The 144,179-nt window shown below is 33.1% G+C and overlaps 11 protein-coding genes across 22 annotated transcripts in view; 4 read left to right on the forward strand and 7 right to left on the reverse strand.

Moving 5' to 3' along the window:
• The window catches only part of LOC102608362 (crossover junction endonuclease EME1B-like), a 7,016-nt gene extending 6,666 nt beyond the window's left edge, over window positions 1–350 (forward strand). The window contains exon 12 of the mRNA XM_006464466.4: window positions 1–350. This exon is cut by the window's left edge and continues 148 nt beyond it. Within this exon, the coding sequence (XP_006464529.1) occupies window positions 1–32 (32 nt within the window). The 3' untranslated portion in view covers window positions 33–350.
• A 3,740-nt stretch (window positions 351–4,090) lies between these two features.
• LOC102610199 (uncharacterized) lies at window positions 4,091–15,364 on the forward strand. Of its 3 annotated transcripts, none has more exons than XM_052444787.1 (16): window positions 4,091–4,311; window positions 4,410–4,556; window positions 5,229–5,571; window positions 5,673–5,765; window positions 5,871–5,961; window positions 6,221–6,287; window positions 7,346–7,388; window positions 7,634–7,805; window positions 7,902–8,000; window positions 8,718–8,789; window positions 10,090–10,228; window positions 11,793–11,994; window positions 13,227–13,363; window positions 13,519–13,558; window positions 14,137–14,327; window positions 14,830–15,364. In XM_052444787.1, the coding sequence occupies exons 2-15, from the start codon at window positions 4,422–4,424 to the stop codon at window positions 14,298–14,300; spliced, it is 1,797 nt and encodes a 598-aa protein (XP_052300747.1). In that variant the 5' UTR covers window positions 4,091–4,311; window positions 4,410–4,421; the 3' UTR covers window positions 14,301–14,327; window positions 14,830–15,364. The 3 variants fall into 3 exon arrangements, with proteins under 3 accessions (XP_052300747.1, XP_052300745.1, XP_052300746.1); XM_052444785.1 differs by having other exon boundaries at window positions 4,095–4,311; window positions 14,131–14,327; XM_052444786.1 differs by having other exon boundaries at window positions 4,096–4,311; window positions 8,721–8,789; window positions 14,131–14,327.
• Window positions 15,365–16,197: 833 nt separating this feature from the next.
• LOC102608067 (probable serine/threonine-protein kinase At1g54610) lies at window positions 16,198–20,603 on the reverse strand. Its single transcript, XM_006464465.4, has 7 exons — window positions 19,890–20,603; window positions 19,084–19,368; window positions 18,207–18,524; window positions 17,737–17,955; window positions 17,481–17,575; window positions 16,984–17,101; window positions 16,198–16,761 (listed from the first exon to the last, which is right to left on the reverse strand). Exons 1-7 carry the CDS (start codon window positions 20,238–20,240, stop codon window positions 16,384–16,386), a joined length of 1,764 nt encoding a protein of 587 aa, XP_006464528.1. The 5' UTR covers window positions 20,241–20,603; the 3' UTR covers window positions 16,198–16,383.
• Window positions 20,604–21,595: 992 nt separating this feature from the next.
• LOC102606976 (TSL-kinase interacting protein 1) lies at window positions 21,596–26,915 on the reverse strand. 5 transcript variants are annotated; one of them, XM_006464464.4, is made up of 8 exons: window positions 26,787–26,915; window positions 25,145–25,384; window positions 24,251–24,330; window positions 23,923–24,158; window positions 23,599–23,842; window positions 22,840–23,223; window positions 22,002–22,121; window positions 21,596–21,906 (listed from the first exon to the last, which is right to left on the reverse strand). In XM_006464464.4, exons 2-8 carry the CDS (start codon window positions 25,269–25,271, stop codon window positions 21,844–21,846), a joined length of 1,254 nt encoding a protein of 417 aa, XP_006464527.1. In that variant the 5' UTR covers window positions 25,272–25,384; window positions 26,787–26,915; the 3' UTR covers window positions 21,596–21,843. The 5 variants fall into 5 exon arrangements, with proteins under 5 accessions (XP_006464527.1, XP_006464523.1, XP_006464524.1 ...); XM_006464460.4 differs by having other exon boundaries at window positions 24,251–24,465; XM_006464461.4 differs by having other exon boundaries at window positions 24,251–24,465; window positions 25,145–25,310; window positions 26,787–26,899.
• Window positions 26,916–27,835: 920 nt separating this feature from the next.
• On the reverse strand, window positions 27,836–31,603 carry LOC102606673 (uncharacterized). Its single transcript, XM_006464459.3, has 3 exons — window positions 31,163–31,603; window positions 30,522–30,602; window positions 27,836–28,366 (listed from the first exon to the last, which is right to left on the reverse strand). Exons 1-3 carry the CDS (start codon window positions 31,319–31,321, stop codon window positions 27,977–27,979), a joined length of 630 nt encoding a protein of 209 aa, XP_006464522.1. The 5' UTR covers window positions 31,322–31,603; the 3' UTR covers window positions 27,836–27,976.
• Window positions 31,604–42,890: 11,287 nt separating this feature from the next.
• Window positions 42,891–50,486, forward strand: LOC102630270 (UDP-rhamnose/UDP-galactose transporter 4). Of its 6 annotated transcripts, none has more exons than XM_015528416.3 (7): window positions 42,891–43,100; window positions 43,351–43,429; window positions 43,931–44,173; window positions 45,013–45,197; window positions 45,310–45,510; window positions 45,882–46,043; window positions 49,886–50,486. In XM_015528416.3, the coding sequence occupies exons 3-7, from the start codon at window positions 44,041–44,043 to the stop codon at window positions 50,207–50,209; spliced, it is 1,005 nt and encodes a 334-aa protein (XP_015383902.1). In that variant the 5' UTR covers window positions 42,891–43,100; window positions 43,351–43,429; window positions 43,931–44,040; the 3' UTR covers window positions 50,210–50,486. The 6 variants fall into 6 exon arrangements, with proteins under 6 accessions (XP_015383902.1, XP_015383904.1, XP_015383908.1 ...); XM_015528418.3 differs by having other exon boundaries at window positions 43,968–44,173; XM_015528422.3 differs by having other exon boundaries at window positions 43,993–44,173.
• Window positions 50,487–60,616: 10,130 nt separating this feature from the next.
• LOC102629976 (protein BRASSINOSTEROID INSENSITIVE 1) lies at window positions 60,617–64,673 on the forward strand. Its single transcript, XM_006464452.4, has one exon. It carries the CDS (start codon window positions 60,884–60,886, stop codon window positions 64,448–64,450), a length of 3,567 nt encoding a protein of 1,188 aa, XP_006464515.1. The 5' UTR covers window positions 60,617–60,883; the 3' UTR covers window positions 64,451–64,673.
• Window positions 64,674–83,610: 18,937 nt separating this feature from the next.
• Window positions 83,611–84,132, reverse strand: LOC107175501 (uncharacterized). Its single transcript, XM_015526929.1, has one exon. It carries the CDS (start codon window positions 84,130–84,132, stop codon window positions 83,611–83,613), a length of 522 nt encoding a protein of 173 aa, XP_015382415.1.
• A 1,388-nt stretch (window positions 84,133–85,520) lies between these two features.
• Window positions 85,521–86,279, reverse strand: LOC107175497 (uncharacterized). The gene has a single exon (XM_015526924.2). The coding sequence runs from the start codon at window positions 86,277–86,279 to the stop codon at window positions 85,521–85,523; it is 759 nt and encodes a 252-aa protein (XP_015382410.2).
• Window positions 86,280–93,958: 7,679 nt separating this feature from the next.
• On the reverse strand, window positions 93,959–95,436 carry LOC107175493 (stemmadenine O-acetyltransferase-like). The gene has a single exon (XM_052431392.1). It carries the CDS (start codon window positions 95,396–95,398, stop codon window positions 93,959–93,961), a length of 1,440 nt encoding a protein of 479 aa, XP_052287352.1. The 5' UTR covers window positions 95,399–95,436.
• Window positions 95,437–107,127: 11,691 nt separating this feature from the next.
• LOC127903676 (stemmadenine O-acetyltransferase-like) lies at window positions 107,128–139,738 on the reverse strand. The gene is made up of 2 exons (XM_052444058.1): window positions 138,592–139,738; window positions 107,128–107,592 (listed from the first exon to the last, which is right to left on the reverse strand). The coding sequence occupies exons 1-2, from the start codon at window positions 139,717–139,719 to the stop codon at window positions 107,281–107,283; spliced, it is 1,440 nt and encodes a 479-aa protein (XP_052300018.1). The 5' UTR covers window positions 139,720–139,738; the 3' UTR covers window positions 107,128–107,280.
• Between the last annotated feature and the right edge of the window lie 4,441 nt (window positions 139,739–144,179).

Here is a 144,179-nt window from a genome sequence, read left to right on the forward strand (position 1 = left end):
GTGCTGATTTCTTCAGATGTCAGTCAAATTAAAGTAACTTCCGATGGTAATTCTTGGTTTTTGCTTTAGTTTAATCAACAACGTTACAGGTGTGTATATTTGTTTTCAAGTTCATCTGTAGTTTTATCACATGCTTCATCTCTACAGCAGTTTATATATTTTCCTATTTCCTACATTTTCCAAGTATGCATGATTTTATTGTCCAACTTAGAGCACTCCTATTAAATGGCGTCTGAAAATTCATTGTGTCCTTGTAATATCTCAAGATCGGTTGGCCTGATGAGATACTGATGTGAGCTGAAGCGACGGCCAATTAATGGATTTGAGATATGTGGTCTTAGATTGTTGTATTTGTTTATCCTAGCAAGCATTTGATGATTGCTTAGGTGGTGGCCATTGGATATCCATTATTATACTGCCGTCTAGCTCGGATTGTTGTTGTTTTCTGAATTCCAAACAAATCTTGTTGCCTTCATCTGGTTGTTTTCACGATTAGCTTTTTAAGATTCGAGCCAATCTAAGTGAAGTCATTATTATTTTGATCCTAGAGATTTTATTGAGAATTATATTGATTTATGTATGATGAGTTGAAGATTGGCTTCCCTCCACCACGATTACTTAAATTGTGATGTTGGTTTAAGTTATATTTGATAATCCTGGTGGTCACATATACAATTTGATCCTGCTATCTCTCTTTGGAAGAAACTTCTAGTGGTGATTGATTTTTTATACTATCATTAATATGATAGATAGCAGCGATTGACACCTTAATGTGGTGTCTCATCTATCACATTAATAATGGTATAAAAAATAAGTAATAACTTAATATGTGACAATCATTGATGAGTGCCACATGAGTTGAAATTTTGAATCCTCTTTGGAAGACACTTTTTATAGTCATTGATTTTTTATACGATTATTAATGTGATGACACTTTTAGCAATTGACATGTTAACATAATGTTTCATCTATCACATTGATAAAGGTATAAAAAATCAACAGCAGCTTAATACGTAACATTCATTGGTTAGTGCCACATGAGTTGGGTTTTTTTTTTTTTTTTTTGGAGAGGAAATATTAGTACTATTATTTTTTTGAGTTGGAAAATGAATCCTCTCAATGTGACGAGTGAAATGCTTGAAATTGAGGCACAGAGGCTTGCCTTGAGGGCCCAGCAACAAGTAAAGCAATAACATTATTAAAGTAATCTGCAAGGCCGTATTATACAGAACTTGTGGGCATCACCATTAATGGACCTAATTTTGAATGGGGCCTCCACCTCACCTCGATATCAATGGTGGCCTTTTCATTTCATACCTTAAACGTGCTCTGCCCACCATCTCCACCAACTATTTCTACCAACATTCCATCATCATTAGTGTCATTAAAAGCTCCACTCCAAGTCCCAATAAACATTCGGTGATAATTTGCTCTCGCAGCAATGAAAGAAATTCTAATAAAAAAAATGTTAAACATTTTAAATTTTTAATTTCAAGAAATTATCTTAAATTATAAAATTTAAGTAAACTAATTATATTTTATAAGTTTTTAGTATAAAAAATTTAAGATGTGCAGCACTATTTTATTTTTTCATAAAAATTGTTATTCTCACTCTTGTAGAAAGTGGAATCCTATAATGATAAATTTATAAATTATTATCTTAGTGTCATTTCTAACCTATTTTAAATTCAAAAAACGACAAAAAAAATAAATTTTAAATCATGTAACAAACCATGCATTATTGTTATTATTTTTAAAGTTCTTAAGCCTCGTAGTCGTTGAATTCAAGCTATATTAAATTAGTTTACATCAATATCATATCTAAAACTTCGATATTTATTCATATGTTAACGCTCTTAAGAAGAGTTGCTGGGGAAGGCACTAGTCAAAGTCAATAAAAATTGTCATAAGCTTTTCATGAAATATTATTTTTGAGTTAATTATTTTGGAATTATGAGCCATTTCTATCCTTTTTATTTGCAAGGCAAATTATTTTGTCTAATAGAAATCCATTTGATACTATGTAAAAAATCTTGATTCTTGATGATTCAACTTCATAGAATGGTGATATGATCTAAGATCTTAAACTCTTATTAAAATATAAGACGAATTGACAACAATGTAAATATAATTTTACATCGTTATAAATTATTTGACAATTTCATAAATTGTCAAAACTCATCCGAATTTTAATTCCAGATTGAAAATTTTTCCTTATACTCCGTAATAATCAAATCTTTAGTCCACGTCATAGCCCATGCACACCGCACTAATTGACATGCACCAATAAATTTTTTGCATGCAATTTTATATATCAAAAAGTAGCTTCGCATTATTATGCCTGTGCTCTATAAAGTAGAAGTAAATAGACCTCACCTTGTCTTCTTAGGGAGCTCTCGGGTCATGGAGAAAAGCAAATCATTTTCAGGGAATCCAAGCTCCTGCTTCGACGCCCAGTTCGGGTTCGAGGATCGGTCGAAATCTTATAGCTTCAACGGTCCGACCGGGAAGGCGGATGTGTTAGCCTCTTCAGGCAACCCAGAGAGCAAGAGGAGGAAAAGGGTGGCTGCTTATAATATGTACACTATGGAAGGTAAGCTCAAGTCATCGCTTCGCAACAGTTTCAAGTGGATCAAGAACAAGTTCAGTGATGATTAATGCGATGTTTGAAGTAAGCAAGCTGTTCTTTGGCAACAGAAATTAGGGTTCTTCTTCTTCTTTTTTTTTTTTTTTAATCCCATAATTGAATTGTGATTATGTTTTGAAGTTTGTGTATAAGGAGCTTGTAATATAAATCGATGATCGTCATGTGTTTGTTGTTTGTTCGTGTTTCTTTCTTATTGCCTCCGAGCACTGCATGTTAACTACAGATTGATGATTGACGAGCCTGTTTAATTAACAAACTATTGAGCTTTACTATTTCAATGGGCTTGCAATCTGTAGGGGTGCATTTAGACGCATTAAATTAAATTGGGCAGAAACACTTTAAAGACCCATCACTTGTGAGTCCATTTTAATGGGGCTTCTTAAGTACAGATGAATTTATTGATACAAGTTTGAAGTTTACATTCTTCCCACGAAGCGATGCCAATAATTCACTTTCGATCATTCTTTACCTCTCCTTCGGCTCTTGTTACATCTATGAGCTATTATATTAATTACGAACTCTAAAATACATCTAATGGCCTCTTCAACTTAGGGAAGTAAAGATAAATAAAGCAGCAATGTAGAATTTTAGAGAGGAATTCATGCAATAATATTTGCGTGTGTTTCCTAGATTTCAAAAAACAATACAATAGTCGAGTGGTCAGGGCTGCTGTCCTCCAACTTGGAGGGCAGCAGTTCGAACCCCCATAAATACATTGTGGGGATATTTTCTTTTTTAATTAAAAATTGAGTGAAGGTAGTTTATTTTTTTTATCTAAGAGTGAGCAGTAGACATCTCTCGAATATTTGTGAGGGTTAAAATCTGGGCAGAACTCCATTAGCATTAATGTAAGTTGGTCCCAGTAATAGTCTGATTTGTAAATATCGGTTATAGTCTCATATAATATAAGTTGTAGTTTGAGCATTAATCTCATGTAATAAAAAAAACAATACAATAATCATAACTACATATACAAGAAGAAATGAGAAAGCCTTTAAATTGAACCTTTCTTTGGACCACAAAGAAATAAAGGGAGAAAAGATAACATTTATAGTAGAAATCTTTTTTTTTTGTGGGGATAAATTTTATAATAGAAAATAGAAAGAGCATAAAGCAATAACATTCTCGAGAAAGCCTCCACTTACAAAAACAAAATATAAACATAAAAAATAAATAATAAAAAGAGTAAAAATAATTCATAAAAGATAACATTAATCAACATTCATTCATAGTTGGATCGTGTAAATATAATTGTAATTTGAAAGGCTACATGGTATAAACTTATTAAATCTTTGGCGATAAACAGGATTAAAAAAAAAAAAAACTAGACCAAATTTTCCAAAACTGCCCTTTTCTTTTCTCATACTCATCCCTTCAACGTGCGCGACCGACAATAATTTTCTTTCCAACATATTAAGGGTGTTTCTATAATTTCAATAATTTTGGGTATACTTCTTCAAGAATCTGTCAAGAAAGCGTACTTTTCACAAAGAATGAGTTTTGCAGCATATGCGGAACAAAAACTCCCAATAACTTGTAAAAGCTCCGGCCAGAAGAAAGGCCGCCGCCGGCCAGAGTTAATGAGTTGAGTTAACCCTATATCTTTGCAACACCACCGGAAATCAGAAGAACCCACTGCCGGCGACCCCGAAACCCTTAAAAAGGTAATTTTGAGTAATATTAGCCTTCAATTCAGTAACTTTTTCTTCCCAAAAAAATTAATTTTTTTTCTCAATTTTCAAAAACTTTGGTGAATTTGTAGGTGCAAGAATAAATGGGAGTTATTAAAGACGGTAAAGTCTCTGGAAATTTACCGAGCAATGAGGTTTTTGCGGTTCACTATCCAGGTTATTCTTCATCAACATCTCGTGCAATTCAGACTCTTGGCGGAAGTGAAGCAATTCTCAAGGTCCAAACAAACTACACTTATGAAATTTTCCCAATATTTGTTGTAATTAATGTAGTACAAGCTTATTTTATGTGTCAGTATTGCTCTTGCTCTTGTAATGATATGGGGTCCGTAGATGTTGAGTAAAGTGATAATTGTTTCTTTTCTTATTAGCTGTTGGGTTTTAAGTTGCATAAATAGCTGTCATCTGCTGCAGAAGAAATAATTTTGTTTGTAAATGTTATTTATTCCATGGTTAGTATTTGCGCATGTTTATGTGTGTATAATGGATGGGATCCCAAGGATTAGGGCATAACAGGGCATGTGAGGATATATGTGCTCATCGAAATGTGCTTTTAGGAGTCAAGGATGTGTAAAGAATCACTGGAACATAAATTCTTGAATATATGGTAAGATAGATAAAGTCGCTTGTATGGCTGGCGATTTATATATGTTTGTTTTACTATATGTATGAAAATTAGTTTGTGTTCGTTTAGATTGAAATTTTCAATGTATGAATATAAGCCTGTGCCGTTTTTTTTTTTTTCCTCCTATAATTTAACATCTATTTTTGCCATCTCAATTCTTTCCGAGATATGATTTTGGGGCTGTAATTCTGTGCTTCCGAGTAAATTCTTATTTCATTCTCATGTCAAACTGCTGCTAATTTATGATTAATCGTGTCCTGTTTAGGCTCGTAGTTCAAAGTCTAACAAGTTGGAGCTTCGTTTCCGACCTGAAGACCCATACTCACACCCTGCATTTGGAGAAGTTCGTCCCTGTAACAACTTGCTATTAAAAATGTCTAAAAAGAAGACGTCACAGCCTTGTGATGGCCAAAGCCCTAAACTTTCCAACCAGACATTCAAGCATCCATTGCATGATGCAGCTGATGTTGGAAATGTTCCAGAGATACATCAGCTTGAAAGTGACTCAGTTGTCTCTAGAAAAGAAGCTGAAAAGCAGAAATCAGAAGACCAAGTAAATCTTTTTGCTGATATTGTTGCTCGGGTCTCTGAGGCTTATCACTTTGATGGTCAGAATTCAATAGTTTGCTATTGTTATATGCTCATTGACATTTTCATTTATCTTCATTACTAATAAGTTGATCTTTCCTTGTTTCTAAAATTTGTCAAGGAATGGCTGACTACCAACATGTTGTCGCTGTTCATGCTGATGTTGCTCGGAGGAAAAAGAGAAACTGGACAGAAGTAGAGGAGCCACAGTTTGGTGAAGCCTTTATATTTTTATTTTCTCTACTCCTTGAGAAGTGACATGTAAAATATCATGTTTGGTTCGTTTTCCCTATCAAAATGATTTATTCTCAACTTTCAGAGAAGGGTGGTCTCATAGATCTAGATGAGGACGATGTAATGATGATATTGCCCCCACTTTTTGCACCTAAAGATGTTCCAGAAAATTTAGTGTAAGGCACACTTTTCTCTTATTTGGATATACTTGAACCTTGTTTAATTGATTCCTAATAAGATTTTTCCGTGGAGAGTTTATATTACATATCTCATTGAATTAAATGCACTACATTGACCAATTTCATAATTTTTATGTAACAAAATCCACTTCCTTTATCTTGATATATATATAATCTACAGCTATCTGTTGCTAGATTATTGAAGAACTTTTAGTCGCGCGTTATTTTTCCTGACTGACTATTTAATCTTTTTCAGGTTAAGACCATCAGTCATTCCAAGCTCATTGAAGAAAGAAGCAAGAGTTGAGCAAAACATTTCAGAGGTATTGATGAAAAAGTTAATACTTCTGTTCTCCTTTTATTCTATTTTGTTTACTTTTTAGACTGTTAAGTTGCCGCCAAAACGTTTTTACTTTTATTTTATTGATTTTTTATTGCCTAATGTTTATATGTGTATGTATATGGGATAATACATTTCCATATTTAGTCATATTTGATAGCCTAATAAGTTCCACCAAGTCTTTGCTATGGTAGATGTTTATCTTCCGCAACTTGCTCCACACATTTCTTCTTATGGGTTTGATTTCTTATATTTAATCTGGACGCAGTAGTTTTAGCAGTGCTTTAGATTTGATACCCAATATTATACAATTAATATACTTCTTTTTGTTTCTGAGAAAATAGTATTAATAATAATAAATACAATTAATATTGTTCTTTTATATTAGCTTAAAGCTGTAGGAGTCATAAAGTTGGAATTGGTTGATATTGAGCAATAGAATGGTTAAGTCATGATAGGGCCCTCTTACCTGTTCACCGTTTTGCTTGTGAAGCCCATATCTAAAATATGAAATGCTAATGCATTTATAAACAATACTTCTTAATAAACATTCTTGTGTTAATCTTTTGTTAGTTTTAATAAGTGAACTTTATGGATAAAAAATTGGAGTCAAACTTATTTCGTGATTAAAAATGTAGCTTAACAGTTAATTAAATGAAATCAATTTCTACTGATTAACCCCTTAAAAATTTGATGGAGCTTCAAAGTGAATTTCTTATTTTGGAGTTTGACACATGAAAAATTTGAAACTGATTATACACTTTGGAGGAGGCTGAATCTATCTTTATCTCCTTAATTGTACATACAATAGGAAAGAAACAGAATTCCATGCATCATCATTTTCTGGGAAGTTTTTCGGCTGCAATTTATTGTGCTTCCAAAGAGAATGATCTGACTTAGTAATCTTTACATGTCTCATTTCAGATGTCAACTATATTATTTAAAGCAATGTTCTGTCCGCTATCAAGCACATAATCTCATATCATATGGCGATGGTTAGTAATGCTTTAATTGACAAGACTTTTGTTGTTTTCTATGCAGAAGGATATAGAGTCGGGTCTTGCAATTGACTTTAACATCAAAGATATCCTTTTGTTTTATTTGTGTTCTTCAGCGCCTCCCCAAAAGGGGGGGGGGGGGGCATCTCCTTTAATCTATTCTTGCTTCATTTATGTGATTTCTTGTTTTCATCATCTTTCATGGCATATACTTAGAATAATTCATCATAATTCTGCACCTTCCGCCACTCTCCCCAAGCACACAACACCCCCCCCCCCCCCCCCAAAAAAAAAAAAAAAAAAACTTTTTGGTTATACTTAGCAGTCTTACAGATACCTGAAAAGGTACAGTGGGAGGAATTCATATCCAGGGATTCAGAGCAGTGGAAGTGGCAGATGGCTGTATCTAAACTCTTTGATGAGCAGCCTATATGGCCTAAAAGTTCTATCAATGATCGCATGCTTGATGAAGGTCTAAAATTTAACAGTATAATGCTCAAAAGGTTTTCTACCTGGAACCTCAACCTCATAGTAAATTATTTTAGCATTACTATGGCTCTTTGTTAAATTTAGTATTCTACATTTGTCTGCTTTTACAGGCTTCTGCTTGGAATTGCATACTACTTCTCAAGTGGACCATTTCTCAGGTTCTGGATCAGAAAAGGCTATGACCCTCGCAAAGATCCAGAATCCCGCATGTAAGATTCCCACTTAAACATTCTCTTAGATTTCTTTTCCTGTTTAGTTCATTAATCTGCTTGCCTATTGCAATGAAATTGGGTGTCCCAGCCAAAGAAATGAGTAAAAATTAGCTGAGAATAATTGAATGGAGGATGCCCTTTTGTTTCCATGTTGAGCTTGAAGCAATAGGGTAGTGCTGTTAGATCTGAATTAGAGTATCCTCGCTACATGGTTTTAACGTGTTTTAGAAGCATATGAGGGATTAGTTCATGATGATATTGAATTTTGGAGATTTTCGTTATTGCTTTTCGCTTGAAATGTTTTGGACCTTCACAAAATCCAGGCTGAAAATCCCGATTGCTGATGTAAACAGTCCTTCCCCTTCTTCCCTTTGTCCGTTCAAAGTTCTGATTACATGTACACTATTTTGCATTTCTTCTAGTGTTTTAACGATGATATCACTGAAATTTGATTGCACACCAAGGTTTGATCCATTCTAGGGAAAAGTCTCGGGTGGGACAGTCCTTGTAGACCTTGCTCTCTCCTTTTATCTGTAAACTGTTTTTCCTATTGTCATAATAAAAGTTGACATATGGGTGCTATGGTAAGAAAGAAAATTGCAGAGATGAATTCCTCTTATGAAGTTTAGTATTTCTGTTTAGCTGACGTATTTTCTTTTTCCCCAGTTCATTTTTTACCTCTCTGTTGACTATCTAAAATGTACTTTGCTTTAGCAGATATCAGAGAACTGATTTTCGAGTAAAGCCACCACTACGAAGTTATTGTGATTCTAACGCAGATACTGAGTAAGTTCTGTCTGAAGTTTTTCCTTTTTCTCCTTTCTCTTTAAAAAACTTAAAACTTGGTAGTTGTTTGATGTAGTACAATCAGAGTACTAGCAATGAACAGTTAAGTTTTTCACTTAACGTTGTGCATTAAGATGTAAAGCTATTTGTTCTTGTCCTTTGAAGGTGATACCGAGCTACATGACAGGAATTAGCTCAAACCTTATCTTTTTTCCTATAGAACCAATTGAAAGTTAACCAACAGGCTAGCCGGTGCTTGGGAAAGCACATTCCTGCTAGTAGCATGTTCACTGGATGGGTTTATTATAATTTAAAATATTAAATTTCCATGGATCTTCTTGTACTTTCTGATAAAAAAGTTTAAGTTTCATACGTTGATTAGCCAAAGGAAGGTCAAGGGACTTTTGGGTATGAGTAAAAACATAAAGGAATGATGGCTGTAAAATTCATGATGTTTGTTTGGATTTAATTGATGAGAGTAAGCTAGCTGCTTACTGCATTGTTGATCAGGACACCACAAAGCCAATTAAGGGTTCTGTTGCCTGATCAGTGGAGTAATTTAGTCTACGGTTAGAAGTTGATTGTTTTGTTTCTAATTTGACCTAGAGAAAACTAAAGTCAAGCCTGTAAAGCTGCATATATACTCTAGATTAGTGTAATTATTTCAAGTTACCTCAGTCTTCTATTTCTTCTGACCCCTTATTCAAAACATTACGCCTTGCATATTCAGACATTTGAGCATTATCGTAGACCTTAGAAATTTGGACTCTTGAGAAATATCTCTTTTTATACAATCTATATCAGGTATTCCTCATTAATATCATGCCTATTTTGTATGCATGTGAACATTGGTCAAACTTTTGCAGCAGATTGTGATTGGATTTGGGAGTTAAACACTCCAAAATATGAGTTGAAACATGAGTGACTTAAAGGTGCGCTCGTTTTATTTTAACATTAAGGACCATTCTATGTGTTGGAGTGGATGATTTTCTTGATTGAAGGATCTAGAAGCAACTGGGACCAGAAAATTTCAGGTGGCTAACACTGAGGAATAATTTTAGATTGCTGTTTCAGTTGGAAGGCTTTAACAAGCTCGGGTTCTGCTTTCTATTTCCTAAAATTCATCCTTTAGAGAGAGAGAGTGTGTGATCTAAGTTATTTTATTATTTTGTTGTGTCGAGGAGTAATGAATACAGTGCTCAATTGCGTGGTTTCAAATGAGGTTGTTGGGTTTTGAATGATACTAGTATTACTTGTGTCACGTTCCAGATTTTATTTTATTTATTTTTATCCCATGCAGATTGAAGTATAGATGGAAAGATTTATGTGCATTCCAAGTGTTTCCTACCAAATGCAGTACATCACTGCAGCTATTTGAACTTGTTGATGACTATATTCAGCAAGAGATAAGAAAGCCTGTAAAGCGAACAACTTGCTCTGTAAGTTTTTATTATTGCTCCACTTTGCATATATGCATTTGTGTTTTCTGTCATTACTTATTTTCCATCATTCTTCTGTGATTCCTTTTTCCTTCCAAAAACATTTTACTTTTTAGTTGCTTCTTTGCTCTCTGGATGCTGTCTATTGTTCGTAGTTAGCTATGTATTTCTTGTTATCCACTTTCTTCTCTGATTTAGATGTTGAAGACTGGATTTGTCATTTAGCTGTTCATTATTACTTTTTGTTCCTCAGCTGTTAGTGAACTGACCATTGACTATTTTTATCCTCTGTTATTAGTTTATTCTCTCTTTCTCTCTCTCTCTCTATACACACACGCACATACACATATATTGTATAAAGAAAAGAAAAAAAAAAGGTGTCAAAACCTGGATTTGTAAAACCAGATTTTTTTGAAAAAAAAGAACCACTAGAAGTTTCATCTTATTTTTTGTTGGAGGCAACATGTCAGTACCAGAGTTTGAGATAAGATAGGAGAGGCAACATTGTAATTGGTGCAACATAAGTGCATCCTTTACACATATATTGTATTGCTACCATTCATACATTTCATTTATTATAACCACCACCTTGATTTGTAAATTGAAAACAACTGTGCATTTGCATACTTTATAAGATTTCATTGGATTGTTATGTGGACAACTGTGGAACAATGGGTATATCCTAGTATTATTAGCTGCCCTCGCCCTCTCTTACACTGTGGAAAATGGCGCCTCAGCTCAAATTGCATCTCTTTTAACAATGATGAAGATGCTGTAGAGAAAATATTGATTTTCCTTCCACTCCCTTACCCCAAAAAGCTGACAATATGTTTCTGAGAGAGAAAACAATCATTCTTTTTATATCAAGACTTTCAGTTTGTCAGGTTGCAATATCCAGACCTAAGTATCCTTCATGATTGTATGGAGTGTTGATTTTATAGTTTCAAGCAACTTCTGCTGTCTGGTATCTAGAATTTGGTAATTTAAAGGTGTAGGAAAATAAAATCCATGTGTTTCTTTCTTCACCATCCCTCTCTGTGTGTAACTTTGTTGGAGACAAGTGATTGGTAAAATGATTCAGAAGACTTGATCTGGGCCAAAAGATTATGGAATATGGACATTTTCCTGGGCAAACAAAATGTTAGGGCCTTTTATCTCAGATGAAAAACAAAGTATAAGCTTGATTGAGGTGAACTGTGTAGTGTGGACATTAAAAAAAAAAAATATTATGATTACTAGATTTAGAGTAGCTGGTCATTAGGACAGAAGAAAGGGCAGTAGTTTCTTTCGTATCCACCTAAAAGTGCTGCCTGAATTGTTAATATAAACATCCAATAGCCTGTAATTAGCAATGATGCTTCTGATCAAATGGTTATGAACATTTTTGGCTTTATTTCCAATTAAGAACAATTTGAAGATAACAAAATGTTTGAAATTTATTTGGTGCCTTGTAGTAATTTTGTAGAACAGAATGGTTTGCAGCTAATTCTGTGTAAAATGAGTATTTTGAATCTGAATATTATCATGGTTAAAGATCCTTTTTAAAATGGTATTAATTTTGCAGCTGCAAACTGGATGGTTCTCAAGTCACGTGCTTGCTGCAATAAGAAGACGAGTGGAGGTGAGGTTTCTGTCGGTGTTCCCTGGAACTGGTGCTCAGAAGTTACTAAAAAATGCTAGTGAAAGCTTTGAAAAGTTAAAGAGGATCTGCATTTATAAAGATACCTTAAAACCTGATCAAGAGGAAAACCTACAAATCAATAAAGGTTTGAATTTTCTATTACTTTCAATTATTTTCACATTTCCAGAAGTACATTTATTTGCTGTGCTACTGTACTCTTCATATTATTGTCAAATGGTTACAAGTATTGTGAAAGTTTTCTGATCCTTGTTATTCAAATTATCCTAAAAATATCTTTCAAAAACTAAACAAATTAATAAATAAAATATAGGTTACTTACAGATTGTTTAAATTTTTTTGCGCAGAAAATATTTGATTATGCATGCATAAGCTTCTTCCTTGCCTTTATTAAATTAGCAATTTTTCATTTGGCTTGATTATATGTCTCTCCGTATCTATGTTGTACTGAATTCTGTGTGGGGGTGTTTGTCTTTATAGCTGTTTCTTTTTCTTAGACAGTTTTAAAGATTTCAAAAATTCACTAAAAGGTAAACAAGCCATTTACAGGCAGTATAAATGCTTCCATAATGAAAGCCTTAGAATTATTAACCAAATCAGGACATTCTAAAGGATGCCCAAGATCCGTAAAGCAACATAAAAGATCCCCAAAAGGTGCTTCCCCAATTTTCAGCGCTTACAAATAACCAAAAATTCAAAACATAATCTAACTTATTCCCCTTTTTTAAGGATGGAAAGGAGTTCAGAAGCTACCAAATCCCAAAAAGATTCCAAAATTAAACTTTTTCCTACAGAAAAGCATCATCTTCAATCTTATTATCAATGATTTTCCTATTCCTTGTCTAATCAAACTACCCAAAAGATTGTTGTCCTCTCTCCCTTCCCCAAGCAGATGCTTCTCAAGCTAGACAACATCTTGGTACTGCTCAGCTCAACGAATATGGAAAAGGAGAGATCCTTATGTGTAAATCAGTAAGAGAAAAGAGAAAGGGTCATTATTGGTTTCATCCTCTTTCTATCATCTGATGCATTGTTAGGAAAACAAGTGCCCACTGGTCTTCCTTCGCTAAGGAATAGTCTATGCTTGAATTGTTCCTGGAAGACTTCCAAATCTTCAACGTGGTCTAGGAATCAAACTTTGTTGTAGTTCCATTTAAGTTGTTTTTCTGATCTGTTTCACTGTCTTTGTTAATTGGTTCCAATTGTCTGTGATACTTCTTACATCTGTGAAATGTGTCTGGAGTAGTTAGTATGGAATTATCTAGTACTCTTCCAATTGATGTTTCTCTGTAAGTGCCCCATTGTACTCTTAGTTAAATGTCAAATTAACTAATCAACTTCACCATGTGGAGCTTACAGGTGATGGTGATAATAGAGAAAAACCTGAAGCTGTTGATGATGAAGAAGACAGAATAGAGGTTGATGACGAAGAGGAAGATAGAATAGAAGTTGATGCCGGTGAAGAGGAATCAGATGCCGATGAAACACTGGATATGGTAATCAAATGTAACTTTTCACTCAAATTTGGCATTAGTTTCCCTCACAATCTAGTATCAATTATTTAACACTTTGTCTTATATTTTATACCTTTTTGTTATGTTGCTTTTGTTTGTCTTGTATTTTATATCTTTTTGTTATGTTGCTTTTGTAGGTTGGCGAGGATGATGAAATCTCTTTGCAATCTCATTCATGTATCCTTAAAGTGTATTATGCCAGTGCATTTCTTGCAAAGCATGTATCTTTGGAGTAATCAAAGATGATTAAACCCTTAGGCAAATCCTACAAACTTACATTGAAAAAGGATTAATCAATAACATTCCATCTGAAAGAGTCATTAGTTATCAGTTTCTCTGGGTGTAAGTCCTAGGAATGTGTATCTTCTTATTATTGAAGTATTTGAAACTCTAGTTCTTCATTGTTAGCTCAACAATATTTCTAGGTTCTGCTTGAAGTCATGAGAGTCCTGCAAGAAATTAAACTTTTTTGCCTTTTCCCCAGATTACTGTTTCCTTCTGGTATTATCCCATATTTTTTAATGTCAGAGCTTCCAATAAATTGGATAAGATGTCAAGCCTTGCTCTCTCCTTAGGAAGTATACTTTGTTTATGCTACTAAAACCATATTTGAATTCCCTACCCTATTGTAAGCCTAAAAATTTTAGTTTAAGTACGTTGGACCTTGTTGATGTTTTCATCATATGTTACTTTTAAGTTTGCATCTGCATGCATTCCCGGTTGCATCAGATTTCCCATACATTTTTCAGATCTAGGTCTGGAAAGCAACTCAAGAATATATTTGCAAGAGCTTTTTGGTAGTTTTTCATCGACCGATGTTGATGTTGATAAGATACAAGATAATGGCATCAGTGATGGAGAATATCAGATATACGAGCAGGATAGTGATGACAGCTATTCTGGGGATGATGACAACTAAATTTAAATTCTAGCAGATGATATGGAGGTACTTTTTCTTTTTCACTTTTGTTCATTCCCTTTTACCATCAAGACTGCGGAATTGTATGATTCCAAATTATGTAATTCTTCTATTAGTTAAGAATAAGTAATCTAGCTGACCCTGTATGTCCATCTCTCAAGTGTATTAGTATGTAAACTTCTGATCCAGGCTATTAGAGGATTTGAAAGTCAGGGAATTCTGTATTATGGTGGAAACTTGACCTAGATATTACTCGTAACATCAAGTGCTCATGGATTTTTCTTTTTTTGCATTTGTTGTTTCTTTTGGTTGAAATTTATTTATTTTCTATTCTTTAAGTTTTTCTTCAATTTTTAGAAGTATTATCTGTTGCATTATGTCTTGGGTCAGCTTGTGCTTCTATCAAAGTTATAGCAGGTTTTGGTTTAAATTTATGTTATGTAAAATAAAATTAAAATTAAAATTGTTGTACAAATTGCATTGTATTGGCTCGAGCCTTTTGTGCAACTGAAAATTCCAAAAATTGCAGGTGGAATGGAACCTAAAATCATCTTGAAGCACTCAAATCAACGTTGAATTGAAGGCTAGCCTTGATTGACTATCAGATGCTATTTAGGTCCATCAAAGACTGCATCTGCTTTGTTGACTATTTACATGCAGATACTGGAGCTGAGTTTAAAAGTAACATTGAAGAATTGTGGATAGAGTCTGTATTCTAGCTTCGCTGTGGGCTTCAATTTTTAAGGAGTTCCAAGATTCATCCTTTTTCTTCAGTCATGTAAGTTGGGAAAGTGTTTTGAGATAGGTGGCTAGGATGATCTAGTATTGTAGAGGGCGATTGGTATGTTTTGAGATAGGTGGTCTAGGCTGATCTAGTATTGTAGAGGGCGATTGGTATGTTTTGAGATAGGTGGTCTAGGCTGGTCTATTATTGTAGATGGGTGATTGGTATTATTTTTATACAGCACAGAAAAGTTTTCATTATTTGGCTTTCTTAGTGGACACTCGGTCCACTCCTTGTAACAATTCTTTGTCTTTAATACAATTTACAGTTTCTTATTTTTTTTTTTTTTTTAAAAAAAAGAAGAAGAAGAAGGAACAGCTGCACCATCTTGTCGAGCAGTGACTTCAATTCTTAAATTGTAAGATGATATGTACATTTGAATACTAATATTATGTTTAGCAAGAAGCCTTGGAGATAGATATAACTAGAGATTCATTGGATGGATCTTTGAGGAAACAATTTTGCAGCTGTAAATGAATGAATTGGACAAACAGATTAGCAGAACATATTGTCATATTTATAAGTTTTGTCAATACTAAATAATTTTGTTTATACACCTGCAATTGACTACTTGTACATTTGAGTTGATACACATATTACACACACAGCCTGCAATTCGCCATTGATCAAGAGACTGGAAGGAGATAGTTTGATTTTTTTTTAATTATAAGAAAAAGAAACAAAGTCATACTCAGTACGATTGCTGAGTAAGGCTCCGTTTAATACATGTTTTCAAGTAGAGATTATTTAAGTAGAGCTTTTATTAGTAGAATTTTTATAAATAGAGTTTTAACTACAAAATTTTCAATTGTTTGGTTGTCCATAAAAAATTTTATAAAAAATTTATGAAATTATTTTAATAAGTAAGTTTTTTAAAGTTATGTTATAAAAATAATAAAATAAGATTGTCAAATAAATAAAAGATATTTTAACATTTAAAAAATATTTTTTAACCTCTACTTGCAAAAGTCCAAAAGTCCAAAATTTAAACTTTTGCTAGTAGAGGCAAAATAACTTATCTAATCTTTAAAAACTCTATTAGAAAAATAACCAAACAAAAAAAAAATTATAATAAGAGTTTATAGATTTAAGTAAACACTTATAACTATTAAATAAGTCATACCAAACAGACACTAAGTTAAGTAGAATATGTTCTCAAACAGCAAAAGGCATTTTAGTTGATTACAAAAGCAAACGTGTGGATCTCTAGTGGATGTCATGCAGCACTAATATGTTAAAGGATACATTCATACATAACAGAGCTCAAAAAAGGGACATCCCATAACTTGCAGCTTTTAGCTAATTGGGATCATTTTCATTGGACTTATCCTTATCTAATCCAAAGAGTTTTGTTATCTTTTCGGGATCGAGTGTTCGGAAATCCAATGTAGAGAGGGACCTGCTGAAAGGAGCAAATGCATTGCCTTCTCTGTGATTGATGATATCTGTTATTGAAGCCTGTAAAAGAGTGAAGTTCTGAATGTTCATAAGAGCATTAGGATGACCCTCAGTTAGATTGAAGTTCTGGATGTTTTTGTTGTGATGAGCCTCCATTGTAGATCGATTTCGAAGAGTTGGACGAATTGGGGAAAGAGAAATATGCAATCCTGCTTCGTGTATGATTGATTTTAGACTGTGAGAGCTGCTTCTTGCACTTGGGTCTGCATTCTTCTCCAGCTGCAAGAACACATAACACCAGAAGCTTGAATATTTGATGCGTGAATGACTTTAGGGAAATTTTTTTAAAATTTTCTCTGCCATCATAGAAAAAAATTTTCATGCAAAAATCTTATTAGCCGGTGCTAACGCTCAAAATCAACCATTAAACAAAAGTTTATATGTATTCAATTTTAACTGAAATGCAACTTTTATGGGGCATTATATATGTACTCCATTCACCTCTTTAGAAGATTCGGTCTCTCCTTTGGTTTCATCTGCAGATGAAACAGATGAAACCCTTTTATGATGACCTTCATGTATCGATTGAGTAGATTTCCTTCCTTTTGAACTCCGGCGCCTGTAAAATGGAAATGCGTGGTGTTTAAATGATCTAATTTAATTTCTTTAACACTTACTGTAAGGTAGTATGGTCAAATAACCTTCCGTCTCATCATTTAGACTAGTGATCCTAGTGAGTACTTTATTTCATGTGAAAAAATAAGTTTTATCTTCGTACGCAAGCACGCTTGGAGGTATATGAATTTTATTGCTTGTGTTACTGCTACAAACATTTGAGTAAAATTCTAAATCATGCTGAAATTTCTGATTCTTATTGTTGCTTTGTTTATGTGCATGAAGAAGCTCCTTATTTAAGCATGATAACTTTTAGAAACTAATTCTTACAGCATGAAAATGAAAACAAGAAATAGAAATTCACAGCCAAATTAGTCACATACTTCTTTCTTCTGCGGGTTCGAGCTGGCTCATCCTCCTCTCTGCAGATTACCGGTAGACTCGAGAGGTCACAGGCCAATGGACTTGCATTGAAGAACTGAAAGTGAACGAAGTTTTAAAGATACAGAGTATTATAAGCTTATTGTATCACACAATCAGGAGAGGAACAAGAAAGGTATCGCTATATATACATTACATATAATTTCGGTGTAATTGCTCATTTAAGATTATGTAGAATGGACTAATGTTTGAACTCACCTCATTTTGGAGAGCAGAGGCAGCAGTACCACGATAAGCTGGATCCAGAGCTAGAAGTGTGGTTAAGATACCATAGGAAGAAGGAGGAAACTCTCCAAAGACTTCGCGAAAACTGGGCTTATAATGTTGTGGTCGAAAAGTTGTAGTTAGCTTCATTTTCTTCCAGTAATCCTCTGAAGGTGTGCCACAGAGCTTAAAAATCCTGTGAAGCTGCTCAACCTGAATGCACAAGAAGCTTAATTCACTGAATCACCTGCCAGAAGTAACATTTACACATTCATATCCTATATTTTAAAAAAAAAAAAAAGTGCACTTAGTGAACCTTTGAGATTTCGTAAAAATTGAATCATTGCTTTATCTCATTGTCATATGAGCAATATTTCTTCGTCAATTCACTTTTGTGAATGCTTGAACAACATGAAACACAAATTATTCTTCTATGATTTTTGAGCTAATTGCAAGAGTTTTACCTCTGTCCTTCCAGGCATAAGTGGTCGTCCAATAAACATTTCAGCTAAAAGGCATCCAGCACTCCAAAGATCGATACCAACTCCATAATCAGTAGAGCCTAATAGTAGCTCAGGAGCTCGGTACCAGAGTGTTACCACGCGGCTTGTAAGGGGGCCTTTTTGTTTAGGAATGAAGAAATTTGAAAGGCCAAAATCTGCAATCTTTAGCATCCCACTTTTGTCTATTAACAAGTTTGAAGCTTTAATGTCTCTGTGTAAAATTCCCCTTTCATGGCAATGCTGCAGACCCGAAAGTAGCTGCTGCATATAGCACTTCACCTACATAATACAAATATAAAATCCCAAATCAGGATGACAATATCCTTTGAGCTTTTGCCCCCCACCACCACCACCCAAAAAAAAAAAAAGGCTATACATAATCACTTGACTGATAACTAATTTGCTTTTTACCCAGAATAGAATTCATGATTTTGCTTGAATTTCAAAACACAGTAGCTAAAGTTTTTGGTACATGTTTTACTTTTCACCAACTATCCACTCATTTATACTTGACAACCATGAGAAAGTCGGATTTGGAAGTCTCATGTCATCCATACAAAAATTCCATAAAGTCGTGCCATGTAGACAATTATTTTTGAAACCACCAGAAAAGTTGATTGTTAGGTTAAATGAACATACATGTCATATTATCCGCAGTTATCGTAGCTCCAATGTATTCTAGACTTTTACTTAAAAGACCAATAATTCCTATTTCACATCACCTCAATACCAGGCATTCCCTTAATGCTATTTTCACTAGTACATGGTTACCAATTCAGTTTTTCAATTTATCCCAATTTATTTACATTTTTCAGACGAATTCAAAAAAAATTCCAACCTGTGGTTCGGTGAGCTTCTGGGCTGGGCGGCAGATGATTTTGGTCAAGTCTGATTGCATGAAATCGAAAACCAGATAGAGACTGTATTGCATCCTTGATGTAGCTAGTCCTTCAAGCTTGATGACATTGGGATGATCTAGCTTCTGCAGTATCCTTATCTCTCTTGCCATAAACTTGACACTCTCTGGCTCTGATGTGTCAAACCGGACCTTCTTCAAAGCAACAATCTTTCCTGTGTCTCTATCTCGAGCTTTGTATACATTGCTGTACGTTCCTTGCCCTACCTACAAAGTGAGTGCAAGATATTAATGATACAAAGGTATTAAGGATAAAAATTTGAACACTAACTATGCCGTCTTCAAACAATTCTTTTGTTTCCAATTTATACTTTTCAAGATCCAAACTGGGCCTCAAACTGAAACTCCTTAAGATTCGATTGGAATATGTTGAAATTGTTGATTCTACTATCTACAACACACGCCAACTTAGAAAATAACCAATTCTAGCCTCATGAAATTATTCTAATCAGGAACAAATTCAAGAAAACAAAGAGTTATTGAAAATCAAACCATGTTGGTGAGAAATCACAATACAAGAATGACGTGTGAACAACTGAAGCCACAAGCATGCACATGCTTCTATATCTACACTTGAGAAAATCATTCACCATGGTCTATTCAATTCGCTTAATACCTTTGAGAGAAAAATTCATCCAAATAAAGATAAAGAATCATTTTGCAAAGTGGTATCATCAAAATAAATCATTCCATGATCATAACAACTAAATAATAGCAACAATACCAACCTTGGCTAGTTTATCATAAGAATCAGCACTCTTAGGCACCAAACCAGCCAAAACCTCTTTAGGAATATTATCAACAAGCCATTTAGGCCAGCCATCAACCAGCTCGTCTTCACTAATCTTCTTCTTCACCGACTTCCGCGACCGGCTTCCGCCATCACCACCACCATTCCTCACCCTCTCTCCCACTCCATTACCATCACCCCCATGCCTAGACACCTTCCCATTCTCCTTCCCCACCGCCTTCTGCACCACAACTCTACCTGCACTCACTCCCTTCACATACCCACCTTCCATTTTCAATCTCTCAACCACATTTTGAGGCGGCGACAACTTGGCCTGAATACACCCCATGAATGATCAGACACCAAACCAAACCAGAACCTCTCAAAAACTTCACCACACAGTCAACACTAATGGTGATAATTGATATGTGACATTGAAACTTAGAGTTCTTTTGTGGGTGTGTGAAATGGGGAACATTAAAGAAAAAAAATTTCCCTTTTTTGTTGTCTCTTTTTGTGATCATCAACAAGGATGAATATGAAAAGCAAAGATGGCAATGTACATACAAGCCGTCCATTAGCCGGCAAATTTTTGGAATTATGCAAAAGGGAGAAGAGTGAGGGGTTTGAATTTGGCTGAAAAATTTGAGGAACCTTTTAATTATTATTATTATTATTATTATTATTATTAACGATTTTCTCCATTATCAAAGCTCAGGGGGGCTAAGTTATCAAGGGAATGTTGTTACAGTGTTTATGTTTTAGTTTTTTTATATTTACAGAAAAATAAGTTTAATTGGCAATTAAAAATTTTTGGCGGGTAGGAATTAGTAACTGTCGTATATATACAAATAAGTTTAGAATTTTGCCAAAAATCAACAATAATTTACTAATCAATTAGTCAGATATTGAATATTAAACTGGGTTAAATTGGATTATTTATTTTATTATTTATTTAAAAAAAGAAAAGAAAAATAACCAATCTATCAATGGAACAGCCATATGAAACAAACCAAATCAGTTTTTAAATGCATTTTTGAACTGGAGATTGGGTTGATTTTTTTTCCCCTTTTTTTAAGTAGTAAAAGTGTAAAACCAAAATTTAATACCTATGTTCACGAGTTCTGTTTATGGAATATAGTCTTTTTTTGTTACAAATTAAAATAAAATCAGATACATAAAGGGCATGTTTGGTATGTTGGAGTAGATTAGATTTGATAGTATACCAGAAGATTAAGTTGGATTATATTTAATATTACCGTATATTTTGTCTAGAATTCGATTGAACTCAACTAATTTAATTAAGTTAAAAGAAAATTAAATATATTAATATTAAATTAATAATTATGGGATATTTTTAAATTATTTATTCATTAAAGTAAATTAATTTAAATTTTTTAATTAATATTTATGTAGACAATAGACATGTTGTTTATAATTCTATTTTATAGATGCTGTGTCGTAAAACTTTATGGAATAAGTATGATATGCCGTTTATTAATCAGACAGAAATTTAATGACATGTTCGTAATCTCAACCAAACACACCCAGCTTCTTTTCTAAGCACGCGTTTCAAAAATAAGAACTCATAAGAAAAGTAAAAAGCTTTTTCTCCCATAATTTTTAGCCTAAATAAATCACACATAATTTGGAACATGATGCTGCTATCCGTTAATGAACAAATAGGTGATGATAGAATCAGAGTACCAAAATATAGACTAATTATAGTTTATTCCTATGAGCTTTGTAGGGAATATCCAACTTCGATGCTACAATCATTTACAGAAGAATTTGAACAAAATCATGGAGTTCGAACCTTGACATGCAAGAAATACTTTAACCAATCATCAAGATTCAGTTTATTCGTTATCATTTTTCCCCGTCTCCATTATGTTTGTATCTTCAAGAGGAATCTTTTAGTCTGCAACAAGTTGTTTCGAATTAACAGACTGCTAATTAACAAATCCACTTCGAGAGGATGATAAGCCGAGATCAAATGTTCCCATAGAGTCGGTCTGCATCAAATGAGAAAAGAGCAGAGAAAAAAGAAAGTTTAAACACATGGTAAAGTAAAATGATCAACACAATTTCCAGAAGAAATGTAATGTACCCATTTGATGTCTGACAGCCCAAGGCTGCTTTCATCGTTAAGCAGACGTGAAAAAAGCAGCAGGTCTGTCTCGGATTTTTTACTAGTATTGCTCTGTTGAAGCCCTGATTGGATGTTCTCCTGCACAAGATAGAATGAAAACTTAAAGAAGAATATATTGAGGCACATCTTGGGCAAGGAAAATGAATAACAGTACACGAACTATATCATGACTAAAATCAACGTGTTCTTTTTTTTTTTTGTCAACTAGCCTTTACAGAGATATGAATGCTCAGAGAACCAAAACCGAACTCTTTTAGAATAACAAGACTTTGAAGTAAGAAAGATGGGTACATACGAAAAACGCACAAGGAGCCAGAGAAAGCAGGACGATCTGAGAACATGACAGTACAGTCTGAACAAAAACTTACACCATTTAAAGAAACTTTAAAAATTTTAGCATATCAAAATGCCTTACAAGGAAGATCCTTTTGGGCCAAATAAATTTCTAATTTCAAGGGAATCTCCTAATAGAATACCAGTAAAGCTGAATCCAAAGAACGCGGCGTAAGAAGAAATTTTTGCCAAAGCTCTCATCTTCCTAAAATGTTAAAAATCCCAAATCAAGCATTCAAATCTATATAGATGACCAACATATATTTTCTCACAAATTCGATCCAACCATCATTATCAAGGGCAAACTATGCTAATAACTGTCTACTTATGCCTCTAAGTAGTTATGTGGGAGAAAAATACAAAAACAAAACCAACAAAAGCTTTCTGTGGGGGAAAAAACAAACTATTCCATTGTTGCAACAATAAGATAAATTTTTTAGCAAAACTCAGTCCCAGTAGGAACCTTGAATTTCTCAGCTTCAGCCCCCTGACTGCAGGAAATATTTCCACCCAAACCTAGAGTATCTTTCCCTGAGGAAGAGAATTTTTGGAATGCAAATGCATGGCATGTGTCTTCAGCATCCAAAATAGATGAGCGTGGCTGTTGAGGGGCTGGTTGTGGACCTTGAGGATGATTCATTTGGGCAGCAAGAAAAGCATCAAATGAATCAGAAATTAACTGAGATGGCTGCGAGTCTGCATTGCTCCCATTTGATTTCATCTCACTATTAAACTTTCCCTGCAAAGATGCTTCGGACAGCAAGCCTCCAATGCTTATGTTTGTTAGCATATCATCCCAGAGTAGTGATGGTTGGCCAATACTACCATCTGTCCTCACGTCATTATCCTAGATTGATCACAATGATTATTTTAGAAACAGCAAAACTTAAGAAAATATCTATACCAACTAAAAGTCTTGACTTAAGGATAGAAAATTTAGAAGCATATATAAGCAAGTGCTAGTTAATCAATTAAATCTGCAAAGCTGATTTTGACCATTTTACTTTCTTCCAAATAAGTATCAACCAATTCTTCAGAAAATATTACTATCTGATAGAAAAGATGATAAATGCTGAATCCAGATCTGCTCACTAGCCATGTGCACCAGAGACAAATTCTTAAAGAGGTTCTCATGCTAACTTATGAAGCATTCTCACAATATGCTTATACAGGAAATAACAATAATAATAATGATAATAACAACTGGTAAATGACATCATACCCTGGGACCAACAGGTCTATCAAAAGACATCTTCTCAGCTAAACCTGTATTTGTTGATCCACTTTCAATAAAAGGTTTGAGCTCTCCTCTTGTTGCATCTATTTGCTTTACTATGCCATTTGTATTCTCCACGTTGGTACTGCAACTTCTCTGTAAACCTTGAGCTTTTAAACAACCCTCTAGGGAAGTCGTTGTAGAGGGTACTCCACCGGTTTCCGTTTTGAGATTGGACGACCAGCCATACCTTATAAAAAGGAAATGAGTCAGAATCTGGAACTAAATTACTGCGAGCAAACAATAAAAGAAAGTGAGCAGTCCTCCAACCTCAAACGGAAAACAGTAGGGTTTCCTATAGCTGCATAGACATCTCCTGCACTGATGTCATTGTCATTCATAGTCCATCTGTAACTAGCCAAATTCTCCAAAGTATTATAGGGGAAGAACATGGGTTCCCCAAGAGCAATGCTTGAACTACCCCACTTGCTCTTAAGGTGCTTAAGCACAGAAGATATCTTCTTTCGAGTGCTTAGAGTGAGTTCCAAGTATGGATGAAATCCATCCTACAAGAAGAAAAACAATAATAACAGTGCATAGTGATTTATCTTGTGAAGAGTTTCTAATTAATTCAAAGCTTTTTTTTTCACAAATTTACCTTTTCTAATCCCATACGAGTCTTTTCATCTATGGGAAAGAGCTGTAACTTGATTTTTGCCAAGGGGTGAAGTATTTTTCCTGGATAAAGTTCAAATACTGGTGATTTAGTAGCTGATTTCATAAGGCATGTACCTTTGACTGGATATTTTACTACAACTGAGCTAGAAGGTAAACAATTTTCATCATTTTCAACTGAAAAATCATCAATTTTCCCTGAAAAGAGAAGATTCAATCCAATTGTAAGTTTATTGAAAATAAATGAAAGCAACTATGGTATAACTAACAGGTGGCATGATCAAAATTCTTAAAAAGAAATCTAGATGCAAAAGCAAGAAGGAATATGAAGACAACCTTGAGCCGTTAATTTGTTTCTTAGGAATAGAGTTAAGGTTTTTAATTAAGACAGGAAATTGGCAAGTTCACTGGTTTTCGTTCAATGGAGGGCCAAATTTGTTAATGCTTGCTTTATGGTTCCAAAAAAACCCGGCTTCAATAAATTTTGGCGTGAGCTTATAGTATATACAAACACTATGCCGGAAATTACTACAGGTTTTATACAAACCAATACTCATAGGCTTAGCTCCATCTTGTCCTATTTTAATGTAGCATATCAGTTTTACACCGTAGGCCTAAAAGCTTGTGGATATCAAATTCATTCATAGCTGAAATCATAGTTACTCCAATCCCAGCCTTGAAGGTTATCATATTCAAATCTGATTTAAGAAGTACTCCTCATTTTCACCCTAGGTTGAACCAAAAGGCCACATAGGCCCTGAAGTTAAATCTGAAAAACTTTGCATTGACACTTTACAAGTAGCAGTGGCAACATGAGCATTTGTACAAGAATTGATTGCTAGACAAATGCAGCAAGCATAAAAACGAGGTGCCTTACCTGTTGCTTTGTGGCACCTCCCCAAAGTTCTCTTAGTAGATCTCATAACTCCGTCACTACTTATACCCACATTGTGTTCTGTTTGAGCCACAATTACTTTTCCCCTTCGCTTTCTAGCAGATGTCATGGCAATTCAGCTCTTTTGCAAGTTAAACCAATTGTCAAACTGCATCAGTATTCTCTACGAGTCAAAAGTATTTCAAACCATAAATAGCCAACAGATTCAGTCAGCTAATATCGCTGCACAAGCATAATGCAGCAGAAGGTAAGTTGATGCAAGGTCAGGGATTAACAATATTCTGCTCACTAAGAATGCCAAAAATATTGAAATATAAACTAAACTCATCTTAAGCTTGAGGATGTCTCCGAATCTGGATAGCTAGATCTCATTCATTCCATGGAATAACAAGAAATAACACAAATTCATTCAGAGTCTAAATACTGAAGACTTCATATACTCAAGTCTAATGTGCATCAAAGGGCTACGAAAGACCCATATTTATAGCAACAGATAACCTATTGTAGCTAAACTAGAAATATGACCTAAACAAGAATTAAACTATAAGAAGGAATAAAAATTAATACAAGAGACTGGATTTTTTAATTTGTTTGAAACAATTGATCTATAGTCAATATGACCGTTACACTAAAGAAACAATCTAAATGCCATAAGTTCTGAAATCAATAATTTTTATTCATAATTAAAGACACTAAAAGAGGCGGCTGCAACTAATTTAACTGGTAGATTAATTTTTTCCCTTTCTACAAAGTGGCCTAAGATTGAATCTTGTTCACTCCAAAAGGAAAGTTTGCTAAATGCAAGAGAGTTAACTCCTGTTTGCAACCTATATTCCTGAAATACAATTTAGATATCGAAAGAAAATGAAAGGAATAATAATAAAAAAAAATGGAGAACTAGCAAACTTAAACCAAAGCTAACTAAAACCAAATACAAGCACAGTATTGTGTCTCGAAATGGTTTCAGCACAGTTAGAGAATTTCCAAAGAGTCAGAAGTGATTCTATATCAACTTTTCAAGATCAAAAAAGCACTTGGATTTCTACCTAGCAAAAATAAATGGTAGTGGCTTCCCTAAAAAGCCTATTTAAAAAAAAAATTACAAAGTTTATTCCAAAAAAATTCTTTTAATTATTTCTATAGAAAGTGGTTTCATCCCTTGTTTTTCAACAAAATCACTCTGCAGTCATATAATTCCAACAAACAGAAAATTAAAAGTTCTCCCAATTTGATCTCCATAAAAAAAAAAATAACAATCTCCCAAAATTGATTTCTCCTATTTTTAACTTCAGAAGAAGCAAAATTTCTTACATTAATTTAACTCAAAAAAGGAAAAAAAAAAGTCAAAGTTCAGTAAAAAATCTAACTCTTTCATTTTTTTTATTGTTATTAAGATTTTAACTTCGGCACGAGATGCATTAAATCAAAGAAACCCTAATATCACCAATCGACTCTAATTTACGCCTCGATGCTAATAATCAAAGATGCGACTTGATATTAAAATATTAATGAAAGTGTTCAAAACGAAATTAAATTACATAACAACGTACATAAATCATTAATAAAATCAGATTAATTTTATTAAAACTTAAAAGAAGTAAAAATTATTAGAAAATTGACGTACCTAAATCAGAGCGCAGAAGGGGAGAGAGAGTGGGGTTTGGATTTGATTGAAATTGGACAAACACGTTGGCGGGAACGAAATTTTACGAAACGGATAAGGGCGCGTTTGCGTGCGCCATTTTATAACTGAGTGGAGAATCATGGGCCGGACAATATAATCGGGCTTTGTGAGTGTTGTTTTGGGCCTTTGTGGGTAAATTTTCATTTAGCTACTTAACGTTTAGTTAAATTACATACATCCACATTTAGTTTGGAAAAAGTGGACCTTTTTGAAATATATCTTCATAAACATAAAGTCCTTCCGTGTGTAAAATTGGAACCTCACACATACAATTTTGGGTCTAGCTACGTTAGTTATGCTCTAAATTAAAGCATCTATTAGAATCATTAGATCTAAAGTTGAAAGAACCAATAATCATTTCAACTTTAAATCTAATAATTATGAAAAACGCTCTGACTTAGAACATCTCTAACATAGTAATTTTTTAATAATTTTTTATCAACAACAAATTTTCCTAAAAGCCCGACCAAATAATTATCTAATAACTTTATTTAGCTAACTACTCAAATTCGAATACGAATTTTCATATACTCTACTCCATATAAGATTATGTATTGTAGAAGATTTTTGTTCAACATAGATCAACGATGATTACATTTGTTGCCATCCTTGCAACAAAGTAAATTCCAATAAATATGACTCCCATTTAGTGAATATAATATTGGTTTCGTTTTCCATTTTTCTTCCTCTTTTGGACGTGCAATTCAAGCAGAACCGTCTAATGTGTGATTTGCAAATTGCCTTGTCCTTTTCAAGGCCCTTTACGATGGCTCGAATAAACTAACAAACAAGTACCAATAATATTTTACAAATAACTTACTAATAGATAGCGTACATGACAAACATTTGATGCGAATGTTAAAAGGTGATTAAAGTACCCTTTAAAGAAGATCCTAGCGATAATCCACTTCCATCTCCCCAATCCCCACAGACCCCACTCATGCAACCTCTCATTGTTTCCAAGCACTTGATTGTGAGAACTCTAAAACTAGAAGAAATTAAACCATTAACAGATATATGTAGTTAAAATGACCTTGCACTACATTTCAGCTAATTGTAAGCATTCTAACCACAGAAATTTTAGACAGAAAAACATTAAAAACTATGTAAGAAAAAACACACAAGAAATTTCAGTAAGTAAATTCATGGCCTGGACTATCGGCATGCATATCCATAGAATCGGAACTGGGGGAATTGGCATCCCTGTTTTGCTGGTGATGAGCATTGTTGGTGTCACCATTCCGAGGTCCGTTTCCAGGCGGCATTTGGTAACCACCTTGTGTCAAGTCATAGTGTTGGAGGCTCCGGCGAACTGGGCTGGAGAGAGCGTTTGAAAAGACTGAGTTCTTAGCTTGATGATCAGGCTGCCCAGATCGAACTCCAGGTCCGACTGTTGATGGTGCATATGGAATAGAAGAAAATGGAAGTCCTGAGTTGTTTAATACGGCTTGGGAATGCTGGTGCTGAACTGCCAGCCTGGGGGACATTGGCGGCTCCTCTGCTCCATATTCAAGCTCATTCTACAAAACATCATAATAAAAAATTAAAATAATTTCGCAGAAATAATTAAATTCTTCTATGCGTCTTCCACTGCATTTGGATGCTCCAATAAGAAAGCAGCCATCCATTTGATACAAACATATCCACTCATATTAGAAAATGTGAGATGCCAGTCACCAAAGCACTAAAAAAGAATATTCCATACCTGATATGCCATACCCTCATTTGGGATGCTGCGAAAAACATGCACTCGTGTTCAAAAGCAATCACTTAAGCAAATGGTCATAACTCCGTTTAAGTGGGCCAACATATTACTTAAATTTCATTTCCTAATACCTCATGAATCCACAAAAAAGCTTTTAATTATCATTATCAGTTTCAGGTAATAAAAATACACTACAAGGGAAAGACAAATGGGTACGTGCAACAATTGTCAATCGCACTCATCAGGTGCAATCAAAACAAGCTGAAAAGGCAACAAGCTAATGAAAGTCCCCAAGGCAAGCATGACATATATCCTAAACTAAAAAGATATGCTATAACTTCATGTCATTCACACCATGCAAAGCTAAGAGTCACAAATCAGATCAAAATGATCTTTAGTGAAGACCAAATGAACAAATGCCTGAACCAAAATACATTCACATTCCACCTATCAGCTTACCTTTTTTTTCTTTTTTCTTTTCTCTTTTTTGCCCTCTGTACGATGAATGATAGAAAATAGTCGATCCTTAGTGATCTTGGGAATGAAGACCCATACTGAAGTGAAATATTATTAGAACTACACGAAGACGGGTAGCATCCTTTAATTTTGATGGTTCAAGACCATCTGGCCTTTCATTACTAGCAAGGTTTGGTTCTAATTTAAAGTAAACTCAAATACCCATTTGTATTTCGGTGTTAGATGCATCACCGTTCACGAATTGGGCACACAGCTACTCAGCATGAGGGCATGGATGTTTCACTTATTTTGATATACTTTAGAAACACATAAAAGCAGGGACAATAGTATTGCATGTTTATGTAATTCCTGTAAAATAATTTCCAGTTTCCTGTTAGGCCACTATAAATGTCACCCATAATATGAATCATTGATCAACTTATCTCAAGATAAACAGATGTAGTACTTGATCAAACTTGCAGCAAATATCCTACTAAGTGCATAGCATTCGAGAAATTGACTAAGAGCCAGAAAATGAAAAGGATTATAGCCCTTAAATTGACCTATGCAACTAGCAAATAAAGTGGGAATTAACAGAAAAGCAGGGGAAGGGAACCTCAACCTCGAATAATTCCTTCCCAAATTTTGAAATAAACTAGATGACTCTTGTCAACATGGCTGCGCCGAATTATGCATCAGACTAATGTCAGGATCTGCTCAATTAAAAAACAATTATCATTCCCCTCTTTCATATTGAAATGCTCTATAACTGATCCCATCACAGAATCAAATGCCTTATCCCCAATAACGTCTTTCGCCACCCTTTACCAAAGTCAGTGTTAACACTCATGTAAAGCTTAGACACTCAATAGCTCACTATCTCTAAAAAGAGTAAAACTTTTCATCATCAAGACTGCGATTAACAAATAACACTCTTTCTCCAATCTTTCTCAAGTTCAGAATGTACTTAACTAATTAAGTATATTCAACCCTTCAAAATTCAGCATACAGATGAGGAAGTAAACATTGCTATACCACTTATTGAAATTCAGGGACTAAATGGCCTAGAATAGCAATCTTGTGCACTTATAGTGTCGGTAAGAACATAAAATTTCACAAAAGCATTATAAATACCCACACTCTGGTAAAATCAAAAGGTCAAGCCATCTTGAGAGCCATTTGTTTTCTTCCAGGGTAAGAGACAATACTTATACGGTGACCATAATACAACTAATCCAAATGTTAATACACCGTGTGATAACATCAACAATCAAAAAAATGTCGAAGAGACTTGATACTAAGTTCTCAATTGTCATAGCAGATCCATCTAACTCAACATCTGGATGCAAAAAACAACCAGAAGCACAAGTTTGACACAATGGATAACATATAAGTAATTCAGAACAGAAACATTCAAGAGTTCAAATAGCCATGAAATAACATCGAAGACATCCCAAAACAACAAGAGAAAGAAATCGCATTAAAACAAATGGGTGTTAAAAAAAAAAAAAAACCTGCAAATAAGAAACTATATCAACTGTTGTCACTCTCGATCCTTCTTCTTGCTGCCTCAAAATCCATTGATAAAGTTTCTCCTGCAAGAAAACAAAGCGCCAACAGTTAAATGCTGACACACAAATCAGCAAGCCAGAGTAACAAAGTAGTCAAATGCAACATTTCAAATGAGACAGCCACAGTTCAAATCATTGTGCATCCCATTGCCTGCAAATTGCAGGAAATAAAAGTCACCTTGATTACAAAACAAGATCTTTTCCAAAAATATCCATTTAATTAATATACAATTACGTGATTATCTTATAAAAGGCTTTACTAAAATCAAGGATACGGCAACTCCAAATCCGAGCTCACTAAAAATCTGAACTTTCCTCGAAGTAATATTTTTTTTTCTCATTCTCTCTGCAACCAAGCAGCTACAAGTTCGTCGAATTTAAAAATAATAATAACAATGAAGTTACCGACCTTCGTTTTTCTCATAATTTAAAAAAAAATTAAAATGAAAATGAAAAAATAAACACACACTGACAAGCACCCCAAATAAAACAGATATCAGAGAGAAAGCTCAAAAGATCAAAACTGAAAACAAATAAATAAATATTTTCTAAAAAATATACATATATTGAAAGGGGAAAGGTACCAGCGCGTGGCGTTCACCGGCTTGAAAGCAGAGGCGCTGGTGGTTCATAGCCTGCGTGTAGAGCTGTGAAAGCGAGTTGGCGGCGCTGCAGAAGGTGGTGTACATCGTACGATCAACCTCGTCGAGGCGCGTGGCATCCGATTTCCTCTTCTTCGCCATTGAAACGAATAAAAAATTAAAAAAAGTAAAAAAAATCCTCAGACAAATACAGAGAAGGAGAGAGTGTTTTGTATATGTTTTTTATTATATATTTGTAATAATTTTTTGTAAATATTATTAACTTTATTTATTCGATTTTTTTTTTGACGGGTGAATGAAGAAAAAAAAAATGTGTTTGGTGTTTTGTGTTTATTATTAAAACGAAAGAAAAGAGAAACCGATGAGCGTGAGATTGAGAACGAAAGGCTTTTGCTTTTGGTTTTTGTTTTTGTTGGGTGGAAAAAGAAAAGTTAAAAGGCAAGTTGGTAGAGAAAGGAAGCGACATTGAGAGACGAACGGCGCAGTTTTGGATATTCTGCCACGTAGACTTACACGTGGAGCAATCATTTTATTGTAGGTCCCGCAGAGTGGCTCATCAGCCAGCTCGTGTGTATCATTGTAAAATTTAGTGACAACGAGAAGAGGGACTCAACTATCTTGCAACAGTTGTACGCTACCATTAATTTTTGTCTTTTTTTGAGTTCAGTCTTTTATCATTCGATTTAGTAGAAAGGTAGTTTCAATGGTAGAGATTTGTTTATTTGAATATTAACATTACACTTCCTGATATTTCTTAAAAACATAAATAAGTTAAATAGTTAAAATTTTTAGCACATATGTCCAGATTGTCTCCAATTTATATTGTTTAATTAGTAGTGAATATTAAAAAATAAATTTTATTTTTAATATTATATATTTTATTTAAAAGAATAAATTTTTAATATTATTTATTTTATTAAAATAAATATTATTTAATATTATTGATTCCATTTTATTTAATATTATTTAGTCATATGCTTATTATTTTATTTATTCTTTCAAAAAACTAAATAACATAAAATAAAATAAAATAATCAGTAGGGCGCCTTAAAAATAAATATTATTTTCAACATTTTTTTATCTTTTTATTTAATATTATTTAATCATAGGTTTATTATTATATTTATTCTTTTAAAAATAAATAATATTTAAATAAAATAAAATAATATGTAGTGAGCCTTAAAAATAGATATCATTTTTAATATTATTCATTTTTTTTTATTTAATATTATTTAGTCATAGGCTTATTATTATATTTATTCTTTCATAAAACTAAATAATGTTAAATAAAATAAAATAATCAGTCATGAGTGTTAAAAAATTAATATTATTTTTATTTAGTCATAGGCTTATAATTATATTTATTCTTTAAAAACTAAATAATATTAAAAAATAATAGCATCTTAAAAATAATATCATTTTTAATATTATTTATTTTATTTAAAATAAATTTTAATATTATTTATTTTATTTAAAATAAATTTTAATATTATTTATTTTATTTAAAATAAATTTTTAATATTATTTACTTTATTTTATTAAATAGTATTTAGTTATAGGCTTATTATTATATTTATTCTTTTCAAAAAGATAAATAATGTTAAATAAAATAAAATAAAATTTTAAAAAGTCACCGGCTAAAATACATAAACTTATAAATAAATGTAAAAAACGATATTAAATAAAATAAAATTACATTTTAAAAGGTTACTAGATAGAGCACATAAACTTATAAATAAAATATAAATAACAAAGAAAATAAGGGGTTAAATGAAATTTAACGTCACATAAGACAAAAATTAGTGGCACCTTGCAACTGTTGCAAGGTAGCTAGACCCAAGAGGAGTAAATGTGCGTTTAGTATTATTTTTTATATAGTATTTTTTATTTTATTTTATAAAAAAAGAATGATTAGTTTTTGATAAAAATAAAGACTCGCCTATCTTGCAACAATTGCAACGTATCACGCTTTTGCCCACATCCGTAATGCCCGTAGGATTTAGAGTGCTTCCATCCAACGATTCAGATGAGTCCCCCATATAAGTAAAGTAGTCGATTGGAAACAGAGACTGTGGGTAAATTTAATAAAAAATTAAATAACCCAAAACTGTTAAAAAATAGGGGATTGAATCAATGTGGAGAGAAGATAGTCAAATTCGTACCCAAAAACCAAAAATTCCTGAAATCATTTCCAAACATAGTAAAATCAGATCATGAAATTAATTTCCAATTGAAGTGCGGTCGAATGAGGCTGAAGTAAATTTGAAATCGCTGAGAGAAATTGAAGACGATTATATCAGTGTGGCAGTCAACTATGGCCAACACATCAACGAGAATGCTTTCCAGGGAACATTGTCTAATTTCTTTGTAACAAGTGCAGGACAGAAAAAGCAAGATGATATTTGGCAATTGGAGAAGAAATTGAAGAACTAGCATGTGTTTAGTTTTTAGTAAACTTGTACATTTCCTCCTCCAAGAAATTTATCGCCTTTTCCTCTTTCAATCCACTGTTGCTTGCAATATTATTAAACATTGACAATTTGTTGCCTATATCACCTCATCGCACTCTTATCAATAAGCATAATCGTCTTTAGTTTCATCAAATTACGAATAGCAACTCTTTTAACCACAAGTAACCATTTTTTTCCACAAATTACCTTCTTCATTCGGTTCGTATTGGACATAGGATGTATTCGGGAGTGATGTGCTGTAGCTTTTAAGCTGCAGTTGCTGTGGAACAAAAGTTACAGCTATGGAATAGAAGTTAGGAAAAAAAATTTACTAAACTATCAAAACTCAACTACAAGTATTACCAAATACCTTAGTAGCTGAGTTTTGACGCCCCAACTACCTCACCACACTCCCAAACGGGCTAATAGTAAATCAAACAGACGCGCTATTACCTCTACTTTTGGCTATGGGGAATTCGTGTACTTTCATCACCGCATAGTGGGTTGCAGTTTGCTGCTACATTTACACAAGTGTCATCCGATTCGTTCCCACGACAACACGTGTTCTTAAACAAATCATCGGAATCAACTGTTCCAACGAATTTGCAACCGTCTTCTCCTCTCTTCGGTGTATCCTAATTATTTGTCTAATTAAATCACCTACACCCTCTACTTTCTTTGCCTCTCGCCACCCAAATTGTTCTGCTGACAACCCAGGTACCATCTTTGGTTAGTTAATCCTTCAAATATTTTCCCCCAAGAATGTGTGATCCTCTTGTTTAGGTGACAACCCTTTATTTATCTTTTGTCGTGAGTAAATCGTTCCTCTTCTTCTTTTGGGTTGCAACTATTTCAAACCAAGGCTCCCTCAACAGCCATTACTTAAGTAAATAACCAGCTTCCACGGTTGCCAGTACACTCATTTTTTTACAAGTGACTAAACTGAACTGTTGGATAGAAGCGCTCCAGATCCTACGGCCATTGCGCATGTGGACAAAAAATCATGGTACATTGGAACTGTTGCAATGTAGGAGGACCCTAAAAATAAAAACATGTTTGGTAGCTTATTTTAAAACTAATGTCTGAAAATGAAAACTGTAAAGATGCGTTTGATAGTTTATCTGGAAAAATAAAAATAATGAAGACTTATTTGGTATATATATATTTTAAAAAAAATTATATTTCAATAGTTACATTATAATAATATATGTATCTAATTTTAATATGTTATCAAAATAAAAATTTAGTCTAAATTTAAGAAAAATATCATCGTTGATTTTGTAAATTTCCTAAGTTTTGAAAGAAATTAATTTTGTATTTAAATGATTTATGAGAATTTTAAAACTTATTTATTGATTGTTACATTTATTAATTTTAATTATGCTAAATTTATTTTTTTATTAATAATATAGTTTTTTATTAATGTATGCATAACCGTCTTTTCATTATAGATTTATTACATTAAAATAAACTATTTATCTAACAAACATGTGGGACCTACCAGATTTTAGTGGTAATTATTACATTGAAAGTGTGAGACTCATGATGACAAAAAACAAAAAGGTAAAGAACCCCAATTTAGTGTTTTCCACATTTATTAAGAAAAAGTGATTCTTTGTTTACGGTTCAAAAACGCATCCACCAAACAAGTTCTACACTTTTATTTTTTCATAAAACAAAAAACAACTAGTCAAAAATAATATCAAACATGCCCTAAATTTCAATTCATTTTGGAGATGAAATGAAAATATCGAATTTACTCCCAATTTGTCTCATTTTCATTTTCATTCAAAAGATAATCACAAATATGGGTAGAGATAACAAGTCGGTATAAGGCCAAACTGAGAATTTTGATTTGGTTCAATACTAAATTTTAAAAATCAAATAAAAACCGAACCAAGATTAAAACCACACTGATACTGGGATTTTATGTTTAGATTGGTTTTTTAAATAATAATAATTTTTTTTCTTAAAATTTTAATTTTTAATTTTTATTTTTTACATACACTTAAATCACTCCACATGGCACCGTTTTAATATAAAAATAGTATCGAAGTAAACGAACATTTTCAATTGAGTAATGATATAGCCACAAATTTTTTTACAAATTTATTTTGTACAAACTGACGTGGTATGATAAGATTGGTTGACTTAAATATCACTTAATCCACATGATTTATTTTTATTATTTTATATTTTCATTCAACCAATGAATTAATGCCACATCAATTTGTGCAAAATAAATTTATAAAAGAATTTGTGGCTGTATCATTACTCTTTTCAATTCAATTCTAATTTTGAGAATTTGAACCGAGAACTGAACCAAGAGTTTCTGTTCAGTTTGAGTTTTTATATTTGACTCTTTTAAATACTGAAACATAACAAATAAACAAACCGAATCGTTTTTTTTAACCGGTTTAGTTCTGCCCACCCCTAATGGAAAATGGGAGGTGTTTTGATAATTTCCTCTTTTTTTTTAATCCTCTAAAAAGTAAATGGAAGTACATGATATTTTCACACTTTTAATATAAATGAAAGATTATCATTCTAAATAGTTGGTAAATTAATATACATATACATACATATTAAGGGCACACAATTTTTCAATCATTAGATTAAATTAAAATGATGGATCAAATTAGACGACACGGGCTATTAATTTCATTAATTTTTTTCTCTTTCCTCTCTTTAATGTTTAATTTATTTTCTTCCTTTATTTAAGATTTTCTCTTTTCTTTCTCCTGTAAATTTGTAAATGGAATAATTAAAATCATCAAAATTATAAAACTGGCACCCTTGAGAAAGTGAACATGAACAGCTTGGCTGGGAGGACGAAGGTATTAGGCACACGGTTGTTAATTTGATTGGTGGAGCTGTGTTGTTAACCCTTTTAAAGAGGAAAGCTAATATCCCACCCACATGTTCAAGCCACAAATTACAATGTAACAAGAATGACGATTTCGTGTAAGAAGACAAGAGAGGTGGACCATTGGTTCAATATTTTTTTATCGTAAGCTGCATTACATAGTCAATATCCAAGCACTGCTATCATATCATTCTTCGGTGCCACTCTATCAGACATTTTGAGTTTGATGGTTGAGGGGAACCTTCCTGGGTGGGTTTTGAAAGGTAAATTGGAGATATAAATGTCAATATTATGTAACAGTATAACTATTCTCTCATGATTCATAATATCGCAAATTTAGAGGTTATGTAAGTAAATTAATTTTGGTAGTTTTAATTATTCTATTTACAATTTCATAGGAGAAAGAAATGAGAAAATTTTAAATAAAAGAAAAAAGATAATTAAAAATTAACAAGATAAACATATTAATGAAATTAATAACTCATGTCGTTTATTCTTGACCCTTTTTTTTTCAATCTAATATAATGGTTAAACATTATATATATATAGTGCGAGCACCTCAGTTTTTTAATGCGCGCATGTTGTAAACCGTACATTTTAATAAAGTAGGTGTAGGCATATTATTGAATCACACAGTTTTATAACGCATTGAAAAATATTTGTTAATATATTGAAATATATATTTTTTAATCTATTGGTGACATTCTCACTTCATCAAAATAAGAATATTCTCACTAGAGAATTATTATGTGTGTGTTTGTGTTTGTGTATGTATGTATATATATACACAATCTCAGACTGAGCCTTAGTAACTCATACCTTCAACTTGTGTGAGAATGGGCACAAATCTCATGCCATTTATTAATGGACAATGATTTCTTTTGAATACATACATACATGACACGACTTAAAAGTATTATTACTCTCAAGTATAAGAGTATCTGATTATAATATAACCCGATGAGTTTGGAATTGAATCACAGAGAATTTAAAATCTAGTAGTCAATTTGTTAAACAAAGAAAATTAAATGCGAGAAAAGAAATTAATAGGAATCAATATAAAAATATGCTAAGACTACAGGATCCACTCTCAATATTCAAACTATGGTTTTAATGCTCTCACATTTTTGTATTTTACCTCACTTTTACTAATTACTTATTATGTCATTTAATTCTTAACTAACTATATATGTGGATAAATATGCAATCAAGTACCTAATGTGCCCACAACCATATTAATGTGTTGACAATATGTCAAAATACCATATAGATCCAAGGAGATTTACAAATTAACATGACATAAAAATAACTAGAAAAGAATAAAATAAGCTTAAAACTTACTTGAGAAGGTAATTAATTTAATAATTTGAAATCTTGAGTTTCACATTTCACCTCATCTTTGTAAAATTAGTCACTCATATTCTAAGAAAACAAAACGCTCTTTTTTATTTGACAAACTTCTAGAATATATTATAAGAAAATTGATATAAAAGAAAGCAAGAAAAGAAAGAAAGAAATCTCTTAACTTCACTCTCTCGTACTCTCCCAGCTCGGCTCTCCTCATGTCTGCATCTCCTTGCCTTTTAAAGGCAAGGAATGCATCCTCCTTTATTTATTTTTTTTTATAATGTATATGTACGTTGAGAAGTGTGATGGTCAGTATTACGGGCATTTTTCACCTTTTCTCTTTTTTTTAAGTATATTTTTTTATTAATTACATCTCATCAATAATACATTCTAAATAGCTTCAGTAATTTTTTTTTGTTCTCACTTCTAGTTTCAACTCCTCTTTACTCTTGAAATATATTTACAATAAAAAATTAAAATAAAATTGGCATATTACAAATTAATTTAACATAAAAAATATATTTGGAGAGTGTTAAAATAATTTAAGAATAATGAGCACATTAAACAACACAATAATTGAAAAACTGATAATTTTATCGTTATTAAATATACACTTTTTAGTGTCAATCCATACATACATACATACATACATACATATGAGCGGATCAAGAGCTCTCTAAAATTACACTTAATTTTACACTAATTTTAAGCCTTTAGATTTAAAACATATTGACAGGGAGGATTTAATAGTTTAAATGACATTAATCTTTTTACTTTTTATCATTAATTCATGCTTTCTCTCTCCTCTCATCCATCTTCTTCCCCAGCGCTTTCTCCTCTCTAATCCATCTCAATAAAAATTTGGAAGGAGTTTATAAAGTAAATTAATGATAAAAAGTAAAAAGATTAATGTCATTTAATTTATTAAATTCTCACCGTTGATATGTTTAAATCCAAAGATTTAAAATTGATGTAAAATTAAGTGTAATTTTAGAGGGCTCTTGATCTGCCCCCATATGTGTGTGTGTGTGTGTGTGTATACACTTGTTGGGTGGTATCTCGTAGCGGACCTGAAACTTAAACTAGAAGGAGCTTGTTACATATAATAATGCAATGCAAAAATTTTCAATAAAAATAATATGTGCTAAAATATGATAGGTAAGACGTTACGTCAATAATTAAATTAATATTCAAGACCATCTCTCTTATTCCTATTATTAATTAAATTTTGAGGGAGTTTATATTGATACTAATTGATCAAGGTCTAGGAATGATGAACTGCGACTTTGATTTGTTGATAAAAAAGAAGCTAACGAGGCAGAAGTGCAGTTACGGGCCTTTGGCAACCGCAAATTTGAAAATATTTAATGAGTAGAACTTCTAATTTTAAAACTCTTATGAAATCCCATTTTTTTATATTTATAATTTTTTTTAAATGAAAATTATAAAAAAGACAAAAAATCACAATAGAATTTGAATTAAATTTTAAATAAATTAATTAAATTGTAAACATACCATTTCAATTGTAAAATGCAATTCCAATTGTAATTTATTTATTCATTGATTCAGTATTATTATAATTTTATTAAAAAAAGAAAAAGAAAAAACGTTGTTGTATTGGGAAATAATAAATTACATTCATTATATGTCCTTTAATATAATTTCCTCAAATAATAAATTATTATTATAAAAATGGAGGTTTATGAGAATATTAAAGGAGTGTGGAAAGCATTACTCATATTGAATTGCAACATGGACAAATGCACATTAATTGGGCTTAAATTTCGATGGCCGTTTTCAATTTGAATTTAGAGTGAAGCTCCTAATACCCCTTTAAAACTCACCCTCACTTATTATATACATAACTCTTTTATCATTATATAATTTATTACTTAATTGTCTCAAAATTGTTTAAAGAAGAGCCCATGATTTGTAAGTGTAAAAACATTTTAATTTAGTTTTTTTTAACTAACATTTTAATTTAGTTAAATCTATATTTGTTTAGTTAGATTCATGTTTGTCGTTTTATTTAATTTTCTCTAGTAATAGAATTACGATTTCAAATATGGGGTTTTATAAAAACTTTAAGAGAGTGTGAAAAGCACTACTCTTTAGGATTTCAAGAATCAAAGGCCCACAAGCCATGGCCGTTATTCCATCTTTTGTGACAAAGGGGCTAAGCCCATGGTATTTAATGGTAGAGCCATGGAGAAAACTTTTTTCGCTTGAACATTTAGAAGCATATTTAGTCTTTATTTGGTATTAAAGTGTCGTTTCCTTTAATTATAAAAAAATATTATATTTATGGAATAATAATTAATAATATATAGTAAATATGATTTTAAAATAATAATTTTTACAAAAATAATGAATATATTATAAGTTTTTCATTATATAAGTAACTTAACTTCCAAGCAATACCAACTAGCAACTTCAATAACAAATGAAACTTTAGTCCCATTTAAGTTAGATGTTGGGATCTAATCTAAGAGGTTATCACAAATATTTTGCATATATGGATAATAAAATTATTAGACTTATGGGATAGATGATCAAAAGACAAAAATAAAAGGAAAATGTTCTTTTTTTTATCCCTTAATTATTTAACCAAAATTTTGAAAGTTCTATTACTCAAGTTCAAGTCACCAAATTTTAAAGCCCTTTTGTTGTAGCTCCATAAACTATAGATATATTTTGTATCTGCAATCACCGAATTTAAAATAATAGGACAAGAGTTATGTTCATCATATGAGATTTTTCTCATCCCATCTAAACCTTTTGAAAATAATATAAAAAAAAAAGTTAAATGAAATATTAAAAGAAATTTCAGAAGGGATAAAAAAAAAGTAATGATAAACATCTAAAATTTCGTCTTAAATAGTAGGCATCGTTAATTTAGTGGGAGTTAATTGTATGATGATCCCAGCCAATTAACAAATGTCATATCATTTAGTATAATTTTTTTGGATAAAAATCTTTAGAATATGTAATCCTACTCTAAAGAAAAAAATTAATGAATTGATCATAAGTACCTTGCTTGCCTTAAATCAAGCCGTTGACATAAAACGTGAGAGAGTTATGTTGTTGATACGCAAAGTAAATAAAGTTTCTTAAGCCATAAATTAAGGCACTTAAAATTGTTAGCTTTTAATGTGTGTTGTACAACAAATTCAACTAAAACTTAAACAAAAATTGATCAATAAAACGTCTTGGGCACTTTATTAACATAATAAAGGCACTTAAAATTGTTAGCTTTTAATGTGTGTTATATAACAAATTCAACTAAGAATTAAAAAAATTGATCAATAAAACGTCTTGGGCACTTTATTATTTTTGTCTTTCATCAAAATAAATTTAAATTTATGCTACTTTATTGCCAATTAGTTATCTTCTAAAAAGAAAATTGATTTTTTTTTATAGAATAAAACATTTTGTTGTATAGCTTATGAGTTTTTTATATCTTTAAAAAAAAATAAACTTCTAAATATTATGACCAAAAAATTAAAATTTTGACCTTTTTTTTTCCCTTAAATTTGCTTTATGAATTTCTATTGAATGTTAGGGAGTCCAAAAACAAAATTTCATGATTTCATCATTCGAATTTAGAAAGCTGCCCATAATATTTACATGAAACAACTAACAACATATATCATTTTTTTTTTAAAAAAAATCAAAGAAGCACTTGAAATATCGTTTAAACACAAAACTTTATACACATCAAAATTTCATGTTCTTTTGAATTTTGGAACATCATGGAAAACAAATTGACCAAAATTATTCACAATAGCAGCCCCAACCTGGGCAAGTTTATATTCAAAAGACCTAACAATTTCACTCAATGTCATGCCGCAAATGGAGCTATCACAATTCACAAACAAAGGAGAAAAAAAAAATGACAAAAATTCCCACGCTTGGCATCAAAACAATCATAACACGGGCAACAATTGAAAACAACTAGAAAATGACTTTGCCACTAAGAAAATTCTGAAGAAGTCATGCCTAACAATAAAAAAGAAAAGGACACTTTTATGGACCGTTTCCATAGTATTGTACAAAACCTACAAACACTTTATGCCATAACTCTAATACATTTAAATAATTTAGAGACCCTTAACTCGTAAATCTTTTAATTATTATTTTACAATTTATTCAAAGTTGGTTCATAAAAATAAATTTAGAACGAACATGAATACACGATCTACAAGAGAAATATTGAAATATGAATAAATATTGAACATTCTATGATAAATTGAAATTATATTCTCAAAGCATCTCTTAAAAATTCTCTCATTATTTGGGTACCCTAAAGTCTATGAGTAATTTTGGAATTCATCCATGATCAATTGACTCTCGAGTTGCAGTTACAACACGAGATAGGTTAATTATAGTAACAACAAGAACATAACATTAAAATAATAACAAGATTAGTAAATATTCACTTTTATTTTTAATAATAATATTCATTATTGACGTATTTTTTTTATTTTAATATATTTACAATTAAAATCTTTTATTATTTTTTAAATCATAATAAGATATTGTACATCTCGAATATGTAAACCTAAAAAAAATCAAATTTACTTTTAAATATTCAAAAAGAAAATTTTTTAATAGTTTCTTTTTTTTTCCCCCTTCATAACTCACTCTTAATAATTTGCGATTTGTATTCCACAAGTATGAGTTAAAAGTTCTCAAAATGATAATTAATTAAAAGTTCTCAAAATGATAATTAATTTTCATAATAACAATTATTAATGATAAATAATAGTGAGGTTAGATAAAATTATTAATAATAAACAAATAAATAAACTTCATAAGAACAAGATCCGTCATTTGAACACCACTACTTGTCGACTAGCTCATAAGAGCAAGATCCAATAAAAATAATTATTCCAAAATGTGTCCAATTTTTTTTTTTTTTTTTTTTAGGTTCATAGCACGTGGACACAAGTAATGAAATTAATTTCAAATCATTAAAAAAAATAAAAAATCAACAGAGATAAATAAATAATTAAACAAACAAAACTCATTTAACTTTTAATTTTTAATTTTTTCAATTTTTCATGCTGTCTTACGTCTCTTTCTCTCTCCATCTCTCTCTTACTTTTAATGGCGAGGAAACGAAACTCTCTTCGATTACAAAAACCGCAGTTCCTTCTATTCGGATTCATTCGTTTCTGCTGAATGTTTTTTATTTGCTGACGTGGCTCACGGCTCGAAGTTCCTCTCGTTTGTTCTTCTGTAAAGTATCTTCCAGGTATCCGCTTCTGTCTCTCGGTTTAATTTCGTGGAAAAAAAGAATTCTGTTTGTTTCTCGGGAAAATGACTTTTTCTTTTTCTGGCGAGAGAAAATTTTGCTTGTTTTGTTTTGGATTGAATGTTCTGCTTCGTATAAAGAGTGTCATGATCGAAGTTGGAAATGAATCACTTGTTTTATTTGTTTCCTGTTCTGTATAGTGTGAGATATAGCAAGTTACTTATCATTTTGAAACCGTTGTTTTTTTCAGAATTTTACTTGATTTTTCTTCATTCTTTGTGAAATTGATGCCGTGGACCGTTAAAGCGTGTTGGATCTGTTTGTCAACGGTATAATTTTGCTTCAATTTTTTAGCTTATTATATTTTTTTTAGTTCATTCGATTGATTTAGTTTTTATTATTACAAGCTATGATCTCTATTCTGTTTTAATGAGATGCTGAAAACTTTTGTTACAAGTTTGAAACTGCAATAGATTTATAGAATTTCTTTAAATGATTTTTTTTACTTATTGTTTGAAATTGTAATCGCCAATCAACATTTAAAATTAAATGATTAGCTATGGTCGCCATTTTCTCTCATTAGTGTATAAAAGTTTATAGAACAACAAGCTATGATCGCACAATTCGAATGATTAATTATTACACTAATTATGTTTGATTGTACTTTATTATTCATTTTTATTTTTTATTTTTTTTGGCTTACTCTGTGTCTTGATGATGATGTATTCTTCTTCAAAGTACAAAAAGGAAAAACAAAGGGAAAAACAGCATTGTTTATACCGGCAGGAAATGTTGTTTTTTCTTATATTTCTTTTATTGTTTGTTTTCAGGTAATTTTTTTGATAGTGCCGTTGGCTGTTGATGTAGGAGTATAATATTTACTTGCATGTAGATTGACTAGCTAGGACTCTGCTGATATATTGGAAGCTACGAAACAAAAATGTCTTCAACAACCAAGGCCGCTGACAGGAAGGCAGCTACAGATGTTGCCGCATGGATGTTCAACGTTGTCACATCTGTTGGAATAATCATGGTCAATAAAGCCCTGATGGCTACATACGGTTTCAGTTTTGGTATATCCCTTATGACTTATAAAGATTCTGCTTTGTATTATTTCTTAGTATTATTAATTTTTTTCCTTTCTTTTTGCCTGAACAAATCTAGCCACTTGACTTGTGTTTCTTCGGTTCATAGTCTTCCCAGTTCTCAATACTTGTTAATGTTATCGGGATAGATGGATGAGAACTGAACGATAATGCCCATTGAACGTGGTTGTAAGAGTATGCTCTAACTATTTCAAATGAATAAATAAAAGAAAGGAAAAGAAAAAAACAACTTGATTCAAGGGTAATATTGAGTAACAATGGTTTGCTAATGCATGACCTACTTGTCACTTGTTTCCGTTATTCTGTTTTGAAGCTTTTTCTTCCCTCGTCGTTTCTTCTTTAGGTGAAGGCAAAGGAAAAGAGTGTTATGGGCTTTCGATCTATTTTAGTCTCCATTAACAAAATCTGGTTCCTCTTTGATTCCACTGGACCCTGTTGCATTTTCTCCTATTTCGAATGTCTTTCTATTTAATAAATTTTTCCCAGTTTGTAATTTGATTTAATTCTTTTTCCTGTTCAGTTTTTTATTTAATTATTTTCTGTGTGTACAGATGTAATATGTATGGATATATGCCCACCATATGTACCCGCTTGTGTGTGTGTGTGTGTGTGTGTGTGTGTGTGTGTGTAAGAAAGATCCATAGAAGCCTGACCTGATTTATTGGAGTATGGCTTCTGAAAAGGCACCAGGACTGTTTGTATGGCAACAATGTTTGCTTTAGTTAAAACTAAAAAATATTACTAAACTGCACACGAACCTCAGCACTCTGTCTAAGCTCTGATATTGTTTTCAATATATTGTGCAGCTACAACGTTAACTGGTCTGCATTTTGCCACAACCACCATGTTGACTACTTTTCTTAGGTGGCTGGGATATATCCAGACCTCTCATCTTCCGTTTTCTGAACTTGTGAGATTTGTTGTCTTTGCAAACTTCTCTATTGTGGGAATGAATGTGAGTTTAATGTGGAACTCGGTGGGGTTCTATCAGGTCAGTCTATGAGAGTTGAGATAATTCTTTCTCTTTTTGTCTTTTTATTTTTTAATTAACTTTTTATTTTTTGGGAAATTTGGAATTTACTTATCTCAGTATCTTTTATCAGATTGCTAAGCTGAGTATGATCCCCGTGTCATGTTTTCTGGAAGTTGTCTTGGACAAAGTGCGATACTCTAGAGACACAAAGCTAAGCATACTATTAGTTCTCTTTGGTGTTGGAGTCTGTACTGTTACAGATGTGAGTGTCAATGCCAAAGGTTTTATAGCTGCCTTTGTAGCTGTTTGGAGCACAGCCATGCAGCAGTATGTAAGTAACCTTTTATTCAAACTCCAGATCCTCATACAAATAGTACTGAGTTACTGGGTTTTGGTAGTACTATAAAATTGCTTCTTGCATATTCTATTTAGGTTTGTTTTACACTTTTTTTTTAGTATTTACTCTGATATACTTGTATACATGCATCATACATTTTAGTCTTACCATTTAATTATAAAATATGGTAGTTCACCATCTTTCATGGGGGAAGTTGTGACATATTAATGACATGGATTATACTTGGTTTTTGAATGATTTTGGGCGGTGTTCAACTGTTCATCTGTTGATCACCCTATAGCCACTCTTCTTATTCACAAGGTGGTCGCTACATGTTATCCATCTAATCTTTTATGTTTGTGCAGTATGTACATTATCTTCAGAGGAAGTATAATCTAGGATCTTTCAACCTATTGGGGCATACTGCTCCTGCCCAAGCTGCATCTCTGCTGCTGTTGGGACCCTTTGTGGACTACTGGTTGACAAGTAAAAGAGTTGATGCCTACAACTATGGTTTTCTATCCGTGGTAAGTTTTACACCAGAGCTCATTTGATTTTATCTGGAATAATGATGAGCACTTCTATATTGTTCATGCATGTATACGTGTGTGGAAAATTTTAGGCAGAATGGTTTATGTCATTTTACAACAAGTTTATGTGATATTTCCTCTTTTGAAATTTTAAAATTGCATGTATATGTAGCACGTCATTCTTAATATCTCTGTCTCCATCACTCACCTTTTTCTTTGTCTTAATCATCATATAGTTTGCATCCCAGTCGTGGTTGTGGTTGATTGAGTGTACAATTTAGAAATGAAACAGTCCTTTGGTCAGAAGTAGTGAGGCTTTACCAATTAAACGAGTGATGATCCATTTGGGGTTGCTTAGGCTTTTTACATATACTGATAAGAAACCAAGGCCTAACATCATTTGGTAACAGCTTCCCAATTTTGATAAATATAGAAAAAAGAATTCCCCGTAAACTTTGTAGAAAGAAAGCCCATAGAGACCCAAGAAAATGTACTTTATCTGAAAAGAAATCAAAGCCGTCCTCTTTAGCATCTTCAAGAATCTTTCTGTTCCTCTCCAGCCAATTCACCCGAAAATTGCCACAGCACAACTATTCTATATAATACCCTTGCCTTTTCACCTCCTCCCAAAGCATTAAAACAGTCTAACATCTAAGAACAAGAGCTTTTTACATATACTGATAAGAAACCAAGGCCTAACATCATTTGGTAACAGCTTCCCAATTTTGATAAATATAGAAAAAAGAATTCCCCGTAAACTTTGTAGAAAGAAAGCCCATAGAGACCCAAGAAAATGTACTTTATCTGAAAAGAAATCAAAGCCGTCCTCTTTAGCATCTTCAAGAATCTTTCTGTTCCTCTCCAGCCAATTCACCCGAAAATTGCCACAGCACAACTATTCTATATAGTACCCTTGCCTTTTCACCTCCTCCCAAAGCATTAAAACAGTCTAACATCTAAGAACAAGAGCTTGGAATCACCAAGGAAATACCAGCAGGTTCGAGCTGCTTAAACCACAAATTTAGTGCCACATTACAGTGAATAAACTAGTGGTCCACATCTTCAGATTTCAACTTACATATCACAGACCAAGGAAGGTCTTCTTTTTTAAACCATATCACACGTATTAAGCATAGTTGACCTTGATACGTGTGCAAGCTGTCTTATGTTGTGACCTCTAAATTTGTGCCTAGGGGTGGGCAAAATTAAATTGGATTAGGATCAATCCAATTGGATTTCAGATCAATTTGAATTCGAATTGGATGAGATTAAATACGGATGAGTTAGGATTTGGGTGATATTTCCGATATGGACGATATTTCAGGTTTGATGAGTCTGGATTTGTGGTCTTTTTGCGCCCTTTGGCTATCCTTTTTTTTTTGTTGGGGGGGGGGGGGATTTCAAAGCTGCAGTGTTTGTTCCATAACCCTGGCTATACAGATTCCCATAGCCACAAGCCCCACCAGCACCAATTAATTAATAAATTTAATTTATAGCTGAAAGATTCAAGCTTCACCAAAATTTACAAGCTTTAAATGAACAACATCAGTGTTAACACTTGCCCATAGTCCCTGAAGCATCAGCACCACCATAGAAAATGGCATTCACCCACCACCTCCATAAGCATGCCAAATCGAGAAAACCGAACAAGAAAAATCCAGCATCCAGTAAAAGCCATTTTCCTGGAATTTTTTTTTTTTAAAATAAAAGATCAACCCGGAGAGAGGAAATGTGAGGCAAATGCGTGAAGAAAATGAGCGGGGATTGGGGACAGGCAGAATTTATAAAAATTCGAGGCAATTGGGGCTGACTGGCTGGCGGATACAGCTGGACGGTCTTGGGTCATGGCTTGGTTAGGGTTCATGGGTGCTTTTGAGTGGTGTGATGCGGCCGCCGGCTGGGTTTTGTTTGGGAATTGAATTTCAGGGTTCTCACTTATTTCAGTTTTTATTTCCTTTATATTTTTGGTTTTAAATTTTTATTTTTTATTAATTTGTATTGCAATCCAATTGGATTGACCCGGATCTACTCCGATCCAATTCCAATCTGATCGGATTGCTCAAATATCGTCCGATCCGATCACATGCTATATCAGAATCTGATCCGATGCCCACCCCTAGCTGTGCCAATGATGAAACTTAACGTGGCCTAAAGGGAAGTTAAGATTTCTATGGAATGAACACAAATTATTGTCCAGTTTTCTAGTGCTATGAAACTTTCAGAGTTAGGGGAATGGGAATCATTAGGTTACTTGTGCTACAAATAGCATAATTAGTTTTGAGTTATTAGGCTTTGGTGACTATTCTGCTTGTATAGGTGATTTGATAGAATGTTAACATGATCGTAGACGTTGAAAGTTTAAGGTACACCAGTCAATGTGATGTGGCCAATGCATTTGCTTTAGGAATGATATGTGTACGATATTTCTCTAATTCATATTGTCTTTTCTGGTCAGTTATTTAACGTGAATTCTTTTACAAAGCCTTATGCATGCTATAAAGGTTGGCTGTGAATCCATGTTTTTGAGTATTTAATCCATTGGAGCTCATTTTCACTGCTTGTTTTCCCTACACACAGACACACACACACACACACAAAGGATTAACTCTTTTCCTTTTATAAGATTTTCTGAACTATTCATGAAGGAATGGGGGGTTAAGTACTTGCCGTTAAGATTGATTTTGTTTATATGAAGATTGAAAGAAGGCTCTCTATTATATATTAAAGGTGCCTAGTTCTATTTGCATTTACTTCTGAACCATTATAACAGACTGTGTGGTTTAAATTGATGATATCCTGGTTACTTGTAGAAATTTTATTCCCTTGTAAAAGCTGTCTATGGCTATATTCTTCTCCACCCACCTCCCTCTTTTCTCCCAACCGTCAACAAAGAAGAACCTTGCATTTTTCCGTTCTTTCATACCCATTTTTTGGGGCCTTTCTGTTGCCCTTTAGGCATCTCCAACTTAGTCGATTGATGTAACATGGGTATGATGGGCGTTGTGTACCTTCATGAACATTTATGAGGCACCCTTGGGGACAATATGACAAATAAAGAACTGGAAGGGAAAAATAGAAGAGTACTAGAAAGGGAGGGCAATAATGAAGTTTCCCAAATATTTGATAATATGGAATGAGATGAAGTCTACAATTTTGATATGATTACGTCCATATATTATTGATTTTACAGATTTTCTTTACTGTTCTTTTATAGTATTTTCGCATTATTTGTTGCATAAGTGATTTACAAGTTGTACTCTGTTTATGATTTCTTTTCATCTCCATAGAGTTTTTAGCTTTACTATGAACAAGTGGATAAACCTGTCTACCAAGATGTCAGAGATTCAACCAAGAGACTACTGACTACCAAGTTTGTACTTACAGTAGTCCCCATGTGAAAATAGAAAGTCATGGGACTTTTTTAATATTGTTTGGCAGCCTCTGAAACAGTTATGAAGGAAAGGTCAATGCGACTATCTTATTGATAATTCTGAAGTAAAATGAAAAAAGACATAAAACTTAGTTCACAAAATTGCTGTCTTATGAAGCTACATACAATGTTTATACAGGGTCTCAGTGGAGGTTCAAGATTTTGATATATGTTATGCAGTACAATTGAGGAGTTCGGATGAAAATCTTGGCTTTAATACTGCAAATCTTTGTTAACAAAATCTGTGTCAATAGTAAAGTGGCATTGCCCTTATCCAATTGCAAAGTCTTACCCATGACGGGTGCTAATTAAAAATATGATAAGTGCATATGATATTTCGATAATATGAATTTGCTTATAGCATGTTTGACTACTGTAAATGATGGTGGCTCTTATTTTTTGTGTGCAGTTCTTTATGATATTGTCCTGTAGCATAGCAGTTGGCACCAACCTCAGCCAATTTATCTGCATAGGCAGGTTTACTGCTGTGACATTCCAAGTGCTTGGCCATATGAAGACAATTCTCGTCCTGGTTCTGGGATTCATCTTCTTTGGAAAAGAGGGTCTCAATATGCAAGTCATTTTGGGTATGGTCATCGCGGTGTTAGGAATGATCTGGTACGGTAATGCCTCGTCAAAGCCAGGAGGAAAGGAGCGTCGCAGCCTTTCATTGCCTAAATCTCAAAAACAGAGTGTACCAGAGACCACCACTTCAGAAGATGAAAAAGTCTAGAGTTTAGTTGACCATTGGAAGTTATAAGACAGAGACAAAGCGAATTCAGCATCTTACTCACCTAATTTCAGTATTTCTTTATACCCAGAAGGTCAGAATCCTTGATCATAATTAATTTTCTTTCTTTTTAAATTATAGTTCATTTTTGTGTTTTAGAATTGATTCAAGGGAAAAGATGCAGTAGAGTGCAAGCAAGTTCCCTGTAAAAGTGATAATTTTATGAATAATATCTTTCATAGTAATTTATTTCATTACTCAATACGAGTCTTTTCTTTCATACTACCTTTCTTTTTCTTTTTTTTTTTCATCTTAGTTGCTAAAATGTCATTAGACATGCTAATTAGGATCTTTGCTTGATCTAAACTTACACGACCTTTTAAGATTTTTTTGAGACATGCACATTGTTACCCATATGTAATAAGATATATATTTTTTATTATTTTCCTTTTTCATCAAGAAATCGCATGTTGTACTTGATCATGTAAGATTTCATTTCAGACCAGAATAAACACACCCTTTCAGCCTTGTGGCCAATTTCGTTTTGGTTTGTCATCTAGATCCTTGAATCTTTTGCTTTTCACTAAATAAACGACATAGTTTGCCATGTTTTATTTAATAGGTCCCTGACAAAATGACCAGATTGCCCTTGTGAATGTAATGATAGATAGCTTCTAGAGGACAACATGGTCCTTTACTAGGAGGTGAGGACCTGTTTAATACAAACAGACAAACCAATGAAACTATGCCCTTTATTTCATAAAATATCAAAATCAGGGGCACACTTAATATTTATTCACTTTCTCTTGAATGGATCAATGCCTTGTTTGGACATTGCGATGAAAAACACAGGGCTAGTCTTTTGGCTTCTGCTCATCAATTGCCTGTTCCTGAGAAACAACTAAGCCACCTAACGTCAAGTTGTAGTATTGGAACTTGGACTAGTAAGTTAATTGCCTATGTGAGAAATTAAAGCAGCTTAGTTAATGCTGATACATGTAACATGTTAGGTATGCTTGGAGAAAATGCCTTGAACTTGAATAATTGAGCTTATACAGGAGATTCTTGTATGTTTCGCAATTAGTGGTCCCATTACAGTTATAACTGCCTTCTAACACCGAGCACTTGAATCACTTAGACAAGCCAAAATCAAAGCCAAATCTTTAATAGAACCTCATTTTCAGCCATGTGGAATGATACATTCATTCAAACTGTTGATATTTTGTTTAATTCAGCCATTAATGTTGTGTTTGGTACCTGCTGCACACGTGCACGTGCTCCGTGGGCCTTGTTTTGGGTTGGAACATAAAGTCATGTTGCTTTTTGAGCTCAAGTTTAACGTTCTATCTCACCAAATTTTTTGTTATATTTCTCAAGTTATTCATTATATGTCTCAAATAGTTTGTTACACTCTAAACTTTTCCAATTTGGAACTTTTATAAACAACCTGTAGCTTGAGACACGCGAAGAAAAACTCGGCTAGGGTAACGAAAAATTTGGTGTGTTATAAGGTTAGGGCTAAAGTAAGGTGGTTATTCCTTGTCTTAAACACTCCACATACACGACGTTTTGCTGTGTGTATAGTTTTTGTTCAATAGCACCAAGCACTCGTTAATATAACCTAAAAGCAATGATGCTATGCATACAATGCTTACAAACTTGGGATCTAATTGTTGTGGCATGCGACTTGGCTTCATCATAGGATATTGTGTGTCAAATGGTAACTTTTGTCATTTCATTGTCATATATGATGATTTGTTACGGCCACATGTTTGTCACATCAATTAGCTTTCTTTGTATTGTAACTTTTCAAGTGTAGCACTATTCAATTTAAAATTAGATTTGGCTTATAAAAGGGCATCAAGAGAATATTGGAAATTCAATCATTCAAATTGCAAATGTAATGTGTCAGATGTTAATTCTTACTTTAGCATAAGATGTGCAAGCATACTAGTCTAATGTACTTCTATAAATGCCCCCGTTTTCATCTTAATCATTGCCCTTGAAACAGTTCGTTATATGTTAGGTTGCAAGTCTTACGTATCAAATTGAAATTCGATGTGTTAAGTTGGTAGTCCAACTTACTTGTATCATCAGTACTCTTGTATGTTTGTATGTATCAGTCATTATCCTTGGAACTGCACGTTTCAAATATGGTCAATTGATCATGATATATACCTGTACTTAATACCCCAGCTTTTATCATATTCATTTCCTGTGAAACTTCTGAGTTAAAGGTTTCGTATTTTTAAGAATTTTTATGTGCGGACGTTTACATGTTGAAGTAATGAAGTTTGCTTGTTCTGCCTAGTTCTGATTTAACATTGTGTAGTAGTTAAAACAGTTTGGTCTAGCTATAATCTCCAGTTTAGAATGCAAACATCTGCACTAGTGAAGGCTCTTCATCATAATATAAGTGTGTAACGTTCCATTTTGCGGTACAACTAATATGATTTCTACAGCAGCTGCACCGTAGGGCCCTGTAGTATTTATAGCAATGGTATAAGCTTGCTTTGTCAGGCCATTTCCTGGAAGCAACCGGGAAAGGACAGGATTGATTGTCTTGGCCATAATTTGACCATTAATTGCTTATTTCAGAAAGGAAAGCTGAATTATGGTGATGAGGATGTAACATCAACCGATTTCGTAAACTCATTAAACACTCAAAATTCTCCATTTAATTTTTCACCTGAGGGAAAGTCACTTTCCCACTTTCTTGAGAATTTTCACCTTAACCAGTGGGGCCTTTAAATATTAATCCCATTTTTCATATGCAGTTCATTGTATATGTAACAAGTCCCTCTATTTTGATTTTAGTGCTTCTCCTCAATGCTGTCAAGAGTCAGTGGATGCTAACCAAAATCTAAAATAGCTTTTTACGACAGTCTCTAATATCTCTCAAATAGTCTCTAGCCAAACGACTACTTCCAATCATTTTCCTAGATTAATGCACGAAATTCAAAAGATAAAGCTCTTTATGCAACAGTGCCCCAACGCCAGAGGTTGTTCAAATTAGGCCAGTTTTGGAATTTAGTTTGATCGTTCCAAATGTCAAGCAACAAGTCATTGCAAGCCTAATTTTTTGTCAGAAAAGGCTGGAAAATACCCACAAAAGTTTTCTACTTGGTGGATATGGTGTTTGATTTTGGAGACCAGGAACCCAAATTCATTGTTCGGAATCTCAGCAGAAAATTTTTTTCTTGTTGAACTAGCATATCAAAAGCGGGATTATCTATTTTATGACCCATCTTTGTTGTCATCTGAAAGGACACGCTTTTGACCAATACATGTTTGCTTAGCTTGCAACAACACAACAACATCGACATGTGTAAATGTGTTATACTTTGCTTGTACAATTAATATTCTTTCTAAGGCCTTAAGGGCGTGTTTGGCTGGCATAGAGATTTATTTATTAGATGGAGGTGTGTTTTGTCAAGAAGAGAAGTGGCAGAGGGAGATATTAATTAAACGCATGAAATTATTAGTCCATTAATGGATAATACTCCTAAGCTTATTTAGGATATAAACTTAAAGTCTTCAACCTCTATCTGGGCCGCAGAGTCATTTGGGCTTGTGATGGGCCCAACCCCAACCCAATGCCATTAAACTTTATTCTCAATCATTCCCTCCCTCGATCCCTCTCTCTTATTGAATATTGATGATAGCAAAATAATTAGGGGAAGGGTCGGGTCGATGGGCCCACCTATAATGTCATATAGTAGTCATCTCTCGTGTAGCATTGATTTTTCATTCTCATCTTTTCTTTTGTACTTTCCCCATTTTGATACAAAGAAAGACCAAAAAGAATGTGTGTCCCACCCCCGTTTCCACTCCCTCTCCAACCCAACATTGCCCACAAATGCTGATTTAATATCATCTTATTCAATTTAATTTACTTATTTATTGTTCCATTAAACAAAATCTCTCTCTCTCTCTTATCCTCCACAGTTCACACCAGTCTTTCTCACTCTAACCGTCTCTCTCTCTCTCTCTCTTATCCTCCACAGTTCACACCAGTCTTTCTCACTCTAACCGTCTCTCTCTCTCTCTAACTTTAAAGGGATTTACCTTGTTGAATTATCTTTAAGTAACATCAGGTATATTTTTTGCTCTTGGCAAAAATATATTTGATATAACTTATGTATTCAGGCAATGTGTGCTAACAATAATATTTTTATAAATAACCAAACATTTGTTATCAAATAACTAAAAAGTTGTGACGATTTTTATTATAAATGATGCATTCTGGCAATACCCATAAATAAATTCGACTATTGTATCGATAAAGTATATGGATATTGACATGTTTAATTACGGTACCTCTATCTTATAATTTAGACATCATCAAATGATTAGAAAGTCAATAAAAGTCAATAAAATTTAGTTATATGATAGTGTCCAAGTTATGTGATATGGGTACCACAATCACATCCTTAATTTATAATAACAACATTAATTTATTACGATAAAGTGTCCATTGATTTCAATAAAATATCTAATTCTACTAAAAAAAATGCATAACAAGTTCACATTATAATGTAAAATAATTGTTGTTCTAATTATATATATCTCGATTTTATATATCACAAATCTAACATTGAATGTCGAACTAAGTTGTAGCTCTCAATTGTTACAATACAAGCTTTAAATTTGTCAAAAACATATTTACTCTTGCAAATTTCACAAGTCTACTTTAGTTAGTTCAAACTTCAAATTCATTCACATCATAGATGAATCACTACACCCTAATAAATTTCCAAGTCAATCGAAACTACTTGTACTTTGACCGAATAGAACGAAAAATTTGAAGAAGATCTCAAAATTTTTAATTCCTACGAATGTATGCGTGCATGCACATAATCTAACAACCCGAAAATAGTGGGTCATGGTCGCATTCAAGTGGGCCCTCAATAATTGCAGTGCGCGTGTTTGCGCACGTGTGATGTTTCTTTTCCCCCCCTTTCGTGATATTGGATTTGGGTCAAATGCCCATCCTTAGCAATAAATGGCTTTTGGAAACAAAGAAAATTAGTTGCCCAAACAGTGAAAACCAAACACGCCACAATTAATATTTGGCTAAAGTAACAGTGACAGCCGCTGCCGCCTCGCCAACCTGTCGGTGAACGAAGGGTCAGACCGCTCGATGGTGAGCGTTCGCTTGATTGCGTGCAATTTATAATAATTATCATCTAAGTACGAATATTTATCATATATTATTAAATGGAGCATATATTTTATAACTTGTAATATAAGTGTCCCTAGCGTTAGTTTTTATATAAACTAAACGACTATTTGCAAACATAAAAATATTAGGACCTTAATGATATATTTTTGGAATTACGATAAGAATCCTCTGCGTGGCACGTCATCACACTGGACACGGGCACGTGTTGATTGCAGCTTGTGGGTCCCCTATCTCACATCATCATCACCACCCATCATGATCATGATCATCAAGTATCTATCTATCTCTCTAATGTATTTCAGTGCCCACTTATTTGATTCAAAAAAATTGGATGAGAGTTGAGAAACGAGAAAGCTCTTCAGTTGAAGTAGACCCCACGTTAAGGAAAATGAATGATAGAAAAAGATGGGGCCCAGAGAGAGATGGATGATGACAGATTTGCCGGTCAGATCATCAGATCATCATGTAATCTAACAATAATTTCTTAAGTGAAGGCATTTCATCACTTTTATTATTATTTTATTTATTTATTTATTTATTTGTCACTATTTTTCCCCACTTTCTTATTTTATTTTATATTGTGTGTGAAATAAGTAATGAATTTTTTTAGGCGATACTCGCTTTTAGGTTTTAATCATTTGACCATAAAAGGTTGCAAGAAATTTTGGAAACAAATGAGATAAAGTGAGTTTATTTATTTTTTATATTTTAGATATTAAATTTATAAATAATTAAAACTTTCTGTATTTCTGTAAATGCTTTATGGAAATGAAGAAAACTGTCTTCTTTGGGGGGGAAAAAAATGAAATGCATCTTGGAGAGCTATAACCAAGAATATGATACAATGGTTGTTTGAATGGTGAGAATTAAACAAAGCATGCAAATAATTAAAGATTTCTCATCAATTTATTAGAGTAGGTTTTTAGTCTAAACTCATTATCGATGTGACTTTTAATTTTATTTTTTTGGGTAAAAGATTTGTATATGAAGGCCGTATAAGATAAAAATTTGATAATTGAATATTTGATAAATTAACAATCTTGATTAAATAGTAAAATCTTCCGTTGTTGACTCGAACTAGCATACTAAAATTAATAATCTCACTAAATGTATAAGATATTTTTTTTTTCAAATCTCTTACGGCCCAATGAAAATACTAGATTATATATATATATATATATATATATAATTGTTCAATTGATAAATATTCATTTATTGGTATTTGTATGTATTGATAAACAAATAACCTTCTGCTAGGATAATAATTTTTGTAGTCCCAACAATATTATTTTATGAAGATTTTACTGTAACATATTTTTCAAAAACACAGCAAACCTTACATAGTATAAGAAGATATTGGTATTCTTTTATATGTTTCGTAATTTTTGGTTGAAATACAATGTTACTAAAATTAATAACTGTTGTGGAATTAATTGGGAAGTATCCAAATATTCATGTAAGTAATATAAATTATAAGAAAGTCAAATGAAGCAAAATGATTTTGGACAAGCCAAATATAGAATCCAAGCTTCTATACTCTCGGTCTCACGTTATTGATGGGATATCAATTACAAAGGATTCGCCACCTATATCATACTAAATCTTGCACCAATCACCCGTTGACAAATGGCAACTTGTGGGTGGCGTTTACTACACAATTGGTGTGTTGTGCCACACGCCCTTCAATAATTGGCTGGGCTTGGTGTGTGTTACTTACACCACGCACGTATGCCAAGTGGTGGGGAGCCAAATAATATTTCACAATAATAATCTTTTTTTTAAAAAAAAATTTTGTTTTTCGCGATTAAAAAAAGAAAAACAATTTCATAGATTCTAAAGAGTTATTATTACTAAATGTTTACAAATGCTATTATTAGGAGATTCTAATTTCTCTAAAGATATTTGCTTCTTGCACTCACTCACGTCCATTCATCCCCACTAAATACTACATGGAAAAAGAAAGTGATTGAATAGTTTTTACATTAAATTCAGAACTATTAAATGGCTTACATTTCCAATAGAAAAAAACAATGCATGTGAGAGGAAATCAATGAAAACGATCTATTGGTTTCATTTAAAAGGATCAAATAAAAGAACTTTTTTAATTACCCACCCCATTAAAAAAACATTCTTTTTCTAGGCATATTGATTGAAGCTTAAGTAGCCAATTTCATTTTCGCTTGGGACCCTTGATCGGCTACATTGAACCTACTCAATTGAAATTGCTTGTCTTCATCTTTTGAGAGTTATTTCTTGTTTGATGACTTTATTATTGTACTTGTAAAATTCATTATTTCAATCCATTTATGCAACAAAAATTGGGTGGAAATTAAAGCAATAAGGGCAACTCATTTGAATTTTCTTACGATAGGATGTACATTTAAACTATTATTATTATTATTATTATTTTACAACTACTAACGTACAAAATTTATTTCTATTAAAGGAGCTCATTAGAATATGTTCATTTTGTTAAATATATTTTAAGTTTCGACCTTTGTAATAAATTAACATCTAAGGTGAATTGGGGAAGGTCGAGAGACTTAAGCATAAATTATATCTATAACAAAATGTACCGATATTACGATCAAGGATCTAATAAAAATCTAAATTCACATTTTATCATTATGGAAGGATTTTTACTCTAAAATCCATTTGTAGTATTTGAAAAAAAAAAAAAAAAAAAAAGGAAGAAGTCGGCTTAATGGACGCTTGGCGGGGCCATAAGAGCCCAACTGGGGGCCCATACAGACTATGTCCACGTCATCAACTGTTATCAAACTCGAAACTGAAAAAGGAAAGCGACAACACAGTGACAGCTCATTCCTCAAAATTTTTCTCCAACCACAACGTCTGTTAAATGGCGCCTGAAATAGTTGAATTTACTTTCGTACCCTTAAAAGCCTTAACGACATTCGACAGGCAAGTGCCATAAAGTAATTTCACACATGAGGACTAGATTTACTGTTAGATTCTGTACAAGACACCAACTGGTCACTCATTAGTTCCTGCGTACAGTAAAATCTGGACCGTCAATCTAATCAACGGCGAGGATTACGAAAGACGGACAGTGGACCCTGTAGTACATAGTACAGATAATAAATTATTTACGAAAGAGAATCTGGTTACCGCGCGTGTTTGACACGGACCTATTATTTAAAGTTAAAGTGAGCCGTCAGATTTGTGGTGGCTGGTGAGGCTGAAGGCATTATTCAAATAAATTTGGTTTTGTCACTTACCGTGCACTGTGCCATTATGGTTCATTGCTGATTGGGGCGTGTGTGCACGCTCTACAAGGAGAGTGGGAGGGTATGACGAAATAATAAATTCAAGGTCAGTGTTTGGGGCAGTCTTTTAGATACACGAGCGCCAGTGACACTTTTATAATCTTGTCATTTACGTGCTGTTATTTTCTTTCTTTTTCTTTTTTTCTATTAGTAATGATTTTATATTTATTATTTGCGGAAAAAAAACCTAAAAAGAAAAATAGAAATATGTTATCTTTGCAATTTAAAATGCATTTTATTGCCCATTTTATGCCCATGAGTTTGTGCCTTGCAATTATTGGAATTCGCAAAAAAATTTCTTAATATTTTTTAAATTTAGTCTAAATATATTTAGATTTTCTCTTTTTCTATGTGGATGTGTGTTTTTTTAAATTTAATGTAACGACTAAACAGCTAATTTCTCTTTTCATCTATGTGAACGAATTTTAAACTCTTGATTTTTTTAAAAATTTTACGAACTAAATTAACTTACACTCATAATTTTAGTGTTTATTAAGAGAAACTATTTATTAACAAATTATTTATATAAAAGGCATCAAAAGTAAATATTTAATATTTGTTTCTCGGTTTATTTTATATGTTATATTATTTTTAATAAAATTTGCAATAAAAAAGGTAAACAAATTATGGAAGCATTCATAGTGCTATAATTAAGCAAAACAAACAAATATTGTATCTGCCAAGACTCAACAGAAAACATGGTGAGGCACATGAGGGCTTGGCCTTTATTGCTCTTAATGGCTTTTGAATGTCAGAAATTGAGTGCTTTTGCTTGCGAGAAAAAAGCATTAGAAGACAAAATGAGTGAGATTAATCCTCGTGAACAAAAAGACCCCCAATTCCAATTAATTAAATAAATAATTAATTAATGCGGTAATTAATTAGTAGTAGATTTGGAATCTCTATTCATTGACAGTGATGGATCAATCTTTCATCACACGTACGCTCGAAAAAGCTAGAGAGACAAAGAGACAGTTCTAGAGAGATAAAATAAACACAAAATAAAGTGAAAATAAAATTATGTCCAAAAAAAAAAAAGGCACAAACACACGCAAGCTTTTATTGATTTTAGCATGAAGCCGAAGGAGAAGCCATTTTTTTGACATTAAAAGAAGCTGATTCCATCCCCAGTCTCACGTTCTTGGCAAAGTGAAGAAAAACTACCCAGAAAGGCAAACCCATCATTAGTGGGATAATAACACCCACATCCTTAATTTTATAAAAAATTACAAACAAGTCAGGTTATATTTTTTCATGATGATTTTTACTGTCAAATTACGGTTGATTTTATTAGTAAAATCAACATTAGGTTCAATATTCCTAATTCTATGAGATAAAAAAAATCAATTTTTTTAGGAATTAGACATTACATATAGCTTATTATTCTCGAACTCCGAAATATAACTCAATTAGTTTGATATATTAAAGAAAACAAGAGTACGAAGACTTAATTATTAATAAACACGTTTGATTTAGGATTGAGTGAAATGTAATGCATCGTAACAATTAAAAATTTAATGTGTATATATCATATAAGTTCAATTATGGTTGGCGTATAAAAAGACTATACATTTATACTTGAGAAATATTTCCGTTCTAAAATATTTTATCAATTGATTCAACTAACACTAATAACTCTAGCATCATATTGGTTAAGAATTTGTAAAAGAAATTGATAATTTGTTGTTATTGTACTAATAAAAAGCTTGAAACAAGAATGTATTTGGATAAAGCTCATTTCATAGGTATAACAAATTAACAATCAACAGTAAAGTTAAAATTTTGTGGTAGTGACATGCGTGAAAAGGTACAAAATTTTATCTGACTAATTTGTGATTTTGTTGAAAGTCAGGGACCTAGAAGCTAGAAGACGTTACCCTCTCACAAATAGTTGTACTTGTACATGAAGATTAAAGGGAGCAGTCATTTAAAAAAAATTGATAATAATGGAAGTGAATTAATAGATGGAAGATTATGGAGAAGAAATGAAATATAGAGAGTAAGATGGGTCACATGGCATGTGAGCACCAGCTGTGTCCACTCTTCTTCACATCTTGATAAATACCCTTCTTACCTTCCTTGTTCCGTCTTTTGACTCTCCCTGTATTCTTCTTCTTCTTCTTCAGTAAAACAAGTAAACTGAAATGAAAGCTTTCAAACCCTAAATGCTTTTCTTTGTATGAACCTACAACAACAACAACAAAAATGAAAGCTTTCTCTCTTCTCTTCCTTGTTTTCTCCTCCTTCATCTCACTCTCTCTTCTAGCCTCTGCCTCCTCCCCAAACAAGGACTTGCAGCAGCTTCTTAGCTTCAAGGCTGCATTACCAAACCCTTCAGTGCTTCCAAACTGGTCACCTAACCAGAACCCATGTGGGTTTAAAGGTGTTTCATGCAAAGCAGCTTCTGTTTCTTCCATAGACTTGAGCCCCTTTACTTTGAGTGTTGATTTTCACCTTGTTGCTTCTTTTCTCTTGACTCTAGATACCCTTGAAACTCTCTCTTTGAAAAATAGTAACATTTCTGGCACCATTTCTTTGCCTGCTGGATCTAGGTGCAGCTCATTTTTGAGCTCATTAGATCTGTCTTTAAACATTCTGTCCGGTCCTTTGTCTGATATTTCCTATCTGGGTTCTTGTTCAAGCTTGAAATTCTTGAACTTGTCAAGTAATCTACTTGATTTTTCAGGGAGAGAGGCTGGTAGCTTGAAGCTCAGTTTAGAGGTGCTTGATCTTTCTTACAATAAGATTTCAGGTGCCAACGTTGTGCCTTGGATTTTGTTCAATGGTTGTGATGAGTTAAAGCAGTTGGCTTTGAAGGGGAACAAAGTTACTGGTGATATAAATGTGTCCAAGTGCAAGAATTTGCAGTTCTTGGATGTGTCTTCAAACAATTTCTCAATGGCCGTGCCTTCATTTGGAGACTGTTTAGCTTTGGAGCATCTTGATATTTCAGCTAACAAGTTTACCGGTGATGTTGGGCACGCAATCTCAGCTTGTGAGCACTTGAGTTTCTTGAATGTTTCAAGCAACTTGTTTTCGGGGCCAATTCCTGTGGCGTCGTCAGCTTCAAATTTGCAGTATCTTATCCTAGGGTACAATGAGTTTCAAGGGGAGATTCCTTTGCATCTAGCTGATTTATGTTCAAGTCTTGTCAAGCTTGATCTTTCTTCAAATAATCTGTCTGGTAAAGTTCCCAGTAGATTCGGTTCTTGCTCTTCATTGGAATCTTTTGATATATCTAGTAACAAATTCTCTGGTGAATTGCCCATTGAAATATTTTTGTCAATGAGCAACTTAAAGGAGTTGGTTTTGTCTTTTAATGATTTCACTGGAGCTTTGCCCGATTCTTTGTCAAATCTCACCAATTTGGAGACCTTAGATCTGAGTTCAAATAATCTCTCCGGGGCAATTCCTCATAATTTGTGTCAGGGCCCTAGGAACAGCTTGAAAGAGCTGTTTCTTCAAAACAATTTGTTACTAGGCTCTATTCCCTCAACTCTGAGTAACTGTTCGCAGCTTGTTTCACTCCATTTAAGCTTCAACTATCTTACTGGAACTATTCCTTCAAGCTTGGGGTCTCTCTCCAAACTTCAGGATTTGAAGCTTTGGTTGAATCAGCTCCATGGAGAGATCCCACCAGAGCTTGGCAACATTCAGACACTGGAAACTCTGTTTCTTGACTTTAACGAGTTGACGGGAACCTTGCCTGCTGCTTTGAGCAACTGCACCAATCTTAATTGGATCTCATTGTCGAATAATCATTTGGGTGGTGAAATTCCCACTTGGATTGGCCAGCTTTCGAACCTCGCCATTCTCAAACTCAGCAACAACTCCTTTTATGGTAGGATCCCTCCGGAGCTTGGAGATTGTCGAAGCTTGATATGGTTGGATCTTAATACCAACTTATTTAATGGATCCATCCCTCCTGCATTGTTCAAGCAATCTGGTAAAATTGCGGCTAACTTTATTGTGGGGAAGAAGTATGTGTATATCAAGAATGATGGTAGCAAAGAGTGTCATGGAGCTGGAAACTTGCTCGAGTTTGCAGGAATTAGAGCTGAGCGGTTGAGCAGAATTTCCACCAGGAGCCCCTGCAACTTCACTAGAGTATATGGAGGTCACACTCAGCCTACATTTAACCATAATGGATCGATGATGTTTCTTGATATTTCGTACAACATGCTGTCGGGTAGCATTCCGAAGGAGATTGGTTCTATGTCATATCTTTTCATCTTGAATTTGGGCCATAACAATCTCTCTGGTCCTATTCCAACAGAGGTGGGAGACTTACGAGGTCTTAACATTCTTGACCTCTCGAGCAACAGGCTTGAAAGGACAATTCCATCATCCATGAGTTCGCTTACGTTGCTTAATGAGATTGATCTGTCCAACAACCAACTCACTGGTATGATTCCTGAAATGGGTCAGTTTGAAACTTTTCAACCGGCCAAGTTCTTGAACAATTCAGGCCTTTGTGGATTACCTCTTCCTCCTTGTGAAAAAGATTCAGGGGCGAGTGCTAATTCTCGGCATCAGAAGTCTCATAGGAGACCAGCTTCTCTCGCGGGGAGCATTGCTATGGGATTGTTGTTTTCTCTCTTCTGCATCTTTGGTTTGATCATAGTTGTTGTGGAAACAAGAAAAAGGAGGAAAAAGAAAGAATCAGCTCTTGATGTTTATATTGATAGCCGTTCTCATTCAGGCACTGCAAATACCAGCTGGAAGCTAACTGGAGCACGAGAAGCACTGAGCATCAACCTTGCCACATTTGAGAAGCCCCTTCGAAAGCTGACCTTTGCAGATCTCCTTGAAGCCACTAACGGCTTCCACAATGACAGTCTTATAGGCTCTGGTGGTTTTGGTGATGTATACAAGGCTAAACTGAAAGATGGAAGTACTGTAGCTATCAAGAAACTGATACATATCAGCGGACAAGGTGATCGGGAATTCACAGCTGAAATGGAAACAATAGGGAAAATCAAGCACCGGAATCTTGTACCCCTTTTGGGTTATTGCAAGGTAGGAGAAGAGAGGCTCTTGGTATACGAGTACATGAGGTATGGAAGCTTAGAAGATGTATTACACAACCAAAAGAAAGTGGGGATCAAGCTGAACTGGGCAGCACGGAGGAAGATTGCAATTGGGTCAGCAAGAGGTTTGGCTTTTCTTCATCACAATTGCATCCCACACATTATCCACCGGGATATGAAATCGAGCAATGTTCTGCTAGACGAAAACTTTGAGGCCAGAGTCTCAGATTTTGGAATGGCAAGACTAATGAGTGCGATGGATACACATTTGAGTGTCAGTACGCTAGCAGGCACACCCGGCTATGTCCCTCCCGAATACTATCAAAGCTTTAGATGTTCGACGAAAGGCGATGTTTACAGTTATGGTGTAGTTTTGCTCGAGTTGCTAACGGGAAAAAGGCCAACAGATTCAGCAGATTTCGGTGACAATAACCTAGTTGGGTGGGTAAAGCAGCATGCGAAGCTGAAAATAAGCGATGTCTTTGATCCAGAACTCATGAAAGAGGATCCAAACATCGAGATTGAGCTTCTTCAACACTTGCATGTAGCGAGTGCTTGCCTGGATGATCGACCATGGAGGAGACCGACAATGATTCAGGTTATGGCAATGTTTAAAGAAATCCAAGCCGGTTCAGGACTTGACTCGCAATCTACTATTGCCACTGATGAAGGAGGTTTCGGTACAGTCGAAATGGTAGAGATGAGCATCCAAGAAGCTCCAGAACTAAGCACCAAGCCTTAGGCCATTCAATTTTCAGGACAAGCATTCTTTCAGTGCCCCAAAATTTTCCCACTTGAAAACCAAAAAAGTTGCCTTTGGTATCTCTACCATTTAGTGTATGTAATCTTTGTATCCCTTTTGAAAATTCTTGTTATTTATACATAAAAAAAAAAGTTGCTTTTAACTTTGTTATCGAATGTGTAAATATACAACCCCAAGTTTGTTATGCTATCTTGGTTCTTTAGTTTTTGCTTCGTTATGATGAAATTTTTTGGCCGATCAATTTATGTGTGACCTCACTACAGTGATGGTGACCAACTGGAGACTTCTTTTGGCATCATCTTTCTTCTGCATGATTATGATTTTGTTTTCACACTCTCTTTTACTTTTGTTCCATTCATGTATAGTATGCGTCCAAATTTGCACTATATTTTTATACAAAATATACTGTGAAAAAAAAAATTCATCAAAAATTAAATTCTCAAATGGGGGTTGTGATTTGCGTTTGTTGTATGTAACAGGCGGTCTATTTTCTTGGTAGTGATTGAATAAAAGAGAAAGAAATGACCTAACAAAGTGTTGGCTCCACTGGCAATGGAATTCCCTTAAGTGGCTTGATTGAGTTTGCTCCCCAGTTCGAGTCGCAGGGAAGTCGCCTTTGTTAGGAGAACCCGTGCCTCTCGGTTCGAGCAGAGACTTCTAGTCTGAATTGTGGTACGGGCTTAAAAGTGCCTCCCACAGTTGAGGCCCTCTCCAGAATACCTCGTGGTCAAAATAAAAAAAAAAGAGAAAGAAATGAGCCAATGACTCAATGCGCTTCGATTTTGTAGTGTGGGGTTAAAGTTTCAATATAAACGGACCTATATTATTTGTTTGTGGTCCTATAGCCATTTAGGAAACACAACTATTCTCCAAGTTTTAGGTTATTTATTGTGTGTCGCACTTAAGTTTAAGTAATTGAAAAGCAGCCAAAAGATGGGCAATTTATAGTTATTGAGTATTCCTTTAGGAAATTAGGAATTGATTCCTAATAGTTATTTTGATCGTATTAGCCCATCCATAATATGTAGTGATCTCTCTTAAAGACACGTGATAGACTTTAATACTATCGTTGAGTCCTTACCAAACAACTTAAACGTTTTGCGTTGTCGTCAATAATTCAGCGATACAAAATCATTGTAAAAAGATTAATTATAGAACTACAACCACCTTATACAAACAAGTGTATACAAATTGTTATAGAATACGAGATTGATTGTATAAAATATCACGCATTCACATAATTAAAATAGAATAATAATTATTACCTTTCAATTAATTTTTTCATGTCATATCAATTTATTCACACTAAGATTGTGTAAAACTATTTGTGCCTATCAAATGCTTCTATGTATTACAACACTTATAATAACATAAAAAACATTTGGAAGTACAGTGGTTAAATGGCATAAATTACACAACTGATGGGGCTTATATGAACGATGCATAAATATAAAAGATGAATTATTGAGATATAATACATGCATAAAGTTAATAATCAACTAACTTTATAATAAAGTGATAGCTACTTTTTTTTTTTTTTTGGTGGTTCTGAAAATGGGGACAAGTTTTAATACTTGGCCACCATAAAAGCACTCTGTTTTTTCTTTACCTTTAGCTGAAGAAAGATGATGTTTCTAAGAAATTGCATTGGTAAATGAAGAATATTTCGGAGTATTTTAATAATAATCAAAATTTAATTAAAAAAACTATATACAATATTTCAATTAGTAACATAAAATGATAGATTTTATCTAATTATTTCACAGTAAATAAATACAATAAATCTATAACTAAAGAGTTTACAATCTTAACATTTATGTTAAATTAATTTATATACAATGCAAGTAAGTCCAATTAAATTAATAGCTCTACCCTTTGATTAATCTCGGATCCCAAGAAACAGGATTATGGTTTTATTTTAATTAATTAATTTGTATCTCTCCCGTCAAAACCGACCTCATCGCATTTGATACTTGCAAACTTAGCTGTACTCCCATGACTTAATTAATTAATTCATATATAAATGGTTATTTTTTGTTTGATTAATTTAATTATTTTTGTTTTTATTTCATATCATGGGTTACAGGCTTACAGCTTGTTCCAAGCTTTTTACAATTTTTGTAAGATCAAATTGTGGACGCTGTCGTGCCGACTGCTGAAGGTACATAACATTTGGTACCTCAAGATATAAGACTTTTGTCTTATATTTTGTGATTTTGTACGGATGTTCCCTATAAATTGATGTACTTTTTTTGTATAACAATTATACAAAATTTTTATAAGGGAGAGAATAAAAAAAAATTAATTCAATGAGTTATGTAAGACATTAATTATTTTAATTAATCTTTACATCAACATGAGTGACATGGAATTGATGAATTTTGTACAAATTTAATTTATGTGTGAGAGAAATTTCGGTATCTTGTTGGGATTGTGTTATATAACATTTATCCCAAAAAAAAAAAAAAATTGATCAAATGCTTTCATGGAGGCATTACTCAGTTAAACTCCTCTACAGATTTGGCCAATTGGTTTGGAAATAATATGTAGTTAAATTGGTTTATTGACTTCTACAGGTTTGGCTGATTGGTTTAGAAGTAATTTAATTTTGTTAACTACTCAAATTCGAATCTTGAGAAGGTAAGAAATAAAAAATTAATTTGAACTTTATCTACCATTCTATTTAAAAATAATAATTTATTTATTAAAAAGATATCTTTAACACAATCTATCATTTTTAAACTTTATTGATTTCTTTTTCCGATTACCAAATTTGATTAAAGTTTATAAAAATCGTTCACGAGTGTCACATAAAATCTCTCCAAATTAAGGTATGATATGACACAAAATTATTTTTCATGTTATATTGCAATCATGACTTGAAAAACAAATCATAAATCAATGTGATCATGTTTGAGAAGATTGTAACACCCTAGGCGAATCCCACATCGGCAAAGCACGGGAGAGATGCTGGGTTTATAAGGGGTGATCCACACCTTAATTGGCAAGACGCGTTTTGGGGTGTATGGGCGCCCCAAGAACAAATCCGTGCGGGCCTTGTTAAGGCCCAAAGCGGACAATATCTTGCCAGGTCTAGGTTGGGTCATGACATTGTGGTATCTGGGTTGGGTCATGACATTGTGGTATCAGAGCGGCTCCGCGTGTCCTCTTGAGCGATGGTGGGGCAAACCTCAGCGAGGACGCTGAGTCCCCAAGGGGGGGTGTATGTAACACCCTAGGCGAATCCCACATCGGCAAAGCACGGGAGAGATGCTGGGTTTATAAGGGGTGATCCACACCTTAATTGGCAAGACGCGTTTTGGGGTGTATGGGCGCCCCAAGAACAAATCCGTGCGGGCCTTGTTAAGGCCCAAAGCGGACAATATCTTGCCAGATCTGGGTTGGGTCATGACATTGTGGTATCAGAGCGGCTCCGCGTGTCCTCTTGAGCGATGGTGGGGCAAACCTCAGCGAGGACGCTGAGTCCCCAAGGGGGGGTGTATGTAACACCCTAGGCGAATCCCACATCGGCAAAGCACGGGAGAGATGCTGGGTTTATAAGGGGTGATCCACACCTTAATTGGCAAGACGCGTTTTGGGGTGTATGGGCGCCCCAAGAACAAATCCGTGCGGGCCTTGTTAAGGCCCAAAGCGGACAATATCTTGCCAGATCTGGGTTGGGTCATGACATTGTGGTATCAGAGCGGCTCCGCGTGTCCTCTTGAGCGATGGTGGGGCAAACCTCAGCGAGGACGCTGAGTCCCCAAGGGGGGGTGTATGTAACACCCTAGGCGAATCCCACATCGGCAAAGCACGGGAGAGATGCTGGGTTTATAAGGGGTGATCCACACCTTAATTGGCAAGACGCGTTTTGGGGTGTATGGGCGCCCCAAGAACAAATCCGTGCGGGCCTTGTTAAGGCCCAAAGCGGACAATATCTTGCCAGATCTGGGTTGGGTCATGACAAAGATACTTTGAAGTGGTTGATGGAGATTTTGTCACATTGTTTTGCCAAATTTGAAAACTATTTTTGTCTAGAAAGTCACTTAAAAGTGTGTTCTAAAGAAAAATCTAAAAATTACTTTACAAAGTAATTTTATCAAACACATGTACACCATTCTAATTCGAATCCTAAACTTGTCATTGGTTAAATTAGGTGGGCAATCATATGGTGGGCTATATGTAATCTCTAAAATTATGCTTACAATAATTAACAATCTCTTCATGATTGATGCATGCATCACGATCGAATATGTCTAACCTATTATGTAGAGTAATCGATTCTATTATTAATTCGTGAATAATTCTTTCTAAAGTACCAGATAATTCAACAGTCTCTCTCCTTCATATGAAACATTTATTAATTTTCGTTTGTAATATCGAGCATTTATGTCAACCATATGTTGACTACTAAAATTTAGATATGATACCGGTTAACAATCTTTTTTATTTTTATTTTGAAGAGGTAAATAACTTAGATTTTCGTTATTATTATTATTATTTTGAAGGGTTACAATCAATTTGTGTGCGTGTGTGGAAATATTAACACTTTGAAGCGACAAAAATAGAATATGAGGCAAGTTTAGTGGCTTTCAATTTCAAAGTTGGTTGCTCAACACTTCATGTGGCTCAAAAACTCTTAACTACAGCTTTCACCCAAGCACGCGTGCGGCAGACACGTGGGCCAATGGCAACCTGGCTTTGTCGGACCATTTCCTATACAACGTCGCCTTCCGTATTTCCCTGCTGTCGCTTTCTAGCCCCACACTGATTGACATTTTTCACCGTCTGATTCCTCAAGAGCTTGATTAAGCTTATTTGATTGTTATTGATCCGGTGGGGTTTGTTTTTGGTTTTACGTGAGAGCGACCTGCGCGATAGTAAATGAAAGGCATGTGATGTTTTGTATTAATTCTCTCATTCATGTGATTTACAATTTTTTTGTTGGGTAAAGTCTCCCCCCAACAAAATTTTTTTGGCATTTAATTCAACAATAAATTTATGACTTTTAATCTAAATTGGACTATTTTGACTTTTTTAAATGTGTATAAAAAATTATGAATTATGAGATTATTTATATTTTTTAAATACAAGTGTAAAAAAATTTTGATTTTAATTTTAATTTTAATTTTTAACCTCTTATTTTTCGGATTTGAATTCGGATGGACAGCTAAAATAATACTTAACCGTATTAGTATTCGGGGCTTATTTTTCTTTGAATTATTGAATCAAATACCTTTGAAAAAATAATTAAAATTATTAAATTCTACAACGCTTATAAGCAATTTGCGAGGACGTGCGAATATCGAGTCACAGTATTATTCAATTGTGATTGCACGTGGACGGCCATTAGCTGTCACTTGTACTAAAATTGGTCACGGTGGATCCCACCATTCCTCCTTGATCAACATCACCATAATGTGTTTTCGCCATCATCGCGGCGGGCGTACGTACTCCAGAGGGATAGAGCAAGTTTTGCAATAGGGTCCTCCCCTCCCCCCCTCCTTCTTAAGCGAGCGCCACGTCAGCGTTCCCGGCTAGTTGGTTTAGACGGACACGGTTACGACCATGAGTGGGGCCGTAGGGTCCGGTTTTTTTCACTTTAACTTTTGTAAAATAAAAGCCAACATTTCTTAAATGAGCTAGCTAAGGGTGATTCTAACGATATTTGAGGTGGATTTTGGTCCGTTTCTCCTTAGATAGGTGATGGGTCCACTATTTTACTGTCTAATATTTTTAGAAAATAATAATTTGGATTTTTTAAAAGAAAAGAATGGTAAATACTTGGAAAAACAAATGATAAATGATAAAGTTAAAATTTATATTTTTAATTCACTTTACATTCGAACTGCTCCCTTTAATCAGATGATAAATTCATTTTAAAGTGAAACCAACCTTTTTTTACGAGAAAAAAAAAATATATAGGTTCAATCATGAGCAAATAAAGAAAATAAAGACGACTTAGACGAGAGTAGTATTTTTACTTAAGAAAATAGGGAGCAGATATTATATTTATTGGTACAAATTTTTGAACCATGCTCGATACACTACATTTCTATTATCTATGAATTTATATTTTCAACATGAATTGAACTATTGACACCCTGAAATATCTTCATAAAATCCCTTTTAAAAATAACGTCGATTTAATTTCACAAATAACTTTCAAATTATTTTTCTCAACAAAATCTCAATAAAACCTTCTCTCTCTCTATGAAACTCTTTCAAGTTCAACGACATTATAATGATTGTGCTTATTCAACATCGTAAGTTCAGCACTGAAACTTTCATGTGCAATGATGGAGATAAAATACTTTAGATTGGCAGAATTCTAAAACTACGGAACTTATTATATTCAATTTTAGAGTGATTTCATTTCACATCACCAAATCCATATTTTTATGCTTTGAATAAGAGTGAGACTTTCTTTATTTTTTAGTCAAGATTGTTCTTTTGAAAATTTCGTTTGATATTAGTTAATAAATGATTTGTAAATGAAATTTTATATCTAGATCATGAACAATAAACTTGGTTGTTGACAATATTATTGAAATAGATGGGTGCGTTTAATTAACTTTTGTATAAAATAATTCAAATTAAGATTAAAATTATAAATTTTAAAACAAAGGGGTGCCAATAGCTCAGCTCTTTCAACATATTCTAGCCCAAAACACGAACCACTCAAGGATACATCTACGAAGCTACGAAAAAATCTTAGTTCAGGTTAATTAACAGCAGGTTGTAAAGTAATACGCAATGTACAAAGTTGAAAGACCAAAGTGATGCTATTAGCACCCTGTATAATTCATATAAAATTAGAGAAAAGGACAAATATAATTCAATTTAACTCATTTTATTACAATATATTCACACCTCATGCATCATAATATCATATGAGAAAATGACAATGGCACAATAATTCTTGAGTTGAAATCCCTACTATAAAAGAGATAACAACAACTATAATAATAATAATAATAATAATAATAATAATAATAATAATAATAATAATAATAATAATAATAATAATAATAATAATAATAATAATAATAATAATAAGAAGAAGAAGAAGAAGAATAATTGTAAACACACATTTTGTCATTATATCATATTTTAAATAATTTATTAAAAGAAAATACTATAACAAAAGAAGGGGGTTAATGATTTACAGGTGGAAATAAATTCTTATAAATATACAGTGAGAGTTTAATTAAATTTATCGTTATATTATTTTCTTTAATGATAAATTATTTATATAGAAAGAGATTGGTATGAGTTCTCCTTAACTTTTAAGGATTCTGTGATATATGTTTTTTAATGATATTTTATGAGTAGATAACTTTTTTATTTATTTTTTATTTAGTAACCATAATCATCCTTTAAATTTTTGCTCAGTATAAAATCAAATTATGAGACAATACTTATCCACAAAAGGTTTTGAGGTTTTCTCCGTCAAATTTGGAAAACATTGATAATTGTTTTTGTTGTAGTTTTTTTTTTTATTTCCTTAAATAAAACAAACTTCATAAACTCACTTTTAACAAAAACAAAAAAATAACTCGTGGAAAAGGATGCCAAGTAGCAACCAAGACTTTATAGCGAAATTTAACTTCCAAAAGTTAGGAAGGACCACCAAAAATCACACTTCACCCGTGCCAGATACATATGCCCATTCCACACGTGCGAAACTGACCGGATAAGCCTTCGGGCAGCAGACAAAGCCCCGGCATGCATTATATTGGCGCCTGTGGGCCCAGCCAAATAATTTAAATAATAAATAATCCCGTTTGAATAATTAAAATTTAATCCCAAGCTGAGAGCGTATAGTCACTAGCACCATCTACCCACGTGCGCCTACCCCACGATCCCCTGTCCTCTGGATAGAGACGACGAAGCGACAAAGAAACAAAAAGCGACGGCTCTGATTCCATCATTTACTATTTTATTAATTGATTACTATTGAACGCGAACTCTGTCATCGCAGTCGCACGCACTGTTTTAATTTTTTAATGCACTCGCTCGATTGACGCGCCAAAATATTTAATTAATTAGCGTCTTGAAAAAATAAAAAATAAAAAAATAAAACAATTAACTCACGTAGTTCCAAACCGGGTCAAAGCTCCGGCTTTTACGAGTCCCAAATGGTCACGCGCCCTAATTTACTGATTTTAATATTGCATTTTGTCGGTTGAGTATGTGAATTGTGTGTATAGTTAGTAGACAGTAAGATTCCAGTATGAGTGTACATCATGATCAATTGATGATAATCAAGATTTGTAATTGGGGTTAATAACATATGGGTCCTCGACCTTTTATAATTTCTCAAGTAAAATATGTTAAAGGGTATTTTTTTGTTAAATTAGAAATATGCTAAACGAAATGATGCGAATACGAATCAATTTATGTAAAAATTAGATTAGTTTTAAAAATTTTTTGTTCGATTAATAATCAAGTTAGATCAATGTTGGCCCAAACTTTAGATGGTGTGAATACGGCAATGCTAACACAAATTGACATGCCCATTAATTTTCTCGAAAAGATTTTAATATATTTTTGTATTAAGTTAAATAGTGGTACATATGGATGGCAAAATATAATTATTGTGAGGACAATTATGGCTATTTCATTGATACAATTATTGTAAGGACAATTACGGCTATTTGAATACGATTGTTGTTAGAATAATTATGGCTATTTTAATACAACTTATTGTAAGGACTATTACGGTTATTTCACAAAATGAATTTTTTAAGAAATGATCATGTTGGTGGCAAAATCTAAGGCCCAGCCGAGGGAACACTTTGGTATAAGTGAGTAATACACAAGAGGAACTAGAAAGCAATGAGTTGATGGATTAAAATTAAATACAACGTTAATACTAAATGAAGAGTAAGTCCTTGAAATAAGGGATTGAACGTGCGGGTCACGAGGCACCACGTGGTCTCTCCGGTGGCTTCGGGCCTAGCATTCAAGGAAACTCACTCACCAGTCTTCGCAAGCTTTACGAGGCCCCCCGCTTTTAAAGCCTCTCATTTATCTTATTTTTGTAAAATTGATATTGGTAGTTTAATTGAGTACTTTAATTCTTATCAGAATTTGTTTATTTATTATCATTTAATAACAACTAGTCACAGCTTGTAATTTGCTCATAAATCAAACTAATATAAAATTCAAATCTGTTAAAAATATATGATTGCGGACTTGAAAATCTAAGGCCAATATTTGGCTAGTTCTGCCCTCCTTGAAGATTTTTTTTTTCTACCCGAAAAAAGAAAAGAAAAAAGAATGAATCAAATCCCTCAGTTTTAAGAGTAATTTATGAACCTCATTCACTAAATATCAACTTTTTACTAATTATTATTATCCGAACTCAAGTGATCCTATGCTAGAAAAAAAAAAAAAAACGTTTTCGCAATCAGTTCCAGTTGCACCTCAAAGTAATGATCCGAAGATATTATTAACAAATCAAATGACTTTAATTAACGACTTGATTTGAGTATGAGTAGGTACTATTTATTTTAACTAGCAAGCTGTTTTAAAGTGAAAAATATGGCACTTTGACATTATAAAAATAATTCTAGAATGCACCCGTCACTAGTCGATCGATGTCTCAATTGTCTTTCTATTTTTGTTTTCTTCTTCTCGTTGTTGGATTTTGTTTATTGCACATTAAACTTATGGATTAGGCATCAATAATTATAATTAATGTTATGCTTTTCAGGAGTTTTTGGACTTTCGAAATTTTTTAAACTATGAATTCAATCATCATGATAATGCATGGGGATGTTTGGAAACATAAATATTGTTGTCTTTGTTTTGTAATCCTTGCACTCAGTCTCATGACAATGAGCATGCCTTTTTCGAAACAAATTGAATTTCTTTACAAAAAAATTGACTTTCCCACTAGAGGAATCTTCTTGGGTTTGGAAAAAAAATATATGATCTCCCAATTTTCATGAATTTGGCTGCACTTTATAAAGATTTTATATTTCACTACGATACTCAAAAAAAAAAAAAAATATTTAACCTAAATATGCTACTGCTAGGGCTAGGGCGTATTTTTCACAATGGAACTCACATAATTCCAAAGATGAATAGTAACATCAGATCAGATCATATATCTTGTGAAATTTCTGAAATGGTAATGATGGTCTCCGATTGATGATCAATGGAATCAGACAGTTTTTGCAGGTATGCAAACAGTGTGTGATCGTACGTAGACAATTATGATGCTGTCTTGGAAATTATTAACAAAGAACGATAAAAAAACAAACAAGAATATATCAACTGTGTAGAAATATTGCAGCCGGTCAAAGGAATCATTTCCAGGTCCAAGATGTTGAAGACTTGGAAGTACTCTTTCAGGCCAATACGAATTTCAATAGGCTTTCAAGTTTCAATCATTATCTTTTTGTTTTTGCTTTTGATCTTTATTTCTTGTTCAAGAGTGGTAGATGCATAAACGTGCATTGGTATAGGAATAAAAAATTTAAGTTGATACATAAATTATTAATATCAGTATTAAAGACAAGTCTTAATAAGTTTTTTTTACGTCAAATGTTAATAATATGATTTAAAATATAGTAAATTTTACAGAGTTTGAGATAGTTGATTTGGTGAGTGCGAAATAAAAGTCTGAAAGCAATAAATAGGCGAAGAGACAAAATTAAAACCTTTGTGATAGGCGGAGAGACAAAATTAAAACCTTTGTTTTCAACATTTTCAATGTCGTGATGAAATCGTATAATATATATAATAATTCTCCAAAATCTACATAAATTCAAAACCGTAACCATCAAATACAATACGAAGCTCGGAAGTTGATTATAAATTTTTTTTTTTTGAAAAGGAATACTAACTTTCATTCAAACAAAAGAGTTGAATACATTCATAATTTCGATTGGAAAAGAATCTAACCAAACAACAGCTTCTAAGTGATCAAAAGCTAAACTAGCCAATGAGTGGGCAATCGCGTTACAAGATCTTGGTGTATAATGGCATTTAACATTGTGGAGATCCTTAAACTTGTTTTGAATCTCTGAAGTAACCCAGTAAATCTCATTCTTGCTGCCCTTTCTGTTGTTAATTAAATCAGCCACCATTTGCGAATCAGTTTCGATAATTAAAGAGGTTAAACCCGCATCCACAGCTACTTGCAAACCCCACCTTACTGCTTCAGCTTCTGCATACGAAACATTCCCATGAAACCTAGTAGTCTTGACTGCAGCAGCTATGATATTCCCCGTTGCATCTCTAATCACGGCTCCCAACCCTGATAAATTTTTCTCCTTCCTTATGGCTGCATCAACATTCACCTTGAACCAGCTTTGCGGCGGAGGAAGCCAAGCTTTGGCTGTTTTCTTCTCTTTGTCAGCTCCATAAATCAGTCCTGAAGGCTTTACTCTCTGATAAGTTTCTAACAATGCTTCTGCAGTTGCTACTGACATTTGATAACCAGGCTTCTTTGCTTCAAATATAAGTTTATTTCTTGCTGTCCAAATTGTCCAGCAAGTGACAGCCAGCAGCTCTGTGGACTTGAGTGCAATGAATCCAAAACTCAGAGTCCCAAAACGGTTCGTTTTGATTAAGTGATTCAGTCTTTTGTCACATGCTGCACGTGGTGTTTTAATCCAAAAGCTAAACGACTCAGCAACTGTCGTTTTGGAGAAACTAAAGTGATGCACGTGAGTCAGCTCGTGAAGAAGGGAATCAAGGCTGTTAAAAGCCGTTACACACGTGTCCAGATTCTGTGCAATCTGGGTTTCAGCATCAGGGATATAAAACTGGTTGCTGAGGGGAAAATGGGCGTGGTTTTGATAGAGCTTTAAAGAGGGATCAGAAAGTAAGAGAGGGTAATCTTGTTGCTTGTAATCTCTTGTTAAGGAGCTCTGTATTTGTCTTCTTGATTCATCAATAAAGCTTTTCCTGTGGCTTTTCCCGTGGATGTAAATTGTGCATGTAATGCACAATTGAACCACGTAATATTCTGTTCTTGTGAGTTGTTTCTTGTTTTAGTTAAACACTGTTATTAATCATTAGACCTAGAGCATACATAAATTGAGTTGAGAACTTGTCGTCTAATCTTGGTTTCTTCTGCAACTTGTTTGATCAAGAACTTGAGTCTCCTGGGCAGTGGCTTAGTATCTTGAATCTTAAAGGGTACTAAATCACTACACTTGGTATCAGAGCTGGAGTCTTGAAGTCAAAGATCCAAGTATGACTTCTACCAAAGTTGATCTCGAAAAGTTCAATGGAAAAAACGATTTCAATATGTGGAAGGTGAAGATGGAAGCAGTGTTAATAACCCATGGTCTTGGAGATGCCCTGTTACCAGTTACCAAGAAGGAGGGGAAAGATGTCTCTACATCAAAAACTCCAGAACAGATGGCAGAGATTGATAGAAAGGCCAAGGGAACTATCATCTTGAGTCTTGCAGATTCTGTGATAAGAGAAGTAGCTAAAGAACCTACTGTTGCTGACCTATGGGCAAAACTAGAGAGCATTTACATGAAAAAGTCCTTGGCTAACAGATTGTATATCAAGAAAAGGATGTTCACATTGAAAATGCATGAAGGCTCATCTCTAGATGAACATCTCGATGAGTTTAACAAAGTGTGTGACACCCTTGAAACCATAGATGCAGCATTGGAAGATGAGGATAAAGCTTTGCTTCTGATAAGCTCTTTGCCTAAGTCATACGAGCACTTTATTGATGCTTTGATGTATGGAAGGCAGACATTGTCACTGGATGAGGTGAAGTCAGCTCTTAGCACTAAAGAATTGCAAGGGAAGCAAGAAAGCCTTGGTAATAGCTCTGGTGAGGGGTTAACTGCAAAAGCAAAACCAGAATGGAAGAAAAAGAAGCAAGGAAAGAATAAAGAAAAGCAAAAGAATCTGAGATGCTTCTTGTGTCACAAGGAGGGGCATTTCAAGAAGGATTATCCAGAAAAGAAGTTTCAGAAAAAGGGAAAGGATGGTGATGCAGCTGTTGTAGAGGAAGAAGGATATGAATCTGCTGGTGTGTGTGTAGCAACAGAGAGCACAGACAAAGGTAAATGGGTGCTTGATTCTGGCTGTACTTTCCATATGTGCCCTTATAAAAATTACTTAACTGAGTATCATGACTTAGATGGGGGTAGAGTTATAATGGGTAATAATGCCATGTGTAAGATCATAGGTATTGGAAATATAAGGCTTAAACTTCATGATGGAACCATAAGGGAGCTAAAACAGGTGAGGTTTATACCTGAACTTAAAAGAAATTTGATTTCTTTAGGAATGCTTGACCAAATGGGATATAGTGTTAAGATTGAATCTGGTGAAATGGTGATAATTAAAGGCACTGAAATCATCATGAAGGGTTTAAGGAAAAATGGAGTATTTGTCTTAGATGGGGAAGTAGTTACTGGTGAAGTTGGGGTATCAGTAGATGCCAATACTGATAAAACCAAGCTATGGCATTTGAGGTTAGGGCACATTGGGGTGAGAGGGCTGAAAGAATTAGATAAGCAAGGTTTATTAGAAGGTGATAAGATTGGTGATCTGGAATTCTGTGAGAGTTGTGTCTTGGGGAAGGCAACTCGAGCTAGTTTTAATAGGTCAGTATACAAGTCAAAGGACAAGCTGGAATACATACATTCTGACCTATGGGGACCAGCTCAACAAGTATCTCTAGGTGGTAACAGTTACTTCTTATCCATTATAGATGACTACTCTAGGAGGGTGTGGGTTTATACTCTTAAGAGCAAATACCAAGTTTTTGAGAAGTTTCTTGAATGAAAAAACTTGGTTGAAAATCAATGTGGTAAGAAGGTTAAAAAGCTCAGGACAAACAATGGTTTAGAATTCTGTAATCAAAGGTTTGATAGTTTCTGTGCGAAGGAAGGAATAGCTAGGCATAAAACAGTGAGGTTAACACCTCAGCAGAATGGGTTAGCTGAAAGGATGAACAGGACACTCATGGAGAGGGTGAGGAGTATGCTGGTTCAATCCAAGCTTCCAAAGACTTTGTGGGCAGAAATACTTTTAATTGCTTGTTATCTGGTTAACCTGAGTCCCTCTACAGCAATTGAGTTCAAAACACCCTATGAGAGATGGACAGGACAACCAGCTAACTATGGGAACCTGAGAGCATTTGGCTGTCTAGCCTATGCTCACACAAGCCAAGGAAAGCTAGCTCCTAGGGCTTTGAAAGGTTTCTTCATAGGATATCCAGAGGGAGTAAAGGGCTATAAGATCTGGTGCACAGACTTAAGTCCACCCAGATGTATCATAAGCAGGGATGTGACCTTTAATGAAAAAGAGTTACTGAATCAGAAGTCAGCACAACATCCAACTAAGAAAGATACTGAGACTGGTAAAAAGCAACAACTTGAGGTGGAGCTTCCCAGGTCTGATGACTTTCTGGAAGCTGAAGATTCAGGTGGAGTCATTGACAGCTCAAGTGATCCAGAACTTCCTCAACAAGAACAAGAGTCTCAGAGACATGAGCAAGGATACCAACTAACTAGAGATAGGGCCAAGAGACAAATCAAACAGACTAGAAGATATGGATATGCAGACCTTATCTCATATGCTCTAGCAGCTGCACATCAGATTGATGAAGATGAACCAAAAGCCTACAAAGAAGCAGTCCAAAGTAAGTTTAGCAAAGAGTGGCAGCAAGCCATGTATGAAGAAATTATGTCCCTTTATAAGAATGACACATGGGAACTGGTTAAAAAACCTAATAAGAGGAGAGTTGTAGACTGCAAATGGATCTTTAAAGTTAAAGATGGATTGACAGGAGATGAACCAAAGAGATTCAAAGCCAGGCTGGTGGCAAAAGGGTATACACAAAAAGAAGGGGTTGATTTCAAGGAGGTATTCTCACCAGTGGTCAGGCATGCCTCCATAAGGGTAATCCTAGCTCTAACTGCAGTACAAGACATGGAACTTGATCAACTCGATGTCAAGACTGCATTTTTGCATGGAAGACTCCAAGAAGAAATCTTCATGACTCAACCAGAGGGGTATGTGGACTCCATGAAACCTAGACATGTATGCCTACTCAAGAAATCTCTTTATGGTTTAAAACAGTCCCCAAGGCAGTGGTATCTCAGATTTGATGAGTTCATGATAACAAATGGATTCATGAGATGCAATTATGACTACTGTGTGTATTTCAAGCTGCTGGAAGATGATCTCTACATTTATCTCATCCTCTATGTAGATGACATGCTGATAGCCTGCAAAAGAAGGGATGAAATAGAAAAGCTGAAGGTAATGCTGAACTCAGAATTTGACATGAAAGACTTAGGGACTGCTAAGAAGATTTTGGGTGTAGAAATTAAAAGAAACAGAACATAGGGAGAAATATTTCTCAGTCAAGAGAGATATTTGACTAAGGTTCTGGAAACCTACAAGATGCTGGATTCCAAGCCTGTACTAACTCCTCTAGCAGCTCACTTCAGGCTGAGTAATCAGTTGTGTCCAAAAACTGATGAAGAGAAACTTGATATGAAAAATATCCCTTATGCAAATGCTGTAGGTTGCCTAATGTATGCTATGGTACTCACTTGACCAGACCTATCCCATTCAGTGAGTGTGGTTAGCAGATATATGACACAACCAGGGAGAGAACACTGGAGAGCTGTTAGATGGATCATGAGATACTTGAATGGCTCTTTAAGCCATGGACTGGTATATGGAAGATCCAAAGGAAGAAGTAATGGGCTGCTGGGTTTTGTTGATTCAGATTATGCAGGAGACTTGGATAGAAGGAGGTCACTCACAGGCTTCATGTTTATGTATGAAGGATGCCTTATCAACTGGAAAGCTTCCCTGCAACATGTGGTTGCTCTCTCAACAACAGAAGCTGAGTATACAGCTGCTACAGAAGCTGTAAAAGAAGCTTTATGGCTGCAGGGGCTACTTGGTGAATTAGGAGTGAGGCAGAAGTCAGTGACTATACATTGTGACAGTTCCAGTGCCATTCATTTGTGCAAGAACCCTGCACACCATGAAAGGACTAAACATATAAACATAAAGCTTTATTTCATTAGAAACAAAGTGTCTAAAGGAGATGTAAAGATGGCCAAGGTGCATACAGATGAGAATCCAGCCGATATGCTGACTAAGGCAGTTCCCTCTGCAAAGTTCAACATATGCTTGGACTTAGCTGGTTTGAGTAGCCTTTAAGTTGATAAGCAGAAGGAGAAGGAAGCAGGAAAATGAGTTTTTGATTCAAGGTGGAGAATGTGGACTTGAGTGCAATGAATCCAAAACTCAGAGTCCCAAAACGGTTCGTTTTGATTAAGTGATTCAGTCTTTTGTCACATGCTGCACGTGGTGTTTTAATCCAAAAGCTAAACGACTCAGCAACTGTCGTTTTGGAGAAACTAAAGTGATGCACGTGAGTCAGCTCGTGAAGAAGGGAATCAAGGCTGTTAAAAGCCGTTACACACGTGTCCAGATTCTGTGCAATCTGGGTTTCAGCATCAGGGATATAAAACTGGTTGCTGAGGGGAAAATGGGCGTGGTTTTGATAGAGCTTTAAAGAGGGATCAGAAAGTAAGAGAGGGTAATCTTGTTGCTTGTAATCTCTTGTTAAGGAGCTCTGTATTTGTCTTCTTGATTCATCAATAAAGCTTTTCCTGTGGCTTTTCCCGTGAATGTAAATTGTGCATGTAATGCACAATTGAACCACGTAATATTCTGTTCTTGTGAGTTGTTTCTTGTTTTAGTTAAACACTGTTATTAATCATTAGACCTAGAGCATACATAGATTGAGTTGAGAACTTGTCGTCTAATCTTGGTTTCTTCTGCAACTTGTTTGATCAAGAACTTGAGTCTCTTGGGCAGTGGCTCAGTATCTTGAATCTTAAAGGGTACTAAATCACTACAAGCTCGAAATCTATTTTGCTCATCTTCTTTGCTAATTCTTGGAAAACCGTAAGCATATCTGGGCCTACCATATCCTTAAAGCTTTCTGCGAATTTGGTGTGCTCCCAGGTTTTCCGAGCTGCCTTACATTCTACCAAAGCATGAAAAGTGTTCTCAAACCTGTTACCACAAATTTGACAGAAAGGCTCATGCATCACCTTTTTCCTCCATAAGTTCACTGCAGTTGGAAGCAAATTTCGAATAGCTCTCCATAGAAAGATCTTGATTTTTTCTGGGATGTTGAGAGTCCAAATGACTTTCCACTGATTGTTGCTGTTCACTGAGCTGCTTGGTGTGTCCGGAACCTTTATCTTGAGGGCTATTTGGTATCCACTTTTGACAGAGTATTCTCCCTTCCTGTCATAATGCCATATTACTTGGTCTCTGCTGTGGTTTCTGGGCAGGGGGATATTCATGATTGCATCTGCATCTTCCTGCACAAATTGGTCAAAAAGCAAAGCTTCTTTCCATCGGTTATCATTTGTTATTAGCTCAAAGACTGTAGTATCACTTGGAAGTGTTTGCACTGAGATTGGTTTAAAAGTAAGAGGTCGGGGAATCCAATTGTCTTTGTAGACCAGCACCTGATCACCCCCACCAATCCTCCATCTGTAGCCTTTGAGGATAACTTCTCTACCCCATAAAATACTCCTTCAGATATAGGACGGTTTTGAGCCTACGGTTGCTTTCAAAAAATTTCCATGCTTGAAGTATTTGGCTTGTAAAACTTTAGCCACCAGTGAATTAGAATTTTGAATAATCCGCCACCCTTGCTTCGCTACCAATGCTTGATTAAAGCTGGATAAGTCCCTGAATCCCAAGCCACCACGACTTTTTGCTTGACTTAACTTATGCCAGCTAGCCCAATGTATGGCTCGCTTGTCCTCTTTACTTCCCCACCAGTACCTAGCAATTACTTTATGGATGTCATTACATGTGCCCACTGGTAATTTGAACACACTCATGGCATAGGCTGGCACCGCTTGCGCTACTGCTTTGATGAGCACTTCTTTACCTCCACTTGAAAAACATTTATGCTCCCAACTTGATATTTTGCTCAGGATCTTGAGCTTTATCTCATTGAAGAAGGATTTCTTTTTTCACCCAATCATAGAAGGCAGCCCCAAGTACCTCTCATGCTTCGAAACCACCTTGAGCTTGAATAAATTCTTTATGGTCGAAATTTGATCTGCTTTCACATTGTGACTGAAAAAAATTGATGACTTGTCGAAATTGAAAATTTGCCCGGATGCCGTAGCATAGCAATAAAAAATTCCTTTGAGATGCACACAATCCTCCTTCGAGGCTCTTGCAAAAATTAGACTATCATCGGCAAATAACAGATGAGAAATGGTGATATTGTTGCCGAATTTCAGCCCATGTATCAGCCTTTGACTTTCAGCTTGCATCAGGAGATTTGAAAAAACCTCTGCACACAAAATGAACAAATATGGAGAAAGAGGACATCCTTGTCTTAGTCCTCTTTGAGGCTGAATCAAACCCTTCGGCACTCCATTAATGAGGACTGAGAAGGATGTTGTGGTTATGCAGCCCATTATCAGCTCTACCCACTTATTAGAAAAACCTAGCTTCAGCATTGTTTTTTCTAAAAAATGCCACTCCACCCGATCATAGGCTTTGCTTATATCAAGCTTTAATGCCACTAACCCATTCTTTTTCCCCTTACTATGTCTGATTTTATGCAAGCATTCATACCCAATAATGATATTGTCAGTGATTAATCTATTGGGAATAAAAGCACTTTGTGCTGGGGAAATAACATGCTGAAGAATATGTTTTAACCGATTAGCTATGGCTTTTGTAATAATCCTATAAATGACATTGCATAGACTAATGGGTCTGAAATCAGCAACTTTCCTAGGCTTTCCGATTTTCGGAATTAAAACAATGTAGGTGTGATTTAAAGGAGCAATGGTACCTTTCTTGTTAAGGATGTACAAACAGGTACTAATGACTCCCGTTTTAACTGACTGCCAATGCCTTTGGAAAAAAATAGCATGTAATCCGTCCGGACCCGGAGCTTTGGTTGGGCACATCTGAGCTAAAGCCTCTGTTACTTCCTCCTCGGTAAAAGGTTGATCAAGCTCCTCATTCATTGCAGCACTGACTTTTGGATTTAACCCCTTTAAACTAGCTTCTAATTGATCTTGAGTTGGATTCGAGGTAGAAAATAAATTTGCGAAGTATCCGTAAATTTATTTTTCCACTTCTTCATCGTCTTCAGTCCAATTCCCTTGATCATTTTCAATGCCCCATATCTTGTTCTTTCGTTTCCTAGATGATGCTTTGGAATGAAAAAACTTGGTATTTTTATCTCCTTGCTTAAGCCAATCTGCTCTCGAACGGTGCTTCCAATAAATTTCTTTCTCAGCCAAGAATCTGTGAATTTGCCTTTCAGTCATTTTGATTTCCTCCCCACTATCTTCCTGCTTCTGATCCTCCGTTAGCTTTCCAAGCTTATCAATCAGCCTTTGAAGCTTCTTTTCCCTACCACCAAATTCTTCTCTGCTACAATTTTTTAGCTGAGCTAAAGAGTCTCTTGTTGTTTTGGCAAACGTTTGCACCACCGAATCCCCCAACCAGCTGCCGTTACAAGACCATTCCGCTTTGATAATTTCCTTGCATGCTTCGTAAGAACTCCACATATCTTCGTAATAGACTCTTGAAAAATTTTTCCTCTTATAGTTCACCTTATTACTTCTTTCCCGAACTTCCATTAAGATGGGATTATGGTCGAAGCTCTAGCTTACAAGGTTTGTTGCCATTGCATCGTGGAAGTGATCTGTCTAGTCTTTACTACAAAAAAATCTATCTAATTTCTCCTCAATGAAACCTCATCCGATTCTCCTATTGGACCAAGTGTAAGAACAACCATTACTTCCCATATCAATTAGCTTACTGTCCTGGATAGCCTTTCGAAACTCGCTAATAGCATTTGAGTCTCTGTCATTACCTCCATTCTTTTCATGCAAGTGAAGGATTTCATTAAAGTCACCAAAGCAAAGCCAAGTAGTGGAAGATAAGCCTGCGAGCCTTCTGAGTAAAGTCCAAGTATGCCTTTTTTGATCCGCCTCCGGATGTCTGTAAATTCCCGTACACCTCACCCATTTCCCTCGTTCGGTTTGCACTTCAGCATATATATGGTGGCTGCTGAAAGATGTAATGTTAACTGAGATTTCTGAGTCCCACATCATGACTATTCCTCCGCTTCTCCCTTTACTGCTAATTGCAAAACATCCATCAAACTTCAGTAATTTGCCAACTTTTCTCATTTGCACAGACATCAATTTGGTTTCACACAAGAAAACAACTTGAGGTTTGTGCATTTGGAGAATGGTTTTGAGTGCTAAGAACGTCCGGTCATTCCCCATTCCCCAGACATTCCAGCTGAGGATCCTCATGGTTCTCGGCGGGGCTGGTCACCAGCCTCCATCGATAAGTTCTTTGTTAAAGCTGTAGCATCTTGCTTTTCTGGGTTTGTATTTTCCTAGCTCAATTTGATCTTTGCCAAGGGAGAGCTGCAGTGCAAGTGTATGGCTGTTGCTGCCCTTAGGCTATTTAATCTTTTCTTCTTACGATCTGGGCTTCTTCATGAAATTGTTTCTCCTTTCCGTTTAGTAGCTCCCAATCCCTTTTTTGCCTTACTGCTGCTGCTTATTTCCCTAGCCTGTAGTTTCCACTTCCTGCGTTTGGGCTTACTTTGGCTCGCTATTGGCCCATTTTCCACTTCCTCTTCCGCACTTGCTTGGCATGTGTTGTTTTCTTTAAATGAGTTTTCAGCTTCTTTTTCCCGCTCTTTTTCTTTTCCTTATTTTGTGATTAATTTCCCGCTTTGCTCTACTATGTCAGCTTCTGCAACTTCTACAGCTAGTAGCTTGAGCTGTCTCCTCGAATTTCCAACTTCTTGCATTAAATGTTCTCCATCTACTTTGCCATTCTTTCCATGGACCATTGGGTCTAAAGGTTCACCTGATTTGAGAGGACTGGATTCAGATCCATATTCAGTTTCCGAGTCTCGTTGACTGTTTTGCATTTTCTGTTGACTTTGGGTATCCGAAGCACCATCTCCTTTCTTGAATTGATTCTGTTCTCGCTGCCATTTATCTCAACGATTCTGCTTTAGTTTTCCAAATCGTGTTGTAGCTTTCATCCAGTAGCCGTAAGGGAGGTCTTTCTTGGGTTGCCCTTTATACTCTATGCACTCCTTATATTGATGCCCTATAAGCCCACAACAAAAACAAAAATCAGGTAGTCTTTCATATAGAATTGGAATTGGGATGCTGCATTCATCTTCTGTTTCCACTTCCAGAAATTTCCGAAGGGGTTTAGTGATATCCACCGAGATTCGGAGTCTTGCAATCTCCCCAATACAGTTCCCCTCTTTATCTGTGTCTATATCTTCCACTGAACCAATGTACTCTCCCAACTCTTGGACCATATCTCTGTGCATCCATGTAATCGGCATATTACGAAGATGAACCCAAAAAAGTGTGTGAGTGAATGACTGGTTTGCTATGTCTCCAATGCCTTTTGGTTCCGTTAACACCATTAGCGCCCCATCAAAATGCCAGGGCCCTCCTCCCATGACTCTCTTTTTATCAGCCTCCACAGCAAACTTAAACATAAATATGTTACCGCCCAAGCTCTCTATTCTCACTTCTTTATTTGTTCTCCATATCTGTAGCATAGCAGATCTAAGACCTTCTAGATTCACTCCTCTTTGGTGCATAAACTTGCCCACCAGACAGCATGCTGCTATTTGCTCCCCCCTAGCACTCTTTCTACCCATGAATGATATCTTATTCGGCTGCTCTCCTTTGATTGAAATAGCTTTGCATTTGCGAATTAACTCCTCTGTATCCATACCTTACTAGTTCTCAACTACTTCAATAAAGAACTTCTAAAAGTTTTCCTGCAACAATCCCCGTGTTTAATGAACTCCGCCTGTTTTATGACTCTCACTGCCAACCTCAGAAGGTTGGGGACAATACTATGAGAACTAAACTAGCCGCCACTATCAAAGAGTGGCTATATGAGCCATAAAGACTCGTTGTTTCTCTCCTTCAAGGTTTTCTCACGAAGAGGAGAGCACCTGTGAAGAGAGATTATCTTTAGAACATACTATTAGTTGTTGACAATCATGGAAGTTGATTATAAATTGATTTGATGTTTTGGGCAATAGCCGTAGCACTAATGCCTTGTTGCTTTATTCTAAAGGAAGTGTGATAAGAGAAGTGATCAGGGCTCAATAATGTTAAATCTATTAGGGCCGAAGGGGGAGGAAATGGGCAGTTTTTCTCTTAAATGGGCTCAGGATACATCTTAGATTGAGGATGAAATTTCAGGTTAGAAAACTCAGAATAAAAGCAAGCCTTAAACCATAATCTTGCTTCATGTTAATTTGTCAGAGGCTATAATTGTGAAAATAAGAATAATAAGGTTTAGCGTGATCGTTAACGAAACTAACGGGATCTCTATTACTATTTAAATAAACCTCAAGAGAGTTTTGAGTGGCTTTTTTCTTTTCAAAAGTTGGTCCATTATTACTAGCCATTCATTTTTTTTTTTTGAAGGCCTTACAATTAAATATTCAAATTGTTCACTAAACTAATTGTTTGCAATAAGTACTAATTCATAAAATTCGCATTAAATTTAGTGCATATTGTCACTATATTAGAAGTCAAAATACACAGTCAAAATTCATCTAGTACGTAAGTTTGAAGTTTGATGACGCCAATATGGTTCCATGGCCGTACATATGGAGAAACAAAGCTTGAAGAGTCAGTGAATCTGGAGTCCATGTTCAATGGGTAGACCAAAGAATAAATCATGCTTTTCATGAAAGCTAATTCTTTTATATGATTACTCTTTAAAATTGCAGTAATACCAATCTGGCATGAAGATTTTATAAAGACAGAAAAAATACAAAGAAACAAGAGAGACGAATATAATTACGACGATAGTGATACAATTATAAAATTGGGATACCGATTGTGTCGAGCCAAAATAAACTCGACCAATGATAAAGTTTAACAACAAATCATCACGTAACTTTATAAAATAAAGCCACATTAATTGGGACAAAAACTTGGTAAATTATCCGATCATTATTCTAATAAAATAAAAAAAACAACTCATTTATTTAAAGTAAGATAAACAAATAATTAACTTGCTACTTCCCTATAGATATGCTAGGATGGTTTATATATATAATCTAACATATTTTATATAAAATTTAATAATTTTTAATAATTCACATGCCTTCATTATATCTTGCCAGCTTGGTGGAATATTAATAGTCATACCAATAAATTACTCCTTATACATCATTCACATATAAACTAAAAATTTATATAAAAATAATTAAAATAAATTTTTAGATATTGTCATACTTTTACCTTACGAGGGTAAAGTAATTATATTAATTTATATTAAAGCAACCTTATTGTTTAAATATAATAAAAAAACATAGTCTTAAAAAAATAAATGAATGTCAAATAAGTCACTACTATATCATTAAAATATGAAAAAAATGTATAAAAAATTATTAAAGTAAAAGTAAAATTGATATATTCTTATACTTTATGATGAGGGTAAAATAGTCATATTAATTTATGTTAAAGTAACCTTATTGGTCAAATATAATAAAAAAAGTCTACAAAATGAATATGGATTTAATTGACAATTTTTTTTTAAATTTCTTCTTAATTTGAATTTTTTTAAAAATAATGTAAACTTGTTGTAATAAGTTTTTGAAAATGGGGTAGGTTTATAAAATTTGTAGAGTGGAATATCACCACCTGAATGTAAATGCATTCGTCAAAGGGGTAAATTTTGGTTTAATCCTCTCCTCAATTAACTATTTCAAATCACTCGTTCACTTTGAAAACTTCAAGTTGCCCCTATTTTTGTTCAAAAGATAAAAAAAAATAGGGTTCAAATGATGATTTTTTTTTCTTCTCAACAAAATAAAATGGGAATAAATTGAGGTTTTTAAAAGAAAGGGGTGATTTAAAAATAGTCAATTTATGAGGGGATAATTCAAAATTAACGATTTACAAAGAGTTTGGTCTTAATTTAATAAATATCCAATTAACTCTTTTTGTTTTTATCATTATATTTTTGTTTTAGTATTTTCTTTGACTTACCAATCATGAATAAATTCTAGTGAGATAGAGGATTAAAAAATCAATTTCTTACTATTATATGAACGTGGGAATTCTTGAATAATTTCTTTGTGAGATGTTAATTAATTAATTTATTTTATTTAAAAGGTAGAAGGTGAGCAAAATTTATAAAAGAAAAAAATCATAACTGAACAAGAGAGAGGAATTATAATTTACAAATTAACAACTCTTTTATTCAAAACAAGTACTTGTTGATACTAGCATCCAGAATATACATCTCAATCACAACCCACGGATTGTTAACCACTGCCAAATACTCAACTCACAACTTAAAAGTAAAATGACAATGCAAGCTTCCATTAGAGCAGCTTTTGTAATCAAAACAATGGAATCTCATCATCCGTCAATCGTTTCCTAGGGCATGGTCATCAGTGAAGAAAATCATTTAGCATTTGAGCACCATGGTCCTACAAAGCTTCAGTAGTGAGCTACAGGGGCTTAAACAAAAGTCAGTACATGAAAGAAGACGTGCTGGAAGAAACCAAGCATTAACCCCATAGAGGCATTCCATGGCATGGATTGTAACTTATAAGTCTGGTAAATCGCTGATCCGTTGATGGTGTTATGAGTACTCAAATAAATGATTGCTTTTCTCAACGGTGGAATGTTTTTTAAACATCAATGTATTTTTTGCTCTAAGTAAGGCACACTTATCTTTACTAATAAATGTAAAATTTGGTAGAGGAAAAAATAGTTGTAATTCCATAACTATTTTGTAAATCTTTTGCCAGAATTTCGTGTAGTCTAGAGAAAAGTTGGAGCAAGTAAAGAGCTCAAGAGCCTTTTTTTTTTCCTTTGCTTTCTGAGAAGAAGAGGAGACAGCGAATTTGATTTTATATTGAATATCAGAGTCTAGTGCCATAAATATGTGATTTGAAGAATCCATTTCTCAGATTTTCTCCATTAAATTTAAACTTAAGAGAAAGATATGGCGGCGATGCTCCGTCATAAGGTATGATAGAACACCATACAAACCGATTCAAGTAAAATAAAAATGAGTATTTAATTTTACAAGGTAAGCTTAAGGATAAGACTAATCAACCTCCTGAACATAGCTCGATGGTTGTGAATACACAGTCACAAAGTTTGAGTAGTAATTGAAAAAATATTGGTATTTAGAGGGTGGGATTTCTCATCCCATCCAAACCTATAAGTAAATAGTATTTTATTATATTATTTGATTAATTTACATTGTTCATTAGGAATTATGTGATTGGTACATTTGGCCAAAGTTCATTGCTGTATCCCATGGCATAAAAAAAATAAGATGGTGTTGTTTGCATAGAATTACTGCTTAGTAATATGTTGCCATTAATGGTAATTAATTTTGATATCTAATCTTCAGATATTTCAAAATCTGAATTTTAAATGCTTATCTTCAATCTGTACCTGATTTTTTTTAGTGAGAATTTCATTTATGGCCTTGGCTGTAAAGAGATAAAAACAAGCACCCTATGTCCACTACTATAAGATAGCGTTTACTTTTTGGATTCGAGTGGAAATCATGAGAAATGAGAATTTTAGGATTAGGAGTGTAGAGTGGGAGTAGACGTAGCTTGTTTACTTGCACTGGAATGGAAGCATGAAATGGAGATCAGAATCCAATTTATGTATTTACTTTGTCTTGGATTGAGAGTAAATAGTTTCAAACTACAATTTTATCCTTTTTTAAAGAATTATAGTTTTTAATTACAAAATTAATAAAAAATATATTTAATGAATAAACATTTATTTTATTATATTTATAAATTTATAATAATTATTAATATTCTTAATTATGAACATCACAATTTTTTATTAATTTTAATTTTGATTATATAAATTAAAAATTGTTGATAAGGGCAATATAAATGAAATATTTTTACTATTAACATAGTATGAAATTAATATTTTCTTAGAATAAACTATTTATTAGTATTAATTATTAATATTAAATAAATATAATACTATTATTTTTTAAATAAATATAGTAATATTATATTTTCAAATAAAGATGTATATAGTAATATTATTAATTCTCTATTAATATAATAATATTATTTTAAAGTAAATTAAACTTAGAATCAAACCCAGTTATTATTTTGTTAAATATAATAATATTATTTAAATATTTATTAAATATAATTATAGTAAATTTAATAAAAAGAATGGTAAATATAAAATGAAACATTATTTTATTTTATTTAATATAATTATATTAAATTTATTATTTATTAATATAATATTATTTAGTACAAAATTAATATTTTCTTAGAATAAACTATTTATTTTTATTAATTATTAATATTAAATATAATAATATTATATTATTATATAAAGATAGCATATAGTAATTTTTATTAATTCTCTATTAATATAATAATATTATTTTTAAGTAATTTTAACTTATAATCAATGCAAATTATTATTTAGTTAAATATAATAATATTATTTAAATAAACATAATAATATTTATTTTATTTTATTAAATATAAAATATTAAATTAGATTAAAAAAGTGTAGAAAATGGAGAGGTGGGAGTGAGATTCCTAATCATTCCCTAATTTGTTGAAGTAAAGTGGGAGAAATCCACACTCCTCACTCCTACTCTAGAAAGTAAACATAGCCTAAAGGAATTAAAGTATTTTAAACTAATTTGTTTGCCTGGAATAATCAATTGATGGAATAAATATAGTAATGAAATTGATAATTATGAGTAATGCTACGCACATAGTTAGGAATTATGACTAGAATTTAAGTCAATGCTTGTTACTTCAGTCTCTCAAGCAATAGCCTTATTCTATCTAACAAGGCAATGTACTATTAGGCTAAACTCTTGCTTCTCAGTCTTAAGACAACCATTGTACATGCATATTTAATTGCGAATAAATTATCATCATATATGATTGTAAGTTTGGAACTCTTTATTATATTACTTTTGAATATAACCCTAGTGTTTTTTAATTATATATGCAACTTTTAAACTTTTTAATTTGTAAATTCTCACTTAAAATATATGAGTTAGTAACATGGATAAAGCCATCAACTTGCAGCTGGGGATAAATAAATTAAAGTCGATGCTAGTTAACTTCTATATATCAAGCAACATCATCGACTTACATATTATATTTCAGTGACACTAAGGCTACAATAAAAAAATGACCAAAAATTCGATACCATGAATATTATATATTTGAGTGACAATAAAGTTATAATACCCAAAGAATAAAAAATTTTATTTTTCTTGTTTATTATATTTTGAAAAAAGGATCAGCACTCCTATAATTTAGTGAAATGGTCGTAGAGACCTCTATATTTTCAAAAATGGTCACATAGATAACTTTTGGGACACAAACTTTTTTTCTTGACAAATCTTAAGGGTTATGTGAATTTGTGGCTATTTTTGAACAAAAAAAAAAAAGAGTTTATGTGTCTTAAAACGGTTTGTATGGAAATTTCTAAACATAAGAAAGAGTATGTATATCTTGAAAACAGTTTGTATAATTATTTATGAAAATAAGAGGGTCTCCATGACTATTTCCTCAAACTAAGAGGATAGTTTTGTCATTTTCCTTACATTTTTAACATTAGGATGGTAATGAATAATTAAAAAAAGGGACCCAAGTAATAAATGTGAGAAAGAAATCTAATTATCTTTCTCACTTTGAAATTTTTTAATATACACAACACAATGAAAGTGCTGCTTGAACCATAAGACTTTCAACCAGAAAAGCTCGATTTGAAGATACTTTCAAAATGTTGGCACTTTTTTAATTGACTTATTTTGATAGCTTAATTGGTAAATTTCAAATTAATATTGAAAGGTTATCATATGAAACACTTGGACTTTTTAAACTAAAATTGAAATATAATATTATGAAACCCCTGGGCTTTTCAAAAGCCAATCAGAATGGAAAATGATGGACAAATCGATCATTTCTGGTAATAAGGTCTTGTGCATGACCTTAGATGATCCCAACAATGTAAACTCTTTTTTCTTTTTATTATTAACCATCAATTGTTACTATATGTTTTGTTATCATAGAATCAAATAAAATAATGTTGACATCCTTTCAATCAAACGGAAGCTTAATTATGAAGCTACTTCCTTATTGCTGTATATTTGTTATCATATTTGTTTTCATAGGCGTATGCCTCGATCCATTGTAATAATAAAATGTACCACTTTTCAAGGAGCAGTAGGTGGGATTGAAAAACTCCATTAAACTGGTGGGACGACATCATGTGTTTATAATAATTATTAAACATATGCATTATACTCTTCAAACTTACAATACTTTAGTAGTTTATTTTATCAAACACTTAACTTTTACATTTGTCCAGTTGATTTTCTCGTCAATATCAGCAAAAGTGAATTATTCATAAGCAGCAATCCGAATCTATCCCTATATAAATATTATAAATAATTTTTTTGAAAATTATTTTTATTTCTAGAAAAACATATTTTGATATTATTAATCTATCATGTAGATTTGATTCAATACTACGATTTGTTCGCCAATGACTGACTTTAGATTTCTATAATAAATAAATTTTTATCAATTTAGTTATATATATAGTTAAATTATTATAAGATTTTAAGCTAAATTTTGGGGGGTTAGTATAATCAAAGCCTATAATAGTAAAAAAAAAAAGGCTATTTACCAAATCATAGTCAGTCCACTCTCTTATTTGTACATTGAATGAATTTTGAGAGTTTAGAACTTTAGATATACCGTATGCATAAAATTCTATTGTGTGTGTCAATACCACATACTTGATAAGAGATCTATAACTTAACTTACATATATCACAGTAAGTTTTGAAGTCGATGGCTTAATTTCTCCTCTTCTTGATGGAGCTCCAATTTCTTTTCATCCTATCCTTTTGTCTCCTCTGTTTATTCTTCGTCTTCAAAATTGTATTCAAATCTCCAAACCCTAATAAGAAATCCTTCCCTGGGCCACTGAAAATTCTTCTTATTGGCAACATGCACAACATGACATCACAAACATTTTATAGCAGCTATGCTTGTCCAATATAACTACTTACGACGATCCTTTAATAAAATTTGATGCCAAAATATGATACAATAATTTTGCCTTGGTACCAGAAAATAGATAAAAGGAAAAAAAGAAAAGCATTACGTACATTTTTTTTCATCTTTTTTTCTCCTCTTCCAGTCTTCCCCATACATCATATGATTGCTGGTTTTTCGCTGATCAAAGTATGCGTACATAACATAATTTTATTTAAAGAGAAGTTTGATAATAATGAGATACAATTATTGCACAATAATCTCAACTTTGTAAGCATATTACTATTCTAACTAGAATACAATTCTTTTATTCAAAGCAAGGTAAATAAAATTAACTTCCTACTTCCTTATAAATATGCTAGGGTTAGCGGAAGCATAAGCCATGATGCTAGTTTCTTGTTCAAATTTTTCCATGTCCTCCTTAAACATTACCACCAATGCTTCTATTCCTTCGCCGTCACTTGCGCTTGATAAAATAGCAATATCAGGTAACAATATGGGCCCGAGACTAAACCAAACAGGCTTCCCCCAACCAAAATCAACTTCATAATAAGGCAATCCAACCACACTGGTCAAAGGAAATGACCTTGAATCTTCCCATGCTTCATACAAATCCTTAATGAAATCTAAATACTCATCATTATTCATCACATCTCTTCCCATTCTCTTGGCTTTTATCACTTCTCTTACTAAATTTGTTACCTCTATGGCATCATCCTCGGCTAGTGACCATTCTGCCCTTACAAGCCGAAAAATGTTACCCATGCATCGTGGAAACATTGCTGGATTCATCTTGTGACGCAAATTCATAGCATAATACATTGAATGAGAGTGCAACTTGTTATCAATTGCCCTCTTTCTTTCACGCGCTACAGCGATGCAGGCACCCCAAATGAGTGCTGAAACAATCCCGAAACGCGTTGCTTGTAACACGTCATCGTCAGAATTGTTATCAGCCATTAATTCTTTATTCACCTTCTCCTTTAGAGTTGCTATCTTCTTGCCATCGAACAACAATCTTTTGAACACAATCTTGCGTGAAGATTGTGGGCTTGGGATCTGATACTGCTGTGGGAACTTTACTGGCGGAAACAGAGAGGTGCAATCTAAAACGATATTGTTATTGCAAATATTATCATTATCAGTAATCACCCCACGAGCAATTTCACCCCAGGTTTTCATGAAGTTAAAGATTGCCGAACCGTCGGCCACTCCATGAGAAAAACAAACACCAATTGCCATTTCACCGCTGTTGAACAGATTTACTTGGACAGCCAAAAGTTCTCTTTCAGAAATCTCTAAATTCGATAATTGGGGACTAGGTGGGATTAATTGTTGTAGCAGCTCCATATCTGGTGGTTGAAGAAACTTTGATATATCACTGCCAACATTTGCTTCAATAAATGCAGCCCCATGATCATTACAGTCGACCGAAAAACCATCAATGAATCTTCCAGCAAAGGGGTAGTAGTGGGTTAATGTTGTTGCGAGAGATTGCTTCAATAAATCAGATTTTTTTCTGAAATCTTGGTGCTTGCAACTGGCTGAGTAGAAGAAAACTAGGGGAATATAAAGATCATAATTCATTTGATCAATCAATGAAAGTTTATAGGTTCTAAGATGTTTTCGCGTTGGAAGTGAAGGTTGGACTCTTTCGGTGGAAATGATCTGAACATCAGAAGTGGCACTTTTGATACTTCTTTTTGAGAAGATCTGGACATTATTGGTGATTAATTTGGAAGCAGTTATTCGGAAAATGTTTTTGAGAGGCACTGCCATCTTTTGCTGGCTTTGAGAAATTATTCACCAAAGTGAGTGTTGAGTGGCATATAGTGTAGTGCAGCCAAATTCATCATATTTATTATAAGTGTCTTGCATAATTGCTTCTGAAAAGATCGGATCTCCAAAATAATAAAGAAAATCAAAGCGAATCCCTTAGAAAATATACAAAGTCAACAAATGGAGGTGATTTCAATAATAGACAATATTAAAAAAATTGTCGCTCTCCGGGTCAATAGATCAGATTGAGATATATCAAATTCTAATAATTCTTGTTACTTCTTATATAAGAACATGTATTTAATATATAGAAAGAAGGGGAACTAATGAATAAAATAAAATAAAGTCCATTGGCAAATTCCATGAACCCGAAAGCTGTGCATCTATATCTTATTTATTAAAATTTGCACAACACTTAAATATTTTATGAAAATAACACAAATATTTGAGATTTGTCCATAAATATGCTAGTTACTATTTTATTTTAATGTCACCACAATATTAATTAGCAAGAAGTAACTTTTTGTATCTCTGACGGAATAAGTCGAATTGGTTTGTCCCCTTAGAGTGAAAACAAGAGGTCACATGATCATTTCCCTCTCCCACCAACCCTAGGAAATAAAATTATTTAATTGATGGTTCATGTATATAGGATGGAATATGAATTTAACTTTTGATACTTTTGTTGAAATTTGAATTATATACAAGGACATAAATATATATATGATGTGCTAGGTGATTAGTGTGATTGTGTATATGGGCGGGTGTGTGTTTGTTATATATGCCACTGCCAATTCCAACACAATTTTGGACCGACATTAGCATGGATTTATTTTTGGAATTACCCCGTACTCAGAGGGGTATGGATTCAATATTTGTTGTGGTGGATCAATTCTTGAAAATGGCTCACTTTATTGCCTATAAGAAGATTACAGATGCCTTGACTGTTGCTTGTCTATTCTGTAAATAAGTCTATAGATTGCATGGTTTACTGAGTTCTATAGTATTTGATTGAGATATGTGATTTCTTAGCCATTTTTGGAAAACATTATGGTAGTTGACTAACACTCGCCTAAATTTTGAAAGTACTTACCACCCACAAATAGATGGTTAAACTGAAGTTGTCAATTGCTCTTTAGGAAACCATCTACATAGTCTAGTTGGTGATAACCCGAAGATATGGGATCAAAAGTTATATCAAGTCGAGTTTGCTTATAACCCAGCAGTTAAGCGTAGTACTGGTTTAAGTCTTTTTTTAAGTGAATTATGGATATAATCCACGAGCTCCCATTGACTTAACTCTAGTTCTAGATTTAGTTTGCAAAAGCAGCAAGACAAAAGACTTTATTAAGCAGCTTCAGAAGATTCATGAAGTTACGCAAGAGTCTTTGAAGAAGACTACCGGAGGTTATAAAATTAAGGCAGACAAAAGGTTTTGAGCTTTAGAATTTCAGGTGGGAGATCTTGTTTGGCTGTCCTAACCAAAGATAGATTCTCAGTTGGTGACAACAACAAGCTTTCTGTCAGGAAAATTGGACTTTTGGAGATTATAAAGAAGATAAATCCTAATGCCTACCAATTAAAGCTTCCTAGTCACAACCGCGCTACATATGTATTCAATGTCAAGCATCTTATTCCTTGCAAAGGTGATCATGATGAAGATGTTGTTGTTGACAATTCAAATTTGAAGGTGAATTCTCTCCATTCTGGGGGAATGATGCAAATTAGGAATCCATATTATATTAGAATATGTTTCCTTATTAACAAAGGTTTAAGACTTTTATTTTCCTTTCTAGTTTAGAACTTTATTTTCCTTTTCTTTATGGTTAGGATATTTACTACTAGTATAAATATCCTAACCATAAAGAAAAGGAAAATAAAGTTCTAAACTAGAAAGGAAAATAAAGTTCAATAATATTTCAGTTTTTGCAAATCTCTATGTGAGTTTTTTAGTTTAATTAATTCCCAGTATTCTCGGAATTAACGAGTCTTAGTCCCCTAAATTTGTGGTATTATTTTGAATCAATGTGAAATTAGTTTGTTCTTTATTCTAGTATTCTCTAGAATCAACATAATATTTTGAACATGAAACTTCCGTTGCATCATGGAGTCTACTTATTGGGGAAAATAATTTATTTTGGAGGGATTTTATATGTTGTACTCCTTTTTCCCCACTAGGTTTTTATCTCTATATCTCCAAAATTATTTGTTTCAAGACATCAATGAATAATGTACTCATTTTCCTTTATTAATTTTTTTCCCATAAGGGTTTTTTTTAGTAAAGGTTTTAATGAAGCGTATTCTTTTGTAATGAACATTCAAGGGGGAGTGTTTTAAATTTATTAAAATAAATGTGGATGTTTATAACATACATCTCTTAGTCTCCCTACTATCTCCCACCAGCCACATTTGGCTTCTCTATAACTCCTACTATCTCACAAAGAATTATGATCTATAATATTTCCATTAATTTCATGGAGTGATTATGTAACAATAAAAAAGAGCTAATCTTTTTGTTTTGTATACATTTGGAATGAGTAAAATCACTTTATATTATATTGCTCTCTCATTTTACTTTTTATCTTGTGTTGCTGGCTAATAGTTCTTCTAATAATATCTAAATATTAATGGCGTATAATACTATAAATACATACAAAAAAATTATAAAAAGATCATCACAACTCAACACTTTAGTTTAAATTCATTTAAGAAATAGTTAATCCTTATAGAACAAGTAACAAGAATTATTAAATACATGCTAGCTTTATGTTACCGATCTTTATATAAAAAACTATGACTATGAATGAGCGCCTTCGAGTCAAAAAATCTTATTAAGATATATCCAAATTCAATAATTCTTGTTACTTGTTCTTTTCAAAAGGCTTTTATTTTATATAATAACATTGACATTAATTGATTATTTTATTATTTCTTAAATAATCCAAGCATGTATGTGTAGCGGGCTTTTATGTTCTTGGAAGTTTGTGAGCAAAAATATTAGTGAATGTAACGTTGGAAGTTTGTGCTTACTCAAGATTTTTTTTCTTTGATAAGTACTGAAGAAGATTATGTAAATTGGAAATGGAATATGTTGTTGATAGTATGTAGTAAATATGATTTTTAAAAAATTTATTTTAATAAAAGTAATAAATATATTATAGGTATCATGCCAGTGTGGGATAAAAGGATAAATTTTAATTTACATCTACTTAGAATGACAATCTTTAATTTACATTTCAAAAGTTTGAAAACATCAATTTATCTTTATTTATTATTAAGAAGACAAAAAATAATTATTTATCAACGCACCCTATTTGTCCTCATCTTTTGAACGAAAATAAGAGTAAAATGAGGGTTTCGCACTTTTAGGGGCTAAACTAAAGATTGTCACTTTATCAGGGGAATGGATTGAAGTTTATTAGAGAAAAAATCAAGTTAACTTGCAAATTAAACCTCAATAATTAGTGTTTTCTAAACGCTTTAGTATCATAACTTTTAAGTTACAACTACTCAACCACCATACCAAATAGGGTCTAAGTTGATATTAATATTTAAAGTTTTTTTAAGGGTACAACATCAAACAAGAAATCTTAAGTTGATATGAATTTTTAAATTTCTTGTGTTGTGCATTTATAATTGTATAAAGTTAATTTATATAATGTTGACTTATGAATGCTAGCTATCTCAAAATGTATTAAGGTAGCATTTACTACTTGAATTAGAATTGGAATCCCAGGGAATGAGAATCATGGGATTGGGAGTGAGAATAAGTTGTTTACTTACATTGTAATGGGTGTGGGATAGGAATCAAAATCCCATATGTATATTTACTTTATATTAGATTATGAGTGAATTATTTCAAATTATAGTTTTACCCTTATTTAAAAAATTGTAGTTTTTAATTACAAAGTAAAAAAAAAAGTAAAATAAACTACTTATTTTATTATTAATTTTAACAATATAAATTAATAATAATTATTAATATTCTCAATTACGTAAATCAAAATTTTTTATTAATTTTAATTTTTATTATGTAAACTAAAAATTAATGATAAGAGTAAAAAAATGAAAAGCTATTATTAATAAATAGTAAAAAATAATATTTTCTTACAATAAACTATTTATTATCATTAATTATTAATATTAAATACAAATAATACTATTAAAATTAAATAAATAAAATAATTTTATAATTTTCAAATAAAGATAGTATATAGTAATATTATTAATTCTCTATGAATATAGTAATATTATTTTTGAGTAATTTTAACTTAGAATTGATGTAAATTGTCATTTTTAACTAAATATAATAATATTATACTTAAATAAGTTTACTATTGTTATTTTTAATAAATCTAATATTATTAAATAATATAATAATATTATTTCAATGAATGTGATATTATTATTTTTAAATAAATGTAAAATTATTTTAAATATAATTATATTATATTTAATAAGGGAAGAGTAAAAACAAATACGGGAGTGTATTCTCAATTTCTCACTGTTAATGAGTAGGACCCAATGAGACTTTCATTCTCCTCCTTAAATGAATAGAGTGAAAGAACCATATTCCCCACTTCTAATTCAACAAGTAAACATAACACAAGTGTCATGCAACTATATAAAAGTTAATTTATATAATGTATGAATTTCTTTATTATATGAACTAACGTGCTAATATGCTCAAGGAAATTAATTCTGGGTTTACTTTGTTGCAATATGTGCTTAAGTAAATTATTGCTTCATTTAATATTGGAAGTTTTCTTGATATTGAGGCATACTTATTTTTACTAATAGATGTGAAATTTAGTGGACGCAAATGACAGTAATTTTAATACCATATCCATTTTCAAAATTTTTGCCAGACTTTTGTGCATTCTCGAGAAGAAAAAGCAATTTTTTAGTTGTAGAAGATTCTTCCATACCGAGAAAAATTGGAGGAAAGATTGAGCAAGTAACGAGTTGAAAAGTGACGTTTATTTATTTGTTTTGGTTTTTGGTTTTTAGATTGAAATTAATAACTGACCAAAGTTGGTTGGTGTGAGTGGTTTGACACTCTTATTTTTTAAGAGAGGTCAGGGGTTCAAGTTCCGTTCTCGTATGGAGTCACCACTTTGGCCAGTACTTTACCCCTTATAGGCCGACCCAGTGCGAGCGGAGATTAGTATGGGTTGTGGTACGGACTTAAAGGTTCCTCTCACAGTTGGAACCCACTCATCGTGATTGAAACAAAAAAAATTAATAACTAATTGTAATATTAATTTTCATTTGATATAACGTGATTGGTTCATTTCGTCAAAGTAAATTCATTACTTTATTCCATGGTTCATAAAGAATATAGAGTGGAGCTATTGGCACCCCTCTTACATCCTATTAAAACCCGTTATTAAGTGTACCCTATTAAATAATATTAGAAAATTCATCATGACTATTAACACACTCTTTAATTCCAAAAATACCGTTATTTCAGTTATTCTAAATAACTTTCTCTTTGCTAAAATCCCAAATACATGTATCTTGTTTCTTGTTCTCTTTCTCTCTTTTTTAATAGTTTTCTTATAAGTCAATTATTTCTTTAAGGATTGGTTTTAAACTCTAAATTAAAATGTACAGTTGATTCAAATTAAAGATGAGAAGATTGAAACAAAATTTTAGATATTTTGGTACTTTTACCTTATGATGGTAAAATAATCATATTAATTTATGTTAAAGCAACGTTATTGTTTAAATATAATAAAAAATAGTCTTAAAAAATAAATGAATAACAAATAAATCACTACTATATCATTAAAATATGAAAAAATTTGTATAAAAAAATTATTCAAGCTAAAGTAAATTTTTAGATATTTTGAAACTTTATGATGAGGGTAAAAGAGTCATATTAATTTATGTTAAAGTAACCTTATTGATCAAATATAATAAAAAAATAGTGTAAAAAATGAATATGGATTTAATTGACTAATTTTTTCTAAAAATTTCTCTTAATTTGAATTTTTTTAAAACTAATGTAAACTTGTTGTAATAAGTTTTGAAAATGGGGTGGATTTATAAAATTTGTGGAGTGGAATATAACCACCTGAATATAAATGTATTTGTCAAATGGGTAAATTTTGGATTATCCCTCTCATGAATTAACTATTTCAAACCACTCGTTTACTTTGAAAACTTCAAGTTGCCCCTATTTTTGTCCAAAAGATAAAGAAAAAGAGGGTTCAATCGATGATTTTTGGTTTTCTTAACAAAATAAAATGGAAATAAATTGAGGTTTTTAAAAGAAAGAGGTGATTTAAAAATAGTCAATTTATGAGGGGATAATTCAAAATTAACGATTTACAAAGAGTTTGGTCTTAATTTAATAAATAACCGATTAACTCTTTTTGTTTTTATCATTATATTTTTGTTTTAGTATTTTCTTTGACTGACCAATCATGAATAAATTATAGTGAGATAAAGGATTAAAAAATCAATTTCTTACAATGTTGATTAAATATAAAGTTTCCTTGATATTATATGAAGTGGGAATTCTTGAATAATTTCTTTGTGAAATGTTAATTTTTTTTCATTTTATTTAAAAGGTAGAAGGTGAGCAAAATTATAAAAGAAAAAATCATAATTGAACAAGAGAGAAGAATTATAATTTACAAATTAACAACTCTTTTATTCAAAACAAGTACTCGTTGACAGTGGCATACAGAATATACAACTCAATAGCAACCCAGGGATTGTTAAGTGCTAACAAATACTCAACTCACAATTTAAAAGTCTAATGACAATGCAAGCTTCCATTAGAGCAGCTTTTGTAATAAAAGCATTGGAATCTCATCAACCATCCATCGTTTCCTAGGGCATGGTCATCAGTGAAGAAAATCGTTTAGCATTTGAGCACCATGGTCCTACAAAGCTTCAGTTGTGAGCTACAGGGGCTTAAACAAAAGTCAGTACATGAAAGAAGACGTGCTGGAAGAAACCAAGCATCAACCCCATAGAGGCATTCCATGGCATAGATTGTAACTTATAAGTCTGGTAAATCGCTGATCCGTCGATTGTATTATGAGTTCTCAAATAAATGATTGCTTTTCTCAACGGAGGAATGTTTTTTAAACATCAATGTATTTTTTGCTCTAAGTAAGGCACACTTATATTTACTAATAAATGTAAAATTTGGTAGAGGAAAAAATAGTTGTAATTCCATATCTATTTTGTAAATTTTTTGCCAGAATTTCGTGTACTCTAGAGAAAAGTTGGAGCAAGTAAAGAGCTCAAGAGCCTTTTTTTTTTCCTTTGCTTTCTGAGAAGAAGAGGAGACAGCGAATTTGATTTTATATTGAATATCAGAGTCTAGTGCCATAAATATGTGATTTGAAGAATCCATTTCTCAGATTTTCTCCATTAAATTTAAACTTAAGAGAAAGATATGGCGGCGATGCTCCGTCATAAGGTATGATAGAACACCATACAAACCGATTCAAGTAAAATAAAAATGAGTATTTAATTTTACAAGGTAAGCTTAAGGATAAGACTAATCAACCTCCTGAACATAGCTCGATGGTTGTGAATACACAGTCACAAAGTTTGAGTAGTAATTGAAAAAATATTGGTATTTAGAGGGTGGGATTTCTCATCCCATCCAAACCTATAAGTAAATAGTATTTTATTATATTATTTGATTAATTTACATTGTTCATTAGGAATTATGTGATTGGTACATTTGGCCAAAGTTCATTGCTGTATCCCATGGCATAAAAAAAATAAGATGGTGTTGTTTGCATAGAATTACTGCTTAGTAATATGTTGCCATTAATGGTAATTAATTTTGATATCTAATCTTCAGATATTTCAAAATCTGAATTTTAAATGCTTATCTTCAATCTGTACCTGATTTTTTTTAGTGAGAATTTCATTTATGGCCTTGGCTGTAAAGAGATAAAAACAAGCACCCTATGTCCACTACTATAAGATAGCGTTTACTTTTTGGATTCGAGTGGAAATCATGAGAAATGAGAATTTTAGGATTAGGAGTGTAGAGTGGGAGTAGACGTAGCTTGTTTACTTGCACTGGAATGGAAGCATGAAATGGAGATCAGAATCCAATTTATGTATTTACTTTGTCTTGGATTGAGAGTAAATAGTTTCAAACTACAATTTTATCCTTTTTTAAAGAATTATAGTTTTTAATTACAAAATTAATAAAAAATATATTTAATGAATAAACATTTATTTTATTATATTTATAAATTTATAATAATTATTAATATTCTTAATTATGAACATCACAATTTTTTATTAATTTTAATTTTGATTATATAAATTAAAAATTGTTGATAAGGGCAATATAAATGAAATATTTTTACTATTAACATAGTATGAAATTAATATTTTCTTAGAATAAACTATTTATTAGTATTAATTATTAATATTAAATAAATATAATACTATTATTTTTTAAATAAATATAGTAATATTATATTTTCAAATAAAGATGTATATAGTAATATTATTAATTCTCTATTAATATAATAATATTATTTTAAAGTAAATTAAACTTAGAATCAAACCCAGTTATTATTTAGTTAAATATAATAATATTATTTAAATATTTATTAAATATAATTATAGTAAATTTAATAAAAAGAATGGTAAATATAAAATGAAACATTATTTTATTTTATTTAATATAATTATATTAAATTTATTATTTATTAATATAATATTATTTAGTACAAAATTAATATTTTCTTAGAATAAACTATTTATTTTTATTAATTATTAATATTAAATATAATAATATTATATTATTAAATAAAGATAGCATATAGTAATTTTTATTAATTCTCTATTAATATAATAATATTATTTTTAAGTAATTTTAACTTATAATCAATGCAAATTATTATTTAGTTAAATATAATAATATTATTTAAATAAACATAATAATATTTATTTTATTTTATTAAATATAAAATATTAAATTAGATTAAAAAAGTGTAGAAAATGGAGAGGTGGGAGTGAGATTCCTAATCATTCCCTAATTTGTTGAAGTAAAGTGGGAGGAATCCACACTCCTCACTCCTACTCTAGAAAGTAAACATAGCCTAAAGGAATTAAAGTATTTTAAACTAATTTGTTTGCCTGGAATAATCAATTGATGGAATAAATATAGTAATGAAATTGATAATTATGAGTAATGCTACGCACATAGTTAGGAATTATGACTAGAATTTAAGTCAATGCTTGTTACTTCAGTCTCTCAAGCAATAGCCTTATTCTATCTAACAAGGCAATGTACTATTAGGCTAAACTCTTGCTTCTCAGTCTTAAGACAACCATTGTACATGCATATTTAATTGCGAATAAATTATCATCATATATGATTGTAAGTTTGGAACTCTTTATTATATTACTTTTGAATATAACCCTAGTGTTTTTTAATTACATATGCAACTTTTAAACTTTTAAACTTTTAAATTTGTAAATTCTCACTTAAAATATATGAGTTGGTAACATGGACAAATCCATCAACTTGCAACTGGGGATCAATGAATTAAAGTCAATGCTAGTTAACTTCTATATATCAAGCAACATCATCGACTTACATATTATATTTCAGTGACACTAGTGTTACAATAAAAAATGACCAAAAATTTGATACAATGAATATTATATATTTGAGTAATAATAAGGTTATAATACCAAAAGAATAAAAATAAATATTTTTCTTGTTTATTACATTTTGAAAAAATGATATCGGCACTCCTATAATTTAGTGAAATGGTCATAGAGACCTCTATATTTTCAAAAATGGTCACATAGGTAACTTTTGGGACACAAACTTTTTTTTCTTGACAAATCTTAAGGGTCTATGTGAATTTGTTTTTATTTTTGAACCAAAAAAAAAAAAAAAAAGAGTTTATGTGTCTTAAAACGGTTTGTACTTTGTATGACAATTTCTAAACATAAGAAAGAGTATGTCTATCTTGAAAATGGGTTTATATAATTATTTATTTGTATAATTATTTATGAAAATAAGAGAGTCTCCATGACTATTTCGTCAAACTAAGAGGATGTTTTTGTCCTTTTCCCTTACATTTTTAACATAGAATGGTAATGAATAATTAAAAAAAGGGACCCAAGTAATAAATGTGAGAAACATATCTAATTATCTTTCTCACTTTGAAATTTTTTAATATACACAACACAATGAAAGTGCTGCTTGAACCATAAGACTTTCAACCAGAAAAGCTCGATTTGAAGATACCTTCAAAATGTTGGCACTTTTTTAATTGACTTATTTTGATAGCTTAATTGGTAAATTTCAAATTAAAATTGAAAGGTTATCATATGAAACACTAGGACTTTTTAAACTAAAATTGAAAGATAATATTACGAAACCCCTGGACTTTTCAAAAGCCAATCAGAATGGAAAATGATGGACAAATCGATCATTTCTGGTAATAAGATCTTGTGCATGACCTTAGATGATCCCAACAATGTAAACTCGTTTTTCTTTTTATTATTAACCATCAATTGTTACCATATGTTTATTTATCATAGAATCAGATAAAATAACGTTGACATCCTTTCAATCAAACGGAAGCTTAATTATGAAGCTACTTTCTTATTGCTGTATATGTGTTATTATATTTGTTTTCATGGGCGTAGTTGGGATTGAAAAACTGTACCACTTTTCATATTGTAATTATAAAATGTACCACTTTTCAAGGAGTAGGTGGGATTGAAAAACTGTATTAAACTGGTGGGACGACATCATGTGTTTATAATAATCATTAAACGTATGCACTCTACTCTTCAAACTTACATCACTTCAGTAGCTTATTTTATCAAACCCTTAACTTTTGCATTTGTCCAGTTGATTTTCTCGTCAATGCCAGCAAAAGTGAATTATTTCATAAGCAACCATCCGAATCTATCCCTATACAAGTATTATAAATAATTTTTCTGAAAATTATTTTATTTCTAGAAAATATATTTTGATATTATTAATCTATCATGCAAATTTGATTCAATACTACGATTTGTTTGCCAATGACTGACTTTAGATTTCTATAAGAAATATAATATATATATATATATATATTAAGCTAAATTTTCGGGGGTTAGTATAATCAAAGCCTATAATAGTAAGAAAAGGCTATTTACCAAATCATACTCAGTCCACTCTCTTATTTGTACATTTGAATGAATTTTGAGAGTTTAGAACTTTAGATATTCCGTATGCATAAAAGTCTATTGTGTGTCTCAATACCATATATTTGATAAGAGATCCATAAAATTAATTTAGCTTACATGTATCACAGTAAGTTTTGAAGTCGATGGCCCAATTTCTCCTCTTCTAGATGGAGCTTCAATTTCTTTTCATCCTATCCTTTTGTCTCCTCTGTCTAATTTTTTTTTCAAAATTGTATTCAAATCTCCAAACCCTAATAAGAAATCCTTCCCCAACATTCACAACATGGCATCACAGACATTTTATGTCGCATATTAAGAGTTGATTCATATATATATATATATGTATGTATGTATGTATGTATATATGTGTGCATGTATATATATATATATATAGACACACACACACACAATATAACTACTTACGAGGATCCTATAATAAAATTTGATGCCAAAATATGATAAAATAATTCTGCCTTCAGAAAATATGATACAATAATTCCCCACACATCATATGATTGCTGGTTTTTCGCTGATCGAAGTATGCATACATAACATGATTTTATTTAAAGAGAAGCATGAAAATAATGAGATACAGTTATTGTACAATAATCTCAACTTTGTAAGCATATTACTATTCTAACTAGAATATAATTCATTCTTTTATTCAAAGCAAGATAAATAAAATTAACTCCTTACTTCATTATAAATATGCTAGGGTTAGGGGAAGCATAAGCCATGATGCTAGTTTCTTGTTCAAATTTTTCCATGTCCTCCTTAAACATTACCACCAATGCTTCTATTCCTTCACTGTCACTTGCGCTTGATAAAATAGCAAGATCAGGTAACAATATGGGCCCCAGACTAAACCAAACAGGCTTCCCCCAACCAAAATCAACTTCATCACAAGGCAATCCAACCATACTAGTCAAAAGAAATGACCTTGAATCTTCCCCTACTTCATACATATCCTTAATGAAACCAAAATACTCATCATTATTCATCACCTCTCTTCCCATTCTCTTGGCTTTTACCACTTCTCTTACTAAACTTGTTACCTCTATGGCATCATCCTCGGCTAGTGACCATTCTGCCCTTACAAGTCGAGTAATGTTACCCATGCACCGTGGAAACACTGGTGGATTGATCTTGTTACGCAAATTCATAGCATAATACATTGAATGAGAGTGCAACTTGTTATCAATTGCCCTCTTTCTTTCACGCGCTACAGCGATGCAGGCACCCCAAATGAGTGCTGAAACAATCCCGAAACGCGTTGCTTGTAACACGTCATCGTCAGAATTGTTATCAGCCATTAATTCTTTATTCACCTTCTCCTTTAGAGTTGCTATCTTCTTGCCATCGAACAACAATCTTTTGAACACAATCTTGCGTGAAGATTGTGGGCTTGGGATCTGATACTGCTGTGGGAACTTTACTGGCGGAAACAGAGAGGTGCAATCTAAAACGATATTGTTATTGCAAATATTATCATCATCATTAATCACCCCACGATCGATTTCACCCCAGGTTTTCATGAAGTTAAAGATTGCCGAACCGTCGGCCACTCCATGAGAAAAACAAACACCAATTGCCATTTCACCGCTGTTGAACAGGTTTACTTGGACAGCCAAAAGTTCTCTTTCAGAAATCTCTAAATTCGATAATTGGGGACTAGGTGGGATTAATTGTTGTAGCAGCTCCATATCTGGTGGTTGAAGAAACTTTGATATATCACAGCCAACATTAGCTTCAATAAATGCAGCCCCACGATCATTACAGTCGACCGAAAAGCCATCAATCAATCTTCCAGCAAAAGGGTAGTAGTGGGTTAATGTTTTTGCGAGAGATTGCTTCAATAAATCGGACTTTTTTTTTAAATCTTGGTTCTTGCAACTGGTCGAGTAGAAGAAAACTAGGGGAATGTAAACATCAGTATTCATTTGATCAATCCATGAAAGTTTATAGGTTCTAAGATGTTTCCCCGTTGAAAGTGAAGGTTTGACTCTTTCGGTGGAAATGATTTGAACGTCAGAAGGGGCACTTTTGATACTTCGTTTTGTGAAGATCTGGATATCATTGGGGATTAATTTGGAAGCAATTATTGGGAAAACTTTTTTGAGAGTCACTGCCATCTTTTGCTGGCTTTGAGAAATTATTCACCAAAGTGAGTGTTGAGTGGCATATAGTGTGCAACCAAATTCATCATATTTATAAGTGTCTTGCATAATTGCTTCTTGAAGGATTGGATCTCCAAAATAATAAAGAAAATCAAAGCGAATCCCTTAGAAAATATACAAAGTCAACAAATGGAGGTGATTTCAACGATAGGCAATATTAAAAAAATTCTCACTCTCTGGGTCAATAGATTAGATTGAGATATATCAAATTCTACTAATTCTTGTTACTTGTTATATAATAACATGTATTTAATATATAGAAAGAAGGGAAACTAATGAGTAAAATAAAATTTGTACAACACTTAAATATTTTATGAAAGTAACATAAATATTTTGGATTTGCCCATAAATATGCTAGTTACTATTTTATTTTAATGTCACCAGAATATTAACTAGCAAGAAGTAACTTTTTGTATCTCTGACGGAATAAGTCGAATTGGTTTGTCCCCTTCTAGTGAAAACAAGAGGTCACATGATCATTTCCCTTTCCCACCAACCCTGGGAAATAAAATTATTTAATTGATGTTTCATGTATATAGGATGGAATATGAAATTAACTTTTTGTTGAAATTGGAGTTACATACATAGACATAAATATATATATGATGTGCTAGGTGATTAGTGTGATTGTGTATTTGGGCCGGTGTGAGTGTGCGCACGCGCTTGCGTGCATGCGTGAAACGACCCGACCCAAACCCTCAGGGCAAGTCTATCTAATCGCATCAAAACTGAATAGATAATAATCTAATTAGTAAGAATTCTTATGAAAATTTGGTAAAATCTCCTTTATAAATAGGGAAAAGGACTCAGACACCCTCAAATTTTAGTAAAGGGACACAAAACCCCCTAATGTTTCAAAAAAGACATACATACCCTCATTTGTTAACAGAAACCGTTAGTTTTAACAGAAATGATAATTTTAATATGTAATTACCGTTATATCCTTCTAACATATAAATTGTCCATTTTGTCCATATATTATTAATAAAATTATGAATATACCCTCATTACCCAATTTCTCTATTTAAATTTTTGTCCATATAACAAAATTATTAATAAATTTTTTATCAAATTCTCTTCAAGCCAAATAATTATAATCCATTACTCATGAATAAAAATAAATAAAATTAGTTATTAATGCCATAAGAATAACAATTCTCCATATGTCAATCATTTAAACTTGTATAATAAAAAAAATTAAAAAACGTGGTTAACAAAATCTTAATTGTACTAAATAACATATCGAATAGACATAAAAACCACCAATAAACATAACAAATAATCATTCTATCATAATATTGTATCAAATTGGCATTGGTAAACATTACAACGATAACCATAATATTTTTTGAAAAAAAAAATCCTGTTGAGACTTCGGATCTGTGTTATGGAAGTCAACCTCAGCTTGAAATGATTCTTGTTAGGATGTCATTGTAGTATTATCTGAAAGCAGGCCATTATTTGTTACCATCTGCAAACCAGCACATGCTTTTCATTGATAAATTAAGCACAATAAATCACCAATAAGCTAGACAAATTAAGAACTATATTCATCAAACAACCATAAACCAAAAAAAAAAACCAAAAAATCTCATCATGATTTATTTATATTCTCGCATATACATCACATATGCATCAAACAGGTCAGAAACTTTTTGAATGATAATAAAAAGAAATAATTAAGCCATTCCGAAGGGTGAATAATGAGTAACTGAAAAGCTATCATTGTCATCTTCTGGCGTTATGCCCATGGTAAGCCTACTTATTCGGTGAAATTAATTGTCTAAAATTCTCGAAAATTAATTAATTGTCCAAAAATTCCCCAAAATTCTAGTGGATTTTGAATCATAATAAAAAGAAATAAAGTTAATTTAGTAAAAAAATGAAAATTAAAGAGAGAAAAGCTAGTTTAAGAGAAGTGAACCGTGGATTGAAGATGCACGAGCAGCAGCCACATGAACGAGCAACAATGACGCACGAGCAGCAGCCAGACGCGATCTTGATCGACGCAATGGAAGCGTGAGCAGATCCAGCAGCTTGCGGTAGCGCGAGCAGATCCAGCAGCTTGCGGCAGCCCCAGCAGTAGTTTTCGGCAAACCGTGTGAGTGTGTACGTTAAGGATTTGTCAAGATCTGAGAGGAGCTATGTGTGTGTGTTTTGTTCGTGTGTGTGAAGTGTGTGTATGGGTTTTTGGTCAATTAATTTTTTACTAATATGAAATTATGATATTAACCTTTGACTAATTTAACGAAACGATTATCGTTAACAAATGGGGGCCTGTATGAAGGAAACGACATAATTAATTTTTGTAAATCAGAATTACATATGAATTTATGCAATAAACTCAAAACGAACATCTGTCCATAATATACAACTCCCGTGTTGATAAAATTATTAAAATACCCTTCAATCCGTACATCATTAAAATAATCTAAAATAAAAAATCACCGAATTACCCTCGAAATCGTAATTACAACAAATCCTCAATTTTAGAAATTACTAAAATCTTTACAGGGTCAAAAATTACAAATTGCCTTCAAATTATTAAATTATCGAATTGCCCTCGTCGGTCAACAGTAATCGAGAAGCTCGAGTTAGACACTTTTGGCCGAGCTGAGTTCAATTGTATTGACGGTGAGCTCGCACGTGCCATGATGGTGCCGGAATCTAGTTCGAAAACTATGTAACTTTAATATTTGAACCATGGTAAATCGAAAACTTTCGGTAGTTGTGGATGGTCAGAAAATAAAAAAGGAGTTATGGGGAACAAAACCTAGCTGGTGGTGTCACCCCAAACTGGCAGAATCGACAGTGAGATGAGGTGGGTTTTACTGCCGCTTATTGAGCTAAAACATCGACGTTCTGGCCATTAATCGGTGATTGTGATGGCTGGGATACAACTATTGGTGTTCAAGCTTTAGATTGGTATTAAGCTTGGCTGTTGGAGTAGTCGAAATCACGAGATTCGACCAGGTCACTTTTAAGGGTGGGGTCGGGTTTTGGGTCATTTTACAACTTTTCTCACTCTCTCATATGTGTATGTGTTCCCCTATTTCAAGCTTCTTCTTTTATTTTTATTTACCTTTTAACCGCCTCATTTTTTTTTAACATATGTTACAATCCTCCCCACTTATAAAAATTTTGTCCTCGAAATTTACGTACTTGATAAAAAAAAGATAGGGATACTGAGCTTGCATTAAGTCCTTATGTTCCCAGGTAGCCTCTTCCTTTATGTGATTCCTCCACAATATTTTTACTAGCGGAAGGGTCTTAGAGCGTAGAACTTAGTATTTCCCTTCCAGTATTTTCACTGGTTCCTCTTTGTAAGTCAAGTTTTCTTTTAAGTGAATAGGTTACTTCGATAACATATGCTTGGGTCATATATGTACTTTCAGAGCATTGAAACATGAAACACATCATGGATTCTAGATAAATCGGGCAGTAGAGCTAATCGATAAGGTAACGGACCAATGCACTTTAAGATCTCATATGGCCCAGTGTAATGTGGGCTTAGCTTCCCCCACTTCCCAAATCGAAGTACTCATTTCCAAGGAGATATCCGTATGAAAACTTTATCTCTAACTTCGAATTCAAGTTCCCATTTACGCTTGTCTACATAACTCTTCTGTTTATCTGCATCATTATCAACAACAACTTTCTCTGCAAATGAGGGGTTAGATTCATCAAACGTAACATGTATAGATTCTTCCACAACTAGAGTTCTTTGGTTATAAACTCCATAAGCTTTGCTTGAGTTTGAATACCTAAGAAAGGTGCTAACATTGGATTTTGGATGAAATTTGCCAAGATTATCATTAGTGTTTTGCATCCAAAAACTTTGAAATAACCAATGTTGGGTTTTCTATATTTCTAAAGCTCATATGGAGTTTTATTGAGATGAAATCTAATCAATACACGATTTTAAAACTTTGAAAATTGATGCACAATGCCTAAATTGTTGCAAAAGGTTTCAAAGGCATGATTTTCAAGCTCTCATGCATGATCACTTCTAATGCATGCAATACCATATCCGTTTTCATTTTGAACTTTCTTACAAAACACTTTAAAAGTATCATCTTTATTAGATAAGAATAATATCCATGTGTATCTTTAAAAATCATCCACAATTACAAAATCATAATACTTCCCACTCAAGCTAGCATACCTTGAAGGTCCAAATAAGTCTGTGAAGTAGTTGAAGAGATTTTAAAGTAGAAATATGATTTTTGCTTTTAAAAAATATTTTGATTTGTTTACCAAATTGACATTCTTCACAAATTCTATTTTTTTGGAATCTGATTTTTGGAAGATCTTTAACTAAATCGTTTTTGGAAATCTTTGAAATTAAATCCATGCTTGCATGTCTTAGTCTTTTATGCCATAACCAACCATCATCATGCAATGTGGAAAAACATTTATCATGTGTAGATGCACAATCTATATCAATGGTATAAACATTAACATATCTATTTCCTATAAAAATATCTTGCCATCACATGCACTCTCAATAACACATCTATTCTTATAAAAAACAACTTTATAACCCTTATCACACAATAGATTAATGGTAAGTAAACTACGTTTCAAGTTTTCAACCAAACACACATTTTCAATAAGAGTAGAGGATACATTACCGACATTTTCGATACCAATGATTTTTCTTTTTAAGTTATCTCCAAAGGATACGTTTCCACCATTTTCAATCTTGGTAAAACTTGAAAACCAAGAGTAATTCCTTGTCATGTGTCTTGAAGATCCACTATCCAAATACCACTTATTTTTTCCTTTTCTTTTGTCCTTGTAGAAAACGTTTCTAAGTTTTAGGTACCAAAAATATTCTTGGGTCTTTAAGTGTTAGTAATGGTTCTTTTTGGACCTCGAACACATTTCACACCATAATATGCATTTATTTTTACTGTACATCTATTTTTCTTGTGACCATTTTTATTACAATAATGGCATACAACTTGATTGTTAATGGAGGTACTCTTTACAAAATAATTCTTATAATACTTCTGTTTCAAATTTGGCTTATAGCCAATGCCTTCTTTGTCAAACACATATTTTTGTGAATTAAGTAAGTTATCCAACATCTTTTACCCATTTGTGAATTTTATCACAATTAATTTAGCTCATTATTCTTCTTCTTAAGCACTTCATTCTCTTTTACCAATTCATCAACATGTGATTTTTCATGCTCATATGAGGTAGTTTGTTTACCTTTAAAAGATGCAATCTTATTATACAACATTTTATTGTATAATTTTAATTCATTTATCTTCTCATTCAATGAATTATTTCATTTTTCTAGGGCATCCTTTTCATTTGTAAGTTCTAGCATTTTCTTTTTCTAGCATGCATTCTTTTTACCAATTTTTATTCACTCATCATGAAATTCTTTAAAAGCATTATGTAACTCATCATATGTTGGAAGTTCAGTTACCTCATCAAGTTCATCAAATGATTCTTCCTCGATTGCCATGAGAGCTAGATTTGTCATTTCTTGGTGCTCTTTATCATCACTTATTTCCTGATCGCTATCATCCTATGTGGCTACCATTGCTTTCTTCTTGAGCTTGTTGAGAAGAGGACATTCAGACCGTATGTGTCCAGGCTTTTTGCATTCATAGCAAGTGATTGACTCATTCTTCTCTTTTTGGTTCTTAAAGTTTCTAAACTTTCTCCGTTCACTAGTTTTCTTGTAGAATTTTCTGAATCTCCTAGTCAGCATAACATTTCTTCATTATCCAGCTCGCTTTCCTCATCGCTCTCATGTTTTGAATCTTTGAGAGCAATGCTTTTCTTATTCTTTTTATGCTATTTTTCTGCTGCCAAATCTTCTTCATATGAAATGAGAGAGTCAATTAAATCATCAATAAGTAAAGTATTTAAATATTTGGCTTCTTCAATGGCTGTCTTTTTAGGTCTCATTCTGTTGGAAGTGATCCGATGATTTTCTTGACTTTCTTGTTATTTGAAAAAGTTTTTCTTAGAGCTCCTAGGGTGTTCACTATGTCTGTAAATTGTGTATATATAGAATACATACTTTCATTTTGTTCAATTTGGAATAATTCATATTGACGAGTGTATCTACTGATTTCAGACTCTTTAACTTGATTTGTCCATTCATAGGCAAGCTCAAGTTTATTCCATATTTCTTGAGCACTCTCACAGCTAAATACTCTATAAAATTCTTTCTTATCAAGAGCACAAAACAAAGCATTCATTGCCTTAGAGTTTAAAGATATCTTTTTCTTTTCTAACTCACTCTATTGACTTGACGGTTTAGGAATATCATCTCCTTCTTCATTTTTAGTAATAGGCATGAATGAACCATCACAAACAACTTCCCAAATTTCATAATCTAAGGCTTTCAAATAAATTTTAATCATAGTTTTCTAATATGGATAGTCATTACCATCAAAGAATAGAGTCCTAGTTGTGGATTGTCCTTCCCTAAAGGTAGATTCATTTTGGGTTGCCATGAATTTTTTAAGTCCTAATAAGAGAACCTTACTTTGATACCAAATGAAATAATATCTAGGCAACCCAAAAGGGAGGGGGGGTGAAGTGAGTTTCTAAAAAATTACCAAAACTTAATCAAAACTTGATTCAAATCTTAAACGAATTTAAAGTATTAATAAATAAATCATCCAAAATATAAAAAGATAAGGGAAGATAGATTCAAACACAGAGATTTTCACATGGTTCAGCCAACCTTGTCTACGTCCACGTCTCTAAGCACATTGGGCTTGGGGATTCCACTAGTTAAGCCTTCAAGGCTTTAAGAACACTTACAATTGACTTCAAAGGTGTTAATTAACCTTTACACTAAGAGATTATCCTTAATCTCTTAACTCAAGTGTATCCCAACACTTACAATCACTCAAAACAAAGATTACAAATATGTTTTTCTCTCACACAATATATAAGATTACAAATCAATACCCAATATGTGAATAAATGAAACAAGAATGAATTTAAAGTTTAATGAAGGTGGTATTCTCGATTAGAAGCTCAATGATAACGTTGTGATCAACCCTTATTTGAATTTGATTGAGCTTATTTATAGTTGGAGTTTAAAAATAGCCGTTGTTGACTTTCTGCCTGAAATCGGATCACTATTAACAATTATTGGTTACTATTTTGACTGGTCTAAGTGACCGTTCAGTTGAATTTCAAATAAATGGTTGATTGATAGCCACTATCGGTTCACAGTTAATTTTTAGAGACCTGCAAAACAAATTTCTACTATTCATTCTTGCTAAAAGGTTGAAGATTAGTATAGAATGACATTCTGAAAATTATCGGTTAGCCGTTTGAAGTTAACGGTTCGCCAGTTATTTCCAGTAGCCTGCGAAACAAAATAGGCTTATTCGTTTCTATTAAATGGTTCAAGGTTAGCACAAAATTTCATTATGAAAATTATCGATTAGCCGTTTGATATAAACGGTTCACCGTTTAATTCCAATAACCTGCCCAACACACTTGCCTTGTTCGTTTTTGCTAACAGGTTCAAGTTTAAAGAATTATCCCTCTCTGAAAATTATCGATTAATTGTTTCAAAGTTAACGGTTCACCCTTTACTTCCAGAATCACAGTTTTAACAAAATTTCACACATATTGTTTTTCTGATTTAAAAATAATGATTATCCATATTTCATTAACACATTTAGAAATATTATACGGCTTTTAAGAAAATGTTTATTACTGAAAACTCCAACATTTTAATAAAAAACATTAAAGTTTGTTATCATCAGAATCAATATAATGAACATATACATGCTAACATATCAAAGGTAAATAATTATCCCAATTACCTTTTAACTCCATAACATAAGCTCGCAACATATCCTCCTGGGTTTGAATGGTACGTTCTAGCTGACCATTAATCTGTGGACGAAAAACTGTAGTAAAGTTCAACTTGGTGCCTAAAGCATTTTGCAAGCTAGTCCAGAACTAAAAAGTAAACCGGGAATCTCTATATGAGACTATGGACATAGGTACTCCATGAAGTTGAACTATCTCAGCCACATAAATACTCCCCAACTTGTTCATCGAATAAGTGGTTTTAAATGGTAAAAAGTGAGCAGATTTTGTAAGTCAATCAACAACCACCCAAACACTATCACGTCCCTGCTGAGTACATGGAAGTCCCACTACTAGATCCATCGTGATGTGCTCCCATTTCCATTCAGGAATAAGAAGCGGTTGAGAATACCTTACAGACCTCTGGTGTTCAGCCTTAATATGCTGACAGACTAAACATTGAGAAATAAATTTTGCTATCTCTCTCTTTATGCTATGCCATAATGATCCCTCAAGGTGCGGTACATCTTTGTACTACCAGGATGCATTGTATAGGCTGAACAATAAGCTTCTTCCATAATTTCTTCTTTAAGATCCTTAATATCAGGTACATCAGATCGACCCAGCGAATGTAAATATAAATTTCTATATTAATATTAGTTATAATATAATATTTGATATTCTAGAGATATCTTGGGGTAATAATTCAACATCTTGGCTGAGAATGTTGATCTTTGGAGTTGGTTGTATATTGATTTATTTAGATAGTATTTATTTTACATATTTACAAGTTCGAGTTCTTTTTGATTAACCGTGTCAACAGAGAAGCAATCTTAGAGAATCCTTCCATAAATCTACGATAGTAGCCAGCCAATCCCAAGAAACTTTTAACCTCTATGACATTTTTAGGCCGCCCCTATTTCACAACTGCTTTAATCTTTTGAGGATTAACATAAATGCTTTCCGCTGATATCACATGGCCCATAAATACTACTCTGTCCAACTAGAACTCAGACTTACTGAACTTAACATACAATTGTTTGTGCCTTAAAGCTTGCAAAACAGTCTGCAAATGCTCTGTATGCTCCTCATCGCTTCAGGAATACACCAAGATATCATTAATGAATACAATTATAACCCGATCTAGATATGAGTGAAATACCCTATACATGAGATCCATAAAAGCTGCTGGAGTATTTGTCAACCCGAATGGCATCACTAAGAATTCATAGTGTCCATAATGGGTTATAAATGCTGTTTTAGGAACATCTGCCTCTTTAATTCTAAGCTGATGATACCTCGAGCACAAATTGATCTTAGAAAATACTTTTGCCCTTTGGAGTTGATCAAACAAGTCATCGATGTGTGGAAATGGATACTTATTGCATACCGTAACTTTAATCAACTGTTTGTAGTCGACGTAAAGTCCTAAAGTCCAATTTAGGAATGGCAAAAGGTTGGGACGGGCTCGGGCTTGGCCAAGCCCTACCCGACCCGATAAAAAAAAAATTGAAACTCGAACACTATTTAGTTAGGGTTGGACTCGAATCAGGTCAACATTGGGTTGGGCCCAACCCGACCCTACCGAAATAGTTAACCCTCCTATTTCCCACCACTATTTCAACCAATTTGGCAATTCCTCAACCATTTCAAACACAATTCAATTCCAATTTTCACAGCTATTTCAACCCCACACACAAATCAATTTTAAAATGCAACATAAAAACACACAATACAATTAAAGTAAAAACACACAATGTAATTCCACAACCATTTTAGCCATACACAATTCAATTTAACAACCCAACATAAAAAATAAAAAATAAAAAACTCATGTCTTATACAAATAAAAACACAATTTAGTTCCACAACCTAACATTAAAAAAACATTGTCTTATACAAATAAAAAACTGATGTCTTATACAAATAAAAACCCATAATTCATAAAAACTCATAAAAACACACAATTTAGTTTTTTTTTATAATAGGGTCGGGTCAGCTATAAGCCCGATCCTGACCCGAAATTTGTTCGGGCCTTAAAATTTTGATCCTAACCCGACCCTAACCTCAAAAATTCGGGTCAAAGCCCTAAAAATTAGGGTCGGGTCAATCAGGCCAAAAATATGGTTGGGCTAAATTACCAAGCATGCTCCCCATAGGGATACAGTAGGTCGAATAAACCTTTTATCTACCAACTATTGCAGTTGAACTTTCAGTTCTTTCAATTCTGCTGAAGCCATCTTGTATGATGCTATAAATATAAGAGATGTTCTAAGGACTAAATCAATACAAAACTCAACCTTGCTGTTAGGTGGCATCCCAGGAAATTCATTTGAAAATACATCTTGAAATTCTTTAACTATGGCAATATCCTTCGATCTCAATTCTCAAACTTCTGTGTCTATCACATGAGCTAAATAAGCAGAACACCCTTTTCTTCACAACTGTCTTGCACTAATGGTAGATATGACACATGAGGGTAGAACTCTACGCTCCCACAAAATTTCAACTTAGCATTCCCTGACTTTTTAAACACAACTTCATTTTTGAAACAATCCACCGTAGCATAATGAAATTCAAGCCAATCCATGAACAAAATAGCATCGAAGTCATGAATGTCTAAAGACATCAAATTCGCCTCAAATTCATGCTTACCTATTATAATCATACAATCATAATATACACTCTCATCAAGTAATGACTCTCTAGTAGGTGTGCGAACAACTAAGCCACAATCTAGTGGCTCGGGATCTCGCCCTAAATGTATAACAAAACTATAGGAAACAAAGAATGTATGGATCCAGGATCAATAAGAATATAGGCCTCACGACCAATGATAGATAATATACCCATAATAACTTCTGATGCAGCACATGCCTCTTGTTGTGTCAAAGCAAAAACTCGTGCCTAAGTATGAAGTCGACTAGGCTGACCTCTCTGACCTGGAGGAATCGTCAGACTCCTCAAAGTAGACGTAGAACCTCCCGTCTGTACTCCTCTGTGACCATGAGTCTGGCCAGAGTGAGGTCGATACCGTAGGGTTGTCTCTCTTGTAGAATTTTCACCTTAAGACAAGGTAGACTAGAATCTTCTGATGTGTCTAGGCTGACCACATAGATAATAAACTTTGTCTCCAACGCGACACTGGCCCTGATAGTTCCTGCCACACGAAGAGCAAGAAGTCTGTTGGGTACTCTTAGGACGATCATCACGATGTCCTCCACCACTGCGGTTGTATTGTCCTTGATTTCTGGTATTACTCCTCACTGATGGCTGCACTGAGCTATAACTGACATCCTGTCTTGGGTCTCCCCTAAAGCCTTTACCCTGACTCTTTTGTATGATATCAAAGTAAATTGTAAGAATACCCCCTTTTTTAGGTAACTTGCTATTAGAGCCATCCTCTGCCTAGCTCTGACTACACTTCTGCTTCAGTGCTTGAACTCTGCGTCCCTCTGAAATATTATGTTCTACTCTCCTGACTACCTCAAGCACCTCTCCAAACTCAGTGTATCGTGATGTAGTCACGGTGGTGCAAATATCAAATTAGAGACACTCCTCAAACAATCTGCATCTCTTTTTTTCATCACCGACTACAAATGTAGTAAATCTGGAGAGGTCGAAAAATTTCTTCTCATACTCCTCAACTATCATGGATCCATAAACCAACTAAAGGAATTCACTTCGCTTAATATCTTGATACACAGTTGGGAAATAATGATCATAGAATTCCTTACAGAATTTGGCCCAAGTAATCGCAACATGCCCTTACTATAATTTCTCTGCTATCTGCCACCAATGGTAAGCTCTATACTCGAGTAGGAAAATGGCAAAGGTTGGCATGTCATGCTCTGAACACTTCATCACGTCAAAAATACGCTCTAACTTAACAAACTATGACTCAATGTCAGGTGGTTCTCTAGAACCATTAAAGCTTTTAGCCCCTAAACTCCTCACACATTCAATAGTGTTTGCGTTATCGGTATGTGCTTGAGTCTGATTTTGCACCACTGTAGTCATGATTTGAGCCAGCCTATCAAATGATTGTTCAATATTTGGAACATTCCCTGGTGCCTGTTGTGCTCTTTCATGCGTGGAGGATTCAACTACTCCCCCATTTATACGTTCACTTTCCTCTACAGGTACACTACCAGAAGTCAACCCAGATACTGGCCTAGTACGGCCACAGCCACGACCCCATCTACTGCTACAACAAAGCACGATGGTGCCTACAAAATATCAATTCTTACTTTAATAACAATAAAACTTATTCTTACTAATATAGTAAAGTCTACAAAATCTAAAATCACGCTATGATACTACCTGAAACGACCTGCTCTGAACCCTCAGGGCGAGTCTATCTAATCTCATTAAAACTAGATAGATAATAATCTAATTAGTAAGAATTCTGCTGAAAATTCGGCAAATTCTTCTTTATAAATATAACACTCTTAATATGCAACTATAGAAAAAGAGCACTTCCAAAAGAATTCAATATACAACCAACTCCAATGATTATCATTCTCAACCAAAATACTAAATTTTTACATAAGATATCTCCAGGGTGTCAAAAGATTATATTATAACTAATCTTAATATATATTAGTTTATTCTTAATCCCAAAAGAATAATACAATAAAATTATACAATCCCAAAAAAATTAGATGATCAGGATATCCTAACAAAAATCATCTATATCTTCTAACACCATCACATGACTGAGATTCAAAATATATCTACACTCGCTGGGCCGATTTGGTATACCTGCAACTTCCTATTGGGGGGAGAGGGAGAATATAATAAAACGGGATGAGTATAAAACTCAGTGAGCTCAGTGAGTGGATATTAATTTTTTAAAATACATTTTTACTTTAAAAGAAATAATCACATCATTTCCAAGCACGGTTTCATCAAATCGTATGCGAGAAACCACTAATAAATCATTTAACATCTAAATTAGATTACTAACCTTGAAGAACATATATAATATCGTACGTAATAACTATGGAAAAGCATATCACAAGATCATGTATAATACACAAATTTGAAATCATCACTAAGCAAGTACCTAGGGGAATAATTTCGTTGTATTCAGACCTCAATGGACGAGCAATAATGTACTACCTAGGTACTGTCATGGCCCAGAGCTACACGGATAGATAGGGAAGTGCCATTTTATATCTCATCATATCTATGCATGCATAATCTAGTCCCCAAAGGACAAAAGCACTTAAGCACACGGCCCAAAACCTCTGTGTGTACTTGGACGGGTCCCAAAGGCCTCATCATATTTGTGTCACTGTAACCAAAGAAGGGTATTGTCCAATGATTTGGTAAACAACCTTTTATACACATATATATAAACATATAATCACATCTGAAATCTCATTTTCTTTTCATTTAACATACTTTAAATCTAATTCCTTTTCTTTAAAATATTATCGTGCATATATTCAAAATCGGCAATAAAATTATTAGTCATACACATCTTTAATAATAAACACCAATACATAGGTAAAATCCATTTTTTAAAAAATGATTAAATCAGAACCTTTAAAACTTATCTCATAAACTTGCTTTACCATATTTTAAAATCATAATAAATTATAAAGAATATAGGTTTTGTATATTCCACTTACAGTGATGATGTTTAGACTCGGTTATTGCCCACGTCCGTAGATTGGTTCTTGCTCGCAGATCCTCCTAAATCAATGAAACGACATAATTAATTTCCATAAATCAAAATTAGGACTAAATTTATGCAATAAACTCGAAATGAACATTTGTCCATAATATACAACTCTCGTGTCGATAAAATTATTAAAATACCATCGAATCCATACATCATTAGAATAATCTGGAATTGAAAATCATCGAATTACCCTTGGAATCATAATTACAACCAATCCTTAATTTCAAAAATTACTAAAATCTCTACATGGTCAGAAATTACAAATTGCCCTCAAATTGTGAAATTATCGTATTACCCTCGCTGGCAACGGTGACCGAAATTCAAGCAAAGGTGATTGGAAAGCTTGGGTTAGATATTTCTAGTTGAGCTGAGTCAATGGTATCAGCGATGAGCTCCCATGTGTGGCGACAATGCTGGAATCTAGCTCGACAGTCGTGTAACTTCAACGCCTGATCCATGATAAATCGACGGCTTTCGGTGGCTGTGGATAGTGGAAAAATCAAAAGGGAGTTGTGGGAACAAAACCCAACCGGTGGTGTCACCCCAAACAAGTGAAATCAATGGTGAGAAGGGGTGGGTTTTACCGCCGCTTATTGAGCTAAAACGCCGGCGTTATGGTCTTTAATCGGCGACGATGATGGCTGGGATACGACGACCGGTCTTCAAGCTTCAGATTGGTACTAAGCTTAGCTGGTGGGGTGGTCGAAATTATGAGATTCGGTTGGGTCATGTTCGCGAGGTCGAGTCTAGTTTTAGCTCAGTTTGCAGCTTTTCTCACTCTCTCACACGTGTGTATGTGTTCCCTTGTTTCCGATTCTTCTTTTATTTTTATTTACCTTTTAACTGCCTCACTTTTTTTTCTCACATATGTTACAGTGCATGTGCACTTAGACGTGTGTGTTTGTTTGTGTGTCTCTCGGTGTGCGCGCGTGCACACTTGCATGCGTTTTTGCACACGTATGCCTATTTGTGTGTGTATGTGTCGGTGTTTGAGTGTGCGTACGTATGTGTGTGTGCGTGTGCACGGGCGTACATGCATGTGTGCGTATTTGTGCATGAGTGCGTGCGTGCATGTGTGTGAGAAGGTGTATTGGCATATACATTTCATTTTCTATTAAAATGCGAAAGTGAGTTTTAGCACGCTGATTTCAAAGAAAGTAGGTAAATTTTCTTTTTTCCTTGGGTGTTTGAATTCACCACTCTCTTAGTATGCACTCTATATATTATTTTAAGAGATAAGTGGGTGAATGATGCTTGTGTAAAGCCCAAAATAAGTATTATGTGAAACTATGAATGTTAAGTGAGAGTTATAATAAGTGGTAATTGAATGAAGATAGTTCAAGTAAGTGATTTGAAAGGAAATGTTTTGAAAGTGACCCCAAGTTTTGAAGAACTTCTTTTACGATGTTTTTCAAAGAGCATTGCATATCGTGCATTTGTATGACATATAAGTGTGTATGTACTCTGGTATATGAAAAATTGCTTTCTTTACTAATTCTTGTACTCATTAAAGTTTATTGTAATTTCCATAGATCAAGATTGATTCATGTTAAGTGAGGAGAAAATCTAAATTAAGGATGATAAATAGTTTGGCAAATTTTACATTTTTCCACTATTTAAGAACAAAATTTTATATATTGTAGAAATATTTTAAAGTTTATTAGTTTGAATGCTTCTGCCATGCTTTAGTTGTAAATTGCATCTCGAGAACCCCCCTCGGATTCTCTCTGGAATTCAGGGAGAGTCGTTACAAAGATCTATTAAGATATATCAAATTATAATAATTCTTGTTACTTGTTACATAAGAACATATATGGAAAGATGGGTAATTAATAAAGAAAGTGAAGAAAATCCATAGGTAAATTTTGTTTACTTTTGATACTTTTGCTGTTCATGTATATATCTTGTTTACTAAAATTTTCACAACACTTAAAATTCTAGTAAAGTAAAACAAATATTTAAGACTTGTCCATAAATATACTAGTTATTTTTTTTTAATGTCATAAGAATCTTAATCAATGAAAATAACTCTCATATCTCTTAGGGGATAAGTCGAGTTGTTTTGCCACTTGTAGTAAAACAAGGAGGTCACATGATCAATTTCCCTTCAAACCCAACCCTGGAAAATGAAGTTATTTAATTAGTGTTTATATATATGATAAGATGTGAAATTAAAAATAAGAGAAATTATCCATCGTCCACCTGTTTTTCACCATTTTTCAAAAATACACAATTTTTTTTTTGTAGCACTCCACCTGAAATTAACATTTTTTTCATCGGTCTACTCTCGTTATAACACCGGTAGAACTTTGCTGACATCATAAGGGTAAAATTGTCATTTCACAATGACACAGTGGTGGAAAGGTGTAAAACAATATAACTTCAAGTGAAGTTCAGCAAAAATAAATAAATAAATAAAGAATTGTATATTTTTGAAAAAATATGAAAAAAACAGGTGGTCGGTGGATAATTTATTTTTTGCATTTGAGGGTAAAAAGTTATTTACACAATATTCCATTAATTTTCTTCACGGTCTCCAAACAGAAGTGGAAAAGTGAAAAGAAATGTAACTTCAGGTGGATTCCAGTAAAAAAAAAAAGAATTGTGTATTTTTGAAAAAGTTAGAAAAAACAGGTGGACGATGGATAATTTTTCAATTAAACAAAAAAGTCATAAAATTGACTTTTGATACTTTTGCTAAAATTGGAATTATATACAAGGAGAGAAATTTCTTATATTCAAATTCTGAGTTAGGTAGAGGGCTAAAAAATCAATTTATACTTTATTTACGCCTAACTTTATAAGTAATAAACTAAATTAAAAAAATTAATGTTTCACAAAGAAATTATTTAAGAATTCCTACGTCCATATTAATATAATAGAAATGTTATTTTTATTTAACATTCTAAGAATCAATCGGAAAAATCAAGAAAAGAAACAAGAGAGAAGAAATATAATTAACAAATTAACAGCTCTTTTATTCAAAACAAGTACATGTTGATACTAGCACAAAAAATATATTCATCTCACTCAAAACCAATGGATTGTTATAGATACTCCTAAATACTTAACACACAACTTAGAAGTCAAATATATATCTGCTATTATTAAAAATGTTTGACAATTCAAGTTTCCATTAGAGCAGCTTTTGTAGTGAAGAGAATCAATCTCACCCACCATCCATCGTTTGATTCGTTTCCAATGGCCTGGACGACAGTGAAGAGAATCGATTAGCATTTGAGCACCAGGCAACAAAAAAATTTGCTAGACTTTCCATGGAAGTGAAATCTGCTACATCGCTAATTCGGTAATGGCATGATTTCTCAAATAAATTTATTGCTTCTCGCAACATTGGAAATTTTTGTTGAGATCAATGGAATTTTTGCTCCAAGTAAGGCACATTTATCTGTAGTGAAATTTGGTAGAGCAAATGACAATAGTTCTTACCATGTCTATTTTGTAAATCTTTGCTAGAATTTTATGTACTCTAGAGAAAAGATGGAGCAAGTCAAGAGCTCATGAATTTTTTCTCTGCCTTGTGAGGAGAATAGGTGATTACGAATTTGTTTTTATATTGGATTTAAAAGTTCAATGTCATAAATATTTGATTTGAAGAATCCATTTCTCATTTTTTCTCCATTAAATTTAAACTTTAGTAAAAGATATGGCGGGGATGCTTCGTCGAAAGGTATGATAGAATATCATATAAAACAATTCAAGTTAAATAGAAATTAGTAACTAATTTCACAGGGTCAGCTTAAGGATAAGATTAATTAGTCTATTGGACATAGTTAGGTTGGTTGTGAATACGGTTTGTATCCGTCATCGCCGGATTTTGAATAATAATAGGGAGAAAGGTTGGTATTTAGAGGGTGAAACATGATTTCTTATCCCCTTCCAAGCCTTTAAGTAAATAATAGTTTATAATATTATTTAATTAATCTATGTTGCTCGTTTGGGGATAATGTGATTGGTCTATTTAGCCACTTAGATTTTATAAAAAATAATCAACCACTTAATAAATAACACATTATATACCATATTATTTGAGATGAAATTTGAAATAAAATTTTGGACTCTTCTAAAAAGGACAATATGATTAAAGATTAATGATTATGAAACTTGTTATCTAGTCTTCAGAGATTTCAAAATCAAAATTTTAGATGCTTGGCTTCAATTTCAACTTTCAAATAAAGTCATTGGAACAGAAACTCCCTCCATGAATGGTGCCATTGCTAGCAAGAGTAATGCTTCTTAACTTCAATTTTAACTTCCAAATAATATAGTTGGACCTGAGGTCTTCAAGATGTAATTCTTCGTAATTTCTTTTTTAAAAATTGTTTGATAATGAAAATATTTAGTGGAGTCAATTAAAATAATAAAGAACATTTTGTAATTTATTATATTATTTGTTATTTATTTAAGAGAATTTCAAATTAATTTATTAATTATCAGTATGCAGCCCAATTCAAGATAAATCACATTAAATTGTTGTATCTCTATGTTGTATGGTATGTGATTTATTTTATGCTCCCTCTTGATATTTTTCTATACCCATTTGCAAATTTCTCTAACAAGTGAATGAAAGTGGGGATTCATGAGACAGAAGGCAGGGGATAAATAGAAATTATCTTTTTAAAGGCACAGGGGAGAGGGAAATGGCTCAAAACCAATGCATTCAGACTTTTTGCGTAAGAAGAGTACAATAAGAAGTGTGAGGAAGCAAATAACGGTTTGATTGTTTTTATAGATATTAGTAGGTAGGTGATCTTATTGATCAATGAAAAAATATATCCAGAGTGTTTTAGAATGGTGTCAAAAACAGTGATAAAATTATATGGTCTTAACGTATTTTTTTAATTATTTTTAACTATCGAAAATTCATATGATTTTAACATATTTTTTCATGATGGTAACCGCTGTCAACGTTGATTTTGTCGCCATACTGAAAAATTCTCGTACATAAATATCAGTATTCATGATCACTTAATAAATTGTAAACTTTAATTAACCATGAAACAACACAATTGTTAGAGATTATATACAAAGGATTTGGATTCAATGAGTGGTAATCATTGAATAAGAAATTGACTAAGAAATAATATGTAATTAAATCTTAATTTTATAAAACATTTAGCACTAGATCTAAATTCATATTGAAGATAAATGATATCCCTTATTCATCATCACTTCGTGGCTTATATAACCATTTAGCTAGTTACATGCAGTAGCATTTGAGTGAAGATTATAAGATAATTAAAATCATAAAGAAACAAAGAGAAATTAATACAATTAACTAACCACTCTTTTAAATTCAAAACAAGATAAATATCGTCACTTTGCCACTTTGCTATAAGTATGCTTGGATTAGAGGAAGCATGAGCCATGATGCTAGCCTTTTTTTTCAAATTTGTCCATGTCTTCCTCGTATAAATCACCGATGCTTCTACTCCTTCACCATCACTTGTATCTGATAAAAGAGCAGAATTAGGTAACGACATCGACCCGATACTAAGCCAAACAGGCTTTCCCCCACCAAAATCAGCTTCATAATAACGCAATCCAACCACACTAGTTAAAGTTCATGATCTTGAGTCTTCCCATGCTTCATTCATATCCTTCATGAATCCTAAGTACTCAATATTATTCATCACATTGCTTACATTTCTCTTTGCTTTGATCACGTTTTTCACTAAGCTTTAGCTTGTTGCCTCTATGTCATCATCCTCGGCTAGTGACCATTCTGCCCTTACAAACCGAAAAATGTCACCCATGCACTGTGGAATCATTGGTGGATTCATCTTGCTCCGCAAATTCATAGTATAATACATTGCATGAGAATACAACTTGTTATTAATTGCCCTCTTTCTTTCTCGAGGCACAGCGATGAAAGCACCCCAAATGAGTGATGAAACAACCATGAAACGCGATGCTTGTAACTCATGATCAAAACTGCCCACCATTATTTCTTTGTTCACCTTCTCTTTTAGAGCCACTATCTTCTTGCCATCAAAAAACAAGCTTTTGAACACAACTTTAGATGTTAACTGTGGCTTTATGTGCTGATCCTTTAGTGAACTGTGCGGAGGAAAAAAAGAGCTGCAATCTAAAACGACGTTATTGCAAATATTTTCATTTACTCCACGATTGATCTCAGCCCACAATTTCATGAAGTTGGAGATTGCTGAACCATCTGCCAATCCATGCCATATACAAATACCAATTGCCACGTCGCCGGTACTGAAATAATTTACTTGAACAGCCAAAAGCGCTCTTTCAAAAGCCTCTAATCTCAATGATTGTGGGCTTGGTGGGATTAATTGTTGCATTTGAAGAAACTTCGTTTTCATTTTTTTAATAAAACATTATACACTAAGCGTTATTTATAGATGCAGAGGCTACATTTTTTTCAAAGATTACATAAGTGATTACGGAAGAAAATGTGTTGATCCGTTCGGCGCGGATCGTGTCTTTGACAAGTGCGGATCTTGCCTTTGACAAGTGCGGATTATGCCTTTGAAAACTTCCTTCAATGCCGTTTTATTTGACATTCTCAACACTCCCCGTCAAGCTAGTGCATAGATGTCTTGTATACCTAGCTTGTCTAGGAATTTTGTAAATGCTCTGCTTGAAATGGCCTTCGTTAAAATATCTGCAAGTTGATCTTCTGATCAAATTTTCGGCAGTTCTAAGAGTTTTTCATCTAATTTCTCCTTGATGAAAAATCTATCTACCTCGACATATTTTGTTCGATCGTGTTGAACTGGGTTATGAGCAATATCTCGGGCAGCTTTGTTGTCACAGTATAATTGTATTGGTTGTTGTGATGGATAGCCCAAATCTTTTAAGATAAAGCCTATCCATAGCCCTTCACATACCCCAAGGGCCATGCCTCGATATTCGGCTTTAGTGCTCGAACGGGCAACGACATGTTGTTTCTTGCTTCTCCACGTGACAAAGTTGTCGCCTACGAAGGTAAAATATCCTGAGGTAGAGCGTCTATCACTAGCTGACCCGACCCAATCTGCATTAGTATAAAGTTCTATATTGCTATAATCTTCATTTTTGGAAAATATGATTCCTTTTCCTGGATTTGACTTTAGGTACCTCAGAATCCGCATTACTGCTTTCATATGTTGTTCTCTGGGATTATGCATAAACTGACTTACCACACTCAATGCATAAGCAAGATCTGGCCTTGTGTGGGACAAGTACATCAATCTTCCAATTAACCTTTGATATCTTCCTTTGTCAACTGGAACTTGGTATGAGGTAATACAAAACTTCAGTCTTTCTTCTATTGGGGTGTTAATAGGCTGACAAACTGTCATTCCCGTTTCGTACAACAGATCTAAGGCATATTTCCTTTGAGACAGGAAGATTCCTTCCTTAGATCGAGAAACCTCAATTCCAAGAAAGTATTTTAAGGCTCCTAAATCCTTCATCTCAAACTCTCTTGACAAATACTTCTGAAGAGCCTTTCTTTCTTCCTCGTCGTTGTGTGTAACTACCATATCATCCACATAGACAATAAGGGCAGTGATTTTACTTTGTCGTTTTTTAATGAACAAGATATGATCTGAATTGCTTTGGTTATACCCAAAAAGAACCATGGCCTTTGTGAATTTCATGAACCATGCTCTTGGGGATTGCTTCAATCCGTACAATGATTTCTTCAATTGGCATAGTTTTTGATTGAGTCGCTCTGGTCCACTGCATCCTGGTGGCAGATCCATATAAATTTCTTCAGATAGGTCTCCATGGAGGAAAGCATTCTTTACATCGAACTGTTGTACTGGCCAATCTAAGTTGGCTGCTAATGATAATAAGATACGAATAATATTAATTTTTGCTACCGGTGTAAACGTATCAGTGTAATCTATCCCATAGGTTTGGGTGTAACCCTTAGCTATGAGCCTTGCTATTAATTGCTGTTTTTCTTTCTCGAGCAATAGTAATGAAAGCACCCTAAATGAGTGATAAAACAACCATGAAATGTGACGCTTGTAACTCATTATCAAAATAGCCTGTCATTATTTCTTTTTTCATCTTCTCTTTTAGAACTGCTATGTTCTTGCCATCAGAAAACAACCTTTTGATCACTACTTTAGATGTTAATTGTGGCTTTATATGCTGATCCTTTAATGAATTATGCGATGGAAACAAAAAGATGCAATGTAAAACGACGTTATTGCAAATATTTTTATTTATCCCAGATTGATCTTAGTTCACAATTTCATGATGATAGAAATTGTTGAATCATTTGCCAATCCGTGCCATATACAAATACCAATTGTCATGTCGCTAATGTTGAACTAATTTGCTTGAACATGCAAAAACTTTCTTTTAGAAGGTTTGCGACTTTGTGAACGACCTCTTGTTGTCAATGCCTTTATAGCTGTATCATTGTGATCTTTTCTGTCTTTTTTTTTGTCTCATAGTTATGCAACGCACTGCATACAACATTGATTGTGACATTGTTCTTCCCATGAAGCAAAGTGGTGGTGAGATGATCATATTCATTAGGAAAGGAATTTAATAGCAACAATGACTTTTCTTTATCTTTAAATTTCTCATCCAGATTTAGCAAATCCATTAATATCCTATTAAATGAGTTTACATGGTCATTTATCAACATGTCAGGTGCATACGTGAATCGATAGAGTTTTTTTCTTCATTTAAAGCCTATTTTCAAGGCTTTTCTTCATGTACCTTTCTTCCAGCATATGCCATAATTTCTTTGCTGATATTTGCCACATAATAGAGTATTTCTAATCTTTAGCCAGACATAGGCGAGAAGTGCCAGTTGCCTATCTATTGATCTTTATCCACTTCTTGTCATTTATCTTGTCAGGTTTTTCTTCAAGAATGAGGTCCAACTCTTGCTGATATAAGACATCTAACACCTCACATTGCCACATGCCAAAATTATTAGTACCATCTAATTTTTCCACTTCAAATTTTGCATTCGTCACAATAGTCTTTGTTGAGAAATATGAAGATGATGCCTCTGCCATCCCTTTTTTTTTAATTACCTAACCCGAATGAATAATATCTACGTGTCTATTTATATAGATAATGTACCAGGAAAGTTCTCAGGAGAATGGAGGGTCTCGACGGTCCCACTTGAAATTTCTCAGACACCCATTTAACCACATAACTACATTGTAGGCTCTTGATACTTCAAGTACAGACTGTTGGCTCCACTGTATTCGTGAACAATACCATATACGTGAACAATATTGTATATGTAAACAATGTCGTTTAACCAAAGTATAGACCATATGCTCTCATATCAATTGTTACAGAAGCATAGGTTGAGTATGGTAGTCGCGACTTGTGGATAAATATAATTGTAGTGATAAATAAATGTAAAGAAAATAGGACACAATAATTTACATGGTTATGCATAAAGTCTATGTCTATAGACAAAAATTGGAAGATAATTTCACTAATAAATGAGAATTTATAAAAGCGAGAAAAACTCTTAAAATCCAAAAACCCAAAACGAAAAAACAGCCAATTGTATTTTCAATAAAATACTCAAGTAAAAACTTTCTCAAATCTCTGAAATTACTTCACTTACAATTGCTTTAAAAAATATGGGACGCTAACAAGTGCAAAATGCTTCTATATTTATAGAGATCATTTTACACCAGCCAGCCAAATTGAGGCGTTGAAAAAACCTGGCCAATTGATGAAATTGTCTAAATTATGTCCTTGAAAATTCATCTTCGGTAGGCACCGAATTCGGTGCCCAACAAGCTGACTTTTTAACACACAGTCAACATTAGTTTCAATAAATGCAGCCCTTTGGTCATTACAATCGACTGAAAAGCTATCAATCAATTTTCCAACAAAACGATAATAGTGGGTTAATGATTTTGGGAGAGATTGCTTCAACAAATCGGATTTTTTTTTCCCTAAAATCTTGGTGGTTACAATTGGCCAAGAAAACTAGGGAGATGTAAACATCAGAATAAATTTGATCAATCAATGAAAGTTTATAGGTTCTAAGATGTTTTTCCGTTGGAAATGAAGATTTGACTCTTTCGGTGGAAATGATTTGAACATTAGAAGCGACACTTTTGATACTTTTTTTTTTTTTATGATTTGGACATTATTGGTGACCAATTTGGGAGCAGTTGGTCGGAAAATGTTTTTGAGAACCACTACCATCTCTTGCTGGCTTTGAGAAAATTTTCACCAAAGTGAGTGTTGAGTGGCCTACTGTGTGTGGTGCCTAATCTATCATATTTATTATAAGGTAGGTTTTTTTTTAAAAAAATTTAAATGAATTTATTTTTTAAAAAAATTTGAATAAGTCGGAATGCAAATATTTAAATGGCATATTTGCTGAGGTTCATATTCGTTGGTTGGTTAGATCAGGTGATAGTAGTTTCTGGTATGATTACTGGCTTGAATTTACACCTCTCTTTCATTTTAATCCTCCAGCAGCTTCTATGGCCCCTATATCTTCTTTTTGGTGTGGTGTGGATTGGGATAAGAAGAAGCTTTTATTAGTACTGTCATCATCAGTTGTTGAACAAATTGTGTTAGTACCTATTTCTGGTACTGGGCCAGATATACTCTGTTGTGCCATATCTAGGGATGAGAATTTTTGTCTAAGGAGTAGTTGGGAATTTGTACATGGGTCCCGTAGCCAGAATGAGGTTTTTTCTTTAATTTGGCAACGACATATTCCTTCGCAGGTTTCTTTTTTCTTGTGGCGTTTATTGAATGGTTTCTTGGCCACGGATGATGCTTAGTGCTCTAGGGGTTTTCATATGGTTTCTCGGTATCTTTGTAATCGAGATGTTGGGATTGTCAGACACTTATTTTTGAATTGCCCAGAGGTTCAACAGGTTTGGCGGCGATTTTACTCAATGATTGGTCGTCCGTATCTCCCTTTTTTGTCTCCCCATGCTTTGCTTAGTCACTGGCAACGGTGTTGCTGTTCTTCTAAACATATTCGAGTCATTCTTCCATGTTTCATTCTATGGCATGTTTGAAAGGCTCGAAACACTCTCAGGTAAGATTCAGTTGCCTTTAATGTGAACACTATTATTTTTAGAGTGCTTCTGGATATTAGACTAGTCAGTGATGTATTTGGTTTTAAGACATCTCAATTGAGAGGCATTTTGGACACTCATATTGGGGAGGGATTGAGGATTATCATGCCTCCCTGTAGACCACCTCAATTGGTCTCTTGGATGAAACCGCCACCGGGGGTGGTGAAGTTGAGTGTGGATGGTTGTTCTAAGGGAAACCTAGGCATGGCTGCTACTGGTGGTGTTTTACGAGATCATCAAGGTGTGACATTAGCTGCTTTTGGTTCCTTTTTGGGGCACCAATCTATTCTTTTTGCTGAATTAATGGCTTTGTTAGAAGGTTTAGATCTTGCTGCTTAGTTTGGCTTTTCTGATCTTGAGGTAGAATCTGATTCAGCCATTGTAGTTTCTTGGGCCATTTCAAGTAGTTTTGTGCGATGAGATTTTACTTACATCATTGGGTGTGTTCGAGCATTGGCTTCTAGGTCATCCATTAGTATCGGGCATGTTCTTCGAGAAGCTACATTTGCTGCCGACTTTATGGCCAATTGGGCTTGTACCCATTAGACTTGTCAACGATTTTTCAATCCTAGTGATCTTCCAACTAGTTTATCAAGCATTCTTCATTTGGATACTCATGGAATTCCATACATTCGACATTAATCACGTTGATTTGTATTGGTTTAAAAAAGAGAAAAAAAATGACGTATTTGTTTTTTTATTTTTTTATATCTGAATATAAGTGGCATTTTGACATTTATTTCCTTATAAAAAACATATTAAACATGGTTATTTGACATTTATTTCCTTATAAATTAGAAAAAATCTTAAAATTCAGCAAATAAGTATATTTTTAGAGATATTTTAAGAATATAATATTTATTTTTTATTCATGCCTTTTTTCATTTAAATAAAAGTCACAAAAGTTATTTTTTTTCTATTCGGATGCAAATTTCTTAAAAATCAAACATAATTTACAAAAAAACAAAAAAGCAAAACTTAAAAAAAACCTGAAATTAATAAAACTTCATATTCCAAATGTTTAACAAACAAGCGAAGTTTCTTGCATAATTATATAATTACTCGCAATAAGAATGGAACTCCAAGATAATAAAGAAAATCAAAATAAATTGACTAAAAAGATAGAAATTAAAAAAGAAGGTGATTAGAAATATGGATAATACATAATATTATCAGGAATGACAGGCTCCAAAATAAATAATTTCAATAATAGACAATAATAATAAAATTAAGTCTGAATATGCCGGTAGCAAAAAGATCAGATTGAGATATATCAAATTTAATAATTCTTGTTACTTATTATATAAGAGCATATATTTAGTATATGGAAAGAAGGGAAATCAATGAATAAAATAAAATAAAATCCGTTGGCGAATTCGATGAATCCCAAAGCTGCGCATATATATTTAGTTTATTAAAATTTGCTCAACACTTATATATTCTATGAAAGTAACATAATATTTAAGATTAGTCCATAAATATACTAGTTATTTTTTATTTTAACGTCACAAGAATATTAATTAGCAAAAAATAACTTTTGTATCTTTCAGGGGATAAGTCGGGTTGGTTTGCCCCCTTATAGTGAGAGCAAAGGTCATAGGAACAAGATCATTTTCCCCTCGCACCAACCTTGGAAAAGAAAATTATTTAATTGATATTTATGTATAGGATGGGATGTGAAATTAAACAAAAAAACCGTAAAAATAACTTTTGATACTTTTGTTGAAATTTGAATTGTACATGCCTACAAGGAAATAAATATATACGTAGAGGCTTCAAAATGTTTTATATTCAATTTTGATTAGGTAGAGGACCAAAAAAATCAATTTATAGTGTTTAGCATAAATAAGTAAATTAAGAATAACACAGTTTGGACCTACCAAATTATCATGTGATAATGATATTTTTACCTTAAAGAGACGTCTAGGATAATTTTTTTACAGTAAAATTTTTATTTTATGTTAACAACTCGAGATAAAAAAGATTACGTTAGAAGCCTTAAAAGCTAGTTAATCTTAAATTTTTTTTTGAAAGATAATTCTCCCATAATCCATTAATTTAAGTTATTATTAATTCTTTACAATTTTAAATTTAAGTTTCATTCTTTACAACTTTAAATTTAAGTAATAGAATAAATATTATACAATTTATTTCTTTTCATGTTAAGTAAATAATTGAGATTATATTTTTCTAAATATTATCTCACCTCCATATATGTGATGAGGTATGAGTAATTTTACATAATTTAAAAGTTGCATATAGAAATCTATTATTTTGAAAATAGCATTTATAAACTCTATAATAAAACTTAAATTACCATTCAAGTACTTATTTAATATTTATTTATTTTTCATTTTGATATTGTCAAAATTTATATAAACTTTGTCCAATCCTGCATTAAACTAAACACAAGAAAACAATATTGTAATCCAATTGGTATTTTAAGTAAATGGATGTGGAGCAAGTTAAAATAATCTATCTATATTTTTAATACTTAATTATGTTTATTTACTAAGTTACCATTGATCCTTTTAAAGATAATAAAACATTTTAATGGACTTATGTGCAAAATTTTTGAAAACTAACCTTTTAAAGATAATAAAACATTTTAATCGATTTGAACATACCTTCAAAATGTTGGCACTTTTTTAATTGACTTATTTTGATAGCTTAATTGGTAAATTTCAAATTAAAATTGAAAGATTATCATATGAAACACTTGGACTTTTTAAACTAAAATTGAAAGATAATATTATGAAACCCCTGGACTTCTCAAAAGCCAATCAGAATGGAAAATGGTGGACAAATCGATCATTTCTGGTAATAAGATCTTGTGCATGACCTTAGATGATCCCAACAATGTAAACTCGTTTTTCTTTTTATTATTAACCATCAATTGTTACTATATGTTTTGTTATCATAGAATCAGATAAAATAACGGTGACATCTGTTGTGGAATTCCTCAAGAACCACTCTAATCAATCAAATAACCTAAGCTATAGAACCCAATCGATTCAAGATCAACAATCTTTACTCAAGAAAACTAACCAGCTCAAACACAAGAAATAACCAAAGAACAGTAAAAGGAAGATGAACCAGAAACAATGCACACACAATATAACGTGGTTCAGTACCTAAGTACCTACATCCACGACCAAAGAAACCCCTCTGGGCTTGAAGCTTTTATTTAACCAAGTGTTTACAATGAGAGTATTGATGACAGAGATTAAATCTCTCCTACAGAGAATTTTCTATCTCTCACCCTAGGTCTCTCAAAATCGTGACTTTTTCTCTCTAGTTGATCAGCTCTGAGCTCTGCATATATAGCTCTGTTGTCCAGCTGTTAGCAGTAACAAATTAACTAACTCTGGCCCCACACAAAAGCTGACTCAGCATGCCACTTCATCACATAACAGAAATAACAGAATTAACTAATCAAGCTTCACAACATCCTTTCAATCAAACGGAAGCTTAATTATGAAGGTACTTCCTTATTGCTGTATATTTGTTATCATATTTGTTTTCATAGGCGTATGCCTATATCCATTGTAATTATAAAATGTACCACTTTTCAAGAAGTAGGTGGGATTTAAAAACTCTATTAAACTGGAGGGACGACATCATGTGTTTATAATAATTATTAAACATATGCACTTTGTTCTTCAAACATACAATACTTCAGTAGTTTATTTTATCAAACACTTAAACTTTGCATTTGTCCAGTTGATTTTCTCATCAATACCAGCAAAAGTGAATTATTTCATAAGCAGCAATCCGAATCTATCCCTAAATAAATATTATAAATAATTTTTTTGAAAATTATTTTTATTTCTAAAAAAATATATTTTGATATTATTAATCTATCATGAAGATTTGATTCAATACAACGATTTGTTCGGCAATGGCTGACTTTAGATTTCTATAATAAATAAATTTTTTACGAATATATATATAGTCATTCTCTAGTGCAGACGTCCTTATTTATTTTTTATGCGGATACATTTTAAAACGACATGGTTTAAGAGAGTTAGTTTTTAATTCTTTAAAATCATGCGGTTTTATAGTTCATTTAATAACTAACTCTTTTAAACCGCACGGTTTAAAAGTGTGTCCGCATTAAAAAAGATGCGGGCGTCCACACCTGAGAATGATTATATATAATATTAAATTATTATATGATTTTAAGCCAAATTTTCGGGGGTTAGTATAATCAAAGCCTATAATAGTAAAAAAAAGACTATTTACCAAATCACAGTCAGTCCACTCTCTTATTTGTACATTTGAATGAATTTTGAGAGTTTAGAACTTTAGATATTCCGTACGCATAAAATTATATTGAGTGTGTCCATACCATACTTGATAAGAGATCCATAAAATTAATTTAGCTTACATATATCACAGTGAGTTTTGAAGTCGATGGCCCAATTTCTCCTCTTCTAGATGGAGCTCCAATTTCTTTTCATCCTATTCTTTTGTCTCCTCAAAATTGTATTCAAATCTCCAAACCCTAATAAGAAATCCTTCCCTGCGCCACTGAAACTTCTTCTTATTGGCAACATTCACAACATGACATCACAGACATTTTATGTCGCATATTCAGAGTTATATATATATATATATATATCCAATATAACTACTTACGAGGATCCTTTAATAAAATTTGATGCCAAATATGATACAATAATTCTGCCTTTGCAATCAGAAAATATGATAAAAGGAAAAAAAGGAAAGCATTACGTACATTTTTTTTTCACCTTTTTTTTGTCCTCTTCCAGTTTTCGCTGATCGAAGTATGCATACATAACATGATTTTATTTAAAGAGAAGTATGATAATAATGAGATACAGTTATTGTACAATAATCTCAACTTTGTAAGCATATTACTATTCTAACTAGAAGACAATTCTTTTTATTCAAAGCAAGAGAAATAAAATTAACTCCTTACTTCCTTAAAAATATGCTAGGGTTAGGGGAAGCATAAGCCATGATGCTAATTTCTTGTTCAAATTTGTCCATGTCCTCCTTAGACATTACCACCAATGCTTCTATTCCTTCACCGTCACTTGTGCTTGATAAAATAGCAAAATCAGGAAACAATATGGGCCCGAAACTAAACCAAACAGGCTTCCCCCAACCAAAATCAACTTCATAACAAGGCAATCCAACCGTACTAGTCAAAAGAAATGACCTCGAATCTTCCGGTACTTCATACATATCCTTAATGAAACCTAAATACTCATCATTATTCATCACATCTCTTCCCATTCTCTTGGCTTTTACCACTTCTCTTACTAAACTTGTTATCTCTATGGCATCATCCTGGGCTAGTGACCATTCTGCCCTTACAAGCCGAGCAATGTTACCCATGCACCGTGGAAACATTGGTGGATTCACCTTGTTACGCAAATTCATAGGATAATACATTGAATGAGAGTTCAACTTATTATCAATTGTCCTCTTTCTTTCCCGCGCTATAGCGATGGAGGCACCCCAAATGAGTGCTGAAACAACCCTGAAACGAGTTGCTTGTAACACGTCATCGTCAGAATTGTTATCAGCCATTAATTCTTTATTCACCTTCTCCTTTAGAGTTGCTATCTTCTTTCCATTGAACAACAATCTTTTGAACACAATCTTGCGTGAAGATTGTGGGCTTCGGATCTGATACTGTTGTGGGAACTTTACGGGCGGAAACAGAGAGGTGCAATCTAAAACGATATTGTTATTGCAAATATTATCATTATCATTAATCACCCCACGAGCGATTTCACCCCAGGTTTTCATGAAGTTAAAGAATGCCGAACCGTCGGCCACTCCATGAGAAAAACAAACACCAATTGCCATTTCACCGCTGTTGAACAGGTTTACTTGGACAGCCAAAAGTTCTCTTTCAGAAATCTCTAAATTCGATAATTGGGGACTAGGTGGGATTAATTGTTGTAGCAGCTCCATATCTGGTGGTTGAAGAAACTTTGATATATCACAGCCAACATTAGCTTCAATAAATGCAGCCCCACGATCATTACAGTCGACCGAAAAGCCATCAATCAATCTTCCAGCAAAAGGGTAGTAGTGGGTTAATGTTTTTGCGAGAGATTGCTTCAGTAAATCGGATTTTTTTCTGAAATCTTGGTTCTTGCAACTGGCCGAGTAGAAGAAGACTAGGGGAATGTAAAAATCAGTACTTAATTGATCAATCAATGAAAGTTTATAGGTTCTAAGATGTTTTCGGGTTGGAAGTGAAGGTTTGACTCTTTCGGTGGAAATGATCTGAACATCAGACGTGGCACTTCTGATACTTCTTTTTGTGAATATCTGGAGATCATTGGTGATTAATTTGGAAGCAATTATTGGGAAATTTTTTTTGAGGGTCACTGCCATCTTTTACTGGCTTTAGTGAGTGTTGAGTGGCATTTAGTGTGTAGCCAAATTCATCATATTTATTATAAGTGTCTTGCATAATTGCTTCTGAAAATATCGGATCTCCAAAATAATAAAGAAAATCAAAGCGAATCCCTTAGAAAATATACAAAGTCAACAAATGGAGGTGATTTCAATAATAGACAATATTAAAAAAATTCTCACTCTCCGGGTCAATACATCAGATTGAGATATATCAAATTCTAATAATTCTTGTTACTTGTTATATAAGGACATATATTTAATATATAGAAAGAAGGGAAACTAATGAATAAAATAAAATAAAGTCCACTGGCAAATTCTGTGAACCAGAAAGCTGTGCATCTATATCTTGTTTATTAAAATTTGTACAACACTTAAAATATTTTATGAAAGTAACATAAATATTTTAGATTTGTCCATAAATATGCTAGTTACTATTTTATTTTTATGTCACCAGAATATTAATTAGCAAGAAGTAAGTTTTGTATTTCTGACGGAAAAAGTCGAATTGGTTTGCCCCCTTATTGTGAAAATCATATGATCATTTCCCTCTCCCACCAACCCTGGGAAATAAAATTATTTAATTGATGTTTCATGTATAGGATGGAATATGAAATTAAATTTTGATACTTTTGTTGAAATTGGAATTAAATACAGGGACATATATATATATATATATATATATATATATATATATATATATATATATATATATATATATATATATATATATATATAGGTGAATAGTGTGATTGTGTATTTGGGCGGGTGTGTGTGTGCACGCGCTTGCGTGTGTGCGTGAAACGACCCGCCCAAAACCCTCAGGGCGAGTCTATTTAATCGCATTAAAACTAAATAGATAATAATCCAATTAGTAAGAATTCTACCTAAAATTCGGCAAATTCTCCTTTATAAATATAACACTCTCAATCTGTAACTATGCAAAACAAGCTCTCCTAAAATAATTCAATATACAACCAACTCCAATGATTATCATTCTCAACCAAAATACTGAATTTTTACCAAGATATCTCTAGGGTATGAAAAGATTATATTGTAACTAATATTAACATATATTAGTTTATTCTTAATCCCAAAAGACTAATATAAGAAAATTATACAATCCCAAAAAAATAGGATATCTTAAAAAAAATATCTTTTAACACCATCACATGGCTGAGATTCAAAATATATCTACACTCGTTGGGTTGATTTGCTGTACCTATAACTTCCTGTTGGCGGGGGGGGGAGGAGAGGGGGGGGGTGGGTGGGGGATATAATAAAACGAGATGAGTATAAAACTCAATGAGTGGATAATAATTTTTGAAAATACATTTTTACCTTAAAAGAAATAATAACGTCATTTCCAAACACGATTTCATCAAACCATATGCGAGAAACCACTACTAAATCATTTAACATTTAAATCATAGTATTAACCTTGAAGAGCATATATAATATCGTACGTAATAACCATGGAAAATTATATCATAATATCATGTAAAATACAAAAATCTAAAATTATCACTAAACAAGCACCCAGTGGAATAATCTTATCGTGTCCGGACCTCAACTTACGGGCAATGACGTACTATCTAGGTATCGTCACGCCCTGGAGCTACACGGATAGACATGGAAGTGTCATCTTATATCTCATCATATCTCTGCATGCATAATCTAGTCTCCAAAAGACAAAAGCGCCCAATCACACGACCCAAAGCCTCTGTGTCTACTCAGACGGGCCCCAAAGGCCTGTATTTCATCTGTATCATCTGTATCTGTATTACTGTTATCATCATATCACATGCATATGCCCCCAAAAGGTAGAAGCGCTCAAACACATGGCCTGAAGCATCTATGTGTGTTCACACAGGCCCCAAATGCCTCATCATATCTGTATCACTGTAATCGGAGAATGGTACTGTCCAATGATTTGGTAAACAACCTTTTATACACATACACATAAACATATAATCACATCTGAAATCTCATTTCCTTTTCATTGAACATACTTTAAATCTAATTCCTTTTCTTTAAAATATTATCATGCATGTATTCAAAATCGGTAATAAAATCATTAATCATACACATCTTTAATAATAAATACCAATACGCAAATAAAATCCATTTATAGAAAAATCATTAAATCGGAGCCTTTAAAATTTTTTTAAATCATAATAAACTATAAAAAATAGGTTTTGTATATTCCACTCATAATGAAGATGTTCATACTCAGTTATCTCCCACATTCGCGGATTGGTTCTCGCTCGCGAATCCTCCTAAATCAAGGAAACAACATAATTAATTTTCGTAAATTAGAATTAGGACTAAATTTATGCAATAAACTCGAAACGAACATTTGTCCATAATATACAACTCCCATGTCAATAAAATTATTAAAATACCCTTTAATCCGTACATCATTAAAATACACTGAAATAAAAAAATTATTGAATTACCGTAATTACAACCAATCCTCAATTTCAGAAATTACTAAAAGCTTTACGGGGTCAATAGTAGTGGTGAGCTCCCATGTGTGACGACGGTGCCGAAATCTAGTTCGACAACCATGTAACTCCAACGGCTGAACCATGGTAAATCGACGGCTTTCGTTGGTTGTGGATGGTCTAATAATCAAAAGGGAGTTGTAGGGAACAAAACCCAGGCGGTGGTGTCACCTCAAACTAGCAGAATCGGCGACGAGAAGGGGTGGGTTTTACCGTCGCTTATTGAGCTAAAATGCCGGTGTTTTGGCTGTTAATCGACAACTGTGATGGCTGGGATACGACGACCGGTCTTTAAGCTTCAGATTGGTACCAAGTTTGGCCGGTGGGTTGATCGAAATCGTGAGATTCGACCGAGTCACTTTTAAGGGTGGGGTTGGGTTTTGGGTCAGTTTACAGTTTTTCTCACTCTCTCACATGTGTGTATGTGTTCCCTTATTTCAAGCTTATTCTTTTATCTTTATTTACCTTTTCACCACCTCATTTTTTTTCAACAGATGTTACAATCCTCCCCACTTATAAAAATTTCGTACTTGAAATTTACGTACCTGATAAGAAAAGATAATGATACTAAGCTTGCATTAAGTCCTCGCTTTCCCAGGTAGCCTCTTCCTTTGTGTGGTTCCTCCACAGTACTTTTACTAGAGGAATGGTCTTAGAAAATAGAACTTGGTGTTTTCCTTCCAGTATCTCCATTAGGCCCTCCTCGTAAGTCAAGTCTTCTTTCAAGTGAATAGGTTGCTTCGATAACACATGGCTTGGGTCATATATGTATTTCCGGAGCATTGAAACATAAAACATATTATAGATAACTCGGGCGGTAGAGCTAATTGATAAGGTAACGAACCAATGCGCTCTATGATCTCATATGGCCCAATGTAGTGTGGGCCTAGCTTCCCCCACTTCCCAAATTGAAGTACCCCTTTCCAAGAAGATATCTGTATGAAAACTCTGTCACTAATTTCGAATTCAAGTTCCCGTCTACGCTTGTTTGCATAACTCTTCTGTCTTTTTTGGGCCACCTTTATTCTATCCCGAATTAATTATATTTTCTCATTACTATCCTAAAATAATTTTGGACCAAATAACCTCCGCTCACCAACCTTATCCCAACATACTAAAGTTCTGCATTTTTGACCATACAAGGCCTCATATGGTGCCATCCCCATACCAGTTTGATAGCTGCTGTTGTTAGCAAACTCCATCAGAGGTAAATAATTATCCCAATTACCTTTAAACTCCATAACATAAGCTCGCAACATATCCTCCAGGGTTTAAATAATAAGTTTTGACTGACCATCAGTCTGTAGATGAAAAGCTCTAATGAAGTTCAACTTGGTGCCTAAAGCATTTTGTAAGCTAGTCCAGAGCTTAGAAGTGAATCGGGAATATCTATCTGAGACTATGGACAAAGGTACTTCGTGAAGTCGAACTATCTCAGCCACATAAATACTCCTCAACTTGTCCATCAAATAAGTGGTTTTAAATGGTAAAAAGTGATTAGATTTTTTAAGTCGATCAACAACTGCCCAAACATTATCATGTTCCTTCTGCGTATGTGGAAGTCCTACTACCAGATCCATCGTGATGTGCTCCCATTTTCACTCAGGAATATGAAGTGGCTGAGAATACCCTGCAAGCCTTTGGTTTTCAGCCTTAATATGCTGACAGACTAAACATTGAGAAACAAATTCTGCTATCTCTCTCTTTATGTCCTGCCACCAGTAATGATCTCTCAAGGCGCAATACATCTTTATACTACCAAGATGCATTGTCTAAGCTGAACAGTGAGCTTCTTCCATAATTTCTTCTTTAAGATCCTTAATATCAGGTACAACAGATCGACCAGTGACTGTAAATATATTTTGAGTCTTGGCTATATGATGGTGTTAGAAGATGTAGATAATTTTTGTTAGGACATCTTAATCATTTCAT

The sequence above is a fragment of the Citrus sinensis genome, chromosome 7 (assembly GCF_022201045.2).
Source record: "Citrus sinensis cultivar Valencia sweet orange chromosome 7, DVS_A1.0, whole genome shotgun sequence".
NCBI classification, from domain to species: domain Eukaryota; kingdom Viridiplantae; phylum Streptophyta; class Magnoliopsida; order Sapindales; family Rutaceae; genus Citrus; species Citrus sinensis.

Coding starts and splice junctions, on each gene's coding strand:
- LOC102629976 (XM_006464452.4), top strand. CDS start 60,884: ATGAAAGCTTTCTCTCTTCTCTTCCTTGTTTTCTCCTCCTTCATCTCA.
- LOC102606976 (XM_006464460.4), bottom strand. CDS start 25,271: ATGACATCTGCTAGAAAGCGAAGGGGAAAAGTAATTGTGGCTCAAACA. Junction 24,466..25,144: donor GAGGTGCCACAAAGCAACAG/GTAAGGCACCTC, acceptor TTCTCTTTTCAG/GGAAAATTGATGATTTTTCA. Junction 23,224..23,598: donor ATAGACCTGTTGGTCCCAGG/GTATGATGTCAT, acceptor TGATCAATCTAG/GATAATGACGTGAGGACAGA.
- LOC102608067 (XM_006464465.4), bottom strand. CDS start 20,240: ATGGGGTGTATTCAGGCCAAGTTGTCGCCGCCTCAAAATGTGGTTGAG. Junction 17,576..17,736: donor CCTCTGCTCTCCAAAATGAG/GTGAGTTCAAAC, acceptor GTTCACTTTCAG/TTCTTCAATGCAAGTCCATT. Junction 17,102..17,480: donor CGAACCCGCAGAAGAAAGAA/GTATGTGACTAA, acceptor TCCATTTTACAG/GCGCCGGAGTTCAAAAGGAA.
- LOC107175493 (XM_052431392.1), bottom strand. CDS start 95,398: ATGGCAGTGCCTCTCAAAAACATTTTCCGAATAACTGCTTCCAAATTA.
- LOC107175501 (XM_015526929.1), bottom strand. CDS start 84,132: ATGGAAGTTCGGGAAAGAAGTAATAAGGTGAACTATAAGAGGAAAAAT.
- LOC102630270 (XM_015528416.3), top strand. CDS start 44,041: ATGTCTTCAACAACCAAGGCCGCTGACAGGAAGGCAGCTACAGATGTT. Junction 44,174..45,012: donor TACATACGGTTTCAGTTTTG/GTATATCCCTTA, acceptor TATATTGTGCAG/CTACAACGTTAACTGGTCTG. Junction 45,511..45,881: donor GCACAGCCATGCAGCAGTAT/GTAAGTAACCTT, acceptor ATGTTTGTGCAG/TATGTACATTATCTTCAGAG.
- LOC107175497 (XM_015526924.2), bottom strand. CDS start 86,279: ATGGATACAGAGGAGTTAATTCGCAAATGCAAAGCTATTTCAATCAAA.
- LOC102606673 (XM_006464459.3), bottom strand. CDS start 31,321: ATGGCGAAGAAGAGGAAATCGGATGCCACGCGCCTCGACGAGGTTGAT. Junction 30,603..31,162: donor CCGGTGAACGCCACGCGCTG/GTACCTTTCCCC, acceptor GTTTTCTTGCAG/GAGAAACTTTATCAATGGAT. Junction 28,367..30,521: donor ATATAGTTTCTTATTTGCAG/GTTTTTTTTTTT, acceptor GATGTTTTGTAG/AATGAGCTTGAATATGGAGC.
- LOC102610199 (XM_052444785.1), top strand. CDS start 4,422: ATGGGAGTTATTAAAGACGGTAAAGTCTCTGGAAATTTACCGAGCAAT. Junction 8,001..8,717: donor AAAGATCCAGAATCCCGCAT/GTAAGATTCCCA, acceptor ACTTTGCTTTAG/CAGATATCAGAGAACTGATT. Junction 13,364..13,518: donor CCGATGAAACACTGGATATG/GTAATCAAATGT, acceptor TTGCTTTTGTAG/GTTGGCGAGGATGATGAAAT.
- LOC127903676 (XM_052444058.1), bottom strand. CDS start 139,719: ATGGCAGTGACCCTCAAAAAAAATTTCCCAATAATTGCTTCCAAATTA. Junction 107,593..138,591: donor CCAAGAGAATGGGAAGAGAT/GTGATGAATAAT, acceptor ATGGGAAGAGAG/GTGATGAATAATGATGAGTA.